Here is a 139,424-nt window from a genome sequence, read left to right on the forward strand (position 1 = left end):
ATAAAGTACCGTGTTACCCTACCTACAATACGGAACAAGCTCCAGATTTTTTTTCATAACTTGCTATTGAACCTATTTTTCAATGAAATATGTGGTACGGGCATTTTTCACTGGATTTACTAAATTTCAAAAATATTCACCCAAATGATTCTTCCAGAAGAATAGCTATTGGTTCTGGTATGAGTCAAAGTTCAGTGGTGAGGATCCTGAAAGACAATAAAATGCATCCCTACAAGATGTCCCTGCACCAGAACTTCATGGTGATGATGGCATTCAAATAATGAATTTTTGTTTGTGGGCAAGAGAAAAGTTGCTACAAAATGAACATTTTTTTCGCAATCTACTATGGTGTGACGAAGCTACATTTCGGAGCAACGGCGAAGTTAACCGTCACAACATGAGGTACTGGGCTCATGAGAACCCCCACTGGATACGAGAGGTTGACAACCAGAGGTACTGGACTGTGAAATACTTGGTGTGGTATTGTTGGTAGGAGAATTGTAGGTCACTTTTTCTTTGAAGGACACCTAGATGGTGAGACTTATAACAATTTTTTAATTAATCACTTGCCTAACTTATTAATAGATGTACCTGACGAAGTTGTTGGCAATATGTGGTTTATGCACGACGGTGCTCCGGCTCACTACTCGCACAATGTGCGACAAACGCTTGAATGAAGAATATCCTGGAAGATGGGTTGGAAGAGGTGGTCCAGTTAACTACCCCACCAAGATCCCCTGATTTGACCTGTATGGACTTTTACTTATTAGGTAGGCTGAAAGACTTAGTTTATGTTTTACGACCGACAACACCCCGAAAATATGATGCAGGGAATCCGGAATGCTATAAATTCAATCAGCCACGAAGAAGTGTTGCGAGCTGTAGATAGCTTAAGTTCCAGATTAGAACTGTGTTTAGCAAAATGACGGACTACAATTCGAGCACCTGTACTAGCAAAATCAATGAAAGGTAAGATTATGGCTAGTTCAGAGGTCATTCAGAGCTATTAAGCAAATTTAAAAAATTAAAGAACATATTTTTATTTCATATCATTTAAAAATAATTTGTTACATTTTGTAAACAGACATACGTAATTCAGTTTTTTTCGGCTGCCATTTTTGAAATAGTAAGAGATAGGGGAAAAAAGTTAAATACAAAAAAAGTTTGTTTTAAAAAGACCTTTTATTTGATATAAAATTTATTATATGTTGCTATTTAAGAATTTTGAGTGTTAGGATATTTTTGTATTCTTAAATTTTGAAATATTTTTGAAATTTAGAAAATCCAGTGAAAAATGCCCGTACCACATATTTCATTGAAAAATAGGTCAATAGCAAGTTATGAAAAAAATCTGGAGCTGTTTCCGTATTGTAGGTAGGGTAACACGGTACTGTTATTTTAAAGTCCTATTTCAAAACGTTTTGGTACACCCTGTACATACGGTTAAAGATAATTAACTTTTGTTTGCGCCAAAATGTTCGGTGTAATGAGACCTTTAAAATTGATGTATCACAGGACCCATGTTTATATTTGAAAAATTCCCCAAAAAGTACCCCTACCCCCCAAATTGGGCCCTTTAGGGGCATTTTTTCAAAATTTAAAATAATTTTAAACGGATTCGGAGAGGCCAAATTATGGAGAAAAGAGATAGAAAAAAGTGTGGAAGTCAGTTATTAAGACAGCTGTAAATACTGACTGGTCAGACTCACCCTGTATATATATATATTAATCTTCAATAAGAATTCTTCAGTTATTGTAATAAACATTTTCTATATTTCGGCTTAAGCCGTCTTCAGGAAATTACAAAAATTATATAAATAGGGCTATAAGAACAGAATAAACATAAAACATCAACACAGAAAATGAAAAATAAGAATGAATTATGTACAATGAGTGAACATTATGATTTAATTTTATAAATTCACTTTGTTGACTAAGTCACCTTAAATTTAATCCACTTGGAAATTTTGATTTAGTGACGAGTTGATGGGCTTGTTTCCATGGTTCTCAGACTGTGTGTACTTAAATTTTGTGATATTTTTCTAATTGGTTTCACTGAAAAATGTTTCTTCAAAATTTAAATTATGTATTAAAAGCCATGTGCCACTACAGGTTGCTCTGTTTTTTTATGTTTATATGCATAACCTGTGCCCAGTCATCCTTGTTCTAAGTGAATTTATCGTTGAACCAATATAATCTTTAGGGCATAAACTTGCACTGAATTTGGTAAACAATATTTTTTGATTCACATGTTAAGTCTTCAAAATATACTGTATGATTTTTATATATATTTTATATATATTTATAAATATTTATATATATATATATATTTTATATATATATATATTATATATATATATATATATATATATATATTTATAAAAAATTTATATATATATTTATATATATATAAATAAACAATATATATATATATTGATTGTGTCATATTAATAGAGAATCAATTTCCGAGCAATACTACATAAAATATATCTTGATATGACAAGAATTAACGAAATGACAATTAGTTGATGTTTGAACCATCCCAATTGGACAATTAACACTTGGAGGGTTAATCTTTCAATTTTTAAAGTAAAACATGAAGAATCATCCTTAAGCATTAAAAAAAAATTAAAACCTATCACTAAGCCCAGATACTTTAATTTGTAAGAACTAAAATGAACGTATTTGAACGTAACAATCAAGTTAGCACATGCCCTTTAGATTCCATGTACGCATTTTATGGTTAGACACTTTATATGACTATTCTACAATATATGTAATAAACACTCATTAGAAATTTAACATTTCGGCATCGAAATATTATCTAAACCATTTTTTAGAGTTCAGCTTATTACAATTTTCACTTTGTACTTATCATAGACCACAGGAAGCTTTATTTTTTATTGCAACTCTTTTCAATTCACTATTATTTATATATTGACATTTTTACTGTTGTTTTTTTATTAGTCATGAAACATTGAAAACTAAATAACCCATCTACTCTCTTACACCGGATGATGTGGCCAATTCAGAAAAAAAAAAACAGAACATTGCACTTATTGGTGTTTTTTGGCCTTGGGTTAAAAGTTGCTAGCATAAAACTAGAAAGATGACTTTAGGGTTGGTTTATAAGACTTCAAGAGGCTTATTTATGGGGAGATTTTTAAAATGGACAAAATTAGAACTGTTTACAATCGTGTGCTTTTTTCATATTACAATGTTGTGTGTTGTAATTGGATAATCGTTTTCTGTTGTTATATTTCTATGTTAATCTCGTTATAAAGCAATTTTTTACTTTTACTTTTGCTCTTCAAAAGTGAAACCATACACTGTATTACATGATTAACAATTCTTTGTTCCCTTTTATTTAATTTTACAAGAATAACATTTTAGAACATCCTATAAAACTCAATGCGTTTCAAGTACAAACACACTCAAAAAGAAAATTGCCTTTGGTAAAAACTCATTTATGATATACTGCGTACTTTTAAAACCTATATTTACTAAACAATTACAGTATTTTAATTTGTTTAAATCTTTTGCTTTAGTTTATTATTTAATGTTAAGCATCAAAAGACTGTTTTATATTGTTGTGTGCTCATTGCAAAGAATATATCATATGAATAAGAAGAATTCTGCATAAACTATATACAAAAATATTTAAAAAGATCAACCAACGTACAAATAATGAAATAAAAACAATGATTGCCACAATCACAATGTTTGTGTCTTCAATGAATTTACACGGGATACTATATAACAGGAGTGCCATGAAAAACTGTAAAAATATTTTCATTAAGGACACACAGTAATAACAAATTGAAACTCAAGTATCTACATTATGATAATATATTATAATCTATTAGTATTAACATTTCAACAGGAACATTATATTTTTCTATGGAAGAACTAACGTCGGTGGAAACTGTACAATAAAAAAAATTGTACACTTTCAAACACCTTGAATGAAAAAACAGCAGGTGTAAACTATCATAAAAATGGCTATAAAATGTTCATTCTTCTTTTTTCTCCACAATGACTTTGACTTTGTTTGACTTTCTCCTTTTTTTTATATTGTAGGAAGTCTGTTTTTGACGATGGAAGGATTCTGAAGGAAACAGGATTTTTCCAGATGTTTGCTATAAAAAAATCATTAACACTACATTTTGAGATCTGCAATCTAATCTCTTCTTCAGGTAAATAAATAACCTAACACCTAATTACCAACTAAGTAAATAGTCGTGGATGGTTGGTTGGTAAATGCAGACCTATTGTGACCTATATTCTGTAGTTCAGTTTTAATATTTAGTGTTGTGTTTTTTTTTAAGTTCATGTTTTAGAGTTAGTGAAGTTGACACACACAACGTGGTGGTTGTGATTCCTGATTTATGTGTGTCACAACGCTTTGGTATGATTTGTTAATTTTAACCTAGATTGTAATTTTGCGTTGGGTTAGTTATTTACTTGAAGAACAGATCAGATTGCAGATCTCGAAATGTAGCGTTACTGATTTTTTGTATCACTGAACATTGGTAAATGTCCGGAAAAATACAGATGAATTTCCACAGATTGCATTTCTTTACTGAAAGAAATCAAATGAGGCTATGTATTTCACAGTCGGCGCAAGAGTTGGTTGCGGGGGCCATATTGAACAATACTTTAGAGTGTGTAGAATAGCGTTGTGACCTTGACAATGACACTGACAGCTGCGCAGTGTATGAAGCACCACTCAGTTTGCGCCGCTACCTCCACCTGTTTTGTGATCAGATGCCTTGACAACTTACTTTCCGAACGACCCTCGTATTTTGGAACTCAAAACCGTAAAAAAACAAATGTTTTGTTGTAACCATTTCTGAGATAAAAAAATTAGCAATTTTATTAAATGTTACATGAAAAATCTGACCTTTAAAATAATTCTTTAAAACATTTTTCAATTATTACTGAATGCACCGAAAAGATTTTTGTCAATTACAAGACAAGTCGAGATTGGAACCAGACTTCCATACTTTTATATAATAATAACTTGTGGAAACAAATTGTATTTATATTTTATAGCCACTTTAACTATATAAGACTACTGCAACAGCATACTGCGCTATAAAAAAACCAAAGAGAAAAAAATACACAGACAATAAAACAATACAATTTTTATGATAAAACTACTACTTTACTTCATTGTATCTTAATATTACCTTTGATTTGTATAGACAATACGTTATTTATAAGGCACAAACGACTATGATTTTCTAACGCTATTTTAGAATTACATGTAGAGTAAAGAATGCAACATGCATCTATATCTATGTGATAAAAAAATCTCGGGCATAAAAAATATTGTACACATGTATATGTATGTACATACAGCAGCACGTAGGTACTTAAATAGAATACTATTGAGTTTGAAATCAATATTCAAACAGATCAATCAAGTGAAAGTGATTACATAGAAGTTTAATTACTTTTTTCAACTAAGAACACAATAGATTATAGTTTAATACTGCAACATCATGATCAATAATGCTCAAGTGAATTTATTGTACCGTTTTCAAAATGGTTTGCCATTTAATTTTTCAAAAAAGTTGTGGTAGTGACTCAGAGAAAATATGACGACAGCTGTTTACACTCCAAGACTATGAGTTATTTTAAATTTCCTCCTACTATTTTTGCATTTATTTTAAGTTAAATTGTAATTATTTAAAAATTAAATTAATTTGTAAGTTATGCATTGTTTACATTATGGCAATAATAATTTAACAAACAAGGTCTAAATTAATTGGGTTGAAAGCCAATGATTATCACTAATGGATAGAAAAATCAGCAGGGTTACTTTTAAAACTCCCTTCTAGGGTCCTTATAAATCCCTTCTAGGGCCCTTATAACTCTCTTCTAGGGCCTGTATAATTCCCTTCTAGAGTCCTTATAATTCCCTTCTAGGGTCCTTGTAATTCCCTACTGGGGTCCTTATAATTCCCTTCTAGGGCACTTATAGTTTCCTTCTAGGGTCCTTAAAACTCCTTTCTAGGGTCCACTGATTTTATAAGGTGGAGGTACATAAATGTACACACATATTTATACATTTTCAATTGCACTTCAATTTTTCTTGACTGAAATGCTCTCCTTTGGTTGTGAAAATCTGTGTACGTGTTCCTTCAAATCAATCGACCCTAGAAGAAAGTTTACAAGTCGAGCCTGATTTTCCTGTCCATTAGTAATAATTTATCAAAGGAGTAAGGTAACTGTAAACCTTGAACGAACGAGTAATGAAAGAATATGACCTTTAGATAATTACTCACTTTATCTACAACTAAAATACAAAATAACACGTTTGCATCGCAACGGGACGGTCTTTTAAAAAAACCCATGCTAATTTTCCACATCGCCTTGTAGCAAGGTCTATGCCCTACGATGTACTGACTGTTAATTTATTTTTGTGGATGTTTCCAGCCCTGAGTCGACCTTGTTAAATTAATCGTGGTCTCTGGGGAACCACGATTAACGCATCAGCAAGGAGGACAAACAAACCAATTTCAAAACTCAGAAGGAATGTAGTTTCGTTGATAAAATCGCTAATGTCATTTTGAAGTTACATATCTGAGCAGAACACTAGTTTCAGCAACCTTTTTTTCATACAATGATGTAAAACAAACTGAATGAACATGTCATTACAATTCGACATAAATGTAGACGAAACTATAAACAAAAAAAAACTTAGATGTCAAATTGAACCAAATAAGAACTAAATCGGAGACCTCACTCCACACGTTCACTCACCTTGTGATTACACACACAGGTGAGGTTATTATTACACATATTTTGAAAGCTTTGGAAAATATGAATATGGTTATCTGAATGCATGAATAATAGAACTAAGATGTCCCTATTCAAATTAACTTACTCTTGATTCCATTTTCAAATCACTTGTTTATAATCTGATATTCACATTTATACTAATAAACGTCACTTACATTTTTTAATCTTAATAACAATAACTGTACTTTTAACCTAAGTGCTCGATATATTTCTAAACAGTGCAAAAAAAAAAAAGCTTTTGCTAACAATATGACGGTAAGAAATGGTAATAGGAATAATACATACAAAATATAACAATGTACTTCTAATTTATGCTAATTAACAAGCCAATACAGTATAGTGTTGTATTAGAATAACATGTTACTCTATGGAAGATAAACGTTTGACAGACAAATTTAGGCAATACGATATGCTCTGTAGGTTAGATCCAAGTATACTGCTCCCACATTGGTAAAGTAATTTTCCAACATTACGAGTACTATACTCTTTTATTTGTCAAGAATGATCTAAGATGTGTAACCGTAAAAGTGCTGACATCACGCTACGCGAGGTTAGGTCAACACTTACCACAAACAACATAACCATAATTGAATATATTTCTAAATGAATTTTATGTAGTAAACTAGAAAAACGGCACTATTAACTTATTCACATGCCGTCTTTATTTTTCCATCTTGACACTCATTTGTTGAAGTAATTGTTTGACTTTGCCAAATTTTTAGGGCTTTTCAGCAGGCAAAAAAATTTTTTGTGCCTTTTTAAAAGCGTTTTGAGGTACCTAACACGCCACATATTTGTTGCTCGAAAATGTAATTTGACACATTTGATACTTCTTTTCATTTATCAATATATTACGAATGTATGATATGGGTATTGATATACGATAGGGCAACATGTATAAAACTTATATTTCAAACAAATAATCGTAAAAATGATGCACCAAGATCAAATGTTCTGATCAGACAGCTGATAGCCGCTACTGACAAACAGCTGTTTGCTGTTTGTTGTTACCATTGCGTTGGTGTTACTTTGCCAATATTTTTAATGTGCTATGCATTATACTCAGTATCACAGCATGCTGCTTTAAAATATCATGATCAGATAATATGTTTCATGAAATGTTAATAGAAATTTGATTCAAGATCTATTGCTACAATTTAAATCTTCGTACTTAACAGGTTATAATTTGATCCTGATAAAAAAAATCCAATAACACAATTGGATTTGAGTAATTAATTGTGTTAATGCAATGTTTATCCCCATTAAAGAATAAACAAATTTTAATTCTTAATTTTATTTTATCCTATTTTATATCCATTCTAAACACTATAATTTATTGGGACTCCTCATATTTTAAACGAGCAAACAACGCATTCTTTCACAACTCGTGGACAAAGATAAAAAATAAATTACTGAAAAGTACCAACCAATGCGGGAGATCTTCCTGTTTGATTGAGATAACAAAAATAAAGAGAGAATCCTTTCAAAATGCTAATTCAAGTCCAAAGAATCCTAAATGAATGAATTTCCTAAGTCTATGTGTTTATTTTAACTCACCTTACCTAATAGATATTTAAAATCTGAGAATCATAAAATAAAATTATTATGCTTATGTACAGATCATAAAACTCGTAATACTTGAGCTTTACTTGTTGTTGAAAATATTCAACAAACAAGTTAACAAAAGTTATTAAAATAGGGTTACTGGTGAAAATAAATCCAAAGATTCAACACGAGACAGCGATCACAAGATAAAATATTAGGCCTGTATCGATACATTAGAATTTGCGGTACTGATGAGTCGTTGTAATAAAACTTATGATGGTATTAATACTGGTGTTACTGGAACCTGGTGAGCAGTTGTCGCGTGGCCTTGGCCATGTTGTATGCGCAGGAACGGACACGCTCGGCGCTGTTCTCCAGGCCGGCGCATTCCGCTTGCAGACGGACGGTGCTGGTATTGAGTTGGCGCAACGCCGTGCGAACCACCTCGTCTCCTGGCTTCTGGCAACACAACATAACCTAACTCACACACTATGGCTGACTTGTAGACTGAAGAGATAAATTACGCTTTCTAATAATTTAACTAATATATTTCATATAATAATATATACAGCATTAAATAATATTAAGAACAGATTGTGCTGCTAACCATCTGGATTTTAGTACCATAAGAACAATGTTAAACTTCAAATATTAATAAACGATCCTTTTTTTCGTTTGTTAAGACGAACGATTGAGTGACATATCTCTCTATTAAGGACATGATCAATACCCATCTAAACGCTATTTACATTATTTGATATTTTAATTGATTATCCAGAAAAATATCTCAAATATTTTTGTAAATCACGGATTAAACCCAGGAGGGATCACTTCTGGCTGGTTTATACCTTCCAGTTGAACCTACACTGAGTACAGCAATAACCGATGTGTCACTTAAATCTGGGCAACCTTATGGATGTCCAGGAGCGGCACATCACTAACCGCAAATGTATGTAATATTGGGGTAGAATGGTAGATCGATAGGTCTAGTCTACTGTGGGAGATGACTGTTGGAGTTGGTGGGGCTGCTTAAGTTTCAAAGGTTTTTGCTAGTCTAGACATAAGGGCGTGCCACCCTGCCTGCTTTGTCACAGGAGAGGCTGGTTCAAAGCTGGCTTCCCATTCTTTTTCTGAGGAGACATGACTGAGATTAATGCCCTAAATTCTTCTTCATGGATCTCGACACGAGACGGCCCTTACCCCCAACCTTACCCATCCAGAATATCCTGTTACTCCGGAAGCAGCGCTAAGGTCCTTTTAGGACTATGTGCAATTTATAAGCTTATTGTCCTGAGAAAGAATAAAATCATGGATTAAATCCAAAAAAGTATACACTTCACAAGGAAACTTCAAAAGCGTTTTGATGTGTATTAATCATATCTTTACAATGAGACATAGACAATAATTCTATGAAGAAAAACTACTATAAAAGTGTTTGAAGTTTAACACTATTTTTAGGGGGAGAATCTCAAGGTCGTTTCACTACAGCTGGATTTTAATATTCGTTTTGTAACATACACTTGTAACTATCCACATGTTGATACTACACTGTAGGATTTTAACATACCACAGTCTAACTGCCAATGAAAGGTTATTATCAGTCATACGCTACCTGGAGAGAAAACTGTAGTATCTAAACTGTTCCTGCTTTGTAGTAAAAAAAAATATATATATATGTAACAAGAAAAATGTATCATCACTTTGTGTTCACCATAACATTTAAGGCATTTCTACTTTGATATCTCACAAATTATCATACTTAAAATTCCCAACCTATTTTAATGAACTTATTGACTTTTTGGGTTTGGACCTTAAAAATGTCAATATACAATAATGGGAGTGCCGACGGCCTAGCGGTCTAAGACGTTAGACATTGAGTCTGAGTTAGAGATAGCGCAGGTTCAAATCCTGTCAGTGACTGTTGCACTTTTAATCATTACCATCACTGTATCGACTCTCCCCCTTATTATGTTTGGTAAGATCCTCGCACAGTCCAGTGACCCATGAGGGCGGACGGAATAAAGCATAACAGGAGATCGGTTTCTTAAAAAAAAAAACAAACAAAAAATATACTCAGATTTTCAACCGAGCAGACAGGCTTTACCTGAGGGAAGATGGCAGTGAGCTCAGCCACTGCTACTCGTATCCGCTCGGCACACGGGACGAAGGCGTGTCTGGTGTCCGGAGACTGCATGGTGGCCCATAACTCCTGTATCCGCTTGGTCACCTGGTCTGTCCGCCGCACCACCTCCTCCGACTGGGGCATGGCTCCACTCAATGCAGCCTGCATAGTCACACAGATTTAAGGTGACAACTATAACCATTACCAATAATGCAGTTACAATTCGACTGCACTCATGTCTAACCTTTATGAGGTACTTATGTATATGTAATAGTTTATACAAGGGTCAGATGGGGCTTGATGATCTATTATGTCTTCCAGTCGTAGGCAATCATGGGACAACAAGAAAGTATTAGTATTGGGATGTAAGGCAATCATGGAATATGAAATGTATTGGAATAGGATCAATCATTGAAAATGACAGGCATTGAAGTGGGAGCGATCATTGACCGTGACATCCATTGAAATGGGAGTAATCATGGAACATGACAGGCATTGGAATGGGAGTAATCATGGAACATGACAGGCATTGGAATGGGAGCAATCATGGAACATGACAGGTATTGAAATGGGAGTAATCATGGAACATGACAGGCATTGAAATGGAAGTAATCATGGAACATGACAGGCATTGGAATGGGAGTAATCATGGAACATGACAGGCATTGGAATGGGAGCAATAATGGAACATGACAGGTATTGAAATGGGAGTAATCATGGAACATGACAGGCATTGAAATGTGAGTAATCATGGAACATGACAGGCATTGGAATGGGAGTAATCATGGAACATGACAGGCATTGGAATGGGAGCAATCATGGAACATGACAGGTATTGAAATGGGAGTAATCATGGAACATGACATGCATTGAAATGGGAGTAATCATGGAACATGACAGGCATTGGAATGGGAGCAGTCATGGAACATGACAGGCATTGGAATAGGAGCAATCATGGAACATTACAGGCATTGGAATAGGAGCAACCATGGAACATGACAGGTATTGGGATGGAAGCAATCATGGAACATGACAGGCATTGGGATGGGAGCAATCACGGAACATGACAGGAATTGGAATGGGAGCAATCATGGAACATGGCAGGCATTGGAATGGAGGCAATCATGAAATGTGGCATGCATTGGAATGGGAGCAATCAAGGAATATGACAGGCATTCAAATTAGGGCACCCATGAAACATGACTGTGATATTGGAATGGAAGACAAACACTTCTAACTTTAGGTAGTAGAATAATTCCATAATCCACATTAAAACTAATTTCACTATTTAGCTTTTTCATATAGCTATCACATTAATCAAAAATTGTTTTTATTTTGACAAAATTCTGAACAATATTAACTGTTAAAAATACAGTACAGTTGACACAAAGTAGAGTTGTTGGCAAAGACACTAAAACAACAAACATGAACTTTTTGCTGGAATTGACACCATCATTCACAGGACACAATATGTAATAAGTAGCTAATCTCAACTACAATTATTGTAACAGACCTGGGCTCGCAGGGATTCCCGGGTCTCGTACATGGAGACTGGCCGCTGAGGCATAGTTCTAACGTCTAACACAGGCTCTGTCTCCGTCTCAGTTGTTACAGCCAGACTGTTGTGTTGCACAGCCGTCCGTAACTCCTGGTTCTCCCGAGTCATCTCCTCCACCTAGCATATCACATCGTAACACCCTCAACTCCATGAAATTTCATTTTGACACATCAAGCTCAAGGCATGATATAAATATAATACATTACATTTTTATGTGTATTTTATATCTATTTGTGTACGAAATTAACGCACTTTCTGTTAAGCATCTCACATAGTGCACAAACACAGCTGATCATCAATCAGTAACAATGATGAAAGTTTACGATCCAGTTGGCCAGTCATCAATGACGTCACAGTCGAGACGCTTTGTTTTCACAGTTGTCAGTCAGCTGTTTCAGCAAGTGCGCTGTTGGATGTTGTGGTTATGTTTATGTTTGTTTATAATTATAATATAACCCCATATCATGTGTGTGAATTTAGGCATGTAGTGAAGTATGTATTATGAATCATGTGTCACCACATGTGTGTTCAGTGTAAAAAAGGACTGCATTATAAGTGTGTGCAACTCAACAGATCTGCTAAAAACAGATTGTTTTATCACGTAAATAGACTAAAATCATGTTAGGATCTATTCTTTTTTTTTGTTCTATCCTAAAGTGTTATATAGTTATTATTATGGCTATCACTCATAAGAAAAGGAAATAAAAGTCAGTACGTATCAAGATATGCATTTTAGTTCCTCATAAAAAAGGTGGCGTTAAAAAATGCTATATTTTTATTTTGGGTGATAATTTGATAAAAATTAGTGGATATTTTTAAAAATTAAAATGTTTTTTTTTAGTGTTCATGACTTTATTGAATGTGAGAATGTTTTTGGGTACTTATTTGATTATCGAACTTAAAAATTAAAAAAAAAAAAACAAGGTAGATTTTATTGTTTTATAATATTTTTTTTGTACTATAAGAAGTTTTTTAGTATATTTAGTGTTAACATATACATGTTTGTGCAAAATTAACAATAAATATAAGAATTGGCCAATAAATCACAAAGTTATAATATTTTTATAATAATTGTACACAAAATTACTAAAAATAACACAGCACTTTCAGATAAACACCTATAAAAGTACCCTTTGCCATTATTGACAAACATTAATTTCCAATTTTTTTCCGGTAAGGTTTTCACCCTGTTTAGAACAAATGAGCCTTTCACTTTCCAGTATTAACCCATTGAACGCGGTACATATAGTATACATTGCTAACCCATACGGCGGTACTTTTTACCTCCAAGCGCCTACCTTGGTCAAACTCATTTTGAGTAGGCCTTATGTAGTAAAAACTCATGTTCACTAACATTGTCATGGTCAATATCCCTGTAGGCCTAGGTGAAAAAGCAGCTAAGAATACCGTCTTCACCACTTTCCCTCACAATTTGGTGTTCCTTGCAACTGAGCATAATCAATATCAACACTAATACTTCATCAGAATCATAGCCCACCCAGCGGTCAATTTTACTATTCCATGCCGTCATTTTTTACAACTAATTTACACTACTAAAAATCACATATTACAATCACAAACACTTTTCTATCAAATAACTTAAACCAACCAACGTAAAGCACAAGCAAAAACGTCCCGGTACACGAGTCCATGCTGCTTTGTTTACTCACAACGCCATTACTGCAGTCAGCTGAATATCGTAAATAATCACACAAATAAAATAACGAGAAGAAAAAGAACAGCAACACATGTTCTTTGTTCTATCCACAACGTTCTCACATCATTACTTGATTGAAATAGTTCAGAATTTTGGACCGTAAGATGGAAACCACCTAATATACACTGATCGCTTGCGTCGTACGGACGTCAAACCACAGAGTGAGATTGTGAGGCGTCAAAACGTCAAATTGATTTGATTGAACCACATAATAATCGCTTGCGTCGTAAGACGTCAAACAGAGTGAGGTTGTGATCAAGACAAGACACTTACCTTTAGGTTCAGCCTGTGCACTTCCGCTGCCAATTGGACGATACGCAGTTGGGAAGCGGACAGACGAGAACGCAACTCATCCTCCACAGATGATGTCACCTCTGCTCTGCTTGCGGTGGCCACCGGGGCCGGCACGGACTTCTCTCCGCCCTTCATGTTTTGAGCCACCTGCACACAAACATATGTCACTACAGTAGTGTGGCCAGGATATTCTAGGAGGCTGTGTTTGGAAGGTTTGAAGCGGTGTTTCACTTAGTATATACATAAGGCAAGGTAAAATATACACAAAATTTATTCCAAACCAAAATGTTGTCTTACTGTTGAAAGTTATTTATCATCCCTAATATATTAAAAAATTATTACCACATTTACCAGATTTGTCTCCATTAAACTACTTTGCTTGGGGTTATCATAAATACAATGGCTACAAAACAAACCCTCAAATTTAAATCAACTGAGGCAAAGAATAATGTGAAAATGCTAAATTATTCCTCCAGTTGTCTTAAACAATTCTGTAAATAGTTTTTATGCATTTATTTCCAAATGTCACATAACTGTAGGTGAACAATCTGAACATTTACTCTAAAAATATTTGACAAGCAAACATCACTTATTCAGTAAAAACTTTAAACGTCTGCCATTTTGTACTGGATTAACCTTTTGAAGTGCTAATTGCTGCATTAATCTCTGCTAAACAACCCCTTTAAAATTATCTACAAACTATGTCAAAATTACATTTTTTTTGCCGAACTCCTTGTAGAGCATCCTCCATTGGATCTGAAGAGCCACTAACTACCTTAAAAACTATTTACTAAATCCAGTATTTATTTAATGAGTTTATCTAACACAACTTTATGAGCCAAGACAAGAATATTAAACCATCTAGAACAGGACCTATATTGTAAATGTTTCAAACTTTAAACCATTGTAATTTTTTTAAGAGTGAAACTTTTCAGGTTGGATTTGCAACATTGTACTCACTAATTAAGACCTTTAATTTAATGTACTGTTCTACCTACACTCTCATTTAAGATTTCCTTCTGACTCCTTGAGGGCCATCCCCCTGATATGAAAAAAGAATAGTTTGTTACTTCAAAAAGTACATTTATAGGTGCATTAATGATGTACCCTATAAGTTTTATTATGTTACCTGTAATTGTTTAGGATTTATCAAGCCATGCGTGGGGCTTTATTAACACACTGTATACTATTTTAATGAGTCTCTTTAGTATACTGGAAGAAATTGATGTCCCCAGATATTAGGATTTAACTGTACTTGCACTGGGAACCTTATACAAAGAGTTCAAATTAAAATATTTTATGTTGTACACCATCAAATTTTTGTTTCTGTCCTATATATAACTTATTTATATTATCTAATTTAATATGAATGTTTTGTATAAGAATACAAATTGTACCATTTTGGTCCTAAAATTGTCAAAATTTTAATAATTGGTTAAAATTTTAGATACTGTATTTTAAAATATCTTGCTGGTTTTGGTTGTTGAAAGAAAAATTTTGCTTCAAATATCAGAATTTCATATTTTAAAATTTCACTAAGTTTCATTACTTTACGTACAAAATAATTAATTAATGCTGAATTTTGTAAATAAAAGTGGTTTAACATTTTACCAATGTTATATGTTATATCGAGTTTATTTATTACACACTTCGTAACAAGAACAAAGACTAAATCACTAAAACAGTGGTTCTTTATGTTTAGAAAATATTATTTAATCTTTAGAAATCAATTCATATATGTCAACAAGCAATAAGCATATTTTATGAGGTATGAACAAATTAATTTTCTAAGCACAATCTCTAACCAATAATTCTATGCAATGGAAAAACCTACTTTTTCAGGAACCCAAATTTTGCAAGTTTTTTTATAGAAATAATCTTTCATAACTAAACATACCTCAGACTGAAAAATCTATGATATAAAACACATTCCAACTTATGAGAATGTTAGAGTTAGCTAATTTAGTTCACAACTGGTGTCAATTGAAGTTAATCTGACGATCAGGTTACCTGTTCTTGTACGATGTAGAGAAAACTGAACTGTTTCTTTATTACATATATTTTTACTAATGTAGACATACTTATTCATATCATGTTGTCCAGTATTCAATCCTTTAGCTTATTACATAGAAAAATTGAAGAAAACGTTGGAACGTACAACAATAACAGGTAATGTGATAGTCAAATTAACTTCAATTGACTCCAGTTGTGAACTTAATTGAATTACTCCAACATTCTCACAATGTTTGAATGTATTTTATTTCGCTTTTGTCCGACTATGTGATATACTTACATACTAATGTAAAGTATAACACTGAACATTGGAACTCACCAGTGCTGCGATTTGCTCGGCTGTGGCATAATCTTCATCCGAGGCAACGCTGTCATAGAGTGGCTCATCATCGGATGTGTCTTTATGGTTAGGTTTCACACTCAGTCGCTCTGTACAGATGAAAATGTCTCTTATACTCTCTTATCAGTGGATAGACTTAGGAGTGTCTTTATTATTTGTAAAACTTGACCAGACTAACATTGTAAGGCTTCCATGATTACTGAGAAAAGTACTTAGGTTGATTCAATATATGAATATTTATATTTGTTATTGCAAGTTTCGAAAAATTTGAGAACTTTGTAGTTGCAGTACGTAATCAAATCAAATTGTAAAAAACTGTTGATTGTATGAATCCAATATATTTTTTCATTCTTATTCTTTAAATAATTTACAAATTTACACTGCAAAATGTTATGATTATAAAATTTTTACAGCTGTAATAATTTGTTACTGTGCATGGAACATCAGAGCAGATGAGTCAATTCAGTTGCTTCTTCAATCTATCGCTTAAAAAATAATCAGAATCAGAACCAGTGCAAAAATGTTGCTACCTTTGTCTTAATTCCAGAAATACTGATAAGAAGGACAGATCACTTAACATACAACGATCAGTGACACTTTAAAAACTCCTAATCTTCAATCAATCTTTCTAAATTTTGAACTCAAAAATCAGAGTTGGGTTAACAAGAAGGGACATTGTAAATAAAAAATGCATTACAAAAGGGTGGTCTTTTTTCCAGTTATATCCATCTTTAAAAATCTTAAAAAACCTACAATTCTGTGTGATTGTTGTGGAATTACAGTTATTTTGTTTTATCCTTGGACTTGTCTTTTCAACTTTGCTGACAATTACTGAATTTTTTTTATGCTTTTAATTTGTACAAAACTAAACTATGTATATTTAACTTTACCTCCAGAAATTACAAGTTATTTAAGACAAATTACTTTTTTAAACAATACAACACATTACAAGTTCTTTTTTACACCAATCTTCATAGTGTCTGTATCTTTGATGCAAAAGCTGGGCAGATTTAAAGATTTTTATATCTAAGAGGTGATCCTGCACTTATCACTCCATTCCACTCATAGTTACCTGAAGGAGACTGTCTCCGCTTGGCGTCCGTAAGGATGTCGATGACGAGAGAGGCGAACTCCCGCGGGCTGAACCTTGCCAGCTTCTGGCGGCCCTGGTTACGCATCGTAGACAGATCAGGGTTGACGGGGAGGAAGGGCACGGAACTGTGCTCCACGTTCGCCGGATTTGCCAGCCATACTGTCATCAGAAACACTGTCACTCTCTACTATCTTTATGGAGTATTTATAATTTTTTGGGTCTATAAACGAATTTTTCAAGTGTCACCCCTTTTAGGATGACAGACATTTAGGGAAATTTTCTGGTACATACTTTTGAAGTGACTACTTCTTTCAGAATGATGCACTGAACAAGACAAAGGTTAAAATAAAGAAAATGCAAACGTTTTATAAACACACTATTATAATAAAAAAAGATATACATAATTTTTTTATCCTAATATTCACAACAAAATTGTCTACATCGTATAATAATAATTTAATTGGGTAAACATTTTTTTAATATTTTACTTCGCTTAATTTTATGTTTTTGTTTACTGTTATTTTGCTAAAAAAAAAACAAAAATTAATTTTACTGTTGAAAAACAACATTTTTTAGTGTCGTACTTTATTTTCTATAAGACTACAACATATTATTTCGATTGGTTGGAAAATAATTTTCTCACTTTTTTAATCATTCTTTGTGGCAAATTATTAATTAATAGTCCAGATATTTTACGGTGGTAATGTATGGAGCTCCTTTAATGTACTTTGCCTAGATTTGATTTTAAATATATCAGGCACATGTACAACGAATATAATGTAAATATTCATTCTAATTTGAAAGGTCTTTGTAAGAAACTGCTGATTGTTTGAAACATGTTATTTTACTGATCACTAGTGTTTAAAAAAATTCACCATTTAGTTGCACACTTAACCTGTAGACACTGCAAAAATGCAAACTTCGTAATTGCTACACAGAAATTAAGCACTGTGAGTTAAAAAATGTACTTACTGGCTTCAGTTTCTCTGCGATCCACCTCGTCGTAGACATCCATTGCTAGATCCTCAAAGAGTGGGTTTGAAAGCTGAAAAAATTGAATACCAATTAACAAAACATGTTTTCCAAATTCAATCCTTCGTAAAACCAACCAAAATTTACAAGCTAGAAAATTGGTATGACATAGAGTGGATTAATGACTCTTTTTCCGTAAATAACAATCTTCTTATTTGTGGTGTTAATGCACCTAACAGAACTAATACAAGTTAAAGGCATATCTTTCCAGTTCAAGGCAAAAGGGAAAAAACAGTTATGTTAATAACTTACAATCATTGCTGAAAGTTCCCCTGTGACACAACAGAGAGATAGCAACGTCGCACTGAGTCAATCATTGAGACAGATAAGTTATCAACACAATCAATGCTAAACACTTCACTCACCTTCCACGAATTGCAAAATATGGGTTTTTATCACATTAGTCATTGAGATAACCATTCCTCAAGACTCGTACTTGTTTTACGTTTTTTAATCTTTGTTGGTATTATATATAATTTAGTTTAAATATTTATACAGAGTGTGTGAACAAAATTTGAGACCTGATAGAGTATCAGTATCAGGAATAAATAGGTCAGGATAAGCTTAGTTCTGGAAAAGCTTATCATTTCCCATAAAGCCATATTCAAGCCCTATTTGCCAGTTATGTGATGATACTAAGGGGCAAGCTGTCTTCCAGTCCCCAATATGGAAAAGTGAGCACAAAAGGAAAAGCGGAAACAATTGCACCCTTAGAACTAATGGTCAACCAATAAAAAGAAAGCCATTGAAAATCTTAAAATTGTATTGATTTTTATTTTAAAATTGAACCATAATGTTATATTAATTTAAAAAAATTAACAAAAATTATGAAAATCTTCCAAGTGTTTAACCCCTTTAGTGCCAATATCCTTGTAATTTTTTGTATAAACAATCAGAATGTACCAGATTACAAGAAAAAAGAAATTTATAGCAATGTTGTAAAACTAATTAGATGTTTAGTTTAAATTTAATGTAAAACAACACAAAAACTAAAAATATTGCTTCCTAAAGAAACAATATAACTTACAGTAAAAAAAAAATAGTCTAAACTGTTTATATTGCATTATTTTTTTCTCTCTCTTTCTTTCAATTGATATTAGGTTTTATATTGGAATAATATTTCAAAAAGCTCATGTGAAAATAAACAAATACATAGTGTTATTTTTTTAGTTTTAAAATTAAATTACATTGAAATATAAGATTTGTTCTATATTTTTTAAAAAGGAAAATTATTTTTATACTAACTTATTCAGAACTTAGTTGAATCGCACGAGTTTAGATTAGGCCTACGAGAAAAAGTGAAAACTTAGTTCAAACAAAAAGTAATGTTATCTTTACAGTTTTGTGGTTAATACAGTGATTTTGTGTATGCGCACAATTTTAGTTGCTGTACATTTTAGTATAACTTGTTCTGAGGATATATTTTTTCAAGTACTATTTTGCATTTGAAACTGGAAAAATGTTAAAAAATTTGTTGCTAATTACCATTTTTGTTGTGAATATATATATATATATATATATATAAATAATTATATATATAAATAATTATATATATATATATAAATAATTATATATATATATATATATATATATATATATATATATTAATAATTATATATATATATATATATATATATATATATATATATATTAATAATTATATGTCATTAGCAGTACAAATGAAATGAAAAAATTTAGTTCAGCACTAAATCAAATCCAAACTTAAAACAGAACCTATTTTATCAGCACGATTCACTTTCTATGTACTGAATCTTCGCCTTGCTCTGTTTGATAATCCTCACTAAGATTTATAAGGATAAGAAGAACAGAGTTATGAGGATCCTCTGGTTTATGAGGATGATCATTAATACATGTTCAGAAAGTACTTTAACCGTTCAAAACTTTGATACTGACTTGCTGGAGTTTGGACCTGGCCTCCTTGGTCAGCTGTGGTGTCTCCAGACAGTCTGCGATCTCCGGGACCAGGAAGTGCTGACCGCTGGTGTGGTCCGGCCGCCGCCGACACAGGAAGTAGGTTAACCTATCAGGTACCTCGTACAGTAGCTCAATCAGCCGCTGACTCACCTCTCTGTGCCCGCTTAGCCTGGACAGGTCAGAACAAGCAAACTGAAAATCTTACTAACTCAAACTCACACTAAAAATTCTGCCATATACCACAGTTCCTCCCACTCCCAATAAAAAACCTCCACTCTACTAACTCTAGAACTGGCATGCATGTTAACTGGCACAACTGTTTAACTTCTTGTACAGAGTTAAACAAAATAAAATACCTACAAATCAGGTACTACGCAAAACATAAAATTGTTGTATATTATTTTACTCAAAATAAAATACAGTATATTTTTAAAGAAATCAAAATTGGGTTTAATTGTAGATGAATAGATAAATAAGTTGAAACTTTTATTTTTTTAACGGTTGTTTTTATTTTCTGCAGCCCATAGACATCACTAAACACCTTCAAATTAAAAATTCCGCAGGAGGACATGATCGGTTGTTTTTGGTGGTTTTTGAATTGCTGAAACAGTAAACTGGATGGCCTCATGATATACTTCCAGGGTGCGCAAAAGGCGCTTGAGGCTTAAGTGCATGGCAATAGAAATTCTCTGAAGTTTATGACACAATCAGGGAAATTATACGAATTTAATTAAATTAAATTTCTAAATGGTTGTTTGATGCTACATAATATTTTTAGTACTTATAGGTCAAAAGATTTTAAAATATCAGATTTCTGAGAACATCACAGTGTTCAATTGACTTTCCTTGAACGAGATAAAAGAAAAGACAGTAAAAGCAAATTTAAGTGTGGTAACTCACCTAGCACAAGCAGATGGAGTATTGCCCTGTTGGTCCAGAGCCCCAGGGTCCGCCCCGTGGACCACCAACAGTTCCACCTGCCCCGCTTGGCCCGCCCTTGCAGCAACGTGGATAGGCCGACTTCCCTTCTCCTAAAAAGTAAATAAAATAAATTACACTTTTTTTCCGCTTCTGCAAATGAGAAAAAACTCATAATACAACGGTATATAAATAATTTCAACAATTTTATCTGTAATTGTAGTTTATTAAAATGACTGTCATAAACCGCACAGAATCGAAAAAATGCCAATAATTTTTAAGAGTTAAAATATTTTACCATCGCTGTAGAGTTTTATCTTCAGTCTAGAATGGTTTTCTACAGTGAGGTTATTACATTTTTATTGGCTGAACGTTAGCGAAGCCTATTACTCAAGGAGCTGGAAAATTTAATTTCTGTCTATCAGTCTGTTTACTAGAACTGACCTACAGACTTGAAATTTTGTATGAACTTTCATTTCTAAATAAGCAACATTAAATTTTACCATGGTTCATATCACCCCATTGGATTTGGCTGAGCATTAGCATACACTTTTACAATGGATATATATTTATTTTAAGACTGAAGGTTTGGTCGTTGAGTAAAGTGTTGAAAACTTATATTTAGTTGTTCAGTAAAAATATTTTGTTCTTACTTTATAATGTATGTTTTTATATTGGAGATGAGTTGGATTTCTATGATTGACATGTGCAACTTTAATGATTTAGAGTAATTTAAGTTTGTTTACAATTAAATTTGCTTGTATTTTTATATTGATATTGTAGAACTTGAATTTGCTGCTTAGCTTTTTTCTTTCTTTTAATTAAGAACCTGATGATGACTCCCACCCAAGTGCAATATTTGGTTCTTTTTGGGTTGGTATATTTTTCTCAAGCTGTATATTGTTTTATATTGTGATTACATGTATTTGAATGATAAAAATAAACACATTTATTATTATTATTATTATTAGTGGTGTTGAACGTCTCCTCCCTCCCCAAATTGCAATTTATGGTTGTGGGACATCAAATTTTCAAACAAAAAAAGGAGTTCATAGGTTCAAAAAGGTTGAGAACATCGGATTGAAATTCTGATATTACCTCATGATAGTAGTTGGGATCGGCACCCTGAGCCAGTAAGCGCAGGCTAGTCTCTAGGTTCCCAGTCCGCACACTAGAGTGCAGTTGTTGGTTCAGCTCTTCTTCGGAGTCGCTGGAGCGTAAGACGAATGCCAACTGTTGGTGCTTGGCTCGAATGAAGTCTGCTTTTGTTGGACTATAAAAAAATATAGACATATCGTATCAAAAGTACTGTTATTATGTATGGTAAATAAATTGTTTGTAGACCCTGGACTTATTAAACAAAACAAATATGCCTTCATAATATTTTTTTAATATGACAGCACCTTTTTCAATACCAGAAGTTACATTTTATAAAAAACAAACAGTAACAACTGATAATTTTTTTCCAAATTTATAATTATTTAACCTTAGCATTATATGGTAAAGGTTTATATATTTTGTATCTTAATGACTTTGAAAGAATTTGTGAGAAATTTCCTTATCCTCCTGTATCTCGTTATTTTGGGCCGGAAATTTCAAATACAGTAAAGTGTTGTCATTGGATACACCTACACAGACAACAAGTTATCCCCAAGCATCTCTGAGGTCAATGATGATTACTGGGAAAACCCAATCTAGACAACACTAAATTCCTCATCTCTATGTAACGCTCATAACTTTCTTCGAACTTGCACTAAGGCATCACCAGCCACGTTTATTTCCATGTGAGATACTCTTGATACTCCAGATATGAGCAATGGTTACGGGGATATCCAATTTCTATCCCATCTCGCATCCTTGGTCTGAGAGTTTAAGACCTTCAGCAGGTTCTTCACTGGGTACTCTTTTATAACAAACATTGAAAGAAATCTAGATCTCTGCAACCTATTCCATCTCACTACTACAGGCCCAGAAACCTGGGATATCCAAATGAGATGTTGAGATCAAGGTCCTATCTTACGGAAGACATCGTCCATCAGGGTGTGAGTGGTACTTTACTACCACATTACCAACGTTTATGGATTTAAATAGTCAATATTGGGTAGTAAAGTGTCAAATGCACACCTAATAAGGGCGATTACATCCACCCGTTACAAAGGCTAAGCTAAAAATCATGCTGAATAACAGCTGACCAATTATAGACCAATTGCTTTACTTCCTTTATTTTCAAAATTATTAAATAAAATAATTATATATATATATATATATATATATATATATATATATATATTTAAACTTTACTGCATGTGTTGAATGTGCAATGGCCGTCCAATGTAACTGATTTATGCACTCGCTATTACAACATGTGTATAAAATGTCTACAGCAGTTGAAGGTTTAAAATATACAACACCTGGAATTTGAGAAAGTAACAGATTACCTAATAAAAGTATACCACTATTTGCTCATTTACCACATAAGCGACACTAATTATTAAAATTAACATGATTATGGTTCAAATTCTCTTAAGAAAATTGTTACTAGATATTGAGTTTTGCACTTTATTTTTCCCGCTTTTCTTACCAAATCTAGGGTGGTCTAAGTTTAATAAAAACAACCCTCGGTGTACTTACTGTAGAGCATCCCGATTGTGTGGTTTTTTCTTTGGTGATTTCGGATCACAAAGCGTGTGTTCCCACAAGGCATTGATGTTGCTGTTGTTTAAGGAATGCACCATCTGAAATATATTAACACATGATTACAGACGACTGCGAAATTCTTCATATTAAAAAACATAGATATACAGCTAATTAAACTTCAAAATGCATATTGAATTCCCATATTGCATTTTCCTCTGCTGAAAGTGTGATTGACAAAGTGCAATATTAAAAAGAGTTAAGGTGGGCTTACACATAGCCTGCCGTGCTCCTGTCGTGACCGTGCCATGTCTCTACCGTGCGATTTTGACAACCGGTGACCAGTCGCTGCCGTAACCCTGCCATGCCACAGTTTACATTTATGTTACGTTGCTCTAAAGGATTCAGTTGTTAAATGGACACAAACGTGGTGGGATAAGCTCTAGTGAGCAACATTTGTTGCTGTCATACGTTACTGTGAGAACCGAAGATCTCTGCCGCACCACTGCTGCCAAACGGTCACCTGAAGAGGCACGCAAGAGCATGGAAGGCTATGTGTAAATCGTGAATCTGCTGTCTCATGTAAACTAAATGGCGAATTCAAAATAACTATTTTGACTAAAACGGCACGGCAGGGAGATGGCAGGCTATGTGTAAATCCACCTACCTATACAGGGTTTCTCCAAACAGTATGCTAATAACAACACAAAATTTTAATGCTATAGCATATGTTAATAAAGACATCCTACTTCATTAACTGTATGTGTATGAAATAGATGCATTTATCTTTAAACATAATCTGCCATTGTTTACAAGTGTAGATCCTAATAGTAAAAAATCTTAGTTATGACAAATAATTGTAAGGCTAAATAAATTTGTAATATAAAACCACTACAGTACTAACCAACACTATCTAACATTCTCTTGTTAAAAATGTTTACGATTGTATAAACGTTCAGTACTCACAGCCAACAGAGTTGGGCTCCATGAGGATTTTTTGAGGGATTTGACCTGAGATATGTGTCTGCCGAGGCTTCTGTGAATGCTGCAGCACTCATCACAAATCAGCAAGCCACGGTTGACTAAGGCCCATCCCGGATCTGTAACAAGTGACAAAGACGTTGCTATTAAACCATGGTAAAGAAAAAAAAACATGCTGAAAGTAACTTTTAACCTATCAGAAACTGTTAGGTAAAAGTACAATTCACTTTTTTTTTAGCGTTGGGGTATTGGGGTGGATTCACAGATCCTCACACGTCAACCTGAGCTTATTGTGTGTATAATTCACTTAAACCTAGTTTATACAGATAAAAGGCTGTATGTTCTTGTGAAGAACATAATTTCAGTGTTACATCACTGAAGATGGTGAACAATTTCCATGTGTGGTCTAAAATGTACAGACCACTGGACATTATTATTATCAAAGGTATCCTGTTTTGAACTGTACATTTTCAAGTTATCATTTCTATGGTTAGACGGACATGTAAACTCATATTCTACAAAGATGTTCAAGACCTCCAACTATGTTTCTTTCTCCCAGTTGAGTCTGCTAGCTTTCAAGGGTCTTTTCAGTTTTGTTCATAAATAATATCTGGTGGAACTGAGTCTGTGAGCAAAGGGTGGATGAATAAGAGCAAAAATTGTGAATGAACCAAGGCACAATGTCAACTCACAACTATCCCAGAGTAGCTAAGAACTCTTTCTAGATAGTAAAAATTATTAATTTTCTCACTTTGTGTTCAAGCAATTTACAACACAGAAAAACCTCAACTGAAGAAAACTGTAAGCATGCCTTCTTATTAGTACTAGGATTTGTGGTGATTTTGTTTCCTATTGTGATGATTAGACTTGAAGTCCCTTAAAAACCTCATATTATACCTCAGTTATGATGCTTTAATGGTTTTCATTGACATTAGTTATTCCATGAAGTTCCTGAAAAATCGGAATGAATTTGGTACAGTTATTTATAAAGCATCAGTCTTGGCCCAAACTTGGCTGCCACTCGTATGAAATACAGTTTAAGTGAAACTTCTTTTTTAGTCTATCAGTTCAACATTTCTTGGAGTACATAAAATGAAATGTTGGATTATTCGCATTTCACAGACGGTTATTTTACAATTTAATCATATTCACTGATGACCATAGCCATGTAGGCTAATATTTTGTACAGAACGTCTTCAAGGATTACTGTCTACTAATGATGTCCAGCTTTTTAAACCCTTTAACCACCTTCTTGCCACAGACTGTGACCTACTCAAACATTCAATCTCCAAAGCTTAACCCTCGAGATGGCAGTTGAAATGTCCTCAAGTGACAGGCCATTTTGAGGTGTTTTGCAGTAGTAGTTATCGGTTTTTAATTTTTTTTTAAATATAATTTGATTATAAACCTATATGTATTATATATCATTGTTTTCACAAGAAAATTTATTTTTTATTTATGCAAATAAAAACCCCAAAATATAAAAAAATTTATCACTCTTTTACTAAGTTTATTTTCAAAAAATAAAAAAAGTATGTAAAAGTGGTGGGGGTGCACCTATAAAAGACATATTGTGTGAAAAAAAATATTTCCAAAATACCCAAAATGTTGAAAATTTTTTATAGTTTTAGAAAATGTATGGTTTACTACATTTTTTTTAAAACAATTATGAAATACTCTAAACTGAAGAAAGTACAATACGGCTAAATTCGTTGCTATGGATACGACTGTGTTATAAAATTCATCAAAACCTTATTTATTACTCGAAAAATTTCATAAAATACACTAAAAGTAAGCCTATAAAAATAAATAAAGAAGTTTTTATATGATCATCGCATATGAAAATTATATCTAAAGCTAACTAAAACTATCACAACACTGCACATAGCCTAGAATACAAAAGCTCACTAATATATTTTTTCACATATATTTTCTTCTTCATAACATCACAAAATAAACTGATAAAACACAATCTACGAGAATTTATACGCATAATAAACACACTTATTACATAAAAACACTTATTTCATGTAATAAACTTACGTTTTTAGACATAGACAAGAATAACGCAACCGGGTACCAATACAACAACAATGGCCGACTGTTTACAAACAACTCTCATTTTCAATACATACTTATACTTAAATCATACAAAACAAAACAAAATACATCCAAAATACATCCATCAAATCAGCAACTATTTCCTATTCCAGGTATATATGAATCATTGCAGTTTAGTTCGTGTATTGATTATAACAGATGTCAAACGGGCACGAGTCAAATCGACTGATTTTCAGGCGACTGCCACTACAGAAACATTAAATTTCAACTGATAATCAGGCGACTGCCAGTTGTAGAGTTAATGCAACATGTAATTATTCATTGTAAAAGTTTTAACAAATTTCAATCTAAACTTGACACAGATATATTACCCCTTCTTATTTTATCACAGAATCGATGTATGATCTTATTTTATCACCTGCAGTACAAAAAATAACAAAGATGATCAGCTGGTATTCCACCCCTCAAATTTCTCTTTACCGTTCATCAAGAACTTTCAATAGTTTATCTCCCACAACTTCCTCATACCATCACCATTTACAGATTCTCCAAAAATTAGTTACTTCCAGTTTTTATTGTTATTGTCATAATTAAAAGTTGAAAGCATAAATGCTTAATATATGATCAAACACTCCAATAAAATGAAAAAGTTTTATTTTGTGAGGCCTTTCGTGCTCAAAGAACACATCGTCAGACCCACATAACTGAAATAAAAGTATTTATTTTTTTATTTATTTTATTTCAGTTATGTGGGTCTGACGATGTGTTCTTTGAGCACGAAAGGCCTCACAAAATAAAACTTTTTCATTTTATTGGAGTGTTTGATCATATATTAAGCATTTAGAATTTCCAATAAGAAGACGCTGGTAAAATGTTGAAAGCATATGTTAAGTTAAATAAATTGTAATATCAAATTCTTTATTTGATACAAATAATTGAAACATTCAATAAAAACTACAGAATAAGTGGTGTAGGGTGCTTATTAAAGTCCACCTAAATAATGTTTTATGATAGAAAATAATAACAATTTAAATGGCACTGGCTCCATCTTACAAATTGTAGATTTATAAAAGTTTTGGGTCCGAATGTTAATCTATGTATAGGCCTATAATTTGATATCTTATAGGCTACTATTTTATAGGTATGCAGTGTTTAGCTAGCTATAAGAGAAATTTTAATTAGACTATAGATAGTTAATAAAAGCATATTTTGAAATGTAACTGACCCTATACACCTATACAAGTAATTCTGAGCACTGAATTACTGGGTCAACTACAATTTTTCAAATATTTTAATGACAATCTGAAAGTCCTTAGAAAGTACTATAAAAATCATGAAAATTAAGTGTCAGAAAACCATTATAGATTTGCGAAGTGATAAACAGTTATGTATAAGATTAATTACACATTGTGTCCAAACAACACTTTTGTCTCATCCACACTGAAGAAAGATAGAGGAGTTCACGTTATCTGAGCTTCATATTTAGTTTTGTGAATAACATAGACTCCCTGAGATGTAATTGTAAGCAATTACAGTACAATTCATTTTCAATATGCATAATGGTTAAATAAGTAAGCTAACTTACTGTATATGAAACACAATAATGTGCGGAAAGAAGAGAGTAAATTGAAAATAGTTCAGTATATACCAGCTCCCATCACTAAGCATCAGAAATAGTCTATTTTGTCTTAAAGGAGAGACTGAGTCCCTTTGAAACCTTATTTATAAACAATGAAAATATTAAGGATTTTATTGTAACATACAGATCTTTAAAATTATACATACAATGGTTCCAAATGTTTGCAGTTTTGTAACAAACTACTCAATATAGTATATTACAACTGTAGATAAATACATTTATTTATTGATTAAGTGTCTTTTGTACTTGAAGGTGTCTTACTAGAAGGCTTCAATAAAGCCACAATCACAATGTAAGGAATGTGAATTAAATAGGCTAGTGTTATTCATTAGTGATGGAAAAATTAACAACATAATATTAGATACAAAGTATCAAAATTATATAGGCTTAGCAAAACACTTGAAATGTTAATTTACCACATTTATTAGGACATAATCTTGCTTCAAGATATTAAATTAATAAAATATTTTGTAAACCCAGTTATTGTGTAAACAAATCACATAACGTCTTGTGAATTGTCAAGTATACATTCATTTAAATTAGACAAAAACAAACCAAAACTCATATACGGAAAAAGTTAGGTTAATAAATTAAACTAATTTGAGTACATAGCCTAGGCTTAAATTTCGTGAGGAAAATTCTAAACACTAACCTAGTCCTGCACAATCTGCACAGACATCTGTTGATGTCCTGATTCCCAACTTTCCTGACATTCTTAGATAAATATGGCGATTGAAGTAAATGAAAACAATAAACACTTAAAAGTGACACACCAACAATTCTCACACCCATTCGGTTGTGCCTTGTTCTCTACTAACTCAACTTCATTGAGTAGATTATCATAATTTTCCTTGATCAACCATAAAATGAGAATAAAACATCTGTTTTTATTTAACAAATCAAAGACCACAAAACTTAAATAAAATGATCTTTTTTGTAACAATCTTTATTTTGGATCAACGATCAATGTTTATTACATTATACAAAGAACAAACAGGTAAGAAATAAATTAACATATAGGAAAGAACATTATTGGGATCGCCTCATTCGAAGACACATTGTAACTTAAATGTAAGTTCTTTTGTTGTAGTTTGTTTTTGACGACGGAAGGATTGTGAAGGAAACAGGATTTCCCGGACATTTGCTATCATTCAGTGATACAAAAAAAAAATCAGTAAAATTACGTTTCGAGATCTGCAATCTGATTTCTGCAGGAAAATAATTAACCTAGCAAACAATTGAGTCGCCAAATGCCAAAACAGGCTAAATCCAAAATTTAAAAAAGTTGAGATATTGATGACATTGAGTTCTGTATTACCTAGGCTACAGATTTGTCACTTCAAAATGTTCCAAAACCAGTTAAAAACTGTTTAAAATTAATATTTAAAAGTGAAGGTTGTTCCAAAATCAGTTATATCCTATAGCCATTCGGTTCCAAAAACAGTCATATCTGCACAGATGACAATGTTCCAAAACCAGCTATATCAAACTACAATAACTTACAATGTTTCATGTTTCTGTGTCAAAATAAGTTAAATCCCAAAAGACTTTTCCTATAGGGAACTGCTGATCATTTTCCTTCTGAATTAATTGTTTATTTTGTTGGCTAATTTTAAATTTCAAAGGCTAAAATAGTGTTATAAGAAGCAATAGCACTCAATTATTTAACATTATTTTAAAAGCTCCTGATTTGTTGTGTGTCATAAACATGGAGGCTGAACATACAGGAGGTATTTTAGAAGGTAGTGAAGGCGTTGGTATTGATATTATAAATGCTGAAGTTGTAATTGTTCAACAAGAAAATGTCAATATAATGGACATAACAGTGGAAACTCCACAAAATGTGGAACAAGTAGAGTTGGTAGAAGAGATGCCTGGCCCTTTGGCAAAGAAAAGGAAGAAAAACGAAAGAGCATGGAAGAAAACTGTTGCAAAAGTTGCTAGGTAAGTTAACAACATTTGGTAAAGAAAACTAAACTAGCCTAATCTTAACACTCATTTGAACTAAAATAACCTAACCTCAACTAAGCTAACCTAACCTCAACTAAACTAACCTATAACCGCAACTAAACTACTTAATCTCAACCAGCCTAAAGTAATTCAGCTTAGGCCCTAACTTAACTACAACAGTTTTTGACAACGTTTGCGATCTATAATTTGTTTTTATTACAGGTTAGTATTTTTTTAAAGGTATAGGAGAACTAATAATCCCTATTTTGTTTTAGACACCGCCCGAAGGGATTTCCACAGATGCCTAGTTGTAAACATTCGGCCAAAAGTAAGTACCGCTGCGCAGAACTTTCCCTGCAGGATGTTAGAAAGATACATCAGCAATACTATAAAGACGCTGACCTTCAATCAAAGAAGAATTTTATTCTTCAGCACGTCATTGTTTCCTCAGCAAAAAGGACTCGTCTTCCAGAAGGTATCAAATCAAAAAGAAATGTAAGTACTGACTTTTTCTTACCTAAAATGAGGAACAACAAAACTGAGAATGTTAAAGTATGTCGGGCAGCACTACTTACAATTTTGCAAGAGAGTAAAAACCGAGTGCAATTGATTTGCAAAAAGTACCTGGAAACAGGCGTCGTACCTTTGGAGACTCGTGGAGGAGCACGCCAAGTTGATAAATATAATATAAAGAAAGACAGCATCAAATCTTTTATTAAAACATTTATTCCAGTACAAAAACACTATTGCAGAGCGAAAAACAAGTATAGGCAATACCTTCCAAGTGAGCTTAACATTACAAAAATGTGGAAAATGTATATTGAGCAGCATCCAACTGAAGAATTAAAGTGTGAGTATGACTTTTTCAGGCTGGTTTTTTCTGAGAACTTTAACATTGGTTTTGACGCTCCGTACACTGATAAGTGTTCCAAGGCTTGAGTGTGAACTAGCCACAGAAAAAGATGCAGGCAAGCGTGAAACACTAAAGCTAAACCTAAAAGCCCACAAAGTCCGTGCAGACAAATTCTACAAACTTTTGCAAGAAAATAATGATAAAGAGCTTATTCTGAGCTATGATTGTCAGAAAAATCTTGTCCTTCCTAAAATACCGGACCAAGCCGCATACTATAAGCGCCAGCTATATCTATATAATTTTGTGATTTGTGAGGGACATTCTAAAGTCCTCTTGAATTCAGAAAACACCTTTTCTTACCTCTGGACTGAAAACCAGTATGCAAAAGGGTCCAGTCAAATTGCATCTGCTGTTTACCACAGGTTAACAAGCGCTAACATGGAAAATGTCACCACAGTCAAACTTTTCTCTGACGGCTGTGGTGGCCAAAACAAGAACACAACTGTTGTCGGTATGATTGCTCATTGGCTCCTGAAAGATGCACCTAAACATGTTACTAAAGTTGTACTACTCTTTCCGGTAGTCGGCCATTCTTTCATTCCCCCTGATAGAGTGTTTGGAGTACTTGAAAGGAAATTTCAAGATCTGAGTGTAATCAACAATCCCAATGAGTACACTGAAATAATTGAAAAGCACTGTACTGTTGTGAAACTTGGGACGGATTGCCCTGTGAGTGATTGGAAAACTCTAACCGATGCTGTTCTAAAAAAACCAGGACAATGGCATTTTCAATTTCAAAAGGCCAAGAAATTTATCTTTTCAAGAAGTAAAAGTAATCCAAACTCCATCCTGGTACAAGGAGAAGCAAACTATGTATTTGAAATCGGCGAGAGTAAGTCAGTAATGAAAAGGGGGAAAAATTTTGACAATGCAGTTTTGAGAGTGATACAAGAAGGACACCCAGTGAAACAAGTAAAAATCAATGATGTGAAATGCTTGCTAAATCTCCACTATGGAAATGACTGGCAACGGGAGCCAAAGTTGAAGTTTTTCAAGGACTTATTCCAGCTACCTACCACCAATCAAGGCGAAGAAGATGATGATGATGATTTTGAAATAAATGAAGAGGATGAGCCTATGATTGAGTGAAAATATTTTTAATAAACGACACATTTATTTTATAAACTCTGTAGATAAATAAATTCATGGTTTTGTATTGAAAATGAATACGATTGTGTTCATTAATCCTAACCTAACTTTACCTAACAATATAGGCTACAATGTTTTGAGAAAAAAGGATTTAATAATATAAGGTTCTGTTTTTAACTTATTTTGGAATGGTAAACGCAATTTAACTGGTTTTGGAACCAAAGTTAAAAAGCAAATGGCGGAGAGTAAGTTTCCAAAAGCAGCTAAATCATAGTTACTGTTCCAAAACAAGCTATGCCATATATTTAATCGGCTGCAGTAATTATAACTTTTGTACCATTTTTTAGCAATTTTAAAACAATATAACTAATTTTTTAACCTTTTTTTTTAAACAAAAATCATAAAAATGTAATGGATGTGAGAAAAGCAATCAGTTTTTGGCATTTATCTAAAAAACTTGCAGAGTGGATTTAGCTTGTTTTGGCATTTGGCGACTCAATTACAAACTAGTTTAAAACAAACAAATCATAACAGAGCGTTGTGGCACGTGTAAATCAGAAATTACAACCAAACCACTTTTAAGGATCCCTTTTTAAGGAACACGTGTTAATATTAAAACGTAATAATAATATTTATGATGATACATTATTGTTTACAAAGTATTGAACTCCAAGAAGCAGTATCAGATTGAGAACACACAGCCAGTATTGGATAGTTTGACCTTGAAGATTAGGAAACCACATCCTCATAGAAACCAGTTCAAGACATAGCCAGTTTGAAGCTATTCAGTAGCAAGTGCAATATCCATCATGCCCCAACAGGAATTATATACTTCTGAGGTCTTGACATCAGTATAAGCTTTGTTTACTCTGTCCAAGTCCTGAGCATTGTACATCCTTATTGCACCACAGTTCTCACCCCTCCTCAAAAAAATCTTGGAATTCATCACCTACAAAAACTTGAACCTGTTTCGCTTTTTCAATATTCTAGCCTCAAAAAGTTTTTTTTTAATATGATGTTAGATGATCGTTCTTTCCTTTCTAGAACTTTTGGAACAAATACAGTGGAGGTAACCCTTTCATTTTTAAGGGTTGCGTTTTGGCCTGCAAGAGAACTGCACAATAATGGGAGGTTGTTTTAACTTTTTGAAGGAAGCCTCTGTGCAGCCTGTATGTCACTATCAGGGACAATTGGCTCATTTAAGGCCGTAGCTAACTTACTAAGTGAGCCACATTTTCAGATTTAACTTCAGGCACTCCTCCAAGCTGTACGTTTATATTAGGTCATACTGCAACAACTCCTGAAGCCGAGTTTTTAGTTCAGTTTCTACTTTTTTTTATTAGAAGCCAATAATTGTACGTGATTCTGTTCAATGTACTTAAAACGCATGCCCATTATCTTCATTTTTACGACAAAGTCATCAATTAATTGAGAAAAGCAATTAGTCCACTGATTTTTGAAATTCTGCAATTTTAGTATTTAAGATCCCCAGCTTATTTTTAATTGCACTCGGTTTTAAATTTTCCCGTTTAAACAATTTTCATACTTGAGTTTCTTGTAAATTAAGCAAAGCACATGAATTAGATGAATTTTAGAGTCCATCTTTATATTTCTACACAAAATGCAACAGTGTTTCAGTCTGACATTAACCATTTGTCTTTAGGATTTCTCTGCAACACTCGCACATGAGTAAAGTAGCTTAAAACTAATTGCACATCTGACAAAATCACTTTTCAGCTGGCAAATCTTCATTACAAGATGAGCACTTAGACATTTTGAGGTTAAAACGGCGAAAGTCAGAGACAACTTGAGACTGTCAGACTGAGACTGAACCTTATATTTTCTGGAAATATGGAGTGTTCAAGGTAAAACACAAGACATACATCAATGTTTATATACACAACATTTATTAAAGTAATAAAAATATAAAAGCCTAATTACATATGAAAATACAATATTTTAAATATACATGGTTGATATAAACTATCCTACCCCTTTTTAGCATAATTTTAAATAATAAAAATAATTTTTATTTCACCCATTTCAAAAACAGGTTTTCTTTCAATCTCCCCCTTTTCAATATTTAATTTGTGACCTGAATAGAAAACACGTTTGTTTGTAAATCTTTTCATTTAAACACTAGGGATGTAAAAATATTTTTTATTTTAGAGTTAAAATGTTAGTACAGTTGAAACAGAAATATGGAGTGCAACATTTATGACGGATCAGCATTTTGAATGTTAAAAAAATAATCATTTGCTTCCTACTTTTTTTGAGGAGTTATAGGGTTGTAGTATCTAAAGTATGAGTTAATACCGCCCACTATTTGGAAAAAAAAGAAACAACGTGAAGATAAAATGTAATGCAAATTTAAAATAGCCTTGTAAATTCTACTGGGAGAATTGACTTTCTTGACCATTTAAAAAGTTTTATAAACTTAGAAATCAAGTTATAAATTTTCTATAGGCTATAACAATTTTAATCAGTAATTAATTTGTTTTCAGTGATCTTGGTAGGTTACAAAAAGAAGGTTGTCATTTGAAAATCTCAACTATATCCAACTTTCCATTTTGGAAATATACATAACATTGCCTTAATAATAAATAACAAACATTTCCACAACATTGCATTCTATTTCAATGATTTATTAAGTTACTAGGGAAGGTAGATCCAAATTCCACTGGAATACGGACATTACTGGAATAATTCATCATACCCTGGGATATCCACGATAAAGGGAATCCCAGTGTTCAATCCACAAACCGCACTAGCAAGCCCAGAAATTCTTGTTGCGAGGTTTTGACATTTGTCCGGGACCTAAAACAAAATAATAAAGAAATCAGACTGTTGTTTAACATAAAAAAACAAGAGTTGTCTGTAAGAAAAGCACACTGTGAAATACCAAAAAGTAATCTACAAAGAAACATTCTGTTTGTAAAGTATGTTGTTATTGGAAACATTCAAATGTTTAAAGGGCCATCATCGATGAAGTTTAAGCAAACTGAGCTGAACTGATTAATTGGGAAGTTTAGTAAATCACTACCTTATGATATTGAATACATTGTGGTACAAAGATGGCTCATCTTTTTTGCCCACCATTAAATTAATGGGCTAGAACTGTAACAATGATGCCATAATACAAAAAATTCGAATAATACGTTTTGTTAAGTGGTTATCAAAAGTTAAATACAGGGTAAGGCAGAAAGAACTCCCTGATTTTAAAGCTGCGATGCTATGGCCGGGAATGGTGTAGAATGGTAGGGGTAGTGTTATTCGACTGCATTGTCAGTGCTAGCCATGGCTTGGTTGGGTGTGCATAGTGCATTTGTGGTTGAGTTCATTAAAGATGGTGGTTTGCCGATATCTACGCAACGATCATTTCATGTCCACTTTGCACTTGATTACAATGTGTCTGCAAACCACCGCTAAAAAGAAAATTTCGTGGTCGTCCTCACACAGCAACAAGGATCTGAAGATGCATCTGTATAAGGTTGTGATACTCAAGAATTGAGTGACAGAGAATTCTAAACCCGGATAACATGATGTCAGAGACATTCTTACAAACATGCATTGCACAGATGTCATCCTTTTTTTGGCCGAAGCTAATTTTCATCTGTCAGGTACACTTAATGAACCCAATTATAGATATTGATCTGAACACAACCCCCAAGAACGTCACCAACAACCTCTTCATAGCCCAAAAGTAACTGTTTGGTGTGGAGTTTATCAGGGTGGTGTGCTGGTTTTTCTTTTAAGAATATGGCGTAACAGTCATAGATAATAGTGATCATTAATGTTTGATGTTGGAAAACTTTCTTTGGTCAAAGGTAGACGATATTTTTATGAACACGGAGCTGACAATGTTTTGTTTCAGCAAGGTGGCGCAACTTCGCACACATCTCGTTGATCTCATTACATCCTCAGAGACATGTTTCTTGGACACATTTTATCCCTACGAGGCAATATTTGGGTGGCCTCCTCACTCACCCAACTTGACACCTTGTGATTTCTTTCTATCAGGATACCACAAATCAAAAGTGTTTCAGAATCACCTGAGAACCATAGATACTCTCAAGCATGTACAAGGTTTCTACCATTCCGCCCGAGATAACAGACAACAAAGAAAATACTAAGTAACGTACGCTTTCCGTTTCCACTTGACAATCATGTTGCATGAAAAAGGTCTGGTTTTCCTCTAGCATTGTGAACATTTTGAAATGTTTTTTCTCGTATTTAACTCACCATAACATCACCGTTGATCAAGATGACGGAATATTTCTGGGCCAGGACATTGATGTGGCCCAGTCCCACTCCCATATCAGTAGGCTTGATACTGCATGCCCCGTTCACTAAACATAGCCGCCCTCCGCTTATGAACGTCGAGTCTAACTTCTTGATGTTGTCTTCTGCCTGAAAATAAAACACACAAATATAATCTCAAATTTCACTTTCCGATGTTAAATGGATTTTTATATGTAAAAATGCAAAGCTTCACGTTTGTCTTAAAAGAGATTTATTACATTTTAAAAATTGCTTGGATGGTAGTTAATTAGTTCCCCATTTCCTGGATACGACAAAACATGTGTAAATACAATATGCTCACGCTTTTTTATTATTTATAATTTTACTTCAATGGAAAATCTAATCTTCTCGAAAAGATCCTGGGATTAGTTTGAATAAATTTGTTAGATTATATTGCTTCAAATAATCTGTCAATAAAAAAAAAAATTACTATAAGTACTGTATAATCTGATGTAACAATTTTACATACCTTTAATGCACACCATGTGGCAGAACGCTCATTTGAGCGAATTAATACATGTGCTTTTTTAAGCATATGAATCAAAAATATGCCTAATACAAGAACAACATCTAAAATGGAAATTGAATTTTAATAAGTCTGTGATTGTATTCATAAAATATAAATGTCTATGTATTGGAAAATGTAATTAAAATAAAAACAAAGTAAGGAAAAGATGTCAAGGTTTGTGAAGAGATAAAACAAATTCCCTAGTTGCTAATATTGTTAATCACTGAAATATTACAAAATTTCTAAATATCTGCAAACTGCCAAGGCGCGACTTTTCTCTTGAATTATCAATTTTGTTTATACTTACATAAAAACTTGTAACAATTTGCATTTTATACCTATGGTTTATGTTTCCTCAACTTCAAGTAAATAACAACTTTTCAATTGTCGGCCATGTTAAAAATAGTTATCTACTAATAATGTTACATAAGTTTTGGTGGGATGTCTCTCAGTATTAACAAAATATGTACTAAGTCACTGTCACTGACAACCATATAAATGCATCTATTGTAAAAGCCTTCCCAATGTAACCATATTAGAAAATAAAATACTTCCCGAGACTATCATGAAATAATTTTTAAAATTGCAAATACGTTATATTAGATTTTACAAACGGTACTTTGGGATTATACCGACCACACACCAGTATGAAGAACACAAAAATATAAATTTATAGAAATAGACATGATAGAACGAAAAAACAACTCTTTAATTGCAAAATTACAAACTTACAAGCATTTCCAGGTATTGTGATCGGTATTTTTGTCGCTGTTATCTTATCTTTCTCGAGAATCCCGATTACGGCAGGCCGCGCGGCATCACATGATTTGCACTGTACTTAATTGCCTTTCCATTACAATTCAATTTATATTTCTGATCAGCCCCTCTAGAATTTGATATTTTACTGATAGGTACTATCTCGAGGGATGTTTTTCTTTCCTTGACATCATCCTTTGGTGCTGCCGAAGCCCGCGCTGATGGCCGGAGGCACTCGCATTTTGGGTGGCGGAATGTGATCAAGAATAAAAACAAGTTTTGAGTGTTTTTTTCAATAAAGAGTTTAGTTTTAGTTTGGTAATGTTTGTTTTTGTTGAATTTTTGTGTTTGGACAAATGTAGAGGTAAAACACGGAAGTACAACAAAGCGACGAACCAGCTGAACGGGCGGCGAGACTCTGCAATCACGTTATCTACTAGACCGCTCGACTTTGACCTCTGTCTGAGGATGGGGAGGGGTTTGCGATAAGACAATTTCTGTTTTATATTGACGAAATATTGTTCTACGCTAATCTAGTAATCAGTAGAAGCAAAATGTCAAATAACGATTCATGTCTGGGTGTGGTCGGTATAATCCCAAAGTACCTTACAAACAATTCTTTCATCGGTTGTTTATTAGAAAACGATATACTTACTATTTCAATACATGATCTATTTTTTGGGTCTATAATGATAACAATATATTCAGGTGAGTTTCCATGTCGTTCCACCCAGGAGAGACACTCCTCCAAATCCTCACAGAAGTTGTAATGGAGCTTTTCGTCAAAGTTTTGTTTGTTATCCGCCAACAAAGCGATTTTCAGCGGTTCCGTGAAATCACCTGCACATATAATCTGAAACAGTAAAATACTGATTAACGTGTGTTTTACGAATTGAATTCATTCCCATTAACAATAGACAATAGACAGTTTCTTTATTCATGTACATAGAGTTACCAGAATTGGCGTCAAGTAGGTAAAGGTAATAATTTAGGATATTAGTCAGCAATGTAGAAAACAGTGGATAAACCATTTTAAGCACTATGATTAATGGTTCCTCCAGTTTATAAATTCTTCAAGGGAGTAAAATGTCCTCTGTAGAAACCATTCTTGGAGTTTCTTCTTGAAGCATTTTGGTCCACTGTTTATTTTCAGATGGTCTGGAAGAATATTGAAGAGTTTAAGTCCTGCATAGCTTGGCTTCCTCTCGTACAGAGCAAGACGATGAATTGGCAGAGCATAGTTCATGGCGTTCCGGGTGTTGTAATGGTGCATTTCTCCCAGCCTTGTAATGTTCTGTGAGACAGCATAGCAGATCACTTCAGTCACAAACAGAGATATCACAGTCAAGATTTTAAGATTTTGAAAAGCTTGCCGGCAAGTAGCCTTTGGGTCTAGTCCTGCCAATGTTCTCACAGCTTTCTTTTGAAGTATTAGTACCCGTTGGAGATTTCCCGATGGAAGAGTTTCCCCATACCACTAATCCATATCTTAGATTGTGCTTCAAAGAGTGAGAAATAAGCAGTTTTTGCTGTGTCCCAGATTGCTCATTTTTTGTTATTCTTTTTAATACATATAGGCTACTGCTGAACTTTGTGCAGAGTTGGTCTACATGTGGAGTCCAGGTTAGATTGTTGTCAATGATGATTCCTAGGTAGTTAGCTTCATTTTTCAATTCAATATCTGGCAAGCCATATATTTCTGCACTTGCTCTTCCTAAGTTCAGTTGTTGGGTTTTGCGGTCATTTAATATAAGATTGTTTTGGTTGACAGTATTGCTTTGCCATGTCCAGGGCTACAAAGGAAGATATTTCAAGTCTTCAATAATCTTGAGTAATACAGATAGGCCTAAGGGTAATAATAATAGGTCTATAGGTAACAAACCAGGTTTAGGTTTACGGTTTAGCAAACAACCTCAAATGGAAAGTGAGCCTTTGCATAACTTAAATTCTAACAAAGTAGTACAGTCTCAAACTACCTTGGGCCTTCAGTCAAATTTAACGTTGTGAGAATGAAGAAACAGTTTCCACTAGGACAGAGACTAGTTCTAATGTTAATGGTAATATCCAGCAAAATTCTGAGGGGATATTTACTAATTCTAACAGAGAGTGGAAAACTGCAAGTTACAGAGGTCGACGTAGTGGAAATAACTACAAAAGTAGGCCTTACATGGTTAAACCTATAACAAAGGTGAAACAATTTTCAGCCTCGGAGACTAAGTCTAAAGAATCTGTTCTTCAGCCTAACTCAACCAGGTTTAGTTACAGTGATGCAGTAAAAACTGTTAAAAGCAATGTGGTGCACGGTACTAGACAGGTTAGTGAAAACATGTTATTAAAACCGGCCAAGAAGCTGTTTTGGTTGTTCCTATCAGGGCTAGACCCTTCTGTTAGCTCAGAGGGATATAATAACTTACCTAAAGTCACTTAAGGAATCTGAAACTTTTTGTGTGTGAACGACTTGAAACAAGGTATAATACATATAGTTCTTTCAAGATTGGAGTTCCTTATGCCTTGGGAGAAGAACTTATGCATCCCAATTTATGGTTCGAAGGTTGCATTATTGGAAAAATACCGTGCTTCGAGAAATAGGCCTAAGCCTACTGTGAATATCAGTGATTCTTTTTTGGACAACAATTCCCAGTCACTTCGAGCTACCTAAATGTTCCTATTGTGAAACCAACTCAACTTCAATGTGTAGACTCTTTACAGTGGTCCATTGGAATGTTTCAGGGGATTCTCCAAAAAATGGGACGAAATTATTCTTCTTTCTAACAAATTTGATACTCATGTGATTTGTATATGTGAACACTGGGAGCACAGAGATAACCTTACATCCCTAGGTATTCCTGGTTATATATTGGCAAGTGCCTATCACCGTCCTTTAGCAAAAACGTGGAGGCACGGCAATTTTCCCTAAAGTCTGTTTCTGAAGTTTAAAGAGTTAACCCACCTTGTGAATCTATCCATTACCCTCAATATGTGAAGTTGCTGCAGTGTACATTGAGGAAGTTAATGTTATTTGTCTAGAAATATATAGAGTGCCAGAGCATGACAATTTTGATAGTTTTACCGAAGCTCTGAATAATGTACTGAATGTTTTAGTGAGTAAAAAATAAAACTAATGTCTCTATTATTGTTTGTAATGATTTTAATGTTGATTTTTTAAGTAATAGCTTGCAGAAAAGGGTTTTAGAAAACTTGTTTGTTAGTTTCAATTTGAGGAATTCTGTGTATGATGTAACTAGACCTGGCCTATATGGTAATTAGTGTTGGTACCTGTATTGATAACATAGCTGTATCTATGCACCCGGATAGGATTATTTCTGCCTTTGTGGAACTGATGGTATTGTCTGATCACCATAGCGGTGATATTCAAGGGTAAACTTGATTTCAGTTAATAGTTGTGGTTCTTGCTCTAAAGACTACAGTAGGTCTGAAAGTCATTGTAAAATATCCAGAGCAATTGATGATGTAAATAGTGCATATTTTAGATTACTATTAAGTAAAGTTAATTGGCTAATGTTGTACACTTTATCCTCGATAGAAGATAAGTTTGATCTTTTTTTTTTAGTATGTTTTTAGATATTGTTGATATAGCCTTTCCAATTAAATACAATAGGGCTTGTAAAAAGTAGGCCTAAAAAGCCAAAATGGTACAATGAACAACAACTGAGGTTACTTAAAGAGCAATGCTTGCATACTTATACTATTTTCAGAAGTACTGGTTTGGATTTTCATAGAGATTTCATATAGAGCACTTAGGTGTAGATATAAATATGAGGTAAGGCAAGCTAAACTAGCTTTCAATGGTAGTAAAGTTAAGAACGCTATTAACAAACCTAAAGCAATCTGGTCTATTGTCAAAGACAGTTTAGGTGGTAATGAATGCCCCTCTGATAATAATTTAGACTCAACTTTGTCTAGTTCTGGTTTTTAATAATTTTTTTCTTAGTAGTGTTAAGTCTATTGCCCAGGATGTGCCTCAGGCAAAACATGATATGTCATACTATTTAAATAAACTAAAACTTTCTGGTGTAAATAAACATAATAATGTAAAGAAAGTCTTTTCGTTTTGTCGTGTAACTGTTGAAGAGGTTCATAGTGCAGTGTTTATCATTGAGTAGCAGTTCATGTTTTGATGTTTATAATATTAATTCTCATATTTTGAAATTAGCATCACCTTTTATAGCTGAAATAATGTCTTATTTGTTTTTAATCTCTGTATTGAGTGTTGTATTGTCCCACAGTGTCTTAAGTTTAGTTAAGGTAATTCCTTTGCATTAAAAAGGGTTTAAAGAGTGACTTTGCTAATTACCCGGCCAGTGTCGATTGTACCTGTTGTGTCCAAGGTTCTTGAGATTTTGCTTAATAATCAAGTTATGAAATTTTTTGAGAATAATTTTTTGTTTTCTAATAGTCAATATGGTTTTAGACCTGGTAAGAGTACTAGTATGACTGTAATTAATTTTATGAAAGATTGTACATTAAATGTAGATGCAAAAAAATGTGTGGTTGGTAAACTTTTATGATATGTCGAAAGCTTTCGACACTATCGATCATCTTATTCTTTTAAAGAAACTAAAATTTTATGGATTTGATGTTAGGTCTGTTAATCTTATGCAATCATATTTGTCTGAAAGGTTCAATCTGTGTTTCATAATGGTTGCTTTTCTCCAATATTTACAAGTGCAATACTGGTGTACCGCAAGGTTCAATTCTAGGGACCGACTATGTTTATTGTATATATTAATGACATGCCATCGGCTCTTTAGCAATTGTCTGTGTCTCATCCTCTATGTATGCAGATGATTTAGCAGTACAAATAAGCTGTTCAAATTTTAATTTGGCTAATCAGTTGTTGTCTCATTTTAACTCAGTAGCTGAGGACTGGACTGCAGCTAATGCTCTCTGCCTTAATATGGATAAAACTCAAAGCATTAAGTTTAGTTTTTAAGCAACTTTGTCAGTTATAGTAAAGTTACATTTTTGGGAGTTCTGTTGCAATCAAATCTTAAATGGGACTCTCACATTGTAAATGTTTGTAAAAAGATTTCTAAATGTACTTTTATGATTAGAAGACTTAAATTATCTGTAAATTTAGATATATTGATGTCTGTTTATTATGCATACATTCAAAGCCATTTGTCATATGGAATAATTGTTTGGGGCCGTGATAATAATGTAAAAAAGCTTTTAATTTTACAAAAGAGAGTTTTAAGAGAATTATATGTGGTGTTAGCTGTAGAACTCATTGTAAGCCTCTATTTAAAAGTCTGGGTGTTTCTTACTGTCCCTTCGTTGTATCTGTTGAATTTGTTAATGTATATTTAGGGCTAACTTAGATCTAATTCCTACTAACAGCTCAGTTCATGATTATTTTACTAGACAGAGTAACTTTCTTAGAGTTAGGCAATGTAATTATCACACCAACAATTAAATCGACATTTGAATTAGGTAAGAAAATTTATAATATGTTACCATATGAAATAAAATGTCTAGATGATAAAAAAATTTAAATTTTAAGTTAAAATTACTGTTGATAGAGCTAAGTGTATATGACATTAAGGAATTTATTGAATTTTACAGCCTATCTCAAAATGTATGAATCTAAATGTTTTAAGTTGTCTTTTTATGTAGTCTTTAATCTTAAACTAAATTTTTTAATATAATAACTCATGCCCTACAGTCGATATTATATTTGTGAAATGTTCTTAATATTTTTTTTAGTATTAAGTTGAATTTTTATTCTTGTTCCTGTTCTAATTTGACGATGCCATGCTTGTGAAACTTGTATAAAGGCAATAAAGAATTTGATTTGATTTGATTCTGGTATTTGTTTCTCGGCCACCAGCAAGGCTGTGTCATCAGCATACATCATGACTTGGCAGGACTCTTGTAGATATTTTGGGAGATCATTAGTTAACAGAATAAAAAGCATTGGTCCAAGAACTGAGCCTTGGGGAACACCTCTGTCAATTAAAAGTGGTGGTGATCTAGTTTTATAAATTGTATTGTTTAATGTATATGCTATCTCTACTGTTTGTGATCTGCCTTTTAGATAACTTGACATCCACTTTCCAGAAATCCCTCTTATCCCCATCTTCATCTTTTCTAATATAAGATTATGCTCCAAGCAATCGAACGCCCTACTGAAATCCAGGAAAAAAAATGCACTGATGGAAGTTCCTTCCTCTATTTCATTCAGCACAAGCTCAGTGAATGTATTATGGCAGAAGTTGTTGATCTGCCTTTGAGGAATCCATGTTGCTGGCTTGTGATGATGTTGTTTACTGTCAGATGGTTCAAGAGTCTGACAAGGACAATTTTCTCAATTACTTTGGATATTGTTGATAGGAGGGATATGGGGCGGTAGTTATCGATTGAGGTGCTCGGATTTCTTTTTGAGTTTAGGAAAGACTTTTGCTAGTTTTAATGCTTTGGGAAAAATTCCTTGGGTGAAAGATAGGTTTATGATGAATGTAAGTGGAGGTGCAATTTCTTCCTTACAGTGTTTTAGTAGTATGGAGGACACTTCATCAATTTCCAGAGGACGGTTTGGATTTAAAAGAAGATATGGTGTTTGTTACTTCGATGACTGATACTGGTAGAAAAGTCAAGTCAGGAATATAGTCAGTTTCTAGCTCATTTAGTTGTGGCCTTTGTTGTATCTGGCCAGCAGCAGTAAGAGTTTTCTCCGCCACTGAGACAAAATGTTGATTGAAGTGCTGAGCAATTTCAAGCGGCTCCTCAATCAGTTCATTTTTGAACTAGTAGTTGAAGGTTGATGGAATCTTTTGTATTTTTACACCTTTCGTAGTTGATCACCTCCCAAAGGGCTCTTTGTTTGTTTTCACAGTTTTGAATGTAGTTCGATGTGATTTCTTTTCGCTTTTCCTTCAGTTTTAAGTCATATTACCTTTTTCCTAGCAGCTGTTTCTGTTTTATTTTCTTCTGAACTATGAAGTAGCATTCTGTCCAGTGCTTGTAAGTAGTTGTGTTTTAGTGTTTGTGTATCCTCATCAATCACTACACACCAAATTTTATTTTTTTCTTTGACCTTAATGTTTTGGTAGGACATGCTGTATTCAAGGCTAAAATCAAAGTATTATTAAAGCTGTCATAGGCCTGATCAACTTCTATTTTGTTGTAAACGTCACACCAGGTTACGTTTGACAGTATAATTTTTAGTTGATTGAGATTTTCCTGATTATACTGTCGACGTGTTGAGGATGGGAGTTTCAAGTTCTGGGGGGTTGGACGTTGATTGTGCTGATTTGCGCTTTGTGATCCGACAGTCCTGTAGTGATGACATCTACGTTGATGTCTTTAGAGTTTAAGTTAGAGCATTACCATGTCAATAGATGTGGCTGATGTTGACGGTGACTCTAGTTGGCGGTAGCTCTAGTCTTTCGATGTTATGACTGCTCAACATATTTTCTAGTTTGTTTCTGTTTTGGTTTTGTGTCAGCATGTCTATATTTATGTCTCCCATGATGATGGTAGGGCATTTCCATGTAGGTATTTTGTCTAAGGTACTTGAGATTATATTCAGGGCATCTTCAAGGTTCGCACTTGGAGGTCTGTAGACGCCAAGCACTTTCTACTACATTTCCAAGTGATTCATGAGCGTATGACGGCCACTCCTCCTTTTCTCGAAAACTTTCTGGAAAAACCCCCCAATTAATATGTTGTAGTCTCTTAGTTTGGTATGTAGAAGTTGGTAATCTTTTAGACTATGCTCTGTCAAGACTACAATATGAGGTTTTGTGGTGTGAAAGTAAGTGGTCAAGCTGGTTTGTCTTGTTCATTAATGAGTCAATATTTTGGTGGAGTATTTTTAGCTTTTTTAGAGGGTTTATACTTTTAGTTTTCAGTTGGGAGTTTATGAAGATTCTTGTAAAGGTTTTTGGTTTCTGCGGATGTTTTCAGTTTTGCTTTTTTCCTGTGTGTTGACTCTAAAAAATTGTGTTTTTTGTTATGATCTGCCATGATGTTATAGTTTACAGCCATATGTTCTTTATAAAATGCTATATTACTGCTAAAGAAGTCATCTAGAGTTTGGTCCTCTGCTAATGTTTTTGAGTTTAGGGGTGGTTTGCAGTTGAGAGCAGATGAAGTTTTCAGACAGTCAGTTAGTCTGCTAGTTTTAAAAGTGGAGTTGGGGTTTAGGTGGTGAACATCTGCCTCCATTACAATGATGTTGAAGTCCTCGTCATCACTTGGAGTGAAGTCCAAAACCGTTAACCTGGGATCCTGTTGCCTGTAGGGTTGTCATTTGGCTGGATACTTCTGTCAATGTTGGTGTAGACAGTTTTTTAGTTGGGGTTTGACTGGTTCCCTCCGTTAATCCTGTTGCCTGTAGAGTGTCAAGAGGCTAGGTTCAGTTGCCTGTAGGGTTGTCAATTGGCTGGATACCTCTGTCAAATGTTGTTGTAGACAGTTTTTTAGTTGGGGTTTGACTGGTTCCCCCCGTTAATCCTGTTTTCCAGGAGAGTTGTCAATTGGCTGGATACCTCTGTCAATGTTGTTGTAGACAGTTTTTTTAGTTGGGGTTTTGACTGGTTCCCCCCGTTAATCCTGTTTCCAGGGAGAGTTGTCAATTGGCTGGACACCTCTGTCAATGTTGTTTGTAGACAGTTTTTTTAGTTGGGGTTTGACTGGTTCCCCCCGTTAATCCTGTTTCCAGGAGAGTTGTCAATTGGCTGGATACCTCTGTCAATGTTGTTGTAGACAGTTTTTAGTTGGGGTTTGACTGGTTCCCTCCGTTAATCCTGTTGCCTGTAGAGTTGTCGAGAAGCTAGGTTCAGATACCTGTAGGGTTGTCAGTTGGCTGATACCTCTGTCAGTGTTGTCGGCAGTTTTTTAGTCGGAGGTGGATTTGTTCCCCCAATTAACCCTGTTTCCTGTAAAATAGTAGTTGATGGTCTACTTTTTGCCACCTGCAGGGAGATGCTGAAAACATTGCCTTTTCCATTAAAAGCTTTTGATTTTCTGAGACTTGTGTTTGTCTGGCCCTGCGACTTTGGTTTTTCTTTATTTTGTTTACAGTAGTCAAGACTAGAGGCTGTTTTTTCTTGTCACATTGTTTGGAGTTATTGTCAAGTTGAGCAGCAATATCCCTAATCTTAAGATCTGCTTCATCTTGCCTCTGTCTTAGCTTAGCTAGTTCCAGGAGAAATGATGAGTTTGAGATAGTAGTCAAGGTTTTCATTGTATGTTTGGGTTTCTGTTGATTTATACGATTTTTTGGGTTTTGCAGTTTGTTGGCACTTTCATGTGAACAATTTTCTTCATTATTCATCTTCAAAATTGGTTTTTCAAGATTGGTTATCTTTTGTGAATATTGTGGTGAGCAGTTGATTTTGAGTGTAATCATGGTCTTCAAATAAATTTTGTAGTTATGATTGGTTTTGTTTACTTTTTTCCAATTCTAATAGTGTGTCATGCAGTTTTTCTTGGAGAGTTTCAATTTGTTCTACATATTTTTCCTCAGCTGCTAGAAGATCCTCCATTTTGGCTTCCATGCTAGCCAAGGTAATCTCTAGTTAGGAGTTTACACTCCATGTTTGCTTTGGATATCTTGCCGAAGTTTGTTATTTTCATGTAATAGTGCATTCCCAGCCTCTGCACCCAAAGTAAGTGAAGTCTCTAGGTCAGCTTCATCTAGCGTTTTGTTGTTCCTGTAATTTTGACTTCACCTCCTCAAGCTCTGAGGTCGAATGGTTGTTATTCATCAATAAATAAGAGTTGTCTTTAGCCAAGGAAGTTTTCAGAAACTTTAACTGTTTTACAGTCAATACAAATCCAGGATTCAACATCTGACTTGCACATCTTTATAAGTTAACACATAACACATTCAATCCCGAGCATTACTATGTACCGGGTGAAGTGAATCCATGACTACAGTAAATGAAAAAAACTTCATCATTGTACCAGCTATCCGAGTACGACTCGACCCAAAAAGTTAAAAAAATACAAAAATTAGATTTAAAAACACAAATAATGAGTATTTCCACATAAATTCCAATTCAAGTAATTTATTTTAATTCTAGAGCATATTTTTGGTGGCACGTATATGATAATTAAAAATGTTGATTTTATTAATATAGACCAGCTGGCACAAGTATGTACTGAATAAAAATCTGATATTTTCTTGAAAACTAGAAGGTAACCTATATGGATAAAAAAATAAACATTATGCAAGTTATGTTTTATTTGTTACAGAAAACATTTTATTAAAGTGTTAAAAATGACTACTACATTGTAATGGCACACGCTGTTGTTTAGGCCATCGTTCCATAATACGGTGTTATGTTTTAAAAAACCATAAATCACCAAATGAAATACCTTAGTTCCCTCAGAAGGAAAAAAAAAAAAAAAAAAAAAAAAAAAAAAAAATGTTAACATACATTTAGATTAGCTTTACTTGCAAAACAACAGTTCGAATGAGCCAACTGCAAACTTTGAAAACTTATTCGATAGGTGTACCAATATTGAACATTACGTTTACATTACATATACCGACATACCGGAAAACCATACCGGAAAACTGATATCATACACAGTTTTAAACCTTTACCATACAACATTAAGAAATAAATTAACATATTTGTGCCGCAGATCTATTTCAATACTCGGAGTGGCACATATTATATATGCTACCGGTATATGGGAAAAAACCATGTGACACAAATATGTGCCATGTGATGATCTGAAACCCACAAGAAGCATATGATGAGACAATGTGAACTTCTCTTCATCTAATTTATGCTGGATGGCTGCTGGGGGAAACCAGACTGACTTCTTTTGTAGTCTAGATGTCTCTCAAAATGAAACGGTGCAGAATTTGTTTTGAACTTCTTTGTAAATTACATTTTTTTGGATCTCTTCAGACTGTAGATTCCAGAGTCATGTCTGTGACAGTGGGAGATATCAGACACAGCATGGTGGAAGTGGTTGACGTTTTTTCAGGGGTCCACCTGTTATATCATAGATGAAATATTTGTCAATAATGACATATGTTCAGGGTTACAGTAAGCAGTTATGTTAGTGGTGCTCTTAAGTGCATGTGAAGTGTGTCGCAGCAGTGGTCATCGATGTACTAGATGAATCCACTATAAATAATTCATTATTTCTGTGACAATCGGAAAACTGCTAATTATACACCATCAGCACATTCCACTTGTAAGGGAGAATCATACTCACTATAAATCTCACCGGCCCTGACTTCACTTTCTCTCAGGACTGCTTTCCCCACTACTTCAAAAGGGTGGCTACTAAAGCATACAGAAAGTTCCTACGTTGTCAGTCCATCAGCTGAGCAGCACTGGTGTATGGGATGTATTACCTTATTTCTTGTTTTACAGCACCCCATCTAAATACACAGACACTGTCCCGAGCCTATGTGTCAGTGACCATTTTCCAAACAATGATGTACGGTGAAAGTTAGTCGATGTTAATTTCGAATCCTTTTTTCGTTTTCCCACCATCTGCAGAAAAAGATTGTGTAGTTGGCATTGTCACGCTTCACGTCCCCATAGGAACACTCCGAGCTTTTAAACTTACCTATCGTAAACAGATACGCTTGAAAGTTAGCACGGTCAGTGAGGAACTGGGTTAGATAAAAATTTACCTCCCTCTGTTTCCGCTTCATCTATTATATTTTAGTATAAGTAATAACATAGACTTATAAAACCACAGTATATATACGATAATACTGAGATATTTCACTTTCCCAACAGGGTGCTTTGGTTCTGCTCTGCGCTGGATAGATGAAAGAATTACTTTTAACCTATTCAATTGGAATGGTCCCTTTATCTAGCTTTTTTTATTTCTGCACCCTAGTTATTTCTTGTTTATAAACTATATCATTTCTAAATATTTTCCTTGTACAAAAAACAAAAATAGTATAAAGTGGGATTTAATATCACTGGTAAATGGGGCACAGTACGATAAGTGGGGCCGGTTTTTATATCGCTTATTACAATCCTTGATTTTGTATATATCGAATAACAGAACTATCAATTGAAAACAACGTATATAAAATACTTAATTAAAGTCACGTTTCAAATTTAAAAAAATAGTTTAAACAATTACGTAAATGTTATAAATTGTAAAGGAACCATAACCATTAATCAAATGATAAAATTAAGACGGGTGATAGGAAAAGTTACATTTAAATAACAAAGAAAACTTAACAACATAACAAATATCTTGAAACTGAGAGACACAATAAAACATCTTTTAGTGTTACGTTGTACAGTCTTCTAAAGTTAACTATATTTCTTTTTTATTTAAAAGATGTTACTTGTAACTTTGTCTATAAAATGATGTACAGTTAGTGTAGATGATTTAGTCATTGTTCAAATTAATTACTGTTGGTTGATTATATCGATGGGTATATTGTTTGATAATTTCAATATAAAAAAACTGGGTCAGTTTATCGTACTCTACCCGGTAAATGATTACAAATTTTTCAATATTAATTTTGGGTAGGGTACGATAAGCGGACCCGGTATTTTATATCGAAGAATGTAATCATCGATACCTAATATTCGTATCTCAAATCCTAGACCATCAATCGATATAAAAGTATAGTCGTCAATAACAATCATGTTTTATATTAATTTAATATTTGCAGTGATTAAACAAATTATTATAACAAAAATTAGGTAAACTGTAGACAACCATATTTGCTCCTCTCACAGTTACAGTTGTTTCTTTCCCACAAATTTCACATAATGGGTTTTTCAGTACAAGTCCAACATGTTGAAACCACGTAAAATATGTCTTATCATTTTTCAAAGCAATGTTGTGTATTTTTCTAAAATTGACTGCCATTTAATTATCAAATGTTACTTATGTAAAATTGAAATATTACCTTACGTGTATTATTTGAAAGTGTTTACAGCTGTTGATATAGATTATTTAAGTTAACTGTTCAAAATAATGAATCAGTAACGATTGTTATGGTTAAGTAATATCGTTTGCCAATTTCGATATAAAAACCGGGTCCACTTATCGTACCCTCCCCTTAATTTTATTATTGCAAGGTCTTCCAAGGTTCTTCATTCAATATAAAATGAGTTAGCCTATGTAAATAATTACCCTATCTTCAAAACCTGACACCAAAGAATGCTCTGAACACTTTATTTCCATACCACTATATAAAAAAATAAATCAACACTTAGGGTATAATAACAACCAATAATATACTTCATACTGTAATGCAATTAAATTGTAACCTGACATTCTTATGAATAAGTGAAGCTGCTTTGAGTTTTGGAAGTGTTTACAGTTGTCAGCATAGATAATAGAGAACACATGAAACAAAGCCTAAATATGCCTAGGCCTATATTAAGCCATTATTTACCTATGGTTCTATTCCTAACCTGTGCCTCCACTACTTCATCACTATAATTTTCTAATTTACCTGAATAGTCAGTCTTTTAAATGGATGTTTGAAGTCGTAAGCAAGGTACGCTAAAGAATCCATATCTATAATATGAGCACTAAATAACAAATGCCGAAGAACGTAACTTTACACTAAACAAAAAGTTTCTCAGTTGTCCTGACAGTGGTTTGGATTTGTTGATCACTCAGTACTCATTCGTAGTTGGCGGGAAACAAAAAGCCAAGCACGTATAAATTAAACAAATGGCAAATACACCTGATATAAATTTATGCTAGACATTTACGGGGTTTCTTCAAAGGGGTTTATTATAGGGATTCTCGCTCTTTCCCTTTACTTATCGGTGTACTTCCAGGTTCTTATTAGGTTATTATATGCTGATTAATATTTCTTGTTTACGATATATGCACAGAGATAACATAGTTTACTTATGGTAGCATGAGAGTAATTTCACTATAGGATCGAGACGAGCTCAAATGCTAGATTGACAGAATAAACTTTATTAGTGTGTGGCTAACGTCATTTCTAAGTGTTTCGTTATAAATTATAAATGTTCAGTTCTTTGTACTATACTATTTATTTATTGTGACTATAATATCAATGACACTAGACGTAAAGTGCTCAATAGAATCAAAGGCCTAATGATTACAACTTACTCTCTCAGCCATATCTTGCACTTCTTTCGGGTAACTTCTAGAGTTTCTTTTGTAATTAGATTGTTTCTACTCAACTAAAGAACTTTAAATTTCTGATTTAACAAATTCTCCAATACTTCTGTACATTTTATCGCCCTACTAATCTGGGTTTTGAAATAATCAATGTAATTCAAAATTTGTTTATTATAATATCATTGCCATCCAGAACGACGTTTTATCTGAAACTACTTCTTTTAGATGAATACCATGATTTTACCCTCTTATTCAGTCTGGTGACCTTCATCGACTGCCTCGAGCTGCAAAGTGATCTAAACTTCTCTGTTCCTCGACACTCGGAAGTTTAGGAACACAAATATAACGCGATATTGTCAATGAAATCGGTTCTAGCAAAAATTCTATACAAACTCTTTCTACGCGTGTGTTAAACGGAATGGAACACTCTGCAAGTTATAAAGTTGATTTGTGTATATATAAAGAAATAATAAATCGTTTTTACAGCCCAGACTACGTTCAAGTTTTGTATCATCTACGAAAAATATCGAGTTCAAGTTGTTTTAGTTATTTTATTGACGATTTTAATCTGTTGTAAGAAGTTATCTGACAAGACCAATGCATGTAATTGTGTTGCTTTGGTTGAATAAACGAGTAATTGCGTTATTGATAAGTTACGCTACCTATGTAGTATTTCATCTCCTAATGCAAGTTTCAGCACATCAGAAATTATCGATAAAGATATTTTTGTAATTTGAAAAACTTATGGCATAGCAAGTTCATAAAATAGCTACTTTTATTTTTTTTAACATTATTTGGGACGTTTAAGGCTTGGCTCACACGACCAAGATCTTAAGTTTTTGTTTTCATTCATAAAATATATACTACTTGCTGTTTACTACAGAAACACTATAAAGTTATGATCTAAAATTTAATCGAAGTACAGTCAAAGTCTAAACTATTTTGTGGGGTTTTAAATTTCTTTACTTCTATCTCCTATACAATGCTTGCTTGAATCCTATTGGCCACTTTATAGAACAAAATATATTCAATATCTTATAAATGTTATTGATATGGAACAAAAATGCACTAACTTATGACCTGTGGGTAAAGGATATTTTGTTTCTGTATAAAGCGAGGTTTAAAATATAGATAGGAAAACCAACTGACAAAAAACGTATAACTCAGCTCAATTCAATAATTATTATTGTAAGAACAAGTATAAACTAAAAGGGGGTACATAACACTACATTGTACATTTCTGTGGTGGTCATTGACTTTTAATCTTAATCATGTGGGGTTATTTTGTATAAGTATACTTAAAATTACAAAAAACAAATACAAAGTACAAAGTTAAAATCAAATGTTTGAAGTATTGGTTGTTGTGATTTTTAATAATATAGTGATTTAATGTCAGTGTCCCAAAAATAAAATAGACTTGAGACCAGAAATTTACTTAATTCTGTATGACTTTCAAGAAAAATGGAAAGTTACAGGGTGATTTGTGTATTTCGAAACAATATATAGGTTTAGGTTATAACTGACAATTCTAACCTATATACCAAATATTGGACTAGGATATTTAACTTATGACGTTTCGTTGTTTGTATTAGGCTATAACTTTTAGGTAGGCCTAGGCCTATTGTTTAACTATTGCTCTCATTTACCAACAGTGTGAAATAATGGAAAAGAAAAGCCTGGATTATTATGCCTTTCAGTTTAATACTATTAATAATGATAACAGAAAAGAAGATTCAAGACTTAACAACTTACTGGACCAGTTAAATGCCTTTGACTGCAAATTATTTAGTTCTCCTGAGAACTCCAAGGTAGGCTAGGCCTAAGGTTACTACTTTCTAGATCTAAATAAAAATAAGGCCTGTTTGAGTATACTAATCTACCCAGATGTGATTTTCTCAGTTGCTCCCAGTCTTTGGGGTTAGGAAATTGTCTATGATTCCATTTTGTAAAAAAAGATTTCAGTTCTGTTCTTGTACCCAACATACAAAATACATTTTATCCCCTCTTTCCATTCCTTTAGTGGGGTACCAAAACCGCCTTTATTTAAAGTTGTCACCAAATTTGGGTTGGAGTACAATAAGCAGGTTTTTATATAGAAACTATCAAACGTTACGTAATTATTATACTCATCGACATAATCAACTAATAGTAATTAATTTGATAAATAACTACATCATCTGCACCAACTATAAACACGTTTTCATATTCTAAACACAGTTTGTTCTATGAGTAACTTCTTTTAAAATAAAATTCTAGGCCTAGTTAAATTTAGAACACTACAAAATAACACAAAAGATGATTTACTGTTTCTTTCTCAGTTTAAGATGCTTGTTTTTTGTTACGTTTTCTTTATTATTAAAATGAAATTTTCCTGTCACCTGTCTTAAATTTTTTGTTTGATTGAGGTTTTGATTTTTTAAATACTTTTTTTAAATTTGCCTGAGTTTGTAAGTATAATAAGTTAGGTAAGATTAAAACTCCTTATAATGTAGCGCTAATAATAACCCATTTCAGTTTCCTCTTTGAGATAAAACACTCACTTTTCTTTTCATTCAAGCTGGGCTACTGAATAAATGTATAAACTGTGCATGTACTTCAAGTTTTAAAAGTTGTATAGACCTCAATAAAATTAACTTTACTCTAATAAGAAACATTGAAACATGTCGGGTAAAATCACTAGACTTCTCTTTAGAAATATTACCTCTGCACATAATTTAGTCAATGTTTGGCGGAGTTTTCTGATCCTTCCCTCCCACGAAAGCAAGTTGGGATGATGAAAAATCTTTTCTACTAGAAAAAAAGGCAGATTCTTTTTGATGGATGACTAGATAAGAAAGGGGAGACAAGAAATTAATTTGTACCTAGAAGTGGTATCATTCCCTCTAATTAGTTTAATTTTGTGATTTTTTTTCAGAAAATAGCAGTCATCCTGAGCCAGTGTTTTTCCCTGGTGCCTCCTGATGACACATTTCTCGTAGCCAAATGCTGTCAGCTGATGTTGACTCTTGTGGGCAAGCAGGCCGTACAGCTGGAGAAGCCTCTGCTGAATATCGCTATTCCCTGGAGCCTCCATGCTCTCCAGCAGAGTGCGGACATTGCATTCCTGGACATCTTGCAGGCGCTGGAGGCCATCATATGCTCGTCAATCAGCAGTCTGGAGGAGGTCAGAATTATTAAGAACATATGTCACAAAAAATAGGTGTAGGAAATTTCAACCTAGAAAAGTAATATTGTATTAAATTTGTGTTTGTAGATTAAATTTTTTATTTATCATAAAAAATATACAAATCATATTTACCTAATTATTTAATATATTTAATTTTTAATATGATTGAATTTCTATCTTTCTTTTCTTTTAATCATATTTGTTTAATTAAGTATATTTGTTATTGAATTAATTTAAATTTATTTCTAAGAAATTGCCCACCATGACTACATTTATGTCAAAATTTCTTGTGTATTTCTTGAAATAACTTTTGATTATGTCACCAAAACTGTCTTTAATTTGAAGATGACCATAATCAGTTTTATTATTTGTTAGGTTAATTAATAAGCTATACTAATTTCTGTAAATGAACCAAACTGTGTAATTTTATATGTAAAACTTGGCATTAGTGGTAACATAATGTGATTCATCAAAATCATTTATTGGCCACATAAATATTTCATACAAAAATACATAGGCAAGTCACAAATTTTATCATAACTTGAATTCACAGTTATATCTTAAAAGTCTAAGATTGTCCACTGTCCATTCATGAACTCCTGGATAGAGTAAAAAGCATTTTTTAACAAAAATTCCTCAACTCTTATCTTAAAACTAGCATTGTTAAGCAGTCTTATCTCTGGAGGAATTTTATTGAGGCATTTACTAGACATAGTCAATGGGCTCTTATCACTCTTATGGAGTCTAGTTTGAGGCATGTCGACATAATGCTTAAATCTAGTCTCATATGCGTGGATCTCACCTCTTTGTTGTACCCTGTCTCCATTTTTCCGTACATAAATCAGACATTGGAGAATAAACAATGAGAACAAGGTTAGTAATCCAAGATCCTTAAATAAATTTCTACAGTGTTCAAACCTGCCAACTCCAGCTATAGTAAGAATTGCTTTTTTTTTAACAAGAAATACATCTTGAGCATGGACAGAGCTACCCCATGCTATCAACCCATACATCATATGACACTGGAACAGGCCACAGTAAGCTTGGCGGAGGCCATCCTGATCTAACTTACCACACAGACGCTTCAGAGCATAAATACTGCTGCTCAATGTGTTGTTACTCATGTGTAATACATGTAATGGTACTTTGGGATTATACCGACCACACCCAGACATGAATCGTTATTTGACATTTTGCTTCTACTGATTACTAAATTAGCGTAGAACAATATTTCGTCAATATAAAACAGGAGTTGTCTTATCGCAAACCCCTCCCCATCCTCAGACAGAGGTCAAAGTTGAGCGGTCTAGTAGATAATGTTATTGCAGTCTCGCCGCCCGTTCAGCTGGTGCGTCGCTTTGTACTTTCGTGTTTTACCTGTACATTTCTCCAAATACAAAAATTCAACAAAAACAAACATTACCAGACAAAAACTAAACTCTTTATTGAAAAAAACACTCAAAACTTGTTTTTATTCTCGATCAAACTCCGCCACCCAAAATGCGAGTGCCTCCGGCCATCAGCGCGGGCTTCGGCAGCCCCGCGCTGATGTCAATGAGAGAAAAACATCCTTCGAGATATTACCTATCAGTAAAATATCAAATTCTAGAGAAGCTGATCAGAAATATAAATTAAATTGTAATGGAAAGGATGTACCGTGCAAAAAACTTAAATAATCATCCGTAATCGGGATTCTCGAGAAAGATAAGATAACAGCGACAATACCGATCACAATACCTGGAAATGCTTGTAAGTTTGTAATTTTGTAATTAAAGAGTTGTTTTTTTCGTTCTATCATGTTTGTTTCTATAAATTTATATTTTTGTGTTCTTCATGCGGGTGTGGTCAGTATAATCCCAAAGTACCCATGTAATACATGTGTGTTGTTACACATTTGATGCGGCGGGCTGCTTTTGCAGTACCCATCCGCAATGTGCGATGGGTTGCTAAGGTAGCCTTGCTCCACCGTAACTCATTGCCTCAGTGTAAGCTCAGTAACAAACAGGGAAGGTTGTGTTGTTTACCGCATGTAATGGTGGTTCCACTGCTTCTTTTTGTGCAAACTGTTCTCAGATCGCCATCTTTGCTCATTTTCTCTTTCGTGTGCTTGTTTGTTGTTGGTTTATTGTATCGAGATTGTGTACATGTAGCTGTAGTGCAATGGAGAAGGATATTGAACTCGTGAGTGGTTTCCTGATGGATAAGAATTCAATTCAAGTTCAGACTGTTCTGATGATGACATTTATGAATTTTGTGTGAGAATGGTTAGACATTGTTGTTGTTTTTATAATGAAATATAAAAGAAATTAACAGATTCATGGATGCCAGTGAAGATAGGGGCTGAAAAACCAGTGATTATTAAGCATGGACTGAAGGAGGACTGGCACCAGTAGCAAAGGGCTGCTATTCCAACCCCGGAGTGATGTCATCCATTCGAGTACATGAGGGTTCCTGGACACATTAAATCGACATTGTGGACATCCAAAACATTAATTTTGCTTGATTAACACATTATAAATGTTATGTAATTTACAGTCACACATTGTCTCATTTCCCGCAGCAAACGTGTCAAGCTCGTTTTTAAAGCAGTTCAATAATAATTACAATGTCGTATGTGTTTACTAAATTATTTCAGCCAAGACCCAGTATAGAGTAAAAATATGGTGTCGTAAAGTCTCAGATCATTGCAACAAATAACCTTTATAAATATGACTAATATTTTGTAAAGTTTTATAGCGATAACCTCCAGAGTTGTGAAACATGTTATACATAAGCTAAAAAGTACGATGGAGCAAAAGTACCATTACAGTAAGCAATCTTTTCATGGGCTATCTAATGAGATTGAACACATTGACACATTGACACATTGGCAGATGCCTTATAGCACAGAATCAGAGTGGAGGTATTCAAAATCGCTCAGTATAGAGCCACAGTGAATTTAAGGTGGCAGGTTTATTTGTATTTTTAATATCAGATTTGATTTAGTGTAATTTTCAACTACAAACTGAAGAGAAAGAAAAATCAAACGGATGTAATAATACTGTTTGCTACTTGGCTAATTAGACAGATAAAACAACGGAAAATACAGTAAAGTAAGGAAGTTGTGGGAAGCAACAACCAAATAAAAATGCTGCCAAAATATTGTTTATAGTATCATGTAACCTCAAAAACCAAATTGATCCAGCAGGGATCACTTCTGGCTGGTTCACATCTTCCAGTTGAACCCACACTGGGCACTGCAAAAACCAATGTGTCACTTAACTCTGAGCAACCTTATGGATGTCCAGGAGCGGCACATCACTAATCGCAAATGTTGAGATTCTGGAGTGCAAGAGTAATTCGATAGGTCTATTCTACTGTGGGAGATGACTGTTGGAGATGGTGGGGTTCGTTCCCTAAGTGTCAAAGGTTATTGCTGGCCTCAACAAGGATGTGCCACCCCCTGCCTGCTTTGACGGGAGAGGCTGGTTCAGAGCTGGCCTCCCCTTCTTTCGAGGAGACATGACTTTGAGATTAGTGCCCTAAATTCTTCCTCATGGATCTTGATAGGAGGCGGCCTCTATCCCCAACCTTACCCATCCTGAATATCCTGTCACTCTGGAAGCAGCGAAAAGGTCCTTATAGGACGAAGTGCAATTTATAAGCTTCTTGTCCTAAGAGAACAAAAAAAAACTCAAAAAACTAAATTAGGTGTACTGTATGATTTTCAGATGGCAGATGAGATTGTAGCCACGCTTTGTGTACAATTGGAGGCTAAAGCCAGCCTGACGACTCCGCAAGATGTGAGAGTGTGGAGGGTGCAATGTCTGAAGGCAATAGCGCCTGCAGTTAAACCTTCTTGTCGGCCCAAATTCATCAGTTCCCTATGGCAACTGTTGCAGCAGAGCCCTAGCGTGAATTGTGATGCTGATGCTCAGGTCTGATATATTAAGAAGCTTCTTATTTATTTCTTTAGTACTTTGATACACTTTGATAAGTGCACTGCTGAAATAATGCATGATTCTTTGTCGAATTTATGATGTACCTTTGTCGGGTTTTGGTGTAATTTTGCTTGAAATTATTTTAACCCTCCTACTGGCCATTGATTAGAATCTAGTGGAACTGTTATGTTTATCACATAATAAACCTATCAATTCAAATATTAACCTCATTAAATTTGTCATCTGTGTGTTCTTAATAAGCTACACTAATAAAAATAGGCATTATCATTTTAAAAACTTTTGGTAAATTGATAAAGCTTGTAGTTAATAATTAGTTTAAATTTTTAACCTCGATACAGATAAAAATTAAATAAGTCTCAATATAGCAGTTTACCTGTGATTTATAATTTATTCAAATTATTGGTGTTTGATCTGATAAGTATCTACTTTCAACAAAACAATCTACTGATCCTCTCTCAGGATGGATTCAGCAAAGGTAAATACACAACTGATGCTATTGATAAACTAGTGCATGGAGTGCTAACAGGTTTTGAAAATAAAGAGTTTGCTCAGGACACTCTGTGTGACTGAGTTAATCATTTAGACCTTTTAGCAAAACTCAATTACTACGGAATCCAGAGTGTTTAACTTGAGTTCTTCAAATCGTACTTTATTAATCGCAGACAAAAGGTTTTAATAAATGGTAATTGGTCACATGAGTTGGAGGTCAAGTATGGTGTACCACTGGGATTGGTTTTGGAACTTTTGCTCTTTTTGGTATGTATTAATGATATACCAGCCTTTATGAAAAGTAATACATATTTATATGCAGATAATACAACTTAGTTTCATACAAGGTTAAATATTGAAGAACTCAATGTACTGGTACAAAGTACTTTGGATAGTGCTTCAGATTGGTTTAAAGATAATGGGTCCTAAATGAAGATAAGACCAGAAATATTAGTTTAAGGATAATTGATAAAAGTTGCACTAGAAAACTTTACTGATAAAGTAAAACTTTTAGGTGTTAATTTAGATATAAATTTGACCTATTGATCAAACCAGTTCAAAACTATCTAGAGTAATTTTCTTGATTAAAAAACTTACTAGCTGTATTGAGGTAAACTATATTAGACCTGCCTATTTCTCATATTTTATATCAATTTTTAGGTATGGATTAAGTTTTTATGAAATTGAAGTGGGATTGATGAAATTCTAATATTACAAAAAAGATCTTAAAAATTTTGTGATCACTGTAAACCTCTGTTTATCAGTTTGAAAATACAAACCATTATTAATATCTTATACATTAATATCTTATACAAACCATTATACATATTTAATTTATTAGTAAATACCCTTAACAACCCTAATATTATTAAAAATGCCACACATAATTACAGAACTAAGAGTAAAACGAATAGGCTCTGCAATTGATTTTTGCAGACTAAGTAAACCAACCAAAAGTCATTACATTATGTCACTGAAAATTTATAATACATTTTGTAATTTAGTAAATAGCTATCTAATATAACAAATTTTCTGTAATAAATTTTATAATTGGCTACTTAAGTATCCTTTTCATACAATTGATAAGTTTTTTAAGAGTCGTATTATTTTATAATTTTTAGTTCTTTTAACAAATTTATTTGTTCTCTTAGTTTTCTATCTTTCTAATTTCCTACCTAATTAATAAATTTCGTAGTTTCCTGTTTGATTCTTTCTGTAGATTGCTTATACACATAGGAAGTACAATATGTTTCTATGATGAAATTTATAGTTGACGTAGCTCTTAAGCTGCAATACATGACTTTTGTCAATGAATGAAAAATTTTATACAACAGTAAAACATTATTTTACAAATTGAACTTTTGCAGGTTGTGAAGTTTGTACTAGAAGCCCTCGAGACGATTTGTGAATCGGATGTAGAATGGTTGACAGAGAATTTAGGAGACGTGTTGGGCGTCGTGGTGGCGTTCCTGCAGTTCGGTCTGCACGGTTGGCAGTACCAGAAACCATCCAAGCTGTTACCACTTCCGGGTGTCCAATGGGACCCTCCACCTGCTCCCAATATTAAGGTATTGTAATTAACAGAAAATAAGCTAAGTATACTTTTTATCAACAAAATCATTGTTGAGACTTTGTATGTGGTTGCTGAAACTTTATTGGCAGAACAAAATATTCGGCTTCTGTTGGACTTAAAGCTGGATTGCTCAATTGTGTCGAATGCTTAAGTTTTTAAAGAAGTTTTTTGTAGGGCAGCTAATTTGATGATGAAAAAATTGTCTTACTAAATGGTATTTTTTATGAAAAAATTGTCAAACATATCTGTATTTTTTACAAATAGTTTCAATAGATTATTGTTTATTAATAAATACAGTGCATCAATTCATACCACAAGCAGATTGTCATCAGATCTTTTTTTGTTTATAACTTTATTATTTATGAGAAACATTAAGATAAAAGAAATAGCTTAAAAACATATGACAAGCAGACATTAATCTGAAATAAACACGATTTAAGCGTTTTATTTATGTTAACGTACATAGTATTAGAATCAGAATAGGTCTTTAATGTTAATGTTTTTATACATAACATTACTATAGAAGCATCAAGCCCTGGAAAATGACGTCCTTATTATAACACTTCTTTAATTGTGCCGTTTGAAAATTCAGTAGTTAAGTTTTCTCTTGATTTAATTTCAGTCCGTTAACCTCAAACCAGTATGCCAATTCAGAAAAAGCCTGATTTATTTTCCATTTGAAAGTGAGAGTCGGCTTTAACAACTGTGGTCATCTGTGTATAATATAAATTTTGGTGACACATTTTTAGGTAAATCATTAATGTATAGAAGAAAAAGTAGAGGTTCCAAAATAGAACCTTGAGGAACGCCCACTTTAATTTCTTCCCATTGAGATTTAGATATTACATTATTTAAACAAAATTACAGTTCCTTGAAACCAATTAACTAACCAAGATTCAATTTACAAAATTGATCTATTTGAAAAACAGTACAATTTAAAAAAAAGGATGAAAAGGATGCTTTTTTAAAAGTATATCATAGTTCACACAATCAAAAGCTGTGGAGAAGTCATAGGTTAATATAGTATATTGATTGATACATTAGATCAAGTGATTAGAATATCATCTGTGAGAACATTTAAATTTCTGAGGAACATAAAAATAAAAAATTTAGCGAAATCCCTGGTGCAGTTTAAACATGCCCTTTGAATGTTAAGTGTCAGCATGCTTTGTGAACATTAAACCAGCGAAACATCTGGTTAGCTTTAAACCATCATATGCGTGTTGAGTAAGCAATTTGCGGCTTGGTCACAGAGCAAAGCAAAACGCCGCCAGAAGAAGAGGGTGTCAAACATTGGTGCGATGGAGGTGGAAGATGGTGCAGACGAGAGGACTGCAGGGATAGCTGTAACCAAGCCTGGCTACATGTCTGCACCTGCCAGTGGGGCGTGGCTCACCAGCGACTCGGAGGTGTCTGATAGCGAGGGTGGTCGCACACGCAGACTGAGGCGGGCCCAAGCCAAGGTGCGACTCTCTGCCATCAACCTGCTCGTACAAGTCGCCAAGGTTAGTCCGTTCAGACTTTATATATATATATAAATTAAAGTATATTTTAACCCTTTTTTTGTTTTGAGCTGCTTCGTTGCCGACATTTTTGGATCTCTTTATATGACATAACTTCAGATTCCGGGAGGGAAGTCTGAGACAGCATCAGATTTCAGATCCTGCACTAAGAGGAAGGTGAATTGGTGTTGAACTTAACATTCACGTTTCCCATCATATGTACGTACACCAATTTTACCATGTGGGATTTCCCGTAGTACGCATGGGAAGGGTTAATATTCCATTTTGTTCTGTTCAAGGCAGTGAACATCAGAGAGCTGTTTGGCTACTACAGTTCGTTGGTTGGAAGCCAAGGTCTCTCCTACAATTTGGTTAACGACACCAACGCTCGCCTGACTTCCGTTGCTGCTTCGACCACCGCTTTCCTGCTAGGCAATGCCAAATCATATTTTGCTCAGGCACTGCAAAGGTAGTTATTAAATTTTCCAAAGTTAATATTTAACCATTCGCACACAACTAATAAATCCATTAACTTTCCTAAAGACTAGTAAAAATATTTGGTTTCTTTAAGTTCAAAGCAAATTTTTATTATAATAATAACTAAATTATAAAATGTAAAAAAAGTATAAACAGAGCATTTTACTTAAAATTAGTGTATTTATTGATTAAAATTTAAAAAATAACTATTTACAAAACTGTTTACTATAAATAAGTTTTATTTCATTGAAAAATGTAATTAAAATGAAAATTTTAATAAAACAAGATCAATATTTCAAACTAATCACAACACTACCACACGATGAAGAATAATAACGAGAAACGTAGTAAACGCGTGCATGAGCGCGCTTGTGACAGCTGAGAAAGCAGTAATACACACCACGGATATGTTTGGTTATGGCTCTGTAGGAGGTGCAGAACTGACGAGCAGGTGATTGGAGTTAGACAAAGGGCGTCCCCCTCCCCCTGTCCCAGAGTGAAAGTCGTTTATAAATACTTCTTTTGCAACCGCTATAAGCACGGAGTGTGCACCGGGCATTTCAAAGGCCTTTTGCATTCAAGTTTCAATTGTGTTTATTTACTGTACTTTCCATTTCTTGTAAACAATTATTGTTAAAGGTGATATCTTGTTATTGTATCTTCGGTTTTATTTATTTATGCTGACTAGCGAGGGCATTGGGAGGTTGTGGCTTGAAGATTATTCTGTTTTGAATATCGCTGCAAATAAATTGTAATTTTGGTTGATGCCAGAGAAATCTGTGAGGTGTTGGGAATAAAACTTTTGATTGAAGTGGTGAGTGGATTACTAAAAACATATTTGAAGTAAAACTTTGAGGCATATATCGATAATAAAATAAAATCAGTTACTGTCTTGCGTTAAAACACACCTATGTTCCAGTTCGGTAACTTCGTACACACCGTTCTCCAGCGTGTTGGCATCCCTGCTTGACAACTTGCACCAGTGCATGGTCCGGAGCCTGAAGACGACAGGATCAATGTCTGTGCTTCACTGTGCCTGTAGTCTGGTCGACGTAACACCCTACCACCGCATGAAGCCAGGGCTGCTCACCCCGCTGGTGCATGCTGCACTACCTCAGCTCAGGCACAAGGGTAGGTCCTTACAGTTTTATGTCATCATTGGTAGTTTGGACAAGGGTAGTGAATTAAGGAGGACCTGATAGGTTGTTTTCGGCGGTTTGTGGAATTACTGAAATCATAGACTGGTAGGCGTCATGGTGTGCTTCCGGGGTGCACAAAAGGCCCTTGAGGCTTAAGTGCATGGTAGTAGGCCGCCCCATAAATGAAGAAGAAGAAGGTCCTTACAGAACGACTTCCGGCTCAATCAAGAAGAATTACATAGATTTTGTGACAGGTGAAATATTATTAACCCTTCCCATGCTGTAGACGGATATGTTAGAATGGTAGACTTCGATCAAATGCGAAATACAGTTATATCCGATATCATAGATTATGCCTCTTGCAGAGTTTATTAATTCACAAAAGGCCTTCGAAATGCCCGGTGCACGCTCCGTGCTTATCGCGGTTCAAATTCAAATTCAAATTCAAAACATCCTTTATTCATTAATAATGTACATATGATACATTGAATAGTGTCAGAAGTTTTATAATTAAAATACAATTATTAAATGGTCAAAAAACAAATTATAATATGGACCATCATTGGTAGTAAAAAAGACTATTATTGCTTAAAATGCTCAGATTGATGTCTTAATTACAAAAAATGTCTTTAAAGTTAAAAATAAAATCTAAATTAGTTGTCCCTGTTACAACATGCTAACAATAATGCAACAAATAACAAGTACTATTGTAGCATTTAAAGAAATAAATTATTCTAGAACTAAAAAAAGAAGATTTACACTAAGAATACATAAAGAACAACTAAATATGTGATCAATCAAAGTATTTACAGTAAAAATCTATTCTAAATTTACACTTTATAAACTAATACAACTGATAATAATTAAATAGAATTATTAAGTGAATTCTTATTCTAAATCTGCTTCCCAAAATTCTTCCAAGGAGTAGGGAGCTAATTTAATCAAAGACTCCTTTAATTTTTTCCTAAATTTCTCATTATTTTGCTCCAGTAAAAAGCTTCTGGGAAGGTGATATAGTAGTTTTGTCCCTATGAACGTGGTTTTTTTTTTGTAGAACTCTAAATTATGCCGTTCCACTTGCCTGTGTACTCGAGTATCATGATCATGTCTACTGGGAATTTGAGAGGGATTTGCAAATTTTTTTGTATAGCTAACAGTTTCCAATATATACAGTCCAATGACTGTTGGTATTGCTGTTTCTACAAAAAGATGCTTGACTGATTCATCTCTTTTTAAGTTATATATTATCCTAATTGCCCTTTTTTGTTGAAGAAGTAACCTGTCTAGATTACTCTTTGTTGTAGAACCATACACACTTATACCGTAAGCCAAGTGTGAATGAACCATAGCATAATATATTGTTTTTAAAGTGTTTAAGTTGCATATTTTAGACATTTGTCTTAATGCATATAACCCAGAAGAGGTTTTGTTTATTACATGGTCTATGTGTTTATCCCAACTAAGGTTTTGGTCAATTTTGAGGCCTAAAAATGTGGTATGCTCTACTTGTTTTAGTGGCATTTCACTTAATAAAATAGTTGGCTCTATATTACTTCGATTTTGCATAGTACAGAATGAGATGAACTTTGTTTTATTTGAGTTTATTAAAAGATTTTTGCTGTCAAAAAATTCTTTGACTATTGAGAGTGAAATAAAAGATGATTCCTCTAATCTTTCCTTTGATTTTCCTGACACTGTTACATTAGAATCGTCTGCATACAAGCAAATAGTACTGTTCTTAGGGATCAATCGTGGTAAGCCTCGTATGTAGCACAAAAATAATAATGGGCCCAGAATAGATCCCTGAGGGACACCATGTGGGATAATTAACCTTTCTGAGCTAAATTTTCTGATGTAAACATATTGATCATGTATATTGGACACTGCATTTTCAATTTCAACGTATTGTTGTCGATTTTTCAAGTATGACTCAAACCAATTTAACTCTTTACCATGAATACCTAACGTTGATAAGGTTTTTAACAATTCTTCGTGTGACACGCTGTCAAAAGCCCTACTAAGATCTAGAAAGATTCCTACAATTTTCTCACCTTTATCTACTGAGTCTATTATAGAATTAATAAATTCAATCCCAGCTGTTATTGTAGATTTCCCTGCCTGAAACCCATGTTGCTCTTTGTCAAATAATTCACACTCAACCAAATAACTAACTAGTTGAGTATAAACCACCCTTTCATACACTTTAGAGAATACTGGAAGCAGTGAAATCGGGCGGTAGCATGAGGGATCATTAACTTCACCCTTTTTAAAGATTGGGATTACTGCTATCTTCAATTTATCAGGAAAATTACCAGAGATTAAAGATGAGTTTATTAAATGAGTTAGAGGTTTTATTATTGTAGGCAAAATTTGTTTAATAATATTGATTGAAATATCATCATGACCTGTTGATAGTTTATTTTCAAAAGAATTTATTAATTTTACTAGTTCTTTTTCACTTACTGAGCTAAACTTGAATCTGTTTTTTACAGGATCATAAAAATTACACTTTTTATTATCCTTATCGATTTTAGGTAGTACTAAATGATCAACTACTGAAACAAAAAAATTATTAAACGTATTACTTATTTCGATAGGATCAGCTATTGTTTTACCATTATAGTCAATTTTAATGTTTGAATTTTGATTTGATTGTTTTTTTACTTGTAATTTTATTAAGTCCCATACAATTTTAGCGCTATTTCCAAAATTTTTAATTTTACTGTCAAAGAATTTTTTTTTGTCCCTCTCTATGCATGATTTTAAATCCTTTTTCTGGTTTTTAATAACTATCTTTAATTTTTCATCTTTATTTTGTCTAAACCTTTTTTCTAACTGAAAGATGTTATCCTTTTTTAATCTTATCTCATCTGTAATCCATTGGTTTGTATCACCTTCCCTCAACGAAGTAATAATTTTGGAAAAACAGTTGTTAAAATGGTAAAAAAAGGTGTCAGAAAATTGATTATACTTAGAATCTACTGGTGCCTAATAAACATTCAACCAAGAAGACTCTCCATACAGATTATTCAAGAAAATTTGTATGGTTGCCAAGGAAGTATTTATAAACAACCTTCACTTCGCGGCAGGGGGTGGCGAGCGCCCTTTGTCTAACTCCAACCACCTGCTTGTCAGTTCTGCAATTCCTAGAGAGCCATAACCAAATATATCCGTGGTGTATATTACTTCTTTCTCAGTTGTCACGAACACACGCTCACGCACACGTCTACTATGTATCTCATTGTTATTCTTCATCGTGTGGTAGTGTTGTGATTAGTTTGAAATATATATTTTGTTTTATAGTAAAATGTAATTAAACTTTTTAGTTTAATTACATTTTACAATGAAATTAAAATTCATTTATAATAAACAGTTTTGTAAATAGTTCTTTTTTAATTTTATCAATAAATACGCTAATTTTAAGTCAAATACCCTGCTTTATACTATTTTTTGCTTTTACCTTTTATAATTTAGTTATAATAAAGATTAGATTTGAACTTAAAGGAAGAACAATTTTTTACTTGTCTTGGCGTTACGAGAAAGATATTGGATTTATTAGTTGCGTGCGAAGGGTTAATTTATTCTCATGGAATTAACATGTACTTAATATCTTGAGAACCGTTCCATAAGCATTTAGCAATTGTTCTTCCTCAATGAAAATGTTGGGTTGAACCCTGTTTAGAGCTTGTTTTGTGGAAAAAGAGATAACATTTGATTTGTTTGAGTTTAATAAAAGCGTTTTACTTATCAAGAAGTCTATGTATATGACAAGTTATTAATTTCTGGACTGCCAGACAATTTTGGTACTTAGATTTCCTTTAGCTTTAATCTGATGTATGTTCCTATGGTGCTACAGAGATGGTGATAGATTTTCTGTAGTTTCATTATGATAATAGTTCCTACTGATAATAGTTCTTACAGAGATGGTAATAGATTTTCTGTAGCTTCAGTATGATGAAAGTTCCTATTGCATTACAGAGATGGTAATAGATTTTCTTTAGCTGCAATATGATGAAAGTTCCTATAGTGTTACAAAAATGGTGATAGATTTTCTTTAGCTTCAGTGTGATGAAAGTTCTGATTGTGTTACAGAGATAGTGATAGATTTTCTGTAGTTTCAATATGATGAAAGTTCCTATAGTGTTACAAAAATAGTGATAGATTTTCTTTAGCTTCAGTGTAATGAAAGTTCTGATGTTGTTACAGAGATGGTGGTGTCGGTGGCAGCCTTGACACTTCTGGGCTGTGTGGTGGCTGTGGATCCTCAGACAGAGGAACTAAAGCAGATCTTGTCTGTCAGCCGCATTGACAGTCTCCCGGATGTTCCGGAGACTCCAGGGTGCTCTTGGGTCCTGTCGGCAGCTCTCCAGTATTTAGAAGTCAGATACCTCACAATTACTCTTGCCATTAGTTTTATAACGATTGCTTTTAAAACTGTCATCATTTTTATGAATTTATTTGTTTGACTCACAAAATAAGTAAATTAATGAATTTTCTAATTACCTCACTTAGCTGTACATTTTGGTGGGATTACACATAAAAGAAAATTTTGCATGGTTGGCAAAAATTTAATTAATTGTTACAACACCAAAGTCGTTGCTAAAGAGTAACAAAAGGAGTGATAATATACTGTAACTCCAACATGCATTAACCCTTTAAGTGCCATGTTTTCAACGGTGCCGTCACCCGGTACTGCCGGGTTTATTTGCCGTGTACAGAGCCACTCCACAATACATGTAACATGTTTCTTGTTCAACATGATCAGCTTCAGCAACATCTTCTTTTACCAAACTGTCATCAGAATCTCCTGATTCGACATGTCAGACGTGGTTAATAAATTGAGTCCACATCCTGATCGCTATTATTCTCAGAAAAACTACATACTGCCAGATGCCTCACACACAACAGCGCTTCTGGATAAATTTAAAATTGATAAAACGTCCAACAAACCACAATCAAAATAGAAAATAAAAAATACGGTAGCAACTTAAAAAAATAAAAACATTCTGTTTTTAATGTCAAGATAAAACTTCACCATGTGCTTTCATGATAGTTGACCGACCGTCAGAGTGTAGTAGCAATTAAACAGCACTTCTGTGGATTTGTAGTGGTTCACATAAACAATACTGTGTATCATCGTACAGCTGCTAGGTGTCGTGTAACGAAGCAGCTGTTTAGCATGTAATAACATGGGCATGGAATTAATGGAAAAGGCATTTTTTATACTTCCACATTTAATTTATTTAACCCTTTGTACGCTGAAAGCAAGTTGTATGAAATTGCTCTAATGCTCAATAAAAAATAAAAAAATAATTTTTAATTTGTTCAAAGTTATATATTTTTTTAGGTTTATTGGTCTTGCAACTGATGAAAACACATGGTAGTTTTTGTATTGCTTTTATTTTATTTACGTACATATGAGTACATATACATGTAAATATACATGTAAGTATATAAAGAGTTAGCACAACAGTAATTCATATTATTTATACAAAATTAGTAGATAATGAAGGGAACAAATTATCTAGCGCCTCGCACAGCAGACAGCTAAAGCAGTATAGCAGGTTATAAACAATAAACAACAATACACAGCGGCCGCCGGCAGTATTTCCGCTTAGAGCGTACCGCTTGCTCACTGGTGATGGCGCGGACTGACAAAGCAAACAAAAGCTTCCGTTGTGATTGGTCCCAGCTGTTTTGATGAGTCATGCTTCAAATTGCGTCATATTAGAACACCAAATATTCACTCTCAAGCATTCTGGCGGCAATTTGTAGAATTAACGTAAATATATTGCGTTGTCAGGGGATTCCGCGATCTATTCCGCTTAGAACGTTTCAAATTAGATTTACTCAGTGGAATATTCCGCTTACAGCATACGAAGGGTTAAAAAGCGCTTTTGCCGGTTAAGGCATCATCAGTTAGATATTGTTTACAGAAAAAATATATGTGTAAAATAAAAAAAAACATGATAAAATAGAATACAATTTTTTAAAAATTCTGTATATTTCTGTATACAATATGTAACTGATGATGCCTTTACCGGTGAAAGCGCTTTTTAAATCAATTAAATGTGGAAGTATAAAAAATGCCTTTTCCATTAAAACCTACTCACCCATCAAGAATACAAAGCAGAAAATGGGCATGGAAGTTGAACACATAGTGGCAGTTAAGGAGTTAAAGGGTTATTTTATAATAAAATATCGACTTTATCAAAGTTTCAAGTGTTGCTTTTGATCACCAGATATGCTCATGATATTTGTAAGCTATTATTTACTCTGTATATTTTCATAGTTGCAAATTTGCAATGGTTAGACCAACCACATTTTTTGCATTAACAGCTAAAATATGTTTTAGAAACTTTTCGAAATTAAGGTAAAAATTCCCTAAAATATCACACAAAATGGATTTTTTGTTCCTTCAGCTACTGTAAATATGCCGTCTGACAATGTATAAGGACTCCAAATTCAATACCTGACATGTACACATCCACAATTTAGTTAATTAAGTTAAATCTAGATTAAATAATTGATTTGCCATGTTGCCATGATGTTGAAATAAGAAGTGTTGTTACTTTTGTTATGTTTTTACTCTAATGTAAACAAATTGAAATTAGTGTTTAAATTAATGAACCATATTGTCGAGCTGTAATAATCCATTGTTTACACAGAACAGTTGACTACATTAACAGGCTCTATCAATTAATATTTTGTAACTTTAGAGACCATGATGGGATTTTTAACTGCTTTAGAGACCTGTGGGATGTAGCCCATAAGGATTTTTTGTCTCTAAGAACGTCCATGTAAAATTTCTATACAATCGGTTGAATAGTTTATGCGTGAAAGCAAAACAAACAAACAAAGCCACTTTCACATTTATAATATTATTATAATCTTTTATGCTATAATTTAACCAATATCCAGATCTGAATGAAAAACGTGTAACAGCATGTTTGAACTGGTCTATGTCGTGGTTGCAGACAGAGAACCAGAAGGCGGTGTCGGTGCCTTTGCGTGTGGAGTGGTGGCAGTTGCTAGCTAACATGTCCAGACACCACTTCTCTCTAGTAAGGCCGCACATCATGCCGCTGGTGGCAGCTGTTCTGCGAGACATGACGGGTACCAACACGCTGGAGCTTGCACGGCTACATGCGACCCGCACGTTCCAGCAGCTCGCCACAGCCCTTGCCGCCTCAGGTTAGCGTCGGGTATTTTTAACAAATTCCTTTTTGATGTCTCTCCACATTTTTTTGTGTTTGATTTATTAACGTGCATGTAATTATATAGCCTTTTGAAATTGATTCCTTTCAAAAGAAATGTAAGTGGTTGAAATCTAAGTTATTAAGATAGAGTAATTTGCAACTACATGTTCTTCAAAGACTGGGTTTTGACAAAGAGTTAGATAAAGAAAATTTTTTAAGTTCTTTCAGTTAAAAATACTTCAGTCCGTAGATCAAACCTATTTTAGTTAATAATAAATGTAGTTATATAAATATATGTTCAATCTATTCATTTATCTTTATTTGTCATAAAGCATTTATACATGCAATAGATCTCGCCAAAACTTAGTATATACATAATAATTGTATAATATATTTTTATTATATTCTTTTATCATATATTTGCAATGTGAAATTAGAGAATATACTTAAAAATAAAACCATATGCATTACTTTTTTGTAACAACAATTTATAATAATCCAAGCCTTGAGGAGACAAAAAAATTTAATAATAATATAATATTTATGGGAAAAACACAATATTTTAACCCATATTTTATTTAGTGTTGTTGCTTATTTTTTACTACACGGTTGTATAAAGTAACTATTTCTTTACATAACTTTACCTAAATAAAAATTCAAAACATGTTTAAAACATTTTTATAGACACTATTTTGAGCATAACAAATTTAAGTAATAAATATGTATCATAGTTATTGTTGTACAATTAATTTTATTTAATGCTGAATAATAAAAAAATTTTAATCTTGAAAAAAAGGTTGAACAGATTTTTTGTATTAAGTATGTAAAGTGGATGAATGAATCTTTTTTAGTAAATTGCAGTGATTTTTGGGAGATATTTGGATTGAAAAGGGTTAAAACTAGCTAAAAAATACAGACACATTAAAACTTAAGCGACTATCAACAAGTTTATTTCTGAATTTTTAACAGAGATTAAAAACAGGATAACAATATTACAAAAATAAATAATGTAATACAGAATACAAAACATCAAGAGTGCTTGAAACTAAAAAAGGAAAATGTTATTATCACTACACCTAAAGTAACACGTTTGAGAGTATTTTTATGCGAGAAATTCAAGTTTAACAGAATAATAAAATTGTTTAATCAAGTATTGTGAGAATTACACTATTGTAAACCCAATAAAAAAGTGCATCTACAAAATGTTATTATACCTTTTCCCCAAGTGTAAATAATAACATTGATGAATTTGTTTTACAGATGAAGCGTTGTGCACGCAAGTGTGGCAAAAAGCATTTGAGTCACAACTACTTGGGCTGGTGGGAATATCACCCACTTTGGCTTCGGTGGTCTGTGACTGTCTGGCAGTGATGAGTCCTGCGACATACCACCAACTTTCGGTAACTTGGTGGTTTTCTAATTTGTTCCTAATAACAAACTCATTGACAAAATTTAAAATGTTTATATTTCCAAATATTTCAACATTAATTTGAACTGTTTTATTTTTTATACTTTCATTTCTCCCGTCATAGAAGTCTTTTTAGAAAAAGATTAGCCACTGTATTGGAGCCATACTATAAATGTCCTTATTGCATAGAATATGATAGAGTTATGGCATGAAATCTCAGTAGACTTCCTTAAAAGTATTTCAATTTAAGTAGAGTTGTTTAATGTATAATTTAATGAAAAATTTAGTGGAAAAAGGGTTTTTTTTTAGTTTTGTAGATTTCTGTAAAAATATAGGTTGCTGATGATAACGGTTACTACCTGGTTTATCTATCATAGCTTTTAACTCTTCGCTATTACCCAGCAGGGATCACTTCTGGCTGGTTTATACCTTCCAGTTGAATCTACCACAGGTCACAGCAAAAACCGATGTGTCACTTAAATCTGGGCAACCTTATGGAGGGTCCAGGAGCGGCAAATCCCTAATCGCAAATGTCGAGATTCTGGAGTTCATGGACAATTCGATAGGTCCAGTCTACTGTGGGAGATGACTGTTGGAGTTGGTGGGGTTTGTTCCCTAACCTCATAGGTTCTTGCTAGCCTCAACAAGGGTGTGCCAACCCCTGCCTACTTTGACTGGAGAGGCTGGTTCAGAGCTGGCCTCCCCTTCTTCCGGGGAGACATGACTTTGAGATGTAGTGCCCTAATTCTTCCTCATGGATCTCGATAGGAGGCAATCTCTACTCCCTAACCTTACCTATCCTGAATATCCTGTCACTACGGAAGCAGCGCAAAGGTTCTTACAGGACTAAGTGCAATTTATAAGATTCTTGTCCTAAGAGAACAAAAAAAAGCTCTTCGCTATCAGCATTGAACTTATGTGATTGTCCTCTCAGATCATCGGACCACTTTGGGTGGCCATGGTTGTTCTCTGCGTCCTGTTCCTCAGCTTGTCAGGCCACTCCTAATGGCTCTCACTGTTTTGCTGTTCAGCTCGTCAGGCCACTACGTGTGGCCCATTATATTGCTTAGTTATAAAATTCAATCCTTATCCAGTTGTGGCTGGAAAGTGCTGCAATCTCTCTGCCAAATAAGTAACTAAATTAATGTTCCTCTATTTGCAGCACATACCATAAAAAATTTTTTAGAATTGTTTTTATCCGAGTGTCAGTGTTACTGTAGCTGCTATAATGTATCCTATCAATTTATTGAATTTTGGTTGAGACGCACTCCAAAATATGGAAACTATTTATATTTTGTTAATACTAGAGATCTAATTGAAATTGATTGTATTTTTGTCCTGCAAAGAAAAATACTTTTGAAACAGATCAACCTATAACTTAAATTACATTTTGCTTGATTTGTAATTGCAAACAACTAATAAATAACCAATTGATAAAGCTCCAACCTTGAATCTAGTAACTTTGTAAATTATTTAAGATTTTCATGAAAATCTCAGTAATTTAAAGAGCCAAAGGTTAATTTAAAACCGAGTAAAAGTGACGTACATAAGCAAGCCCCAAATGGTGGTGCAGAACAAAGAAGGTCAATATATGAGGACAACCACCTGAAACTCCGTTCATGATAATCAAGAGATAAGTTTGGGTTACACTTAGACGTCTACCAATCGCAAAGTGTTAGGATGGTCTTCCCATCAGTTTTATCACAAAGCTCTCATGTGCACAAGGCCAGTAAGAGTAGATGCTAACAAAGTGTAAAAGAACTATTAACCTCATTATTAATCTACTGGAATCAATGAAATAACAATGAATGTCATTTTTGTGTGCAGGAAAAGTTCCAGATCAGCTGTATGACTTCACTGCTGTGTTGTGCCAGAGATGATGAACCAGTGGTGAGAGCTGCAGCACTGCAAGCAATGGCGTCCTTACTCATTTACTCCCAGGTAACAGTGCTTTACATCCTTACCAATTGTTGTAAAATTTGTCTCAGCTGCATGACTTCACTGCCGTGTTGTGCCTGAGATGATGAACCAGTAGTGAGAGCTGCAGCACTGCAAGCAATGGCGTCCTTTACTCATTTACTCCCAGGTAACAGTGCTTTACATGCTTACCAATTGTTGTAAAATTTGTCTCAGCTGCATGACTTCACTGCCGTGTTGTGCCAGAGATGATGAACCAGTGGTGAGAGCTGCCAGCACTGCAAGCAATGGCGTCCTTACTCATTTACTCCCAGGTAACAGTGCTTTACATGCTTACCAATTGTTGTAAAATTTGTCTCAGCTGCATGACTTCACTGCGTGTTGTGCTAGAGATGATGAACCAGTAGTAAGAACTGCAGCACTGCAAGCAAGGTGTCCTTACTCATTTACTCCCAAGGTAACAGTGTTTTATATAGAGTACAGTAGAACCCTCATAACGGCCACCACGGGACCGAGGCCATGGCCGGATATAACGAATCGGACGGATAATAAACTAACCTATTATAAAAACGATGATTTATACCTAATAATAATATGTAATTAATTAAATATAGTCAAAAGTAGTGTTTAAGTCTCTTTTGGGATTATCTTTTATAAAAATACACACGTTTGTAAAACGAATAAAAAATGTATTGTATAAGAAAAAGTGGTTAAATAATTAACATAAAAAATACAGTTGTTAAGTATTATTGCGTTAAATAACTTGTTTTTTTATTGCCTAATATGAAAAGGCTACTTTTATTGAACAATATATATATATATATATATCGTATGGGGGACAAAGGCAAGCTATCCATAAATAAATAAATTAAAAATTACAATTATTAAAAAGTACGTAAGAACAAAGTTCTTGAGTCATAAATTAAAAAAAATAATATTAAAATCTCCCGTCACAAAGCTAAATCCAAATTACTGAGCCATACAAAAATATATATTGAACAATAATTATGTATATATTTTTTGGGCAATTTATACTCTATATTTGCCTTTATTTTACTTAAACTGTATATATAGATTTACCGATGACCAAAAATGGGAGTTTATGCTCCCCAGATGCATTTGAACACAGGGCAACCGTTATACGCTCTTTGTTTAGTTTAAACCCTGAAGCTGAACTTGAATCCCCAACAGAGAATGTCTTTTATGGCAAACGATTGAAATTCAGCCCGGGTCTCGTCGATGTTACAGACTGATCTGGGACAAGCTTCTCTTGTTGTATCATCTTTTCCAGTTTGACCACAAATTCACTTGCCGATGGTGCATCTGCTGACATTTTCTCACCGCAAATATTTACAAATGTAACTCCATGTCTTTTTTTTCCAGCGGTCTAGCCATTACTGGCTACGAACTCAGTGTTTACTCCCAATTTTGTATGTAAAATCATAGCCTTCTCTTTTAAAACAGGTCCAAAGCCACAAAGCATCATCAACCATCTCATTGGAAGGTTTTCTCAAATACCGCCGTTCGGATAAAAACCTTTTCACTCTCTATTTGTGTACAATAGTCCATCAAAGTTTTTCAATTACGGACACCAGTCATTAACCGTGCTTTTTCCCACATTTAGTTCACTACATATTTTGGCCACTGATTCGCCTTTATCAATTCGTTTCGATCGCGTTAAGTTTTTGTTCCACTGTCACCACGTTACGTTTTCGTTTTGACACACTCATTTTTCCTTTTTCAATACTGTACATAAAAACGACATTGCAACACAATACACAACACTTGACGAAACAAAACAATTGTACTGTACTGTACTAACCACACTGGAAATAATCAACGAACTGTTTAGAGGTTAAACCTACTAGCTCAACTGAGGACAACACAGCAACTGAAAAGTAAATACAAGAAAATGTAAACAAAAAGATACACCAAGATAACGCACGAGTCGTGGGAGACTAGTGCGTGTAACTGCGCGTCTGTAAGCCGTGGGAAATAAATTTCGATATTGGCTCCCGGGAAGTGGCCGGATAAACCGAGGCGCGGTAAAAACCGAGGCCGGATATGAGGAGTTCTACTGTACATGCTTACCAACTGTTGTACAATTCCTCTCAGCTGCATGGCTTTACTGCCATGTTGTGCCAGAGATGATGAACCAGTAGTGAGAGCTGCAGCACTGCAAGCAAGTGGGGTTCTTACTCATTTACTCCGAGTAAACTTGTTTTACCTAGGGGACATGCTTTCCAACTGTTGTACAATTCGTCTCAGCTGCATGACTTCACTTCTGTGTTGTGCCAGAGATGATGAACCAGTGGTGAGAGCTGCAGCACTGCAAGCAATGGCGTCCTTACTCATTTACTCCCAGGTAACAGTGCTTTACATGCTTACCAACTGTTGTAAAATTTCGTCTCAGCTGCATGGCTTTTACTGCTGTGTTGTGCTAGAGATGATGAACCAGTAGTAAGAACTGCAGCACTGCAAGCAATGGCGTCCTTACTCATTTACTCCCAGGTAACAGTGCTTTACATGCTTACCAACTGTTGTAAAATTCGTCTCAGCTGCATGGCTTTACTGCTGTGTTGTGCTAGAGATGATGAAACCAGTAGTAAGAACTGCAGGACTGCAAGCAATGGCGTCCTTACTCATTTTACTCCCAGGTAAACAGTGCTTTACATGCTTACAACTGTTGTACAATTCATCTCAACTGCATGGCTTTTACTGCTGTGTTGTGCTAGAGATGATGAACCAGTAGTAAGAACTGCACAGCACTGCAAGCAATGGCGTCCTTACTCATTTACTCCCCAGGTAACAGTGTTTTACATATTTGAATTTGAGTTTTAGTTATTTATATTGCTCTCTGCTTTGTGCTGCCATCAATATAGCTTCTCTTGGAACTGCTAATGGAAATTGTCTATTGTCAGTACATTGTACAATACAGTTCATTGTAATAATAATGAAATATACGTAAAAATCCTGAATTAAATTGGTAAAAAAACTGAATGAAGAGTCTTGGAACATTGGAAACAAGTTTTACTATCGCTGGTAAATAAATACAAATTTCCAATGTTTCGTTCTTTATTATTTACTAGCTGTTTCCTGAGGCTTCGCACGCTTTTCGTAAGCATTACCCGTGTATGTGCACTTTCTGGCTCAAGTAAATTATATTTCCAACGCCGATGTAGAGTTTGCTTTGTTGCCATGATCAAGAAAATCTGTATATGTTTATAGCCATTGTACACGTACATGTGTTTTATTATAAAGTGGTTCTAACACTCAAGCTTTAAGTTCAACCAGAAATTTATCTTTCAAGACAAATATAAATATACATCATAACTTAGCGCCTTCAAATAGTGTTTGGCTATTAAATATTCGTAAACTGTCTCGTAATTGCAGTTTTTATAATGTGCAGGCAATTTGAAAAACTATTATCTTTGGCAACGCCACCTGGAGGCGAGTTACATCAATAGACATAGCATATAAACCTTCTTCGTGGAAAAATACATATACATATACATTTTTGTTATGATCAGTCAAATAGTTTACGATTCCATAAAGGACAAACACACAAACATTCATTTTTATATATATAGAACTAGCGGAGTCCGGCGCGCTTGCTGCTGCGCATTTCAATAATTTTTTGCAAAAGTTGCCCGCGGCTTCGCACGCAATTTCCCGGTTGAAACCAGTACACTATATTCACTTATTCTTTTTCTATCACATTCTAAACATTGCTGAGATAATTGATAGTCGTTCCATCGTGAGCCTCTTGGGCGTATTATGAAGGTATGTACCATATTCCTGCCTCTATCTAGCTGTTACCCCACGGCTTCGCACGCAAATCTTAAGAACCGAAGTCCTTATATTACTTAGTAAATTTTTTTTTTTACTATAATAAATTTTAGATTAAATTAGTTATATCTCCGATGCCACGATTGAGCTTGCTTTGTTGTCTCGATCGAGAGAATATGTACACACGGAGTTTTGAGAACCATACTTCTGTCAAAAAAAAAACAACTAAGGTTGATTTTATAACATTCTTTATATTTTGTAGCCAACGTAAGATAGTAATTATGATATCTGCATTACTCTTCTGATCAAGCATGAGCATGGTTTATATTAAATAAATATTGCAGTTAAAGGTGAATTTTTACGTCAAATTTGAAATTGTATTATCTGGATAGTAAAGTCTATGTTTAACAGTGATTGCAAAAACAGTTTAAACAAAATTTGTCGTTTCTCTTAAGCTTACTCTATGCTTTAAAACTATAAGTGTAATATATGTTTACAAAGAACAGCTGATTAAAAATTTGAAAAGACGTTAACATATGTTTGCTGCAATGCATTTCTTATGGGTATTTCTGTAACCAGTGGGTGGAATCCTGAATCGGGAAAGGGATGGGCATAGCTTATAAACCTTCTCCGTGGAAAAATACATATACGTACAAATTTTCATCATGATCGGTCCAATAGTTCACGATTCCATAAAGGACAAACATACAAACATTCATTTTTATATATATAAGATTACTAATTATTCCAATAATTATTTATTTCAATATTAGAAATAAATATTCGAGGAATTTGTGTTTATTTACTAGTGATGGTAAAAAAAACTGTTTAAAATAAATGTTTAGCACTACAGAAACATGTTTTCTGAAATCTTATAGGGTCCTTATCTGAAAATGTACCATTTGTTGTGAACCATGCTACAATTAACGTATATAAACTCAAAATAGTCATTGGTTTAGCTATTTAAATCCTAGTAGTGCCAGACAATATACTTTAACACTTCCCAAGCGGAATTTATCTTTCAATTTTGACTCATAACGCGTAATTAACTTTATATTATAAATTTTTTTTTATATTTTACCAACTCTAATTGTTTTTTAGTTAGTGGTGGCTATTAGGAATAAAAATAATACAGTATTACAAAATAATCAGACCCCTATATTTTTTTTACAAATTTTTCAAATTTTACAAAAAATCGTCAGGATTCGCCATTGCATAGAACAATATAGGCCTATAACGACACAACAAATAAAGTAATAACAATATAAAAAGATATATAATGCTAAATACAACAGGGAACACGAACAGTAAATAAGGAAGTATGGCAAAAACAGCGTTAAACACTAAAATATGCTGTGCCGGGATATATCCGTTTTACCGCGTAATGGTTCGCCGCGGACTGAGGCTAAATCACGCCACAAGGGACAAAGCCACGCCCTCCCACCACTGCGACGCGCCAATGAGGTTCAAAACTGTAACATCTGCTTTTTCGGAACAAGTATTCAACACTCCCTTGAACTCTAGCGGATTCCACGGCAACTACAATTTATTAAATAAACACAAAATAGACTTTGAAGGATATATCCGTTTACCGGGTTTCGGTCAAAATTAGCCCTAACGGATATATCCGTTTGCCGCGTGGGAAGGGTTAATATAGCAGGTTTTTGGGATGACGTATAAATTTAAAAAATCATATAAAATAAATGTACCATGTTGATTTTGACGTTGGTATCATATTTTTAGAATGCTATGAGAAATAATAATGATAGGCCTGTAGCAAAATTGTTTGTATGTATGTTTATTTCTCTTGCAGGATGAACAGTTTGTATGTGACTGTTGCGATGTGATATGTCAACTCGTGAAGGACCCGGTGCCCCTAGTCAGCGCCAAGGCAGCTTGGGCTCTGGGTAACCTGACAGACATGCTGCTTAAAACACAGTGAGTACTTCCATCTTTACCATTACCCGGAAACACTTCTTGGTGTGGCACTCTTGAAACAAAATCAGATTTAAGCGTTGCGTTTGTGTCTCTATGGGTTTAATTGGTGTTTCGATGTTCATGTCTAGTACAATTTGATAGATAATGAGTTGTAGAAAATAAAATTTTGCTGCGTATAAAATTATGGACTTGGATTAATGAGATGGCCCAATTTGATAAAAATGATGGTGCTTCGTAATGTTTGGATATGAGAACTCCGCTGGAGAGGAGGTTTGAAATAAAACAATTATGATGAATGAATAAATAAGGAATTATTGCCAAACCCTTGCACAAGCTGTGAGCAGCAAACAATTTATCTTTTGATAGGTATCAGCTGTTTTACATTGGTTATACAAATTTTAAAAGATACCACATATTTTGAAATTTTTATAACAATTCTAACGGTACTTTTTTCATTGAAATTTATCAACGCTTAAGCGAGCACGACCACTTTAAAGATACTCTTGCACAAGAGTGCCAAACATGTCACAGTTGAGAGTTATCACTTGTTTGTTGCCCCTGGCTTCTACAAGAGTATCTTTAAAGTGGTCAAGCTCGCTTATGCATTGACGGATTTCGTTGAAAAAAGTACCGTTGGAATTGTAATAACATTGTCCAAATAGTTGGCACCTTGTAAAGTTTTGTAAACTCATGTAATACTGCTGATGCCTATCAGAAGACAAAATGTTTGCTGCTCACAGCTTCATTTTTAGCTTGGAATCACACAAAGAATTTGAAAATACATAGCCAGCCCAACCTTTTTTTGTTTTGTTACACCCTGTACATGAATAGACAATGCGGTGACTGACTGTAAATAATTACAAATGACTGAATTTACAATCAGTTTAATACTTTGGCAAACCTGAATGTTTTTTTTTTTTTTTTATAGGCTTTATTTACATAATCTTGGAGATTAGCATTAGCGTCAAGTTACAAATGTTCATTTTTCTGAAAGTTATCAGTTTTGAGATCGACCTGTTTATTCAGATATTCTTCTAGTGAGTAGAAAGGATTCTTCAGTAGCCAGTTTGTTAATTGTTTCTTTAGCTTCTGGGGTGGCACATTCTTCAGGTTCTCTGGTAGAAGATTAAAAAAGTTTTGCACCAATGTATGATGGTTTCTTGCTGTATAGAGTGCGGTGGTGAGGAGGTAGGGCAAAGTTTGCGGCAAGCCTGGTGTAGTGATGGTGGATATCTCTGTGTCTTTGTTGTTCTGTAGAGACTGTGTGCAGGATGACCTCTTGTATGTATAGTGACACCACTGTGAGAATGTTTTGCTCGACAAATGCCGCTCGGCAGCTCTCTCTTTGCTCGAGCCCTATCAGTAGAATCTTATAGCTTTCTTTTGTTGAATGAGGGACTCTATCCAGGTTTGTTGCAGACGTTCCTCCCCAGGTTGCTATGCCGAACCTTAAATGGATTTCAAGGAAGGCATAGTAGGCGGTCTTTGCTGCCTCTGGCGTGCTTATTTGACGGAGTCTACGGATCAGAAAAGCTCCTGAGCTGATCTTCCTACATAGTAGATCTATGTGTGTCTTCCATGAGAGGTCGGAGTCGATTGTGTGACGCCCAGGTACTTTGTGTTGGTTTTATACTCATGTAATCTGCCTACTGATGTTTCTGTGTTTTTTAATCTAGTGTTAAAAATTATTTGTACAGTTTTTATCAACATTAAAGGACTAGGTTGTTTGGAGCGCAGTACTCTTTGGTCCGGTTAAGAGCTCTTTCGGTATTTGTGGTGAGTGACTCACTGTCGTTTTCTGCGAGTGTGATAACTGTGTCATCTGCGCGTACAGGGCCCTTGTAGGATAGTCAGTCATAGTGAATAGTATTGGCCCCAGGACAGATCCTTGTTGGTACTCCTCGTTTTACTTCCAGCAGATCAGATTGGACCTTTTTCTGATGAGTTATTAACAGTATGTCGCAGCTCTACGAGTTTGTTTTCTATCACTCAGATAGCTAAGAAACCATTTTGCTGATTGTCCATTTATTCCCAGTGCTTTTAATTTTTCTATCAGGCAGGTAATGACTTATGCAGTCGAACGCCTTGCTGAAATCTAGAAAAAGACTGGTGACCCATATGGCCTTCCTCTAACATGTCTATAATGTGCTCGACGAGTTGTATTATGGCCGTGGCTGTTGATTTGCCCTTTAGGAAGCCATGCTGCTGGTTTGTGAGTAGTTTATTTTGGTTCAGATAGTGTAGAAGTTGTTCCAGTACAACTTTTTCTATGACTTTAGAAAAAGTTGGTATGAGAGAGATAGGGCGGTAGCTACTAGTTTCTGTTCTTGGTCCTTTTTTGTACTTGGGATATATCTTGGAGATTTTTAATTTGTTCCGGAAAAATGCCTTTGCTGTAGGGATTTATTTATAATGTTGGTTAGCGGCATGGTTAGTTCGTTTTTGCAGTCTTGGTCAGCTTGGCAGATATATCATCAATGCCGGCGGAGGTTTTTGGCTTAAGGGTATCTATAGTTTTCTGCACCTGTGTTTCTGTTATTTGTTGAAATTTGAAACTATTGTTCGTTATTGGGGTTTTTTTAGTTGGTAGTACTATTTGGGTTGATGTTGTTGTTTTCGAGTGTCTTCTCTGCTATGGTTGTGAAGTAGTTGTTAAAAACAGTTTGCCACGTCCACTGTGTCCTTTATGATATTTCCGTTGACTTGTAGTTCAATGTGATTTTTTGTTTCAGCTGAGGCTTTCTTTGCTGCATTTATTACTTGCCACAAGGCTTTTGATTTGTTGTGGGACTTGCCTATGTGGTTAGAATTTTGTAGCTTCCGTAATGTCTTTAGCTTGAGGTCATATTCCTTTTTCTTTGCGGCTGTGGATCTTTTATCTTCCTCTTTCCCTGTGCAGAGTTCATGTTCCAGTGCTTTTATATACTCTCCTTTCAATCTGTTACATTCACTCATCCCCAGTATGGTCTTGTTGAGCGGCGTTTCTGTACTGATTTGGTGAGAGGACAGGCTGTGTTGAGGTGGGTTTGGATTGCATTTTGAAAAAGGCTGTAGGTTGAATTGATGTCCTTGGCCAGGAGAACTTTTTCCCAGTCTTGACTGCTGACAATGATTTGAAGAGTTCAGTGGTAGTTGAATTGAATATTCTCTTTGTTTCTTTTGGTCTTTTTAATGGAGCTTTTATTTAAGTTAATTTCTGCCAGCTGTGCGGTATGGTCCGAGAGCCCAGTTGTCACGACTGATGTATGTAGCCTGTTTTTTTCCATGTTTCGTACATATCCAATCTATTGATGTTGATGTTAGGTGCGTTACTCGGGTTGGTGGAAGTTGTTGCCTTGTTATATTGAAGAATGAGAGGAACTCTAGCAGTTTGTTATTCTCGTTGTTTGTTTGGAGGTTATTAACATTTATATCACCCATTAGTAGTATGTGTTTATTTGTTTGGTGAGGTTGGTTGATAATATCTGCAAGGATGTCAATTGCAATGTCCAGATTGGCATGAGGTGGTCTGTAAACCCCCAGAAGCAGCAAGACTTCCGTTTTAATTTTTATTTCAGTTAGAAACTGCTTCACAGAACAAGTTCAGAGGTGTCATCACTTGTGCGTAGGAGTCTTACAGATTCTTGGAGGTGTAGTTTTACATAAGCCGCCACTCCTCCTTTTTTGTTAGTTTTTCTGCAAAAACCACCAATAAGGGAGTAGCCAGGTATGCAGGTGTTTTCCAGGTTTTCTTTGGAAAGTCCATGTTCAGTTATTAATATTATGTCTGGGTTTTGTTCACAAAGGAAGTGGGAAAGCATTTCTATTTTATTTTGCAGGCAATTTATATTTTGATGGGCAATTTTTCAGCGGAGATAGTACCTTTTTGGAGTTAGTTTTAATGTTGAGTTTAGGAAGGTCCTGTTGCGAAATTTCTTCTTTTGAGTTGGTAATAAAAAATGTTGATTTTCTTGAGAGCTGGGTAATTGACTAGTTTTTTCTAGAACTGGCAGTGTGGGAGTTGAGCTTTGTGTTGTGTGTGCGTTGTCTGAGGCCATTTTATTTTCTGGTTGATTTAGGGCTAGTGGTCGTTTAGCTTCATTTTGGGGTTTAATAAGTTTGTTGATGTTTCTGTTGTAGAAGTCCTCGAGAGATTCTTTTGGTTTGAGTTGTTGAGCTGAGTATGGAGGTAGCTTTTTTGTTGAATTTTCCAGTGTGTAGGTTTCTGTTGTAACAGATGCTGTGTTTGGTTCTGGGTTTAACCTAAATTTGGCTACTTGCAGTGACACACTAAATATATTTTTCCTATTATCTGTTTTATGTTTGGTTTGGTGCTTTATTGGAGTGTTTTTTATTCTTATTTTGTTTTTTCCTTGGAAACATGCCTCTGCTGTTGAGCATGTCGGTGCAGCTATGCTAAAGTTTTCCGTTAAGTTTGAGGATCCGTCTTGGTTTTGGTGTTGTATGGTTTCAATCAGCTTTTCCATTTTTTTTTTGGCGTACTTTCAGTTCTGTTTAGCTGTGTGAGAAGGTAAGAGTTTGTGTTCATAGCATATGGCTCACTTGTGCACGTTTGAGTTTCAGAGTTTTTTTAGTATTGTTTCATTCTCTTCGAGGGGGTTGCTTGCAGTTTCACTAGCCTTGGAATTAGTTTTCGTGCAGTAGGTTTTTAATCTTTTTTTTCAAGTGACCTAATTAACTCTTCTTTTTTCTTTGTCATGTTCTTCAAAAGCCCTAGTTAGTTGTTCTTGCATTTCTTTTTCTTTTCCTATTTGCTTCTCCATCTCGTGAAACATGTTTTGTAGTGTTTCATTTCTTTGTAGAATATGCTCCTTTTCGTTCTCTAGATTTGCTATTTGTTCGTCATAGGCTGGTTGAATTTTCTTTTCCAAGTCAAAAATCCTTGCTCTAAGCTCGGTGTTCTCCATGTTCACTCTTGAAAGATCCTGCTTAAGAGTGTAGTTTTTCAGAGAGTAGGGCATTTCCTGCCTCTGCAAGCCAGGGTAAGAGAGGCTTCCAGGTCATCATTTTCTTGATTATTTAAGATCTTGAATTTTTGGTATGGATTTTCATTCATATCATTTGGGCACATTCTAGGGCTATAGTCTTTGTTTATGGGGTCCTTCAAATAGAACCTTGCTTTGATATCTCGGTGTTCTAGGTGTTTTTAACATGGGGATTTGCTGTGATTCCCCTAAGGCTTCAACGGTTTATTTCAGGGAGGGAACTGTTTTGTGGATCCACTATAGTGTTACATGAGTTACACGTCCAGTTATGTACTTCATCCTCGGTCATTTTTTTAAGTCGCTTCTCAGTTATATTAATACACCCCCATGGTACCATTTGTCACAGGACCCAGTACAGCGGATTCCAGAGTATTTTACCCCAATACTGCATACACCACATGGGTATTTGGGTGTTTGGATATTCTTTTTTGACATATTCAGGCGTCAGTGTAGTGGTCTGGTGTATAAAAAATAGCACTGTTTTTTATTGAAAACTTTGGCAGTCTGTTTAAGTCAAAAACGGTGGTTAAGTCAGCATGGTGGTCTATTGGTGTAAGACATCCACCGTTTTTTATTGAAAGTCAGAATAAATCAGTTTTTAAAAAGTTGGCTTCTAAATAAAACAGTTGTTAAAACTAAATTAAATTAATAAAATTTGTAATATAGACAGGTTAAAAAAAGTAATTAAGGCTTGTATAAACAGTTATTATAACAATAAAAATTAAATTGAATTAATTACAAATATTAAAATACAAAAAGTTGTGAGCCAGATAAGTTTAAAAAAAGCATAAAAGGTGACAATAACAATTACAACAATAATAATTACAATGCATACATATTAAACATTTAACATTAAAACCCTGTTTTGGTTTCAGACAGGGAGAAGAGATAATCTCACCGATCCAGCTCATCAGGACAAGCATAGAAGTGGCACAGGGGAAGGTCAAGGTATGTCAAAAATAAGGTGTGGACTTTAGGTTTTTAAAAAATTCCAAGAATTAATTCTTTGTTTTGTGTTTAACTGTTCACTGCTACATTTGGCGATCTTTCTCATATCGTTGCTTTAGTCACCGGTGACCGATCACCTTGGTGACTCAGTGTGATATGTTTCACTGGTGACACATGAAGATGGTGAACTTTGGTATCTGATTAATTAGTGTAAGTCAACGCTAGAGCGCTCTAGGTGAAATTAGCAAAACCACCAGATTGTGTTGTATTAGGGATCGTCACTGTTTAATATTTACAATATATCCAGTAGAGTAGGTTTTAGTTTTTAATATTCAGTAGAAGACTCCTAGTTATCTTTAAAATAGTTTAGGGCATTCCTATGCCAAAATCAATACTGGTGAGATTATCCAACGTTGTACCTATCGTCCGATTTAACCGCAATCTCTCATTGGTCAACACATTGTGTGTTCCCACAAGTTTGTCTGTCTGTCTGTCGTCCAGGAGCATCCCTTAAATGCCCGAACATTCACTTAGGAACCGTTCTGGAGAAATGGTTCGGTTGCGGTCGCTTACCCCTTTGTTCTCGTGATTATTCCTCTCTAAACTTGTTCCTACCCCGATGCCAGTGAAGATTCTCAGTGAAAGTGACTTGTTCTTCCGTGCATCCCACTGCAGCCCTTGAGGCCCTGGCCGAGCTGGAAGTTCCCCCCTCGGATGAAGCGAGGCAAGAACCAAGATCAACATCGGTGAGTTGGCATCCATCCTCAAATGCACCCTTTATACCTCATGTCTCACCTGTCCTTCCATCCTTGGATGTAATTATTCTCAATCTTAATTTTTGGTGTATTTCTTTCTTCATGTTACATTTTTGCCTCCGAACCGATTCTCTTTGTATCTCCGAACTTAACAGTCACTGTGTACGGTGTTTACTATTAACTGTCATAAGTCACCTGTGAGTCATGCTGCACACTATTTATATTCAGTTAGATCAATATTGAATTATTGAATAAAGCTCCAAAACATGAAAAACACACAGATTTACTTTGTAGCTTAGAGGCTGATGTAATAACGTAGCAGGCAATGACAGCAGCTGAAATTGGCACGAGCAAGGGATACAACTGTGTATGTCTGAGTCACGAGTGACTCATGCAGCATATGAGAAATAACTATGTGAGTCATCCATGACTCAAATGGAATTATACACATCATTGTAAAAATATACTTTACGCCACTTCAATCCTAAATTAAATTGGTAAAAAATTGTTAAAAATATACCATCCGAAAAATAGAGTAGGTTTGGTGAAATCCGGTAGGGTTCTCGACTAAAAGTGTACCATGAGTCATCGGTGAACCATGCCTCAGTAAACATGTTAAGAGTATTACTATGTATATTGTATTATAAAGTTAATTGTGTGGTTGAAAATCGCTCATTTTTCGATCTTGGGTTTCCAGATGAGAGCGAATGGTGTAAGAGCGCTGGGAAACTTGTTGGGCCTGTTGAGGGAAAGACACTTGTGTAGGCCAGAATACAAGGATGTGCCCTTGCAGGCCAGTGAGGTGCTGGTGAAGAATGCCTCGGCCTCCAACATCATGAAGGTAAGTGTCATTGGGGGTGAAGCATAAGTGCTGTCCGAAAAGTAAACACAGTGGCCATTTTTGTGTGGCGAGAGTAGTGGGGGAGTCAAAAGTTATATTGACACACGAGTAAGTGAGTCAAGGGCAGATCCAGTCCTGATTTTCAGATGGGCCACCTGAATTATGGTTTACGATTATAATTGCTGTGACAGGTGATTTTTCATTTCAATACTACAAAAATGAAATGTTAGAAAGAAATTTAGGTACTTACTTGATTAAACAGAGACCACCCATTCAGAGCACGCTGTGGCTGTTATGTTTAGCTGAATTTACTGAAAATATTGTAGAATGTTTTCGTTCTTTACTTTAAGATAGAGAAATCTCTATACTGGATAATTAAAATATATTTATGCCCTTAATAAATCTCAAAAGCCTCCAGTTGTGATATTTTTGAATTTAATCTGAGAATAAACAACAGAGATTTATAATTATTGCGATAGATATGGTCCACTTTAATCCACTTTCAGATGGCATGGCCACAGTATTACACTTCTATTTTGTGGTCAAGTGGTCTTGTGTTTCTATTATTTACAGAGCAATTTAGTACATTCTTGAAAATATCTTGTGGCTCCAGCTATGTTAATGTACATGAGTGCTAAAGCAGTTATAATACATCCTTGTATTAAGTCACTGCAGTGTTATCAATGAGTTAATGTTTAATTTGTTTACATATTAAAAAACGATTCCAAAGTAGTTATTAAAGCCTAATGAATAAGAATTGCATCAACGTAATTTAAAAAATCTTCATTGCTTGTTCATGAAGGTAAGCTGGAATGCCTGTTATGCCCTGGGAAGCTTGTTGAAGAATGAAGCCATCCACGAAGCCTCTTGTTCTTGGCAGGTGAGTAATATCTAAAAATAGAAGAGAGAATATCTTTGTATTAAGTGGCAAGTTAAGACTTAAAAGTTCTCTTTGCCACTGTACGTTTAAACCACTATTGTATTTAGATATCCTAATTTATTTCTTGTTGAATGTTGGTCACGATGATGGGTCTTTTGAAATGATAAAAACTTTTATGATAATTTACTTTATGTCTAATAATTCAGTGGTACAAAAAAGCTCAAGGGTGACCATCAAAGGAACTAGTACCTTACTCTCTATTCAGGTAACCAAGAGTAAGCATGCATGGAAGTTAGCAAATTATGATCCATGCCATTGGAAGCACTGGATTCAAAAATAACCTTTAAACAAAGCACTGGATTTAAATACTGCAACTAAAGTATTTTATGTTAAAACCACCGCTTGAGCTAACACATTAAAAAGCGTTCAGGTAGTTCACCTTTTGGGGTCTATTTTTTTGGGGGTTTGGAGCAGAACGGCCGATTTAGCGATGGCAGACTAAGTTCACCTTTGGATCTATTCGTTGGTGACAGTCCTGCGGTGGTTGACAATCGACGATTACTCGTCAATTAGTCATGGCATCACTGTTAAACTTATTATAGTACGTAAACTCGTCGTATCAACGTGATTTGGGCACCATTGCAAACATCAGAAACTGCCCTGTCTGCAAACATTGTTTTTAATAGTCGTAGCGGGTGGTCGGATGACGCAATCAGCTGTTTATAAAGTCGAATTTATTCTCAACTCTGTTGTTATAGCCCGGCACAGTTGTAGACTGTAGTGGTTATTTTGTTCATTTATTACATTCGTTAACTGTAAATATTGATTGATTATTGCATAAAACATGTTTATTACGATCCTGTAATGTTCTTATGTTAGTAGTTTTAGTAAATACTACGAACAGTAATATATTTGTTTACAAAATTTAGACGCATATCGTAGTTTTGTTTTAACCCAAGTCAGACATAGGACCATTACAATCAATAAACACACTAACTATTGATTTATTTTATCACTGTAAATATAATTTTGTTACTCTATTCTTTCTTTTTAATAAGTTTCTTTTTACTATGGCTCAAAACAATTACGTTTTTTGGTACTAAATTTCAAATTGATAAGTTGCTGTTTTATTCAGTTGGTTTTAGGCACGTTTTAAAATTTTCAAACATATTTTTAGTTTCATTGTAAATATTCTTAAAAACCTATATATTTTTAAAAACTACATAATATTTTACAACTTTTGGCTATCTTGAAGTTTCAAAGTTCTAGGAATAAAAATATTTTCAAACCGTGGTCCCACGCAGTTAATGTAAAAAAATCTAAAACTTTAGATAAATTATATATATATATATATATATACTCTTACTTACTCTTACTCCCAGGGCCATTTATATCGGAGGTGATATTTAGCCGCACCAACAAAGCTCCTTCATCTTGAACGGTCCTCTGCATCTTCCTCTGAAGCGCCCATCTTCTCCATATCAGCCTCCACCTGGTTCCACCATCTCACTTTTGGTCTCCCCCGGGGCCGTCTTGTTATATATATATAACAAAAATAAACTTATTATAAATTCAAGTTATCTGAACAGAATGTTATTCTCCACTCTTTTCTGAAAAAAAAAAACAATGTATAATACACCATAATTACTGTCATAATATATATGTATTTTTTAAATAAAAAGAAAAATTTCTTATAACACACAAAAACGTCCTGACATTAACAAGTAAAACGACTGCCACTACTAGGGTTAAAGATTCCCATGTAATTTTCCTGTTACACTGAAAATCGGTACATCAAAAATATCCGTACGATCTTCATCTTCAACTTCATGTACTTTACAGGCATTTCCGTATCAACTCGTGTTACAAACAACTGAAGAAATACCCATTTTACAGGACGTGGTGCTACCGACCTTGTGCTCTCTCGTGGTGCGAAGTTCCAACTTCAAGGTGCGCACCAATGCGTGTGCAGCGCTGGCCTGCGTGCCTCTGCGCAGGTACTACGGTGCGCATTACCTAGCTGTGTGGAAGGCAGTTCTGGATGGGTTGGACAACGCCCTCAACATGTCGGACTTCAGAGAGGTGAAACATCAGGATGGCCTTTTAGAGCAGGTTTGTTTTTGAGTTTAATAAGATTACAAATTTATTTTTTACTTGAATAGGTATTAAAGTATCTAAATGTAGGTATCTAAGTATCCAAATCTAAATTGGGATGATGATTTGAAAAGGAGTTTGGAAATAATACAATATATAATTTAAATTTTTATTGAGATATTCTGGATTTTACCATTGACTCATCGTTCACATCCCTACCGCAAAGTACCGCAGACAGATTTTAGTTGGTAATATCTGTTTTGGAAAAGTAAGTGTGGAGTATCCATGTTATTCTCATACCCTATCCAACTGTCTGATTTTGGGTATAACCAGTCTACAGTGGTGATGAAAGAATCGAATACTTAAAAGAATTGAATATGGTGTATTCAAATACTTTATCTGCATTGAGTATTTCTAAGAGATAAGTACCTTTCTTACTCGTACTTCCTTCTCGTAATCCATTGTTTCTTGGTTATTTGGGATTGCCCTGCCAAAAAGGAGAGGGGGGAATCCTTTACCTTTTTGTGCCTCATACAAACATGTCATACCCATGATATATGAACTTCAGAAAAAATATCTTTCTTTACCTGCTACTTCAGTCCCGTCTGAAACATTCGTTTCTACTGCAGGTTTTGTCACCGATGATCGTAGGAATAGATTGAAGCCATAAACCTGAATCATATTTTGTTTTTACACAATAACATGAAATAAACATTCATTTTTGTCTTTATTGTTTACAAATTTCTTTATTAATTCAATATTTGTACAATTATACATTTTGTCAAGTTTGAAAATTTTTATAAACTTATTCCAAATTATGAATCTCCCCTAATTATTCTTTTCATAGTCCAGATATACATATACATTTATATTAATCTAAAACCCTCAGATGAATACTTGTATATGAGTATGAATGCAGCTACTGAATACCTTCTTTGAATACTATTAGTCCAAACGAATGAATACTGTGGGTTTGAATTTTATTCTTCCAGAGAAATTGTATTCATTTAAAAGGTATTCAAATTCATTTTGAGGTATTTGAATATGTGAATATCCAGGATGTATTCGAATACTATTTGATTCTCCCATCACTAGTCTACAGTGATCTTCGGTCTGTTACTAATTGATCAATTAGTTAATGCTTGGACATTTTGCTAACACGCATGTGATGGCGGAGTGTCGTTTTTGATCGACGTGAGCAATTTGCTAACAGCAGTATATTTACTGTATTATTTTTTATTTGCAATTCTGTTTGCCCTTCAATATGTCTAGTTAGTCGTATGTGTTGTAGTGGCAGAAGAATAACAATTTCAAAAAAATCATTTCCTTGTAATAGTCTACATGTGTTGAAAAATGTGTTTATTGAATTTGTATCGTTTGTATACCGGTTTATATAAGATGTGAGCAAATTGCTGCAGATCGTGTACTCATGCACAAACAGCCGGTCATCACATATTTTGGTAAATTTACCTAAAGGTGTCATATGATTAACTTTCATGTGATCAGTACAAATTTGTTTGTTTTGATTTTTTCTTTCTCTAGTATTGTTTTAAAAAGATAAATTCTCAAATGTTGATAACATTTTTTATGGATCTGAACAGATTATGTTACATTGTTAAACGTTTGCAAACTTTAAGTTCATTTAGTTGGTAAAATTTGGTGTTTAGGTAGAATCTTTAGGTCCTTGTTGTATTATATGATCAGCTGACCGTTACGTCTGCCTGCAGCTGTGCCTGACACTGTGCCACCTTACGTCATTGGTGGAGTTGGCTGATCTGTCTGCACTGTACGAGGTAGCGGTCTACCACGTAGATACGCTGCAGCAGCACGTATCTCGCTTCCTCAACAGTACGGTGCCAGAGCGTGCTGATGCGGTGCTGAGAGCGGCAGCCAGCCTGGCACTTCTGAGAGAGCAGCAGCTGACAGTGACTCAGCGTAACTCGGTCACCATCCTCTCGGATGTGTTCACTTTCGATATTTAAAGTCACGTTCTGTAGTGCATAAGTCGATTAAGTTGAGCTGAGGTTATTTTTAGAAGCATATCTCGTGCATTTCAAGGAAAGTTCAGTTTTATAAGTCGTGGCTTTGTAATTCAACTGCAGCGTGTGCTGATGAGTAATTAGTATATAACTTGGAAGCTACTTAGAATTATTTAGTTATAATTTTCAAGAATACGACTTATTCCTGTGAAACATTAACCTATTTCAGTATTGTATGGTCCAGTACTAAAAATAATTTTGCGGAATACTTTTTTTACAAATATATATGCTAGATCCAGTTCGTTAACAAACGTTCCCACAGAATATTTTCATCTTGCTTTGATTTTATTAGGATTGCATCATGTTTTCTTTATTAATGTTAGTAATTGACAATTGTACTGAAAAATTAATACAATTTTACTAGTTAGTTTGCTGAAAAGTACAATCTTATACCATGCCGGATATGTAGGCAAGTCTTAAAGTAACAAAGTCATTGTTCATATGATTTAAATTCTTAAGAAATTATAAAAAAAGACTGAACATCTCTAGAAAAAGATTTTTGTAATCTGTGTTACTCCGTTGTCACACATAGTTATCTTCAGGGCCGTACTCAGCTTTGGTTGGCACCGGAAAAATATTCGGTCGGGCCTTGTCATATCCCGCCACCGCTTCATCCCTTCCCCGCCGACTCGCCACCCCTCCATTCAACTATGACCACGACACAGTTACGCAGGATGAAGGATAATGAATAAATTGAATATAGAAATTCACTATTCAGGGTTTGAACGTGTAGGAGTAATAGTCACAGTTTGTATGAAATCTTAATGAACGATATTACAAATTTAGCCTATAATAGCGTTACAGTTATTCAAATAAAAATCAAATCAAATCCTTAATTGCTCGTAACAATTGCACATTGTATGGCAACCGTCATAATTCATCGAATTGGGTGGTCTCCCAGTTAAACACCAGAAACTCATCAATGCTATAGAATGCATTTGACACCAGAAAGCGCTTCTAACGAGCTTTAGACGCCTTGGGCGTTTGGTGTTTTTCATAGAATTTGGCAATCTGTTGATGAAATGAAAACCTGCCTGTGACGACAAGTGTTCATAAACCACCGTTCTGTGTCTTTCAGTACAGTAGTTATCTCTGCCTCGAGTCTCATACCTGTGTGCCCTGGTTATGTCACGTGCTCTGGTTAGGGCACATTTAGACAAACAGAACAAAGATGTGCCTAAAATGTAGAGACTGGGCAAAGTCAGCAGTTGCCAATTTTTGAATGCTGTCCTGCACAACTATCTGAAATTCAACTTTACGATAATACTAATAGTTTTTTTGTTTTTTTTAATTTGAACACTTTCAAGAAATTATTGCCTGTACAGACCCCCCACAACACCACTCCATAGGAAAGGTGAGAGTGAATTAGCCCATAATATGCCGCAATCAATTCCTGACTGGGGCAGTACCAGACCAAGGACCTCAAAACGTATATTCCTGCCTTATATATTCATACCATCACTGGATATCTTATTAACTTTATATTTACTCTCTTTAAATACTTAATACTAACATAATATTTTCAACAAGTTTATCATTGTGTTAGGTCTAGTGTTGTCAAATTGGACATGTTATAATAACGCATTTAGAAGCCAACAACACAGCCATTAGTAGCTTGTAGGTTATGTATTGATTTTAGTATTTTGACACAAACCGCACCTTAGGCTACAGTACCCTTGAGGTTCACGCAAGTTTCTGTGATAATAGTTTATTTACGAGGGTTAACCAAGAACATTTATTTATTGTATATACATTTACCTTGCTTGTACTTTACTAATAAACGTGCTTAGATTGTTTTAAAATATTTACATAATATATTATATTTGACCATTGTCAAAGATTAACATTCTATCATTATTTTTATGTAATTAAGTATTCACATATTATTAAATAATTACAACCTGATATTAATGAAGCATAGCAAAGTCTTGGATAGTTTAGTTTACTTAGATTATAAACAAATATTTAAGTTGCCTTAATTTTAATTGTTATTTTTTGAGCATCAAATATTAATTATGTATAATTATTTTGTTAATACTGCATGCTAATGTATACTAAAAAAAAATTATTTATTACTCAAATGTACTTTTATTGTTGTTAACTCAATTTTGTAAATTATGTAATTCTATTTTATTCCAAATTAGGATTTGTAATATATTTTAATAATAAAATATTTAACATAGTGTTGGTATTAATTCAATTCAGTCGCCCTTTCATAAATAACAAAATACTGTTTGAGAAAATAAATCATACATTTATAAAATTATTGTCCTCTGTCCTGAATGATGAGAAACTAAAATGCCAAATTACAAAGGGTTTGCTAAAACATAGGAAAAAAAAGAATTTATTTTCTCACTCCAACACAGTAAAAAGATGAGAGTCTTAATATATAAACATTGGATTTTGTACATTACTGTAACAATGTCTATACTAAATGTCCAGAATCGTCTATTTATAAGAAATATTAACATAAATTTTTAACAATATCATTAAAAGTTTATGTTAATAATATCATTAATATTTCTTTAAAACTGAAGAATACAACATATAATAAAAACTAAAAGATTATCACTATAATTCACACATTTTTTTCAGGTAGATGAGGAAATTTAGGGCCTCAAAAAGGCTAAGCCTGATTTGAGGTTCTGATATATGAACATTACGTTTAAAAAAAATATATCATCGCTCAAAATGGAAGTTATTATACAAAATTGATAATTTATACACTACTTTAACAGTCCTAGCTAAACAAAAAGTGTTATCCGTTATATAATAATGTAATAGGATTAATCAAATAATACAAAATAACTTAAAAATGTGAAGTGCACATCAAAAAAGAAAAAGAAAAATTAAATATTATTTATGAGATACTCTACTTGAACCAAAGATAGTAAATATCAGTCTAGGACTCAATGGCAACATATTGTTCCAAATCTTTAACTTGTAAAAGCCAATTTTTAAGCATTCTAAAAATTTTGATGAGAAATGTTTGATGCATTTGAGGTAATCAGGCAGTTTTTTACATTCCTCAAGTATTTATTTTATTTAGTATGTACCTTTGGCATGTACATTTTTATTCAATAATGTAAGTCACGAATATGATGACTTTAATTAAATAAAAAAAGTGATGAGTGTAATGGTTGTATCTATACAGACAGATACCTAATGGTTGTGGAGTAGAGAAAGACATCTGAGGGCATGATGGCCCCTATGGTAGGTTATAGAGCTTTATCTAAACAGAGATAAGATTGCTTATCTTATTTGCCAAACTGTCCACCTGCCTGACAGACACAGAGCTTCACTCAAAAACGGTCTCTATTTTTAACTTTGATGGTCTCAAAAAATGAGCTGTTCTTAATCAGATGCATATAAAAAGGAGCCTGAAAGAACTAGGTTTTGGTAAAAAAATATTTCTCTACACCAAAAATTAAGGTAATTAATTGTCACTACATGTTTATGTAAAACATGTACTAATTTTCTTCCTGTAATATTTTTTATGTTTTATTGTACTGTATTTCATCAAAAATAGTGGCAAAATTGCCAGACTAGAGTTGCATATAAAATTAAAATAAAATGTTCATATCTGTTATAAATTCATATTTTTTATTATCGTGACACAAACATGACATGACAATACATCAGCTGTACATCAATGATGTCTAGGGATTCAGTACTGAAATAGGTAATTTTTAATCTATGACCTAGCATTAATACTTATGTCCTTTTTTTGGTTTGTAAAGCTCTAATTTGCCTTCATTCAGTGATAAAAAAATCAGTAACGCTACGTTTCGAGATCTGTAATCTGATCTCTTCTTCAGGTAAATAAATAACCTAATGCATTTTTGTTCTTCACAGTCCTTCCGTTATCAAAAACAAACTTCAAACCAAAGAAAAGCTCTAATTAAGAGAAAAAATTTAATATAAAAAACTACTCTTTTAATTTTAATGTTGTTGGAGTCAAAGTAAAGGTATTAATATTATTTGGAAATTCATATATTTTAAAATTCATAGTATCATTGACAGAATGTGAAACATGTATGCTTTTATTATAGTAAAAATATAATTTTCTAAAAATATTTTTTACAACATATAGAAAGATCCTGGCTTAAGTTTGATGCATGTTTTGTATAGTCATGACACTGAAGTATTCCGCTAAATTGTTATTTAGCCAGGAACAGTCCACAAATTTGCTAGATATTTAAAAATGGCTAAAGTAGTCGTTATAACATTTCAAAATTTTTGATCTTTTAGATTGACGTGTCTTCTTGAAACATTTTTGATACACAGGTTATATCGGGTAGCTACTAGACTGAGTTAACATAAATTATTGTGGTAATGTTTCAAGTTACAGTTGTAGAATCGGAGTGAAAAAGTTGATCGGGTTTAGAGCCCAGCCTAGCAGTAAAAGATCATAAGAGTGATTTGTGTATTTTAAGCCTTATGGGAACTCAAGACGTCTGTCGTCTTCAAATTGGATGATTGTTCACAACGCTGGTAGATCCAAGATGGTGGATCAGGATGCTGAAAAATACTCACGAAGGATAGCATAGACGCAAAGGATGTGGACTGATTGAAGTTTTTGATGAATTTACCCATAGTAGGGGCTGTGATGGTTTATATTATCTGGCTTAAAGCTAGTTAACTGTATTGTATAGTTTTTGTCGATAAGAAAAATTAACCGAGGTGAGCCATCCCGCGAAGCCGTCATAAGACTTTTGCAAATGTAATAGTAACCGCTTTTTGTTTAATGAAAAGAGCTTGGATGTGTGTAATTAAGAAAACAGGTGTTCAAACGAAAAAGTGGTCTTCGATTGTATAATTAATATACATCAGGATGTACAAGAATTACAAGAAACGTGCAATTGAATATTGGGTAAACAAATAACGCGATGAATGGAGGTTCTGCAGTATAGAATACAACAAATTAGGCAATTCTTTGTTTGAAGTTTATTTTTGACGAAGATTTAGGAACTTTATTTTTGACGATGGAAGGAAACAGGATTTTTCTGGACATTTGCCATCGTTCAGTGATACAACAAATCAGTAACACTACGTTTCGAGATCTGCAATCTGATCTCTTCTTCAGGTAAATAACTAACCTAACACATAATTACAAACTAGGTTAAAATAAACAAATCATTCATACCAGAGCGTTGTGACACGCATAAGTCTGGAACAAAAACAGTAGGTGTATTTATTTGTGTAATTTATTAGATGTGTCCAAGCATGCAGATTTAATTTAGATCTCTCTTAAAGTTATAGGTTTTTTTTTATTAAATACATATTTGAAAGTAAGTGAAGTTGACACACAACATGGTGGTTGTGATTCCTTGGGGTCTAGGAGATGGTCTGATCTCGGGTGATCCCCTAATGAACTGGGAAAGTACCTCTCCAGGGGTGACACCACCAAGGCGCCGCTCAAGACCGAAGGGGGATTCGAATCCAACCAATGGTTCGGCTCGGATAAACGCTTATCTAGCGTCCTGCATGAGGTGGCCCTGCTACTAACAGAATCCCAGGATCTAGGCTAGTGCCCCGAGTGTGCACTCTGCGCGGTGACGGCCCTCGGCGCCGCGCAGGCGGGTATGACCAGCCTCGGCTGGTCTGCCCGGAATCGCATCACAGAAATTCGATTTGACTGGGGGCCTCCAATCCTACAATGTGAAGTGACCCGTGCCTAAGGGGTGCATGGCGCAGGGGTTGTGCGTCGCGAACGGAACACTTGGGGGTTGGGCGCCCTCCCAAGCGTAAATAGCCTTACCTGGTCATGCGGGGCTCTGACTGGGCGGACGTTTTTACTTCCTCGGTACTCGTGGGACCTTTATGGAGTCTAATACAGATAAAAAACAAACCCAACAGATCTTGATCTGGCAGTTGCATCCGGCAACCTGGCTTTGGATGTCTCTGCCTGTTCCTCATGCACAACTACCACCGAAGATGACTCAGCAGTTGGTGGTTCAGGTGCGAAGGTAGAATCCATGGACACAGACTCTGAAGCATGTGAACTGGATTACAACCTCGGCCGCAAGCTCCATTTTAAATTGCGCAAGCGGTGGGCGGTGGAGCAAAAGAAAGCTGATGGCACCTGGCTTCCGAACAGTGAATGGAGGAGGCAAACGGGCAAGATGTCAGCTAATGAAAGGAAGAAATTGAGAAAGCAGAGGGAGTCAGCACCGGGGGAAACTGCAGGCGCTGACTCTACTCCGAGTGGGAAGAGAGGGCGCTCGGGCGGTTATTCGGCGGAAAAAGCCCCTGCCGAAGAGGCGCCCGACCGCACCTCCTGAGCAAGCAGAGCGAGCAGGCACAAATACCAATCCCTCAACGGAGGAGGGAGTGGGAGACACTTTCAGGGAAGTTCTGACGGGATACAAGCTTGCCTTGGTCTCTGAGAGCTTTCCATAAAGACGCTTATCGGATGAAGAGGAGGCCGTGGAGCTGCGGGGGCGCATCCTTGACGAGATACTTTCAGCGGGGGGGGGGGGTGTGTGCCTGCAGTTTAAGATGTGCTTCCTGGAAAGGGGGGCTCTCGTCATGCTGTGTGGCAATGACGAGACCAAAGATTGGCTGCGGGGTCTGGCTCTAGGGCTGGGGATCGGTGGCCCTGGGGGGATAGGTGTGATCTGTGGGGACTATAGAGAACTCATAAGATCTATCGAGGTCTTCCTCAGGGTCGATGGTCCTATGGCCGAGAAGGACTCTGCGACCATTCTTGGGGCCATTGGAAAACAGAATGTTGGGATCTCCGTGTCCGACTGGAAGGTTGTTGGAGATGTCCTCACGGGAGGCTCCACAACGATGGTGATTTTGGTTGATGACCAGTCTTCAGCTACTCTCAAAGGGAGGAACTGTAGGGTGTTCATTGGTGTAGAGCAGGTCCAGCTGAGGACGCGGGGTGGGGCGGCTGATCATGGGGGCCAAGGTCCTTCAGGTCAACCTGCAGCATAATAAAGCTGCTTCAGCTGTATTCTGTAGACGCTTCCTGTCGGAAGATTTTCATGCGGCTCTGATACAGGAACCTTGGATTTGCAAGGGAAAAATATCAGGACTTTCTATGACAGGGGTAAAAATTGTTAGTGCTGAGGTTAATAATGCCAGAGCTTGTATTGTAAGCAACAGGGTGGACAGCATTCCTGTTCTGGAATTTTGTTGCAGGGATCTCGCCACAGTCAGCTGGTGGTGGCTGGGACTGGACGAACCCTGCTGATTGCATCATCTTACCTCCCGTATGATGATGTGGACTCTACGCCCTCCAGAGAGTTGGCTGCCCTGGTGGACCATGTTGGGAGGAGCGGATCAGAGCTGGTGGTTGGATGCGACGCCAACTCACACAACGAGGCGTGGGGCAGCACCAACACTAACAGCAGAGGTGAGTCGCTTCTGGAATACATAATGTGCCGTAGTCTAGTGATCGCAAATGTGGGAAATGTACCCACGTTTCGCACGAGGACGCGTAGGGAGGTGATAGATGTGACCATGATGACGGAGGGTATCCTGACGAACCCTCCCTTTCTGATCATGCTCACATCTGCTTTAACATCGAAGAACTGGTGCTTGAAAAAGTTCAGTAAAGCAATCCGAGAAACACAAACTGGGTATAATACAAGGAAAACCTCAGGGCACAATTAGAATGTGACTCCGCTAATGGGAAACCGATTCACAACACGGTGCATCTGGACAAATCTGCCGACAGTCTGACCTCTGCGATTGTGGACTCTTGACATCAGCTGTCCTGTCATCAACAGGAGTAGATCCAAAGTAGCCTGGTGGAGCTCAGAGCTGGTCTCTTTGAGGAAGAGGACTTTATTCATCAGAGCCAAAACTTGGGATTCTTAGGAGACCTACCACGAGGCTCTTGCACTGTACAACCGCAAGGTCTGTACGGCTAAGAGATTAGCCTGGAAGAAACTCTGCCCCGATATCGACAGTGTGCAGGATTGTGTAAGGCTTCAAAAGCTATTAGCAAAACATCCCATCTCGCCGCTTGGTGGTCTCAAAGCGGTATATACATTACTGAACCGGAAAGAGTTCTAAAAGTTATGATGGGAACACACTTTCCGGACTGTATTGTTCATTACAGTGATCAACCATTCTACAGTGAGGGGAGACCTACGGGGGCGCGCCACTCATTTACAGTTGAGTCTGGCGCACCGTGTCGTAACCTTCAGAAGGATCGAGTGAGCGATCAATTCTTCAGTCCCTATAAAGCTCCTGGGGTAGACGGGATGAGACCGGTTTGCTTGCAGCGGGGGCCGGATATTCTCCTTCCCCAGCTGTGCAGACTGTTCAGAGCCTCCGTTGCCCTCAGGTACATTCCACTATCCTGGAGAATGTCCAGAGTAGTGTTTATACCGAAGCAGGGGAAGGCTAGCCTGGATCGACTTAAGTCTTTCAGGCCGATATGCCTGTCCTCCTTTTTTCTCAAAACCATGGAGAAGATGGTTGCTAGATTTGTTTGGGAGGGACCTCTTATCCAAATCAGCATGCTTACACTCCAGGAAGATCATGCGATTCGGCCCTGCATCAATTGGTATGCAGGATTGAAAAGACGCTGGCAGCAAAAGAGGTAGCCATATGTGTCTTTCTAGACATCGAAGGAGCCTTTGACAATACAGCCACTCAGGCGATTATCAATGCGGTCTCTAGACGTGGTATTGATGGCTAGATGTGTGACTGGATAGGGGCCTTGCTCACGGACAGGGTTGTTGTTACAACCCTCATGGGAGCAAGTGTTAGTGCAAGGACTATGAGGGGCTGTTCGCAGGATGGCGTCCTTTCTCCTCTCCTGTGGAACCTATTTAGGGACAACCTGCTAATTTCTTTGACGTCACATGGGTACGCAGATGATATTGTGATTCTTGTGAGTGACAAGTTCAACATAACAGTCACTGAACTGACCAATGCTGGTCTGAACATAGTGGGCCTCACTGCCAACCTCACCAAGGCTGTTGTGGTTGCCTTTACCAGGAGGCGACAGATGGAGGGCATTGGTCCATTTCTATTCAGAGGCTCTTCCATTGAGCTAAAGTCCGAGGTCAAGTACCTAGGCATGATCCGTAGATAGGGTTCTAAACTCAGTACCTCATCTAGAAAGGGTCAACGCCAAGGGGAAATTGTCTTTAATTCAATGCAGACGCGTGATAGGTGGGTCTTCGGGCCTGAATCCGAGGCTCTTGTACTGGCTTTATGTTTCCGTAGTCAGACCTGCACTAATGTATGGAGCTGTTGTCTGGTGGCCAAAAACGGAGGCCGAGACGGTGGTAGCTCGTTTGGCGAGTATCCAAAGGATGGCCTGCCTTGCTATCACTGGGGCTTGCCCTAGTACGCCAGGTGCAGCTCTAGATTGTTGTCTCAACCTCGGCCACCTGGACATTGTTATTCGGGCTATGGCCAGGAGGAGTGCCTACTGTCTTCAGTAGATGGGACTCTGGTCGGGCTGCAGCAGTGGGCACTGTAGAAATTAACATCCTGATTCAGGAGGATGATCTCTGATCAGATGCCACAAAAGTTTTCCTTTGACAGACCCTTTAGGATTGTGATACCTTCTAAGGATTGGTCGGAGGGAAGGAAACCTCTTCCACCAGCGGAGCTTGAATGGTTTACAAACGGCTCTAATACAAAAAGCGGCACAGGCGCTGGAATTGTGGGAGTGAGACCATGTAGGGAGCTGGTGGTTTCTATGGGTCCGTATCTTACAGTTTTTCAGACGGAGGTCGCAGCCATTATGGAATGTGCTCGTGAGAATCTTTGTCTGCGATATAGGAGCAAGACGATTAAATTTCACGGATAGTCAGGCAGCACTGATGGCGCTGGACTCTTGTGTGATCAAATCCAAACTAGTCTGGGATTGCTATCAAGCCGTTTCCTTCCTTTGCCAGAAATCAACAATGTGACCGTTTGTTGGGTTTCTGGTCATGGGGGGAGGATCCCTGGGAATGAAAGAGCTGATGCCCTGGCCAACCAGGGCTCAGCGTCAATTATGACGGGCACTCAACCGTTCTACGGTATTCCAAGGTGTGAATCCTTTGGGGCTGTCTCGAAATGGGTTCGCGCGACACATGAGAGAAGGTGGAGGTTGCATCCGGGCATGAGAATGAGCAGAATGGTTACTACAGTCGCCTTCCTCCAGAGTGGCGTCGGACCTTCTCACACTAAATAGGCCTATGTCTTCTCGGGCTATAGGTCTGATCACGGGACATGGTCACCTGAGGAAGCATCTTCACAGAGTCGGCATCCTTCAGGAGGATCCGCTCTGTAGAATGTGTGATGAGCAGGATGAAACTGTCGAACACTTGCTCTTTGAATGCCTTTCAATAGCAAGGGAGCGGTATGCCATCTTTGGTAGTTTGGACAAGGGTGGTGAATTTTCCCAGGAGGACCTGATAGGTTGTTTTCGGCGGTTTGTGGAACTGCTGAAATCATAGACTGACAGGCCTCATGGTGTGCTTCCGGGGTGCGTAAAAAGCCCTTGAGGCTTAAGTGCATGGCAGTAGGCCGCCCCATAGAAGAAGAAGAAGAAGAATTATGTGTTAGGTTAGTTATTTACCTGAAGAAGAGATCAGATTGTAGATCTTGAAATGTAGTGTTACTGATTTTTTTGAATCACTGAACGATGGCAAATGTCCAGAAAAATCCTGTTTCCTTCACAAATTAGGCAACTGCTAGCATGATAGATCGGCCTAATGCATTTTGGGCAGCAGCATGTGGTCTAGCAATTACGTAGCTAGCCAGGATCAGCTTGTTAGATGATGGGGCAGTTTGGAAAGCTAACTGGCTCATCTTTCTGTAACAGCCTACGTTCAACGTTGTATCCAGTCATAAAGCAAACTTGACAACGCTTTATGACCAGGTTCAACATAGATATCAGTCATACCAACTTGTAGATGCAGATAGACACATGTTTATATGGAGAAATGATAGCTAATTTTCTCTGAATAAGAACATAACATAGTTTTTTTTTAATGAAATAGATATAGGAATTTTCCATAAGAAATCAATCTGACTGCGTGAGTTGTGTTAGTTTTAGTTGGGCGTCTAAATAGGAGAGTTCCGTTAAAGTTAAAGTACAATATAATATATACATATATTCACGACCTGAATGTCACCATTTTTATTCTCTCTGGCTTACGGATGAGTAATTACCAACATAGCAACATGAAATATGAACCAGAGTTTACGGATACGCCTCATGGATTTAGGCCCATCTATGGTAATTACTTTAACAGTATCAATGATTTAACAGTGGCATTTTTTAAGAAGTTTGTTTTATAGGAATAATATAAGTTTCTTCTGCAAATGTAGCTTGACCGCAATATTACAGTGGGCAATTGCAACAAGATGGGCAACAAGATGGGCATACCCTTTTACATAAATAAAGCCAACTTTAAAAAAAATGAATACAACGAGTAGTTTATCAACTCCCTGCAGGATACTCTGAGGTGTGAAACTCATAATAATAATAAGTACAAAAAGGAAGTGAAAGTCATGCTTCTGGAATGGTGCAGTTGAAAAGTCCATGTCTGCACTATCCCGTTTTTATGTTTATTTAAGAGACTATTGGTAAGTTCATTTTTATTGAACGGCTTATGTAAATTTTGAGTCTAAAACAATACAGATACTGTATTTTGAATTTCAATGTGAAAAATAGGTTATTAGATCATATTGGGGATTTTGTTAGAATTATGTTGGTGATTTCTGATGGAAAATTAGTTAATTCAAATAAGAATTGTTGGTTTAGGAGAGGTATACACTATTTTCCAGCTGTGAATAAAATTTCAAAAAACAGTTCTCAACCAAATTTTGTCATAATGAAAAGACAATATGATTTGGAGTACATCATTATGTGTTACAAAAACTTGAACATGACATTTGGAAAACTAGTACTTTCATCTTCCCCCAAGTGTCAGCCTAAGAACAACAATTAGTATGGACAAAAATTATCCAATCACGAACCATGGCAAGATTACATCAATTAATACTTGACAAAAATAAAGTTGCATGTTAAAATATAAAAAATATACCCTAGATCAGCACTAAGCCATAAAGCACAAACAAATTACCACTACACACCACCGATGTGACGCACGCACCATGTTTTTGTGATTAGAATGCTTAACTTATGTTTTAAAAGCACACCTGAAAACGCAGGTAGATACCAATTTTCGAAACGTTGTGCCAGTGTTAATACAATGATAACAAATCCCGAAATACTACTATAATTACAAGTAATGCATTGTAAACGACTAAACAAATAATACCCACTGTAATGTTGTGTTGTAAAGGTACCGACTTCTAAAACATCGACACCAAATCACTCCACTAACCCAAAACGCGAAGCTATGAAGTTAGTTATTGGCAATAATTTTTCATGTTGATGTCAGTTAAAACAAAGTCTCACTTGTTCACAAAAACATTCTCTCATATTTGATTCAACGGTTAGCGATGATCCTGGTATCCACAGACCTATAAAATAACACACCGCGGGCATCAATATTTACTGGCCATTCCAGTCCGATATTGCAGGTAACTGTAGTGACTACATCAGCTGTTGACATAACCTACGAGCCGCTGGCTGTGCCACACCAATTTATTACAGACTCTGGTTTCGCCTGCTGGCTTTCATACGCTTTTCACAATCATGTAATTGTAACTATGTTGACAATTTCTGAGTTGATTTAATAATTATCAAAATTTAAGTGGATGAGCGCGGTATTTAATTTGACGCATGGATAAGGTAAGATATCTGCAGAGATTTTCTGTAACACTTTTGTAGAAAAGTATGGATAGGCTAAAATTTAATTTTTTATTAGACTAAAATGGTAAGTTACTATTTAAAGATTTGTTTATATTTTTTATTTGATATTCTGTAGTTACGTTGTAGGTATTTTTATACTATTAACAATTTTACATAAAATTAATTTTTATCAAAAATGTTATCTGAATAAATAATTTTTTTTCAAATTAGTAATTTTTGTAAAATAAATATTTTAGCCGGTTCATAAAAGTATGTAGTAAACTAGTGTTTTGTTATTCTGGTAGGAGGAACACTGTAAAATAGTATACCCACGTAATATTGTTGTCCGAAATTCAAATGATACGTTGGATTTTTGAGTGTCCCTTGGATTGATTCAAATGCATGTTCATAAAAGTTCATTATAAACAATATTTTCCTTAACATACATTACAATTTTATATGTTACACAAATTCAAGACATCATTCATATTTTTAAATTCTCAAAAAGCGTTTTCGTAAATTTAATCAACGGCACAAACTAGTCATAATTTGTAAATATCTTTTTCTGACAGTTTTTTAACTATTAAGCTCAAGTTAATTTACATTAAATCAATTAAATACCACTTGCACTATTGCAATTAATGATCGATAGCCAATCTGAATCCTTAAGCATTTTTTGATATAGTCTAAGTAATGATTTGGTGGCATCAGCATACGAGTTCAATAGAAGTTAGGTTCGTTTCGGACAAACTATTTATGTATTATAAACAAAAGTGGATCTAAAATTGACCCATGAGGGACACCACATACATTTTTTTCGGCAGATGGAATAACATTTCTTTTAATAGCTTATTTTGTTCAAAGTTTCCCATAAAATTGTGACCATTATAATAAATACTGTATATTACTTGTTAGGAAAAGGATTTCTTCGCGTTTTAAGGTATTACACGAGAACATATGCGAGATATTTAGTAGAGAATTTAACGATAAAGGCGCAATTCCACAACTACTCTCCTTCAAAACAGCACAGGCCAACCGTTTCGTTTGAAATACGCACCCCTGAGTTGCTGATACTGCAGATTTATGGCTAATTACCCAAAGTCACAGACACTCCAATTATTACACTAAATCACGTCTTCTTATCGCAACAATCGATATTAATTTACTCCGACGCTTGTGAGACGCCAACTTAATGACGTCAACATTCATAAATCATCGAAGGGAATCGCCAAACTTGGGCTGCAAGCGTCTTTGATTCTTTGCTCGTTTTCTTCCATCATTCAGACTTCTTATAATAGATTGCTAATAAATTTGGGGTTCTTTAATTCGCGATTATGTGTAAACTGTATTAATGATTTGAATTCGTAAGTGACAGAATTTAAGTATTCATCTTCCTTATAGTTTTGACTCTACCTGTTAAAATATATATTTTGCTTGGTAACAGCCATTATAAAAATATGAATTCTAAATTCCTTGCATCTGTATTAAAACATTAGTAGAAAACGACATTCTGGGCAAACATATTTCCAACTTTCAGGCATTTAGCCACAGTCAGCGTTCTTAACATGAGAAATAAATGAAGTACTATGTCTCTAGGGAGGCCTTCGTTCTATGAAGACAACGATAATTCAGAGCATTTTCTTTACTTTCTCGCAATATTTAAAGGTAAAATGTCACAAAAGAAAACTATACGGCTAGTAATAAAACAGCAAAGGTGTCGACTAGGTTATTTAGTGCAAACCAGTAAGAACGTAGCCAGGAAAACATTGGGGGTCCAGACAACTGATATTTTCCCATATTGGACAGAGAGTAAGGCTCCATTTTGTTCATTATAAAGTTCTAGACTCGTATCTGTGTTGAGAACGATCTTTCAGCAGTACACGTCTGTAATACTGGATTATTTAAATAATAATCATCGTTTACTAAAAAAAGTAATTGACAAAATTTATAAAATTGGGGAGGGGGGTCCGGCCTCCTTGGACCCCCTCGCTAGCTACGTCCTTGCAAGGTAATGTGAGTGTTGTGTACAAGTGAGTATTTCCGCTTTGTACTTTTTGAAATACGTGTAATGTAATCGAGTTAAAGACCTTAGCGTTCTTAAATTACAATTAAAAGTTACGATTTTTATGCAGTTTTAATTTATTGTCCAAACTAACTGTAAATCATCAGTGGAATTGTTTTATTATAAGTGAATAAACGAAATGAAGTAGATTGAGGGAAAGGTGTATGTAGATAAAATACTTAAACTACTTCTATGTTATTTTTTAATGTTTATTTTTGATGATGGAAGGATTGTGGAGGAAACAGGCTTTTTTCCAAGGACATTTGCCATCGCTCAGTGAAGGCAAAAAGTCAGTAACGCTACGTTTCGAGATCTGCAATCTGATCTCTTCTTCAAGTAAATAACGAGTTTAACACATAATTACAAACTACTTCTATGTGTGGTTCCCCAACTCGGCAAGTGACCTCTTATACTTTCCTGTTGAGCTTAATATTGAGTCGAAAGTGATAGATTAAAATAAAAATTGTTATTTTCTATACAGTTGGTACAACTGAACCTCTTAAGTTTACGCGGGAATGAGAAGCGCGGCAGGGGAAGTTGTTCGAACAGCACCCAGTCTGCGCCACTAATCTCGTGCATGCCTTTGGGAGATTACTACTTAACCGAATACCGGGGTAATATTGATAATTTTGAAGAATTATAATTATTCTTAAAAAGTCTATAGTTGGCTCTAGTTTCTTATTTTTTTCGAAAAAAAATTGCGTAAACAGGAATATGTTCGATAAAAAACGGTAGAGTGTAAATTTTAATGTCTGGTTTATACAATAGAAAGTGAAATTTGGAAAACCCTGCTTATGAGAGCCATACAGTGGAAGTGAAAGTTAGCTTTAATTTGACTAATCCTCCCTATAGATCATCCCAAAAGTAAGGACACAATTTGTGATCTCCTAGACCCTTGCTTTCGGCTTCGGTAGAGCACACCCTTAAGCTCCAGTTCACCTTCCTTTTATGCAGCGTCTGGAATCTGACGCCGTCACAGTATTGACTCCTGGGATCTGGAGTCATGTTCATATGAAGAGACAAAAAAGGTCGGTGACAAAGAAGCTCAAAATATCTCTTCACATTGTTTCAACATCAGAGACACAATAGGTGAAGAGGTATTCTCGTTGCCTCATCAGGTGCACAGTTGAGTGCACTACGATGTTTTAGACTCGATCTGTAAGCACGGTGGAGCAACCGAGTTTTCTACACATACACATTCTGATGTTGAAGAGACGAGAGTTTCATTTTGAGCTTCTTAGTAGCCGACCTTTTTTTATCTCTTAGTCGCTGGCCTAAACATGAGGAGTACCTTCCTCTACCTGTTTTGGTTGCGTTAGCTGGAACACCTTCTCTTCTTTCAAGGTGACATGCCTGAAATATAAAGCCCACTGTCCTTCCTCAGGGGTCTCGGCACTTACCACTAACCTTTCCCATCCTGAAAGTCCTATCACTCCGGAAGCAAGCCAAAGGCCTTTTTAGGATTAAGTGCTATAAGGGTTATCCTTACCTTCTTGCCCTAAGTGAAAAAATCGGGCGATATATTCAGTTGAGATCGTGTCGTAGTAAATATGTATCTCAAGAGTTGTTGATGTATGGTGTTTGGTCTTCTAACAGACAGAATTGAGACTGAGATGAACCATTCTGTCGGAGTTCGCCACACAATGTGTTGCGTAACAGGCTTCGCTGAAGTTGCCTGCGAGGTTTCAGATATATAATTCGTTTTGCTGTCTATATGACCTGTAAACGGATAGACTGATAGGAAAGATAAAACTTCTCCATCCCCTCAAGTGATAAGCTTCGTTAACGCGACTGATAAAATTGCTACAGAGGGAAATTGTTTGATCAAACTGTGAGGTCCTTGTTCATTGTTGGATGAGATCATGTGACCTACGTTAAACACAGAGGGTACAATTACCTTCGCCATTCTCCTCTTTTGAGGGTGATCAGACTGGAGAAGGACGTGTCTCGGGGTTCGATTTCTTCAACGATACCAATGTTTTGACTTTCAAAAGGAGAGTCCGTAATCTGCTTCCATCTCGAGTTGGTGATAACACCGTGTTTTCCCTTTTTTATTATTTAAAAAGGAGAGGAAAATTCCTTTTTGAGCCTTATTTTGCCCGTCCTCATGGGCCACTGGCCTGTGCGAGGATCTAAAACAGAATAAGGGGGAGAGTCGATACAGTACAAGGTCGATGGTACTGATAAAAAGTGCAACGGTCACAGATAGGATTTGAACCTGCGCTATCTCTAACTCAGACCCAAAGTCCAACGTCTTAGACCACTCGGCGATCGGCACACCGTACTGAATTAGCGTGGAGTAGTAGTAGGTAAGTAAACTTACTAAAAGTAGTAGACTCCCTACTATTTTCGGTCCCATATTGTGTGAGAGTGAATTTTAGTGGATTGTAGTGGTGAATACGTTCGCAATTCAAAACTTGTTTTTATTTTCGCCATTGTCACTTTTCAAATTAGTATTATCCTCACAAGTTTGGGGTTGTATTGATATTTTTTAGTAAATATTTGTTTATATACTTTTTTACTGGGGTTATTGTTATGTGTTTGTCAATGACTGTTATATTAGTCACCGGCTTTCTTGTTTATGTATTGTGTTGTTATTACTTAAGTGCGTTTCTTATTGTTCTTATCTTTACATTTGTTATGTAAAGTTATATTGCTCATATTGTATGTACCTGTGCAACTGCAAGTTAAATATGGTAGCTTAATTGCCATTTTCTTTGCAGGTAGTTAGTACAGTTTTGTTGCAAACCTAGCACGCCAATTAGACTAATTGCGTGTCATTACCATTTTTCACAGTTAGTCGTTGCGATTCCGCTGACCGTGACAGTAGCATTGTTTGCTCTTTTTATCTTTCCTTTTCTGTCATTGCCATCTTGCATATGCATGTTATATCTGGATGTAAATGATTAGTACATGCGTATATGTGTGAAATACATAAATTTTACCCGCTTCAAAATCTGTTGAGTCTGCTTAATATATGGACTTGCGGCGACAAGAAATGTAATTTTGTTTTATTTATATTGTTTATTTTAAGGACTCCGTATATTCACAGACGACAAAAACCGAACAGGGCCGGCTCTAGCTTGTGCGGGGCCCGGGGTAAACGTTTACCGCAAGACCCCCCAATTTGGCACCCATCTTGCACCCCCTTCCAACAATTGTAAAAATGATTATATATCGCGTAAACACAGTATAAAATGAAGATAACAAGTGAAAACATGTTGTAATATTAATAACACGTAACTAAAAATAAAATAAAATAATAAAATAGGCTAATAATAAATTTAAATAAACTCACCAGTATGGATTTGTTATAGTTTAATAACAATTTGTGCCTATAAGTGATATGATTTGAAATTGTTAATGAACAACAATAATTCATAAACATAATTTTTGATTTTGATTGGTTCGTCTTTGACAAATTTGAAGTTCTGACAAAAATATCTACATTAAAAAAATCTGCAAATTACCTTACACTGTGTAAAAGTTTCCTAGGGAATCTTTTAGCTGCTTTAAAATAAATGTATACCAAATTATTTTTTATTGAGACTAAAAATTTGGCATTTTAATTACAGTAAGTGATGATTTACATAACAGCTGTTCAAATTATGGACCATTAATTTACAGTAGTTTGCATGTGTTATTATACTAAACCTTTAATAAAATAGTTATTTCTTAACAAATGAGGAATCCTTGGAAAGAAACAGTCATTAAAACACTTTTTGTGTCTTATAACATTTTGATAAAAAACAGTGGTTTATTAGATATTTTATAGAACAAAAATTAAATGACCGCCATTTTTAAAATATTGAAACTATTAAAAATTTTTTTCTGATTTACTAACTTCTGACATAGACCCATTTACCAAGTTTTGTAACAATCTTAAAGACAACAACATAGATCAAATTATTTTAATAATAATAATAATAAAAAACCAACAAGAAACTGGTGTATAGCTGCTAAACGAAGTCAAAATTGTAAAAAGATTATTTTTAATTTTTAGCTTAGAATCACACATAGAATCTAAAAATTCATAGAAAGTTTTGAACAAGCCAAAATTTTTGTTACACCTTGTCTATTACAAATTGTATTAACAGAACCTTTCGAGTATTAACATATTTCAACTTCAGTTTAATTTCGCACCTGACGAAAAGAATAGATTTCAATCTTTGAAACGTTGTGTTACCGTATACATTTCGTAATATTGCTTATAACGCTGGCAAATTTCCGAAATCCTATTATCCCTCCCTAGAGAATAAACAAGAGCGGTTTTATTTATTTAAAAAAATATTTAGTCGATGACACAAAAGCTAAGAAATATATATATATATATATATATATATATATATATATATATATATATATATATATATATATAATTTAAGTAGCATCCGAACCCTTTGGGTTCTGACAGGCAATTCGATTTAGGCATATCCCCACTACAATAAAGACGTGTAAGGTTTTACTAGCAATTTAAATATCAGAATCAAGACATTCGCTCAACACGAGTTGACTCGGCAATAAAGCGAATAGCGAATAACTGTTTGTGTAAGCTGAAGAGAAGACAAAATATTCTCGCGAAGCTGAACCGTTAACCGCCCCTACCCCCCCCCTCACCCTCCCGCCACTCCCTAAAGGGTGAACTTTCCGCAGAGAGTGTGACCAACCCTTTAATTGCCGCAGTAAATTAGCAGAAATGTTCGACTGAAGTGAGATAAGCCAGGCGTCACAGAAAAGACAGAAAATATACGTCGTTTCGTGAGGCTAAATTGTGATAGGGTGTAATAAGAGGCGCATCCCTTCCCCCCTCCCCCACCCTTCCCCCCTACAACCCTTTATACGTGCGTCGCGTCGGCGAGATCACACTCTGATTACGTTGATCATATAAACTGTATCATGTTGATCACACGTTGCGGGTGTAGTACTTCTATCCTTGATCTTCACTTCGGTCTGTGATGTTAAGGTGGAAGATTTTCTTGTAGACCTACGATTGTGAACCACCGCTAAAAAATGAAGCCGAGTCCTCTCTCGCTTCAAAACACGACGAAAGCGTACGTTTATAACGATATTTTTCGGTAGACGGGATAGTTGTACGGCACTCTTTCAGTCAAGTGTTACCCTTACACTTGTCAGTCTTCTGAAAACTATCACACCATAATATTTGTCTTAAAGAATCATTATAATATGTGCAATACTTCCAAACACTGTGAATGTTGAGTTTAGCTCCAGTTCACCTTCCTCTTAGTGCAGCGCTGCTGACAGCAGTCTGATGCTGTCGCAGCGCTGCACTAAGAGGAAGGTGAACTGGAGCTAAACTCAACACTCACACTGAATCAACCCTTCCCACCATAGCTGCTTTCATGGATGTGAAAAGTAAAAGTTAAAAGGTTTAATGGTAATAAAGATGGCGAAATGAGATTTCATGAAGTACAATAACTGTTAATACATTCAATGTAATGAATGTAAAATTATCAAAGAGAATAGTTATGGTTTTGAAGAGCCATAACTCTGAAAGGTTTTCAAAGCAGCTACAATACTAAAAAAAAATATGATTTTTGAAGTCCATGAGACATCTTATAATAATTTTGTCCAACGCAAAGTTTGTGAGACGTTTTGTAATCGATGGTTATGGCAGAATGCTATATCAAACATTCCAAATTGGGCTTTAAATTATTTTTGGAGTTCTATTGATAATCTTTTCAGCGAATTGTAAAGGAAGTGTTCAAGAGGTAAAGTGACAGGAGGTTGTTACGTAAGGTTAGATCAGCCGATACGTTTTTTTTAACGAACACTGAATAAGCATATCCAATAAAAATGGATTAAACTTATTAGGATTAAAGAAAAAAATATATTTTTTTAATTAATCAAGTTTTTTGTTTAACGTTTGATTTTGTACGATGTAGGATTGTGAAGGTAACACGAATTTTTTAAAATCTGTTAGGCTAGTTATTCACCTGAGGAAGAGGTCAGATTGCAGATCCCGAAACGTTGTTACTGATCAATGGTAAATGTCCGAAAAATAGGAAACCTAGTGATGTCTCTAACTTATAACAATCAAAACTATGATGAACAAATGGACAATAGTGTACATCGAGGTCTCATGGTTATTTAAACCAGACCGCCTTTTAGGCAAAGAGGAAAAAAAAACTTAATTATGCTAGGTGGAGTGTCAAGATAGTTGTTTAGGTGTGCAAGTTTAGGGCTGCAATCAGCTAAATATGCACTACTCATCCATCTGATAACTGAAGTGAACCGGATTAAAACCGTTGTTGTACGCTAACTACCCGTACAAGCCGACAACGGTCATCCATCACAGCTATTTTTGCAGGATACAGACCCCACCCAATTCATTTCGTACACATTTTTCACAGTTGTAAATCCCCCAGACAATCTGTCGGTGATGTTTCACTAGTGAAGTGCTACATACGGTAGGTAAACAATCGGGAACGGTCTTGCTAATTAATTGACGTTTTGTTTGTAGCCTTTGATTCACCTACGTTGTTTGTGATTTTACAGGTCCCTTTCGCGTGTGATGGAATTTGGATGTAATTGATAGAGATTCGCGAAGAAGGAAAGCGTTTTTATATCACGGTGTCAAGGAATAATTAATTTTCAGTTCCGAAGTTGGGTGTATAGGTTCAATCAGGGGGTATAAATGAAATAGTCTGTAATCTCTATTATATAACCGACTTATTGAGAAATTGTGCATGATTCAAATACACATAATCAGAAATTGCAACTTCTTCCTAATTTTGAAGGATCCCAGAACAACATGAAACTTTGATGTTTCTGGGCCTATGACTTGTTTCTCTACCTGGGATTCGAGGTACCTGTCTTAGTCAAATTAGATGTATTATAATTAATACATGAAATAATAAAACATAAGCATTTTATTTAATTTTTGGTCATTATTTTGAAAACCAATGGAAGTGCAAAGAGCATGGTAAAAACTTTGTCTGGATAGCTTGCATTTTTTACAAACACTAGACAAACATTTTTACACAATTTCTAGCATTGAGCATGTCGATAAGGAAAACAGATTTTCGTTTTTTATCAATTCATTTTTCTATTCCTTTCTTTCACCAGTTACATTTCCAAACTTGCTTGAAGGTTTTGTAATGGAGAGCCACTATCGGAAGGCAATTTTGCAACATCAATTCTCCTAGAAATATGTAGTGAATAAAAATGAACTGGCGCTATGTTTTGGTCTTGCATTTAGTCCTGAGAGGTTTAAGTGCATTTAAGTGCAAGTATTAATCTTTTGACACCTTCAGGTAGAGGGTAGGTTTCAATCATCGAAACCTGTTGTACATTTTGCAATATAATAACGATGGCTAATGTCCGATATCCTATTATCCTTTCAAACCTTCCATCGTCAATAAAAAATTTTAATTAAAGAATCTCTCTATCGATTTCAATAAAAAATCATGTTGTGTTCTTATACAATGTAAAGTGACTCTCGGCTCCTTGAATATAATAATAGAAAAATAACAACTGATGTAGAGAGCACAAGTAAATATATATCACAGATAGGCCTTCCCAATTACTTGAAATTTTGAGATTCGTGAAGGATTTCACAAAATTAACAGATGGGAATTGTATGAATACCATAGCAGGTTCCAAATGAATTACAGCAAAAATATGGTAAAAGAACTTAAGATTTCATCTGGCATTTAAAAGTAATTACTTACATGATATTGTTCTGAAGCATACTCCGTTGAAGAGAGGGCGGTGTGTGTAGATTTCCATCATGGTTTTCTCCTGAGTTGAGGAGTGCTGTCGTGTGCAAAAAGATCTTGCACAGAAAATACAAGGCTACTGGTAACTATGGGCATTATTTAGAATTCCAGAGGGCCCGACAACCATTGTAAGAAGCTGAGTGACCTTTGCCATGCAACATACATGGAGCGAGTTAACAACTCTATTCCCCTAAATATCAAGGCTTTCTGGAGTTTTGTCAGGAACTTGAAATCTGAGTCTACCAGAGCAAAACGAATATTTTCTCGGATGATCAACGCGAATCTAGTCCTGAGGGTATATGTAACATATTTGCTGATTATTTTGCATCCGTATATAGACCTTGCGCCTCAACTTACAGTCATCTTCAATAGATTACTTGAAGATGGTATATTCCCTGATGGACTTAAGAGCTATTTTATTGTGCCAATTCATAAGTCGTCTGATCCTTCTGATGTCCACAATTACCGACCTATTGCTATTCAGCCAGTTCTGGGGAAGATTTTCGAAAGCTTAGTTCTTGACTATGTGAGCTTCCAATTCAAAAATATCATAGCGCCGCAGCAACATGGCTTTGTCAGGGGTAGGTCAACAGTTAGCAACTTGGTTGTTTATGTGGGATTACATTTTGTCTGCCTTCTCGAGTGGCGTTCAGGTCGATAGTGTTTATATTGATGTTAGCAAAGCTTTTGATGCTATCAGCCATGGGCACCTACTGGCCAAACTTCACGGTTTATGGTATATGTGGTAGCCTACTTTCTTGGTTTCACTCCTACTTAAATGATAGAACTTTCCTAGTTAGTTTCGCTGGCGCCCTGTCAAGACCTTTCAACCGCCACTTCTGGTGTCCCTCAGGGGTCACGCCTGGGTCTCTTTCTCTTCAATCTCTATATTAATGACTTGGTCAAGTCATTAAATGTTGACTGCCTAATGTTTGCGGATGATGTCAAGGTCTTCCGTGCTGTTTAGGGACCCTTCTGACACTGAGAGACTGCAGATGAATCTATGCTTAATTGAGAACTGGTGCATCACTAACGCTATGAGCATAAATGCCGCCAAATGTTCATTGGTTTCTTTCACTCGCTCTGCCCAACCTCTTGTGGTATCTGACTACGTGCTCAATGGAACTGTACTATCTCGCAGTACAATCGTCCGTGATCTGGGTGTCGTCTTCTCTGCAGATCTTAGCCCTGATAAGCATATTGACTTCATCTGCGGCAAAGCCCTACGAATGCTCAACTTCATGCTAAGAGCTTCAAGGAGTGGTCTTGGCATTGTGGCGTTGAATATCCTATATAAGTCCCTTGGTAAGGAGTATACTTGAATACTGTTCTGTTGTCTGGTCTCCTTATCAGCACAATCACATTGAACGTCTAGACAGGATCCAGCGACGCTTCGTCCGTGCTGTCGGTGTTAGGCTGGGTCACAACTATTTTGATGTACCCATTGATCTAGTTGAGGCCTCTCTTGGACTTCTCCCTCTGTCTACTAGAAGGCAACAAGCTGATGCTCTTTTCCTATGGGGAGTTCTTCGCGGCACGGTCGATTGTCCTGACCTACTCTGTCGTATTGATCTGCGAGCTTCAAGACTGACCCGCTCATGTAACCTGTTTTTTTGGAAGGTTCGCACCCCACCAACTACATCATGCACGGCCCTCTTCCACGTTTGCATCGACTGGGCAACCAGCTGTGTCGCCAGTTCGACTTCTTTGATGACAGCCAATCTGTGATCAGAGGAGTCTTCCAGAGTCGGGTTCCCCGGTGAATGTTTGTTTTCCGGAATGGAGTTCTCCTATATAAAAATAAATATATTATATCTCGAGCTTACTTATTGTTTTATGTTTATGTATGTTATCGTTGTTTCTTGTCATTGTTATGTTAGCTATTGCTATTGCTATTATTGTTAAACTGTTATTGTTATTATTTATACTGCTTTCCTCGTATTACCTCTATTTATTGAATTGTTGATTTAGTTTATTAGTTGCCTATTGAATTAGCTTATTGTTGGTTGAAAAAAAAAAAGAAAAAAAAAAAAGATTGCTTGGTTATTGAATTGTTGTTTTAGTTTATTAAGTTTTGTTTATTGATTTAGCTTGTTGTTGGTTGACGTGCTTGCAATATTTTATTGTTTTGTTTCTTTATTGATACCTTTGTAGTGTTTTTCTATAATTTTTATTGTCATTTTGATATCCTTATCTGTAAAATGGTGTTTTTACCGTTGATGAATAAATAAATTACTTAAGAGACCTAACAAATTGAAATATCTGAACGGCGTAGCTCATCCACTCTCCACATCTGATCAGGTGGAGAGGTTGAGATCGATAATGCCTACAGTAGACACGATCAGTGCATAGTGTGGAGAAATGGAAGCATTGAGATATCATGGGGATACATCCCATCAGCTCGATGTCCTCGGACGCGTTTGCATAACTCCACTGCTTGAGTGATCAGCTGTAACATTAGCTAATCAGATGTTCATCTCCATTGAACTGATCGATCCATCGACACTGACCAGTATTTATAGTGAGCCGAGAGCATATTTGCCTATTATAAGCGCACAGCCTGGGTTGAATCCATAGGGGAGTTTCTCCTAAGAGAGAAGCTGATCGTCAACCGCGCTGATTTTGGTGGAGGTCGAAATAGGATGGCATCAAAGGGGTTGAATATTGTAAATGATAATATTTTACTCAGATCATATTTGTCTTAGGTGTGTTGACCTAATACCAACCGTCAGACACGTACATAAATAAAGGAAACAGGATATTTTTTCCGGACATTTGCCATTGTTTAGTGAAACAAAAAACTTAGTAACACTACGTTTCGAGTTCTGCAATCTGATTTCTTCTTCAGGTAAGTAACTAACCTAACACATAAAATTACAAACTACCGTAGGTTAAAATAAACAAATCATACCAGAGCGTTGTGACACGCCTGAGTCAGGAATCACAACCACCATGTTGTGTGCCAAATTCATTAACTCTAAAACATGAAATTAATAAAAAACTAAACACAACACTAATTATTAAAGCTGAACTACACAATACAGGTCACAATACGTCTGCATTCGTCAACCAACCACCTACGACTGACCAGAGGCCAATAGCAAATGGCGATCGTCACGGCAGAAACAAGATGGCGGCAATAAAAAAGGAAGGGGGACAGGGATGGGCCCTTTTTAACGTACATACATGTTAATGAGCTTCAGTTCCATATACAGACCCTTAAAGTAACGACTTTTGTCTCTTTATCTAGTTGTGTGACATTTATATTACTAATATTTACAAAAGTCTGAACGAGCTGTAACTTTTTGCCAGATTACTATAAACTGATGACGGATTGCTCAAAAAGTTTATTTTTGTTGCCCATTAGTTGTGGAACGTTTCAAGTTTTGTCCATGAAAGGAACGTAAAAAGTTAGACTTGGGTACGAAGGATATCACCTTGTACATTTAACATTATAGGTATTTATTATGGGTGTTATTTATACGTAATTATGTTGTAAGATAAATAACGTAATTAACCAAATAAATACATTCATACTGTGCAACTACTTTATGATTTAGTCCCAGTCAAAAACAGTCTCATCACCGTAGTTAAAGAAAAAACTAAATATCACATTATGTTTAGCAAAAATCATAACGATATTATGTTACGAATAAAAATATCAGAGAGAGTAAACATGAAAAAATACCAAGTTTGAGATTTAAATATTTTTGCAATGACCACCGTAGATTATTAACATGACAGTACATAAAAGACTTAAAAATTATGGAATCTTTTATTATAGATTTTAAATAGTTAAAATTTCAATTAGTGTATATATTAGCAAGAGGTCGTGACAAAATTTAAATTGAAATTTCTGGCTAAAAATGTTGGACTAGTACCCTCTTGATGTAACCTGTATCACAAGAGGGTGTAAACTGTATCTGTATTTGGTTGGGGTAATTTTGAAGATTTTAAAGTCATAGCAGTTTGAAATAACTTCCATGCAGATAGAAAAAAAATTAGTTCCATAGGGAATGACAAAATATATAAGACTAGCTGTTTTCCGCGGCTTCGCACGCTTATCATAAACTTTGCCCGTGTATGTGCACTTCTGGTTCAAGTAAATTATATTTCCAACGCCGATCAAGAAAATATGTGTATGTTTAGAGCCATTGTACACGTACATGTGCTTTATTAAAAAGTGGTCTAACATTCCAGTTTTGTTCAACCAGAATGTTATCTTAAAGTCAAATATAAACCGTAACTTAGCGCCTTCAATTAGTTTTTGGCTATATAATATTCGTAACTGTCTCGTAATTGCAGTTTATAGTTTGCATGCGCTTTGAAAATTGTTATCTTTTTACAGCGCCGCCTGGTGGCGAGTTACATCAATGGGCATATGATATAAAACCTTCTCCGTGGAAAAATGTATATACATACAAATTTTCATAATGATTGGTCCAATAGTTTACGATTCCATAAATGACAAACACACAAACATTCATTTTTATGAATATAGATAGGACAGTTAGCCAACTTTGTGAACTAAGCTCGAATGAAAATTGAAGATAAAAACTTGAATTTTTACAGTATGTGCATGAGTTAATGCTTCATAGAGTGACACATTTTTACTAACTTACGAATAAAGGAGATTATATTTGTAATTAAATAAAGTTTAATAAATTACATGTTTCACTAGTAAACATATTTAAGAGAATTCCATTTTTTGTATGAACGAAAAACACTTTATTTTCACCATATTTTATATACATACTACGAAAAAATGCATATGCTTATCTTAAACAGTTTTTTTGATCTGGTCTATTTATAAGATCCTAGTGGTCTGCTTCAAATTCATACCACTTTTTGAAGAATAATACAAAATTTTGTATCTTTTACTTTTTCTAGAAAAGGTGTGTAAGGGTGTATTCGGCCAAGTTCTTGTCCAAAAATAAAATAAAATATTCCAACTGAAATCCGATTGATTGAATATAATATAATTAAATGATGAAAGATACTCTGAAAATAGAAAAGAATGTGAATTACTTTATAGGTTTATTTACATAGTTCTAACATATAATTACACTTTATAGGATTTATTTACATAATTCTAACATATAATTACATTTATTTTGATTTTTATTGATATTAATATTACAAAACTTAACACTGTCTTACTTTTACACGTAAATTCCATAGTGTATATATATATATAATGTAAATATAGAAACATATATATATATATATATATAAATATATATATAATATGTTATATATATAAATATATATATATATATATATATATATATATATATATATATATATATATATATATATATATATATTATATATATATATATATGGCCCTAATAAAACGACTGATGATCATAATTTGAAATTTTATAGTAAGTGCAGGAATATTCAGGGAGTGACTGATTTATTAACAATTAATTAAATATACAAATGTATTTTGTTAAGAAAAGTATTAAAAACAAGTAAATGACTATATTATATTTAATAAAATAAAATAATTCAAAAAAGTTATAAATAAATAAAAACACATACCACTCCCTGAAACTGTACTCATGTACATAGTGTAAAATTTAAATTTGTATATTCAGCTGGTTTTATTTCGACCTGATTACTCGTACAAAGATTATTTAAATTTACTACTTGAAATGTTTGTAATTTCAGGTTAAGTAATAAAATAAATTGATGTTTACTTTTACTGTATTTACGGAAATTATATTAAAGGCATATATCAACATGTTGACTATTTATTTTACAATATTTTAAAAAGAAATCTTACTGATTTTGGAAGCAAAACTGGTAGCAGACTTACTTACATACACTGACGAATCAGGTTTCACAACACCCTGTCTTGTGAGTAAATGAATATTGACTTTGGCGATAAGAGAGACGTGATTTTAGCGGTGTAATTTGGAGTGTCTGTGACTTTGGGGTAATTAGCCATAAATCTGCAGTATCAGCAACTCAGGAGATACATATTTACCGCGACACGACCTCAACTGAAACTGAGCTGGATAGAACGGATTACACCTGTTATTTACTGCTGTGATACAACTTTGTATCGCGCTTTGTATCACATCTGTGTCGCTGAGGGTTATACTTCTACTCTAGGAGCCGCGAGCCCATTATACACTGCATAAGCACAACACCGATTTTATTGAAATACATGGAGGAAATTCTCATCCATAGATAAATAATAATTGCTAAAGAAATAATTACTTCATATTGACACATCTTGCCACATGAATAAATTCAGATTTTTGGTCATTAAAATATGGTTTCATATCAGTATTTAAATAATAAAAGGCTACACCCAAGTCACTACAAAATGATGTTGTTTGTGTTGGGATAATTAGTGTTACGAGAATGTGAGAGAGCGTTCCAGGTAAACATGTCAATCTCTGATACAAGGGAATGTGACCGAAACATTCGAGATCCCTGAAAAATAACAGAAGAGATAATAGATGAATAGCATCGTTGGAGAGAGAGCGATCAGTGGGTTGGGTCAGTTCCTTTTTTTATCTGGCCCGCTCCGCCCTTCCTACACGAGTGGTGGGTGGGCACTGTAGCCCTTGTCTTCACTTGTCTAGTAAGTTCTCTAGTAAGTTGTAAGGATTGGAATAAGTTCTCCATATAAGGAGCGCGAGTCATTGGAGTTTAAGAAACCTTGTGAAAGTGACAGAATTAGTGGTAATAATACTCTTGATACTCATAAAAGTGTACACTCCAAAATTATGTTGTTTGAGTTGGGAGTTACGAGAATGTGAGAGAGCGTTCCAGGTAAACATGTTAATACAAGGGAATGTGACCGAACATTCGAGATCCCTGACAATAACAGAAGAGATAATAGATGAATAGCGTCGTTGGAGAGAGAGAGCGCTCAGTGGGTTTTGGTCAGCTCCTTTTTTATATGGCCCGCAACGCCCCTCCTACATGAGTGGTGGATGGGAACTGTACCCCTTGTCTTCAGTTGTATAGTAAGTTCTCGAACTGGAATGTTCTCGAAGGGCCAATGGCCATATAAGGAACTATAGCAACGCAGCGAGTCACAGAAGTTTTATAAACTATGTGAAGAGAGAGACCGAATTAGTGGTAATACTCGTGATTGTGTGTTAATAATCATAGCTGTGATAGTGTTAAGTAGATTCGTGTGTAAAACACACACTATGTTTAATAGTTAATGTTTAACTATGTAAAACTGAGTGACAGTTTTATAAACAGTTCTTTTGTTTAAAGCCAGTGTAGTTTTAAGTTTGTAAATACTATATTTACATTTATTTACAAGATAAATAAATATTAATCGTATTTAATATCCACCGAGTGTTTTTATTTAAGGAGACACGTAAACATCAGGCTATATGTGGTCAATATGCCACAGATGTGAATTTTTTATCGGTGTATTGATTGAGTTTGTTTACAAATTAATTTATTCTGATGTTTTTTCGTTGCCATCATGTTTACCCATAAGAGCAATGTATAAAATATTCGCTCAGGCAAAATCCCAAGGAGTGACATGGCACCATCGTCGAACTCAGTGTTCCCCATGTAGAAATGAATCTTCATGCACAATTGCAAGTCTGTAAGTATGTTCTTTTTTAAGATATCTTGTGGCCAGACAGAACATACAGAAATACACATTTTTCAGTCCCACGAGTGATAGGCTTTTGCTGACGTTTCAGCCAATAATAACTATATCACCATCAGACAACTAGAGACTGAAGGTTTCCACGTTTAACCGAATAGATGATCCATATAAGGTTAATTGATGCTGATTTGAAAATGTATAAGATTTTGACAGTTGGCTTTTTTAAGTGTGTTCAAGCTATAAAAAAACATACGGTCTGAGAGAAATTTTTTTATTAATTTTTTTTTTATTTTATTTTTAACCCTTTCGAATCCCTTCCATTTTGGACTTCCACTAAAATTGGCACGATTGACTAACTTTACTTTTTTTAGGGAATATTCCACTAGAGATTTAAAGGAACATTCTGGGCTCAGAAATACATATTGGAAAAAATGTTTATTACAAATATTTAAATTCAATGGTATAATCTATTGATATATAAATTAGTTGCGTATAGGCTACGGGGATTTTGTAGGGCTGTTATCGAATTCTGTGCTGAGGAAAGTCTTAAGTCTAGCTACTGCAAGAGATTAGACGAAAATTAGAGTACGAATAGTAGACGAAATAAGTAAAATGGTGGGAATAGGAATAAATATATACATTACAAAAACCTGAATTCAGTATTGGATCGAGCCCACAGAAAATTAGCCAGATTACTTACCTAATTGTGTTTCTTAACTGTTTAGTGTTAATAAGTAAAATTTGCAGTCATGAAACAAACTGTAAAATCCAAACATAGGGTCCATAAGTTGATGTCTATGTTTATACAATTAGTACTAGTTTTGGAGAAATGTTATTAAACCACCCCCCCCCCCCCCCACCCCCCCCCCCCCCCACCCCCCCCCCCCCCCACCCCCCCCCCCCCCCACCCCCCCCCCCCCCCACCCCCCCCCCCCCCCACACTTAAATTTTTTAATTTAACCCACCTTTGGCAGTTTTTGAAATTTTAAATTTTTAATCGTGATATTTAGTTTTTTAATTTTATTGGTAACATTTTATATAGGTTTTTTCCTAGTGGGTTCTGTGGATTCTTGCAAACCCCTGAGTGTTTGTAGATTTTTTTTAAACAAAAACCAAGCAACAGAAAGTTATGGCTGGTAGAGTCATTTCTGTAGTTTTTTAAAAAGGGGCTCACAGGACTCCTTTTGGGACATTTTTTATTCCCCTTGGGCTCTCTTTTGCCATAAAAAACCCTTTTGAAAACCCAAAAGATTCCCCCAAAGTGTAATCCCATATCAAAGTGAGAAGGGAAAAAAGGCGAAATAGGTAGAAATTTAGCAATTCGTTGTACGAATTCAAAATTTTGTAAAAAAATGTGATTAGAAAATTTTTTTGCATAATCTTGAATGTGTTGGCCCAGCTAAATTATATCTAGGTAAAGTCCAACAGTTTTACAGGCTTTACATCTTTATAAATTAGTGTTAAAGGAAAAAAAATTTTTTTTTCTGTTTTGTTATATTTAAAAAAGGTTGTTTCTTAAACCTTGTAAGCGTTTCTATGGTTGTTTTTCGTCCTCAAGCAGTGACCCAAATTTTATTCCGCTCAAAAGTGTAGTATATCAGCGTATAAAACTGATGGGAAGGAAAATTAAAAGCTATGTATTCATTGATTGTGAAAAAAAATGGCCAAGGGAAAGATCTTGGGGGGATCCTCATTACCCCTTTAAAATGTTTTTTTTCTTGGCCCTGGCCCCCATTTTTTTCTTTTTTAAAGGAAGATGCTAATAAATCAAGTTCTTTATTCTGTTTCCAATGCAAAGCTTTTTTACTAATAATTGGGAGTACAGTCAAAAGCTTTTGTCAATTCAATTTAAAGTAGGATGATATTAATTTGTTCTCAAAATTTAAAAAAAACTTGTTCCCCAAGTTTTTCTATGCTTTTACGTATTTCGCCCCCGGGATGAAACCCAAAATGTTATTACAAAAAAGGTATTTTTAGTAAAATGCCCTTTTTAAATGTTGCTTAATACAAAACTCCAATAATTTACAAAAAGGGGAAACCCAAGATATTGGTCGATGCTTGATGGGTATTTTTGTTCCTTTTTTAAAAATTGGGGGTAACTTTAGCTATTTAAAAAGACTGGGATATACACCCTTCTCTAATACCCTATTAAAAAGAAAATGTAGGGCTCTAAGATTTTTTCAAAATTTTTTAACAATAAAGTTTGAAAACCCATTTTAGTCTTCACTACGAGATGTATTTAGTTTTTTGCACATTTTTAAAATATCAACTTGACTAATTGGGTTTCCATTTAAAATTTTTTCCACCCTCGAAAAAATTTTGGACATATGTTTTTACAAAATTTAAATGGCTTGATTCTCAGTTACATTTCTATTAGAACTACAAAACCTAACTTACCTACTAAATTAACAAAAAAATCATTAAAGTTCAGAATCAAAAACCCAAACTTGATGAGCTGTTACTACCATTCCCTTATTTGTTTGAGTTTTAAAACTATTTTCCCAGGCGGCTTTACATTTATTTGAAGCATTGGCAATAAAGTTTTCATTGGCATTTTTTTTTTTCAAAAGTTATTTTGTTTTTGTAAATTTTTTTTGCATCAGTATATGCTTCTTTATGTTTACTTTCTTTATTGTCCCCTTACTGTTCTTTTTACTGTCATAAAGTAAAATGATGAATTCTTTTTTTTTTTCAGTTTGGTGTAAGCCATTTAATTCTTGGTGTTGGGTTTTTTTTAATTTAAAAAGTTTAATTCTAAGCATCTGTTATAAAATTTGTAAAAAACAGAAAAAAATATTCACTACCCTCTTCTCTGGACATAAAAATTTGTTCCCTCCAGTCTTTTAAAAAACAACAGTTTTTAAAAGTTTAAAATGTTGTGGGGGTTAAAATTTTAAATATTTTTATAAAATTGCTTGGATTATGGGGCCTAATTTATTTGAAGGATGACCATACATTTTGCAAACCGCTGCATGATCTGACAGTGGGGTTCAATAACTGACATTCTGTTTATCTTTGCTAATATTTGTAACAATTTTATTAGTACTGATCCCCCCTAGTTGGGTTGTGATTCAAGCAATATAAATTAAATGATTCAAAAAATTCAGGAAAGACGGATTCTGAGGTTTTTTATAATATTATATTAATTGCTGAAAGTATAATTTTTTTATCACCGTATTTTTTTTTTAACAGTAAAAAAAATAGTCTAATGAAACAGAAAACAATTTACTTGTGTCGGTGTTCTGTATAAAGAGGCAATTAAAAGTTTTTTAATTGGGCAAAAAGTATGATGTTTTCAAAACCAAGTCAAAGCAAACATTGTTAATCTAAAATTTTACATTATTTTCCTGTTGAAAAATATTACGCTGCCTCCTCTTAAAAATTTTTCCTACAAACTATCAGCCAAACTAACCCGGGGGTTACGGAATTTTCTTTTCACAAAAGCCAAAGTTCACAAATAGTCAAAATATCATAGTAGTATTATCTAAGAAAAATTATGAGTCAAGCTTTTTTCCGATTTATTGGATGTTTAAGTGGGTATTGGGGGTTTTTGTCTTTTTTTTGAGACATTTTTGGGTGTTGCCCCCGGGGTGTTTGGGGGTTTTTCCCCAATGGGTCAGTGCGGGGGGGGGGGTGATTCCACTGATGTCAAGTTCAGGCCTCCCCATAGTTGTTTTTGGTTTATTCCCCAATTTTTTTTGTAAAGTTACGATCACCTTTTCCCCCCTTGTATTTTGGTGAAGTCCCCGTGAGTAGTAGGTGTTTCGTTAGTTTCAACATAAAATTTTTTAGTTTTGGAGAAATCTTTAATTGCTTTGTTTATAAATTTCCCTTACAAACCAATCGGCCCAAAAAACCTTTTGGGAAGGCACCACAATAAATTTTTATCCCTGAGTATTTTCATTATCCTTTCCGTTTTATCTCATTTAAAAGCCAATCATCTGTGCTTGGTATTTCCTGGCAAAATCATAGAAAAAAAACACAAAATATCAGGACGGTGGGAGCTTTACCAAGGTGCAAACATTTGGGCAGAGGATAAGAAGGGATATTTGTAGAAAAACCAAAACTGATGAACTTTTTTTTCATAGAAATGTTTTTGAAAATTCGGCGCAAAGGATTAAAACAGGAATGGTTTAAAGATACGTATTCAATCGAAAGTGAAAATTTTTTGAAATTCTTTTTGGGGAAAAATAGGTGTCGTTTCGAAAAATATTTTCCTTTCAAAATATTAGTTTTGTTATATGATAAAGTAAAAAGAATAAAAATTTGGGTGGGGATGTCCCAAAAATTTCACCATCCCTTTTGGGACTTATAGTTTTTTTTAAAAAAACGTTTTAAAACCCCAAAGGTGTTTGTTTCCCCATCCAATGTTAAAAAAAAGAATTTAAATGTATTACAAGTCAAGCTTTTTTAAATCGCAAAAAAAATTAAATTTTTTTTTATTTTTAATATATTATTTTTAAGCCCCTTGTTTACATAAAAAAATAATAAAAAAAAATTTTTACTTTTTAAACCGGTGTTTTTTGAGAAAATTTATTTATTGAAACCTTTACAAGATTTTTTCTAACCTTGGTGTTTAACCCCAAAAAAATTTAACAAATAAATTGTTTAGCTGAAATTTTTCAAAAAATTTTTTTTGTTACTCATGATTTTTTTTTAAACATTTTTATTGGAAGTCGACCCCCAAACATGAAACTCCGCCATAAAATCAAGTGCCCCTTGGTTTAAAAATAGGAAAATATGGGGTTTTGGGCCCCTTCAGAAAAAGGGGCAGGGAGTTCTCCCCAATGTATTGCTTTAAATTTAACCTGCGGGGTGCGACGACACGGTTTTTCGCCCCGTGTACGGAATGCGCTAAATCAGCAATAGTTGGGTCCGGCTTTGAACAGTCTAAAAGCACCATTCTTTGTTAAATTACTAAAAAATGTTGGGGCGAAACCTTTCCCGAGCCCAAACAAAGAGCTCTGATTGGTCTGGAGCCTTGGCAGGGGGATCGGTGATTTTGAAGTAGCTGGGATCGGTTAACTTGTGAAAGGGGAGACGTTAAGTTAGGCCCTTTTCCCCTTTTTAAAAACTTGAAAATTTGGTTTGTCAAAAACGGGGTTTATAGAATATTTTTAAAAAAGATACTTATCTTATGGGTAAAAGAGTCAATTTTTTCAAAAAAAAACCCAAAAGCCCTCTATCATTCATTGCGATGTAAAGATTTAAAGAAAAAAGGGGCGAAGCAAAAAATGGAGGCACATACAGTATGACAATGCCCCCCAACCCCATCGGTTAGTTCAATATGTGACCTTTTTTAAAAACCTTGGTTCGGGTTTAAAACCCCGATTTAAGTATGATGAATTTAAAAACGGGTTTTGATGTTTGGTTTTATTCAAAAACCATTTTTTTTAAATTTATTGCTGTGTGGAAAGATTTCAACACACAAAAATTTTAAAAATTTGGACATTTGACCCATGAAAAGAAAATTACCAAATTGAAATTGCTGGTAGGTTCTATGACAGCATTCCAGCCCAATGTTTTTAAATTTGGGTTTACCTCCTTTTCTTTAGGAGGGGCCCCTTGCCATGTTTAACCCAAAAGGGCCTTTTGCACACCCCAAAAAGTGTCCAGGGGCCCGTTTAGGTTTAAAAGTTTAAAAATTCCGAAAAAAACGTGGCCCTTTTGGGGAAATTTCCCCCCTTGTCCAAAACGGTTACGCTCCTTGCTTTGCGGACGTAAAGAGCGGTGTTCAGCAGTTTGCTCTGCCGTCACACTTTACGGGGGACCCGGGGGGGAAGGATCAGGGAAGAGTTTCCCCAGGTGAAATGCCCAAATTTACCCCCACAATTTTGCCATTATTAAGGGGGAAAAGGTCAGACCCCCCCTGGAAAGGGGATGTGGACCTTTTGATACCTCCCCCCAAATGCATTCCCCTTCTCTCTTTCAGCGTAAACCCCTTTGGTCAGCCCAAAAGGATTCAAAAAATCCCACAAAGGGGTTGAGCCCCTGTTTTTGGATGTGGCGCAAGATGGTCACCTTAGAAAGTTAACATTCCCTAGTCACCCCCACCCCGATGTGTGCTTCACAAATTTTCCCCTGTTTCAAGAATTTCAATGAGCAGTTAAATATTTCCAAAAGAAGTTAGGCAGTGATTCGGAAGCCCTTTTGGATAGGGGTCATGTTGGAGAGGTTTCCGTTTTGGAGGTTTTGAAACTATTTTAAATTTTAAAAATACCCAACAGAGGGACATTCTTTTTCCCCTTAATTTTGTTTTTTTATACTAAAAGAAGCTTGTTTGTGGTACAATTTTTAAAATTTTAATTTAATATAATATTTTTTTACTTATTTGTAGCTTAATTATTGGACAAACCCCTAAAAAATTTTTGATTTTTTTTAATTACATACTATTTAGTTTAAAAAAAACTAGAATAAATCTGAAAGGACATATTTTTGTAGTATTGAAATTTTTTAAAAAATGAAAAAAAAACAAAAAAAATTATTTTTTTTTTTATACCAGACTTTTTTTCTAAAAAAAAAATAAAAAAAAATAATTTTCCTTTTTTCAAAATGCAGGAAATTTAAAAAAAGATGATTACCCTTTTTTTCAAAGCAGTAATTTTTCAAATGACCAAGTCTCACTTCTTTGGTTTAAACACGTTTAATTTTTAGTTAAGGCAATAATACTCTAAAAGGTTTACAAAAATGTTGTAAAACTAAAAAATTCCTTTTAAAAATGTTTGGAAAAAAAGGAAAAAAAATTATTTACAAAGCCCCTTTTTTTTTTGGAAACAAAATTTTAAAAAAGTAACTTGTTAAATTTGGGTACCACTAACGTAAAAATTTAAAAAAAACCCCAAAAATTTTTTTTGTTAAAAACATGTTTTTAAATTTTGAAATTTAGTAATTACCAACCAAAATTGTACTAAAAAAAATTTTGGTTGAAGGTTTTACAATAAATATTTAAATTTTAAATTTAAAATTTCTTAATGTACTTTTTTTTTAAAATAAATTTTTTAAAGAAAAAAAAGCAATATTTGTGAATTAAATAATATAAAAATTGTATTAAAAAAATTTTTTTCGGTAACCAAGGTCAGGAAAATTTAAAAAAAGGGAAAAAACGTATAAAAAATATAATAAATACTATACGTAACTTAACCTTTTAAAAAAACAAAAAACACTTAAATTTTTTAAAAAGTGAAAAAATTAAGTGCATTCTGTAAAAAAAGATATTTTCCCCAAAATTTTTAAACCCTAATTTCAATTTACTCGTTAAAATTGCTTTTTCCCCAAAACATGCCTGTTTTTCAATTGAGTTTTTGGAATGAACGAAATATTATAAACATAAAAAAATTTTGGGGAATTTAAGAATGTTGGGTAACCTCGATTTTTTCATATTACAAAAAAATGTTCCAATAGTCAATTAAAAAAAGGAATGACTGAATTTTCTTGGGGGGGGTTTTAAAGGGGCGGCAACCCCCGACGGTCATATTTTTTAGAATTACCATTAGTGATCGGGGCACTGGTGATCGGGTTTAAAATTTTTGGAACTCTGATTTAAATTTTTTTTTCTAAAAAAGAAGAGCGCAAAGCGCTGGCGGGGGGGAGGAAACGTGCTTGATTGGGATATACTGAATTAATTTCGTCCGGGGAAAGCGTTTTTCCCGGCGTTATCATCACTGGGGGGGGCCCGGGGGGGCCCAATCATTGCTATCGTGATGTGAAAAAGCGGATTTTAAATCTTTTTTGTTTTAATTCGGCGAGTTTACGTTAGCGAATTTATGTTTACGCCCAAAAGGTTTTCCCAGAAAAAAATCCCCCCAGTTGCGGGGGTAAAAAGCCCCTTTAAAAAAAAAGGAAACCACGTGTTTCGTTTTGGGGAAAAAATAAAAAAGGGGGATGACGAAACCCGGAAAAAAAGTGAAATCCCTATAACTGTTTCCGGAAAGGGAAATTTTGGTATTTCCTTTTCAAATTGAATTTTGGGAAAAAATTTTATTGTTTTATGAAAAAAAAACGGGGTTTGGGACCCTTATTGTTTAAAATTTTCCCAAATTTGTTCTTTTCGCTCTTTAAAGGGGGAAAGGTTAGTAGTGTTTTAACAAAAAAGGGGTAAACAAAAACAAATTAAACTTTGAGAAATTTTTCCCCTTTTTTTAATCTTAATTGCAATTGTGAGTTTTTCCTAAAAGATTCTTTTTCCAAGTTTAGAAAACCCCAAAAAACAAAGGTTGTCTTTTTATTTAAAAGCTAACAAGGGATTTAAATTAACGTCCGAGTTTTACCACAAAAAAATTGGGGAAAAAAAATTTTCTGGAAAATTTTCCAAAATTTGGAATTTTTTACAAATTTGTAGCAAAAAATTAAGTGTTTTTTGGGGAAAAAATTTTGGGGGGGTGTACGATGGAAAACAAAAGTTAGATATAAATTTTTGAATGTGTTAAAAAAACCCGTATTTTCGAAACAAAAAACCCCCTGAGCAAAAAACTTGATTTAAAGCGGGTTTTTTTTCCCAATTTTTTAATTATGGGGGGGAAAAAGGGTTTTTTTTCCCATCGTTTTTTAATTTTTGTTTTGGTGGATAAAAATGGGGCCCTTTTAAAATAAAAATTTTAAAAAGGGCATGTTTCAAACATTTGTTAAAAAAATAGGAATTAGTGTCATTTTTTTAGAAATTTAAAATTTTTTCTTGCTAAAAGGGTGAAATTAAAACGATCGAGATTTGTCATTGTGACTTTTCCTTTTTTCAGTCCCCCCAAATTTTCTATGTTTAAAAGGCTTTTCAGGACATTAAAGTTTGCGGGCAAAAAGTTCTGAAATTTTTAAAAAAATCCCCTAAAAATCACCATTTTTTTCCCAAAAAGGTAAAAGGGTTAATAAAAAAATTGTGGGGGTCTTGCAAATTTTGTAGTTAAAAAGAAATATTTTTTGGTTTTTATTTAAAGAAAATTTGTCTTACAAAAATTGGTTAAAACAAAAAAATTGTAAAAATCTAAAAAGAAACATAACGTTTCGTTCCCAAGAGGCTCTTGAATGGGGGGGGGTATTTTTTTTTTTTTGGATGGAGAAAAATTAAATTAGATTTTAAATTTGGGGTCAGGGGAGCCCCCTTTGACCCCGATTCTTTTTTGGGTAAAAGGAAAATCTAAAAAACCACAAAGTCTTTAATTATTTTGAGCTTAGAAAATTTTTTCAAAAAAACCCAAAAACCTTTTTAAAATAAAGATGACCATCAAACATCAATTTTCTCCTTCAAAAAAGCAAAAGGGGTTACAGCCCAAAACCCAAAAAATTGGTTCTGCCACGGTGAGAAGATAATTTTGGAGAGGGCGGGAGTAGGGGTTAAATCCCGTTTTTGGGGGGGGTTTTTGGGGATTTTTTTTTCAAAACCCCCCGGCGATTGGATCCATCTGAAATGGGTTGCCAAAAACCCCATGGTAAAGTTATTGTAGGTTTAGCCCCCCTTTAAGGGTTTTTAAAAATGCGGGAAATTAAAGGCAAACTATTATTTAAAAAAAAATGGAAAAAAAGGGAAAGGGAAATCAAGTGGGGGCCCAAAATTTCCCGGGGTTTGATTGATTTAAGTTTTTTTTACATAAACTCCACTTCAAATATTACATTTTTTTTGGTAGGTTGTTAGATCTTTGATTTTAAAAAATGACCATTTGTATAAATATGATATGTACTTGCAAAAAAAAAAGCAGCCAAACTAGAAAAAAAAATAAAAAGAAAACCAAAACCATTTTTTTATGCTTTTGTATTATAACTCTTTAACCGTTCACGATGACGTGTACCCCTCAGGTACACACTGTGTTTTGTAAACACATTGTGCATTTAAAGGGATTTCCTTATTGCATTTTTATTGTTTTTCCCTTTTTTGTTAAATTTGATTCTCTTAAAATAAATACCCATACTATCGTGTATCCCGTGGGCGCCCGATTGTTAAATTTTTAAAATAAAAGAAATTTTTTTGGTGCCATTGGGGTACCGGGGAGAAAAAAAAAAAAAATAAATTTTGTATAATTTGGGGGGCCTTTTTTACTATTTTTGTTCAAATTAAGATTTTTAAAAAATTGATTACTTATTTTGCCCTTTTATAGAAAAATTGGCAGCAAAAAAAGATCTGGAAATAAGCCATTTTTTTGAACATGTTAAGTAATTCATAAATACAGATGAAATAGAGAAACAATTTGTTTGGTATTCCCCTTTAAATATAAGCTTAAAAGAGGCATTTTGGCCCCCATTTACACCAATGCGATCTTATATGATCTTCTAAACAACTCGATGTTTTTTCACTTCTGCAGGCAAAATGTATATTTTTGTCCTTTACAGCAAATTTATAAATTCCTTTAGAGCTAACGATCCTGGAGTTGTACAGGACGTTACATGGAAATCCCGAGTCAAAATGCTTGTTGGGATCCCAGGTCCCCGCGGGCTGCTCTAGAGTTTGCGGAGGGCAAACACAACGCCTTGTCATGCAGAGAGGCGGCCACCAGGGGTGGAAAAACAAACATTTGAAAAAGGCTCTTACCAAACAATAAAAAGCACAATGACAATTACAGCCATAATGTTTGAGAAGTCAAAATTTCTCCATTATTTTATTACATTTATAGTAATCGGAAACAAAATAATTGTAATTTCCACTCCAAAACTGACAAATTTTAAGTGATTAAAATATAACATTGATTTAAAAATTTTTCATAGGGGAACAAATTTTTTCTTTGTGCTTTGCTCTTTTTTTTTTTTTACAGAATTACTAATACATGGCCGCAAAAAATAATTGAATAAATTTTTGTTATATAAGTATGGTTGTTACAACTACAGTTTTAAAACCCATGTTCACTTAAATTGGGAAAAACCCTTTTGGTGTCCAGGACAGCCCCATCACTGAAAGCAAGTATGAGATTTTGCGGTGAAAAGGAAGATCGATAGGGTTTTTCCGGGGATGAGGATGTATTGGTGGGGTCCCCCAAATGTTAAGGACTGTTGTAGCCCAGACATAAGGGTGCACCCCCCGTCTGCTTTGACGGAGAGGTGGTTCAGAGCTGGGTTCCCCCCTTTTTCCAAGGGAAATAACAATTAATGTCCAAAAACCTTCTCATGGATCCAAAAAGGAGGGGCTCTACCCTACCCTTACCCCTCCCCAATATCCTGTCACCTTTTGGGGTTGCAAAGGTATTTTTTGGGTAAGTGCAATTTTTTGCTTTTGTTTAAGAGAACAATGGGATTTAACGATATTTGAGACTTTCCTTTGGATTTGGGACCCCCACTATTTGGCGCATTTTTTTTCATCTCAAATTTTGAAGTCTATTGGTATATCCTTGGCACCCCAATCTTGTAATTTTGAAAAAAAAATTTACAGTTTTTAAATTTTAAAATTTTACCCCGTTAATAGCTCCTCGAAAACCTTTAAATAACTTGTTTATAACAAAAGGAAAAAAAAGAAATTACTAAACAAATTTTTGGGGTTCGATGACGATTTTGTTTCTCATGACGATACAATGTAAATTGGGTCAGGCAATCAAAGGTGGAGTAAATTTTTTAAAAAAAATGTTATTTTTTGGGGTCATAATTTTGATAGTTAGAAAAACTTCAAAGATATTTAAAAAAATGATTCACCAAAAAAAAATTGGGATGAAATACTACTGGGAGTGTGCTCACACGGGGCTCTACGAACAGGTGTCGACTGGGAATGTCTGTCTTTGACACCGTACGCAGTTGATACTCCAGTGGCGGGGTCGTAGAATGCCGGCTTGTCATGAAGTACTGGGTATAAGGAGCGAACGCTGTCATTCTGCGGACACTCCAATCGTTCTTGGTAGTAGTCCTCGTTGCAAGGTTTTGGATCACCCCGTTTTCATCCACCCCGAGCCTATACAGCCGCATCTTTCATAGTGTATTACCATTAAACATCTATTAATTCTTTATTCCAAACAGATGCAAAAGTAAGGGATTTTTATTTAAGTATATTTAGACACGGTTTTGTTGATTTGCTTGGCAATTCAAATATACGTTCATAAGGGTAGTTGTAGTTAAAATTCATTAGTTGTGAATAGTGCTTATAACCAATCGTTGAACATTGTGATGATCAGCTCATTTCAACTTTTTCTTTTAAGAGAGAATTGGGAGACTATGCATCAATCCTGTCAGGGTGTACAAAAAAATTCCATTATACGTGGTAAAAAAATGGACGAAATCAGGAAATAGTTAATCTTGAAGTCCTTGCACACTACCAACAAGTCAGAAAATTCTAATCGGCGAGGATTCTGAATTTCATTCTTCCACACATTCGTTTGTTTATTTTGTACATTTTTTACAAAAAAAAGGTAAGTACAAAAAATTATGAGTTTGTTTTTGACCGCAGGTAATTCATTAAAATTGTTCAAGGGCAGAGCCTCAAAAAAGATTTTTTTGAACTTCGTATAATTTATTTCATTTTTTATCGATGTTGGGTGGAGGTTAAAAACTGTAATTACTATATTAAATTGGCTTCTTTAAAAAAATTTATTTATTAATGTTTAAATAATGTGTGATTTGTTCTGTTAGTGTGTTTAATTCTTGTTGTTTTAGCATATGTTTGTAAAAATAGGGGGGGGGGGGGGGGGGGGGGGGGGGGGGGGATTTAGCGTAATGTGCAAATAATATTTTTCACATACAAATCGTTTTTATGTATATAGAGACTGTAAACGTTATTTTTCCCCAATTTAGTGAAGTGATTTTTAACAATGTGCATCGTGATTAAGATTTAACAAAACTACAATTCTTATGGCTTTTTTTTATAAGGGATAAAATTCTGTTCATAATTTACATTAGAGATGTTGACACATACACTTCCACTCCCATATGAGGATGTCGTTCGTGGAATCAAAACAAAATAAAGTGACTTTAAAGCCGTTAAATTTAAATTACAAGAATAGGTGATAACCCTTTAGATTGCAAAAAATACCAGAATCCTTAATTTCGAACATAGTTTATCAATGTGAAAGGAACAATTGAGCTTGTTATCTACTACATAATCATAAAAATATTGTAATTACATGAAAAATTGACTGGAATTTGCTGTTTTTTAACCTAGTCATTGGAATTAGGATGAAGAGAATTTGACAAATGTGATACTTATTTTCAGTAAGCAATAGATTTATCGTGTTTAGTTGTTTTTTACTGTGTTTACTGCTGATTCTCTATTACCACGAAAAATGTTGTCAATTATTTTTGTACAGGGAAAGTTAATTTTGTGACATCAAGCAAACAGAACAAGATTTCATTACTAATTTTGGTTCCTGCGAGGCATTTGTTGGTAATTTAAATATTTAACAAAGAATTAAATTAATAAAAATGCCCAAGTAACCAGATCCTTTGGCACTGAATTATGTTAAATCAGTCTAGTGCTTCACACACAGTGTGAACAACTAGGCCTTGGTCTATTACAATATTGGATCTTGTGGCTGAATTCTCTGGCGACTTGTAGCATTTAGCTAGAGTCGACCTATATTTTGTTGTCGCGAGTAAGTTATTTATTATGTAATACATTCATTAATTAGGGGAGGGGATAGGTGCCTTAAACGTTTAGGGGACAATTAATTTTTCCTAATTTAAATAATATAGGAACTAATTACGGTGTGCTTGGGGGGACATTAACAGATGTCTTGTTAGGTTAAATACATATTACGATTTAAATGTATTATTTATTTTTTAGTTATCTAACACAAAAATATAATTCATCTATAGCTGGCTGGAAGAAACGGGTGTGGTTTATGACTATGGTCACTCCATGGCCTATTATTGTACATGGGTTTTGCCTACGGCTTAAGTCTTGGCTATCTTGCACCTATTTTTTGTAGTCACCAAGTTTAGTATTTTATTACTTTATACAGGGATAAAAAATGTTGCTTTCTCCTCACAATGAATTAAATTAGGCTACATTGCTGGCAAGATGTTTTACAATATTTATGTTCAAAGAAATCAGACCTCTGGTATTATTTTTAATTTTGAGATTCTGTGTATCAGTAAATAATATTAATATTATAACATTGATGACAAAAACTTTGTGATAAATTATTTCTGGAAAAACAAAAGACTTTGTTATTTTCACAAAAGAAATACATTCAGTTTGTTTTATTTTGCAGGCTGGCCCTTAGCTTTACGACAAAACAAAATAGTAATGCAGACAATCAATAAAAAATAAATAAAATAGTATTTCATTAAAACTAGTTTGAGAAATTGGTCAAATTATATTGTTAAGCTAAATCTGCCCATGATTTTAGGCCCAAAACAGTGAAAATAGCATCAGAAAAAACAAATCCCTGTCATTGAATTACATTAATTAAAAATACAAAAAATATTTTGCTCATAGTTGGGTAAGCCTGTAACATGACAAAATATCAAATGGTCTGCAGATCTGCAGAAAATGTACCCCCGCTGAATTAGTAACATTCTCACCACCGTGTTAGCGCATGAGATCCGTAAGTTCAGGTTCGGTTGCCACTAACGAGTAAACGGGTGTGAGTCTAGCACCATTGGGTTAAATTAAAACCATAACTTCTATAGAATTTTGTGGTTAGGATGTTAGTTGATTTTCCTGAAGAATGAGATCAGATTGCAGATCTCGAAATGTAGTGTATACTGATTTTTTGTATCACTGAACAATGGAATATGTCCGGAAAAATCCTGTTTCCCTTCATCTGCTTTAAAACCTTCATCATGACAAGTAGCGGGGAACAAAATTAGAGAGGGAAGAGCAGATTTTCTCTTGTAATTTTCTATATTGAACAATTAGTCAATTATAGATAATGTTTAATTTATTTTATTAGTCTATGTTTATTAAAATTTATGCTAGCCCAGGCCTCCGCTTAGAAATCTAGTTATCAACCGAGACCACAGAGGGAGGGTGCGCACCTTGCTACTTTAAAGAGGACACCAGCACGCCCTTGACACGATCCTCCATATTCTCCTCAAGTGTCATGATGCACACGGGACAGGCCGCTGCAGAAGATGTGCTGCCCACCGCACTTGACACGGCTTGTGATCACCTGGACTTTGAGCAGCTTTCCGCCGTAGCCAACGCCATCATAAACGGTGCCGACACTGTAACGTTGAATGCTGCAAAAGCAGAATTTTATTAATGAAGTTTAAAAAAAACCACATATTATGTTTCTATATTTTATTATTCTTGAGACACAATTTGAAAACTCCAATTCATGGAATCTTTAAATTAAGTTAAATATTCTATTTTTTATATCTAGATTTGTTTTTTGGTTCACGTTTAAAACGCCTAGAACTTTCCCGAATAAACTGAATAGTGTTTGTTATTAATTAATTTGTATGAAATCATCTGAATTTGTGTTTGTTATAATCTCTCGATGTATATGAACCATTCATACTTATTTCCAGCTGTTTTTGTATAAATTAAAAATATCCTATTACTGTACATGATTTTATTAGTTAAATTCATTATGATGGCTTATTTCCAGTAACAACAGATTTTTAGGAATTATCGTATGATGGCACTGGAAAAATTAAAATTAATTGAGATGACTAATTTTACTTTGCTGAATCTCACAAAATATCTTAACAATTTTGAAACAAAATCTACTTAATATATTTTTTATTAAAACCCAAACAACAAAATATTAATGAAACTTGACGCCATTCTGTACTTCATGTTCCAATAGTTTAAATAAATTTATTTTTCGACTTTAGTTAAAATTCAATTAAATTCTAGGTAAATGTAATTTTTTGGACGGATACAGTTAAGTTACATGGACCTTGACAAATTCCTGTTGTGGGGGAATGAACAAGGCGTACGCAATGGCGTCTTGGATGTTGCTGGGAGCCTGGGTGGCAGGGTAGTACGTCCAGGCCCGTCCCTCCGAAGGCACGCTGATAACACGTCTGCGTCTCACATGGTGAATTGTGATACTGAGAGGGGGAACACAAGTGAAGAAC

General features: G+C 34.7%; 5 protein-coding genes across 7 annotated transcripts; 3 read left to right on the plus strand and 2 right to left on the minus strand.

Moving 5' to 3' along the window:
• Nucleotides 1-7,099: 7,099 nt before the first annotated feature.
• LOC124367303 (ARF GTPase-activating protein GIT2) lies at nt 7,100-29,561 on the minus strand. Of its 2 annotated transcripts, none has more exons than XM_046824028.1 (13): nt 29,345-29,561; nt 24,978-25,111; nt 24,009-24,112; nt 22,476-22,650; nt 21,360-21,490; nt 20,439-20,628; nt 18,465-18,537; nt 17,472-17,651; nt 16,379-16,488; nt 14,026-14,193; nt 11,991-12,152; nt 10,460-10,639; nt 7,100-8,811 (listed from the first exon to the last, which is right to left on the minus strand). In XM_046824028.1, the coding sequence occupies exons 1-13, from the start codon at nt 29,403-29,405 to the stop codon at nt 8,650-8,652; spliced, it is 1,830 nt and encodes a 609-aa protein (XP_046679984.1). In that variant the 5' UTR covers nt 29,406-29,561; the 3' UTR covers nt 7,100-8,649. The 2 variants fall into 2 exon arrangements, with proteins under 2 accessions (XP_046679984.1, XP_046679983.1); XM_046824027.1 differs by having other exon boundaries at nt 7,100-8,814.
• Nucleotides 29,562-29,939: 378 nt separating this feature from the next.
• On the plus strand, nt 29,940-32,706 carry LOC124367304. The gene is made up of 2 exons (XM_046824029.1): nt 29,940-30,636; nt 30,918-32,706. The coding sequence occupies exons 1-2, from the start codon at nt 30,401-30,403 to the stop codon at nt 31,579-31,581; spliced, it is 900 nt and encodes a 299-aa protein (XP_046679985.1). The 5' UTR covers nt 29,940-30,400; the 3' UTR covers nt 31,582-32,706.
• Nucleotides 32,707-34,528: 1,822 nt separating this feature from the next.
• On the minus strand, nt 34,529-52,527 carry LOC124367305. Of its 2 annotated transcripts, none has more exons than XM_046824031.1 (4): nt 52,278-52,527; nt 38,866-39,063; nt 36,887-37,054; nt 34,529-35,461 (listed from the first exon to the last, which is right to left on the minus strand). In XM_046824031.1, the coding sequence occupies exons 1-4, from the start codon at nt 52,287-52,289 to the stop codon at nt 35,339-35,341; spliced, it is 501 nt and encodes a 166-aa protein (XP_046679987.1). In that variant the 5' UTR covers nt 52,290-52,527; the 3' UTR covers nt 34,529-35,338. The 2 variants fall into 2 exon arrangements, with proteins under 2 accessions (XP_046679987.1, XP_046679986.1); XM_046824030.1 differs by lacking the exon at nt 52,278-52,527 and adding an exon at nt 51,643-51,969.
• A 927-nt stretch (nt 52,528-53,454) lies between these two features.
• Nucleotides 53,455-93,629, plus strand: LOC124367306 (HEAT repeat-containing protein 6). The gene is made up of 17 exons (XM_046824032.1): nt 53,455-54,097; nt 55,204-55,452; nt 59,166-59,372; nt 61,253-61,453; nt 62,712-62,963; nt 63,260-63,429; nt 64,357-64,568; nt 68,783-68,955; nt 71,554-71,770; nt 73,036-73,175; nt 75,011-75,124; nt 80,703-80,827; nt 86,688-86,760; nt 88,213-88,356; nt 89,159-89,236; nt 91,133-91,348; nt 93,058-93,629. Exons 1-17 carry the CDS (start codon nt 53,951-53,953, stop codon nt 93,310-93,312), a joined length of 2,973 nt encoding a protein of 990 aa, XP_046679988.1. The 5' UTR covers nt 53,455-53,950; the 3' UTR covers nt 93,313-93,629.
• Nucleotides 93,630-116,841: 23,212 nt separating this feature from the next.
• On the plus strand, nt 116,842-117,222 carry LOC124368020. The gene has a single exon (XM_046825292.1). The coding sequence runs from the start codon at nt 116,842-116,844 to the stop codon at nt 117,220-117,222; it is 381 nt and encodes a 126-aa protein (XP_046681248.1).
• The last annotated feature ends 22,202 nt before the right edge of the window (nt 117,223-139,424 follow it).

The sequence above is a fragment of the Homalodisca vitripennis genome, chromosome 8 (assembly GCF_021130785.1).
Source record: "Homalodisca vitripennis isolate AUS2020 chromosome 8, UT_GWSS_2.1, whole genome shotgun sequence".
Classification (NCBI taxonomy): Eukaryota; Metazoa; Arthropoda; class Insecta; order Hemiptera; family Cicadellidae; genus Homalodisca; species Homalodisca vitripennis.

Bases quoted from the DNA above. Each gene is read 5' to 3' on its own strand.
- LOC124367303 (XM_046824027.1), bottom strand. From the start codon at position 29,405: ATGTCAGGAAAGTTGGGAATCAGGACATCAACAGATGTCTGTGCAGAT. The intron at 22,651-24,008 runs GTAAGTACACCG...ATTTTTTTATAG, and splicing joins CACAATCGGGATGCTCTACA to TCCAACAAAAGCAGACTTCA. The intron at 20,629-21,359 runs GTGAGTTACCAC...TGACCTGTCCAG, and splicing joins ACTCCATCTGCTTGTGCTAG to GCTAAGCGGGCACAGAGAGG.
- LOC124367304 (XM_046824029.1), top strand. From the start codon at position 30,401: ATGGAGGCTGAACATACAGGAGGTATTTTAGAAGGTAGTGAAGGCGTT. The intron at 30,637-30,917 runs GTAAGTTAACAA...ATTTTGTTTTAG, and splicing joins ACTGTTGCAAAAGTTGCTAG to ACACCGCCCGAAGGGATTTC.
- LOC124367305 (XM_046824030.1), bottom strand. From the start codon at position 51,705: ATGGATTCTTTAGCGTACCTTGCTTACGACTTCAAACATCCATTTAAA. The intron at 37,055-38,865 runs GTAAGTATATCG...TTTTATTTTCAG, and splicing joins ATAGATCATGTATTGAAATA to GCAGAAGACAACATCAAGAA. The intron at 35,462-36,886 runs GTGAGTTAAATA...ATTTTGTTTTAG, and splicing joins TGATCAACGGTGATGTTATG to GTCCCGGACAAATGTCAAAA.
- LOC124367306 (XM_046824032.1), top strand. From the start codon at position 53,951: ATGGAAAAGAAAAGCCTGGATTATTATGCCTTTCAGTTTAATACTATT. The intron at 73,176-75,010 runs GTAACTTGGTGG...TTTTGTGTGCAG, and splicing joins CGACATACCACCAACTTTCG to GAAAAGTTCCAGATCAGCTG. The intron at 89,237-91,132 runs GTGAGTAATATC...CCCATTTTACAG, and splicing joins AAGCCTCTTGTTCTTGGCAG to GACGTGGTGCTACCGACCTT.
- LOC124368020 (XM_046825292.1), top strand. From the start codon at position 116,842: ATGTCAAGGTCTTCCGTGCTGTTTAGGGACCCTTCTGACACTGAGAGA.